Source organism: Phascolarctos cinereus, unplaced genomic scaffold, assembly GCF_003287225.1.
Source record: "Phascolarctos cinereus isolate Bilbo 61053 unplaced genomic scaffold, phaCin_HiC Scaffold_1;HRSCAF=81, whole genome shotgun sequence".
Taxonomy (NCBI): Eukaryota; Metazoa; Chordata; class Mammalia; order Diprotodontia; family Phascolarctidae; genus Phascolarctos; species Phascolarctos cinereus.
This window is the reverse complement of record NW_027555514.1, coordinates 193,659,736-193,771,191: the sequence shown is the minus strand read 5'-3', so window position 1 is coordinate 193,771,191 and position 111,456 is coordinate 193,659,736. Positions and strand designations below refer to the sequence as shown.

Sequence of the window (111,456 nt, the reverse complement as noted above, 5' to 3'; positions counted from 1 at the left end):
TACCACTGATGACCTTGGTGATAGCAGCTTCAGTCAAATGGTAGGGTGAGAAGCCAGGCTACAAGTTGTTGAAAAGTAAGAGGGGATGACACAGTTGTATTAATGAGTGTTGATATTTTTTTCTAGGAGATAACCTGTGAATGGGGTGGAAAGGTAGAGGATGACAGCTTGAGGAGATCTCGGCATGTTTGTAGGCAGTATAAAGAGATAGTGGATAAAAAGAGACTCAAGATTAGAAAAAAAGGAGAGATAATTCATGGCTCAAGTTCCCAGAGGAGAAAGGAGTGGGATCAAGAGCACAAGTGAACTCTTTGGCCTTGGCAATGAGGACTATTTATTGAGTGGTGCAGTGGGTAGAGTATTAGGCCTGGGGTCAGGAAGACCTGAGTTCAAATCAAGCCTTAGACACTTACTAGCTGTGTGACCCTGGGCAAGTCTCTTAACCTTTGTTTGCCTCACTTTCCACATCTGCAAAATGGGGATGATAATAGCACCGTCATTACAGGGTCTTTGTGAGGATCAAAGGGGATAATAATTATGACACAGTTAGCTCTATGTCTGGAACTACGTGCGAATATAAAGGTTAGTTGTTATTATTACAGCTATTGTCATTTCTTTCTCCAAAGCTTGAGCAGGATATGTCATGACACTGAAGGATTTTGAAAGGATAGGTAATGATGTTGAAGGGATCTGAAATGTAGAATTGGGAAGAAGAGAGAGTTCATGAGAAATAGTCTCCATTTTTTGGGTAAAGTATGACTGAAGATCTCTGCTTAGAGAGTGAGGGGAAAGAATGATAAAGACAAAAGAGAACAGATGCTATACTGAGCGAGACAGGGAGTCAGTCAGGGAAGAATATAAAAACAGATGTGAGTAATGAAGGCCCAGCCAAGAACAGATAGCACAAATGTGTGGTGGAGCCAATCAATACAGTTTTGTGATTTCCTTCAGAGGCATTTGGCAGCATGGGCTGTTTGTTGTTCGGCCATTTCAGGTGCGTCAAACTATTGGTGAATGTCAAAGCATAGGGGCAGGGGTTAATTAAGATGGACAAGAAGACTGTGAGCTGAGTACTGACCCTGAAAAAGGAGGGAGGATGACCCAGAGGCTGCTAGATAATTGCCACCAGTATTTTGTTAGGGTGATAGAAATGGGTGAGTTCAACCTAGAAAAAAGATTAGAGTGATGGTGGCAGGAAGAGACTCTGAAAGTGGCAGTAAGGAGCAAGAAGTATTCCTACTCAGTCCCCTGGCTAACTGTGTCTGTCAGGGATCATAAGTGAAGTGTATTCAGTAGAGAAGAGGTTGACCAGGGGTCCAGTGTAATTATTTTTTAATCTAATTTATTTAATTCTAAATTTAAGAAATAAAACAAGCAATTCTATAACATAGTTGAATAGAAAAAAAAGACTATTGCACACGAAACTGCAAATCTACTATGTTCGATTTCTACACATTTCTTTAATTATAAAATGGGAAGCATAAGAAAGGAAGAGGTTTAATTCAAAGGGCAGTTTGTTAACAGTAGGATGGAGTTTCAGAGGGCACGACGGAAAAGCAGAATGGGAGAGGGATACTTGAGGGATAGAGCTGAGGCAGAAGTGGGATCAGGGATCAGGGAGAGGTAATAGGGGAAGAGTGCTTTTTGCCTAGGAAGCCTTCAACTCTGAATCACAGGGATCAGAAAAGAGAAGAAAATTTGCCAGCCATACAATAGTAGATTGTCACATCCTTCCAAGTAGCAAGGACAGATTTGGGACCTGGGACAGATACCAACTTGATTATCACTCTCTGGGTGAGAGGGGATGAGGTTGTGTCTCTGAGTTTCTTGTCCTGATTGGTCTAGAAGACCAGGTGGCCTAGGAGCAAGAAGACAGCTAGGAGGCCAAATGTTGAGAGGCCTGGTATCTAGTCACTCTGGGTTGATTGTGCCCCAATGTGCCTCATGAGTAAGTAGAAACAAAACCAAAGAAAATAAAAATCACAAAATCAGGGGGTATCAGGCCAAGTATATCCAGAGGAAGTCCTTTTTTGTAGGTGACATAATTTTGAGGCCATTGAGAGGTCAATTCTCAATAAATCTGAAAAAGAGGAAGATATTCAACATGTGTGAGGGAAGGTGGTGGAAAGGGAAAGAGGAGCAGAAATCACAGGTATTTTTGCTACCAAAAGGAGAGGATTGGGAAGACACCATCAATTACTGACTCATATACTACTTTATTATCTTAATAAGATATTTTTATAAATAATTTACATATATGTAAATATCTATATCGGTATATATATATATATGTGTGTGTGTTTATATATACATAAGTATGTATATATGCGTGTGTATACACACACACACACACACACATATATATCACCCTTGAAAGTATGAGGAGTAATAGGCTTTTGCTAACAATATTCTATAGTATGCCATACCTTTATAACAGACATACAATCTCCATCACAATGAACTGTTGAAACTCGGTTCAGTACATTGATGGACAGCTCAAGTGGTATAATATCATCCCAAAATATTAAAAGAATGAGAGGAAGCACTAGTTCTTCTACTGAAGATTTGTGGAAAGACCCACGGAGAGAACGGAAGAGCATGAAAGGGTTGCAATCTACACCAGGAGATATAAAGCCTACAATTATGAAATCCCAGAGCCATCACCATAGCAGAGTCTAAGAGAAGGATGTGTAATGGATATAGTGCTGGCCTGAGGACAAGAAATTGCTTCCAGCTTCTCTCCCTCTCACTTATTAGAATCTCAACAAATGAAGCAAATATTGGGTTAACAGTTATCAGCTAGGAACACTGTTTGCCAAGGCTTGATTATCTCTCTATCCAAGGGAGTAGAACCTCCTCTATTGGCTAAGAATGTTTGTACTGGAAGATTAAAAGAGAGGAAAGAGACTGGAAAGGAAGAAGAAAACAAGGAGTGTTGGAGGAAATAGGGCCTGTCTTCCATCATACTACCTGAAATTTGTGATAATCATCATTGCCTTCTATCTAATAGGGCTGGAGATAGAGGTTAATGGCTCCTGTTTTATCAGCTCCTGTGACTCCCCCAGGGAGTAAGAGTAAAGACAACACACATCATTGCCCTCCTCTGTGTCTTCTCTTTCCTGTCATTTCTCTGCACCCCAGCCTCCAGTTCCCAAAGAAAGAAAAGCCAGGGTATCCAAAGGCTTAGGCTCTTCCCAGCATTCCCAGAACTAGACTCCAGAGACCACTCCTCACCAATCAATTCCATAAGACCAGAGATAGGGGAGGGGCACAAACTCTTTTCCAAAGGGAAAGCGGTAGCAATAGGAAAGGCCCCTGTGGCCTATTTCATGAAGCTTGAGGGCTCAGGAATCAAGAACAAAAAGGGATAGGAGACTCAGACACCCAATCTCTTGGACCTAGCCCAGGAGCTGTGGTTACTTTCCATAATGACCAGTTTTGACTCTAAGATGCCCATGCCCCCCAACATGTTAAGGCTGACTCACCATCATGAAGTACACTATCTTTATTTTGGACGAGAAATAGAAATCTGGGTGAGCGACATTTTCCAAATTGCTTGTTAACTTGACTATGGAATTCAGGCAGTTCACCTTCAAGTTTGTATCCTATATGGATTGCACCAGATGGTTGCATCAGAGTCAGATTCCTCCAGAGTGCCACCTGGGAAGTGGTGGTCCTCAGGCTCTGGGTACCATATATATCTCAAGATTTGGGTAGGGAGAGATGAAAGGCAGGGAACCCTCTAGCCTATCCCTAAACCTCTCCCCCACCCCTATCCCTACCCCTCACACTATATGGGACTTTATCAGCCCTCACAAAGCCCCAGGCCCAGAAGCTAAGCCAAATTGTCCCGCTCCCTGCAAAGTCTGCTTAATGTCCTGTCATCATATTAACAGATCACATTTGTTTGACCCTTTAAGATTTTAAGAAGCACTTTCCTCAAAGCAGCTTTGAAGCAAGTAGTATGAATATTATTAAACTCACTTTACAGATGAGGAAACTGAGGTTCAGGGAGGTTCCAGTGCTTTACCCAGAGTCACACAGCTGCTAAGTGTCAAGTGTCAGAGACAGGATTTGAATTCAGGTCTTCCTGACTTTTCCAATATACCATACTGACCCATACACAGGAAAGAATTGTGGATGAAATTTCAGCCATCAAGCCCTAACTGAAACAATTTGAAGGCAGAGGATCTTTATAGACTTTCATTCCACTGCCTGATAAGGAAACTGACATCCAGGAAAAGCAGTCGTTCCTGCCCCCAAATTCTCCAAAATCACTACTTACTCCAAAAGCCTGCCCTAGTTATCAATATCCAAAATGGAAGCTCTAAACACGTACATATTGTGGGGTAACTATAATCAGTAGAATGCTCCCTTGATCCAGCTTACCTTGATCTTGGTCAAGCCTGCACAACCTGCAGCCTGTGGGCAGCTTATGGCCACAGGCAGGCCAAAGGATTTCAGACAGCCTGAGAAAAATGTAGAGGATGTTTTCCTCTATGTTTTTCACAGGCCACCTGAAATCCTTTGGCAGCCCACAAGTTGTGCAGGCCTGATCTAGATCCTACTGGAAAATTAGGGTTAGGCAGGGCTGTACCTTTTCTACGATGCAATTTTTGTAGTGATTTATGATTAAAGACAGAATGAAGTCTGCATGGGCATCAATATCGGACTTGATCTCTTGAAAAATCCTACTATAGGCAATGTAGATAGTGTTGCAGATTTTTATCCACTCCTGCTGCAGTGCCTGTTGTAGAGAGAGAAAAGCTAAATTACTTCTGACTTCTTCATTACTCCCTCTTGCCACCACTACTGTGTCCCCCAGTACTTTCACCTAAAAATTAAATGACTTTTCCCCATTGCCTAATAGGAAAACTGATGTCCAGGGAAGGAATAGAATCTAGTTAGAGGACAGGGAAGGAGAAAATATATCCATGGAGTCTGAAGCATGGGGTTGGTGGTACCAGCAGAGGAAGGAAAGTTAGTGACAGAGGCAGAAGACCCAAAAGTGGAATGTTGGCGCCACAAGGAAGTGGGGAAGCCTTGGAGTCATGGCATGGAGATTTTGAAACCATGGAAAGCCCAGGGTACATAGATGGGGAAACCCTCAAGATGATTACTTTGCTCAGTTTGAGGATAGGGGATGCATTCTGATCAATGAGTATGCTGCTGTAATCTTGAAGCACGATGAGGACTGCCTTAAGATGAGCAGTAGCCACGATACTAAGAACATTGCCAATGCCCTGTAAAAACAAAAACATCTCTCAATATCCCTGTGAGTCCAAGCAAGTCAATAATCCCGTAGTAAATATATACCGTGTGCCTAGTATTGCAAACAGTACAAGGTGGGGAGGGAAGGGTTCTGATACAAGAGAGGAAGATGTAGTCCCTCTTTGCCCTCTGGAAATCCCATTTAAAATTTTTTTTTCATTATGAATTTAGCAGTAATCTCAACAAAAAAAAATCCAAAAAATCCTTATAAATATATAGGAATAGGGACTAGACCTGGGAGTTTTGCTGGTATAGAAAACTCCCAGATGAGGAAACTCCCTTCAACAATGCAGGTTGTCATCTTCTCTGAAGCCTATAATCACAAAGAGTTGTGTGAAGGATTGAGAGGTCAAGTGACTTGCCTGGGATCACACAGCCAGTAAGTGTGAGAGGCAACAATTGCCAGCAGGTTTTCCTTTCTTGAGGATGGGCTGTGCATCAGTTGGTTACTCAACTCAAAAGTACCTCAAAAGGTTGGGAGTTCTCCAAAGCTAAGGCTCTTCAGGTGGCAGCTAGATAAACATTTCAGGGGGATGTCCAAGTTCTTGTTCTATCTAGTTTGACTAGAGAACATCTGAAACTTCTCATTCTAAGATTCTGTAATTTAGTGGCCCATGAAATACCCGTAATTATACATAAGGATAACTCATGTAGAATTTTATGCTTTACAAAGTGCTTTCCTCACATCAACAATGGGAATGAGAGTGTATGTACTCTTTTACAGAGAGGCTCAGAGTAATAAAGTGTAACCCAGCCCGCATTTTACAGATGAGGAAACTGAGGTTCTCAGTACTAAAGTGTAATCCACACTTCTCTGGACATACTCAATTCTCCTAACATGGAGATCCCCATGAGCAGCCTTTTGAGATCGTTCTGTTTGCCTAACATGTCCAATCTTCTGTGTCCCCATAGATGAAGGTAGCTTCTTTGGATTTTCTGCTTGCAATCTTTAAAACCAACAAGACTGAGCTATTCACTCTTTCTGCTGGGCTCTTTCTGGCAACTCTTATCTGATCTATCTAGAAGGTGAGGATCCCAGTTTACCTACAGTGAGGATTCCATGAACTGAACCTGTGAGGGGAGGAGTTTCCTTCCATTGCTCCTTCTCCTATACCCCCAACTCTCAGAAGCAGGTCTGGGGGCTTTTGTTTCTCTTCTGTTTTGTTTATCCTCCTCAGTTTCAGGTGTCGAGACAATCCCCACAGAACTCAGGAGTATGAGTCATGGCAATGTTGGAGTCAGGACTGCAGGAGGGTGATTCGGCTAGCCAGCCTAGAAGCATGGAAGTCCTGAGAAGCCAGGGTGCCTGACACTCAAGTGGGGGCAGAGGAAGAGGGGGCTTGGAACTGGGACTGTGCTTTTTAGGAACTGAGCTAAAGTATGAACCTTATGAACTCTTCCCCTCTCAAGAAACTGAGGTAGTGAAAAAATGCAGGAAGATTATGCCTCCAGTGGTGGGGGGGGAGTAAGTTTATACATTTGTGATTAACGTTTGAAGTGAATATTTCTGTATAAAAACTAATCTGTTAGTGGCTAATGGAACTGGGGTCAGGGCACCATCCCCCACAATTGAGGAAATAGTACCAGTAGAGGCTGGAGCTCTTTGCAGAGAGGCTAGATAGACACCTCCAATTCTCTTACGAGTACTAGACAATTTTGAGGGGAAAATGAAATAGAACAACCCTGACCTTAAGGTGGTGAGGGCCAGGATGGTCATATGTGACAAAAGTGACCTGCTGAAGGCCACACAAAGTCATTGTTGTCCCTGCCCTCTAATTCCACTCCCCAAGGATTGTTTTCCATCAAATAAGTAGTGAAAAAGAGAAGGATCTCGATCTCCTGATTGTAATTCCTTTGGTCTTTCTACTAGCAGATGACAGTCATATATTACCACATTTATAAAACTAAGCATAGATTGGTGCCTGGTATCTATCAGCATCTAGTAAATTCTTTTTGGAATTGAATTGAACTGAAAGAAAGGACAGTAAGATCTGCTTGAGCTTTATCTCCTTAAGACATCACACGACATGCACAACCACCAGTCAAAATGATGAACACCTGCTTGGTTCAGAACCCTGGACTAAACAGTGTAGTGGGAGACATCAGAAGGAAACAAAAGGATCCCTGCTTATGTGGACTCTGCAGCCTAAGGAAGGGAGAAGGAAAAGGGGAAAAAAGAGAAAGACAAAGCAGGAAGTCTTGAAAAACTTGGGGAAAGTTTTGGACAAAGTTATGAGAAGGAAAGGACCTAGCTTAGAAGCAGTAGGCATATAAACAGTAAGAATAACTTGAGAATGCTCAAAAATATGTAACAATGAAAACTATTGCTAGTCCATGAGGCTGAGGCACTGTACTCTCTCCCTCCATGCTAAGGTCCCCTCTGCTCACAGGGATTCAGTTCAGGCTTGGGAGGGAGACTGACCTCGAATGAGAGCAATCAAGCTCTTCCCCCCTGCCCCCATACTTTTTGGCCCCTTATATTCAATCCCAGAATTTCAAGGAAAATTACTTAATGTTTAAGTTTTGACTCATGGCTAGGATTTACCCAAAATAGGAAGTAGAAAAGTACTCAATATGTAATATGAATCACATATTTCCTCCATTCAAAAGAAATCCTAAAAACAAAAGGCTTTTGCACATACTCGTTAACAAAGACTTACAACCAGATAGCAATTTATAATTATTTTATACTTCCTAGGCAGCTGAAACTTAACACCATTAAAACATAAAACATTTTGAGGGACTACTAAATTGGCATGTCCTGCTTCACTTTGGCTCTGCACTGTCCAAACAAGTTCCAGTCTTGTGGGAAAACAGGCCAAGTGTCAATGCTCTCCAGTGCAGGAACTCCCCCTGACATTAGTCAAATCCTACTGACTGAGCCAGTATTTCTGGAACTCTCAAACTCATAAAGTTGACTGCAGAGGTGGATCCATCCTTCTCAGGATTGCTGTTTGCTGGCTTTTGGTTGAATAGAGAAACACCAAGTGGACAAGGCACTCCAGGGCCAACGGCTCTGGCTCCACTTGCTTAAGCCCACATACACTTTAGATACCATGTGACTGAAGTTTGTTGTTGTTGTTTTTTCAATATTGGGAGAAAGAACATCATCTCCACCCCCTCATGGGAAGTCTAAAGAAAGACAGCTATTTGCCACATGAGAGAATAGAAGTCAATCAGAAGCTTGCTCTCTCTTAAACTAATGAATCCTCTACCTCAATAGCATCATGAGAGGATTGCTTGATTATTACAAACTGCCTGATTCCTTCAATGCTGAAGCAGCAACATATATTCAGTTGGAAACAGGCAGGGCACCTCTGCCCAGGCTCTGAGGGGGACAATCCCCAGTAGGCAAAGATCACTTGAAGAAATGATACTTGACAGGGGCATAGAATCACAAATGAAGCATTGTCATTTGGAGAAGATATTTGACTAATTCTGCTCAGCTCCATAGAGCAGAACTAACAGTAATGGAATGGAAATTACAGAGAGAGCTTTCATCTCAAAGTAAAAACAGAAACGTAACTTCATCACAAATTAGAGCTGCCTGTAAACTAATAGGCTGCTTTTAAGAAGCAGTGGGTTCTCTAGTATTTGGTGTCTTCAAGTAGACACTGGATATTTGTCAGTTGTGCTGTAAAGGTGATTCTCTGTTCAGGTATGGCTTTGACCAGATGAGTTTTTAGGTTCCAGCTCAGTGAAGTCATTCTAAGTCCTTGCCATATTGGGAATGGGTTATTTTGCATTATCTGGCAGTAGAATGTGAGCTCTTCAGGGGCAAGGACTGTTTTCTCTTTCCTTTTTTCTCATAATCTTTGTTTGTCCAGTGCCAAGCATTAGTGCTTTGCTCATAACAGGCACTGAATACATACTTGTCGATTGAATGGTTGATTGGTCCTGCCTCCCCTCCTCTCCCTGGGTAAGTTAATTCACTCAGCTGTGGAATTCCAGCCCTGACTCTGATCGGTCCTAATGGCTGAGCCAGTGAAAATTCGCCTTATCTGGTATGTCTAGCTGTCACCAGACAATGTTTCACACCCACCTATCCATTCTGGGCATCTAAAACTCTCTTGCCTGCCACAAATCTTCTATTAGAATGTAAGCTCCTTGAGGAAGAACTGTGTCTCTTTTGGATTTGTATCTCTAGCACCTAGCACAGTGCCTGTCACATAGTTGATTCGTTTCCCACTGACTACACTGCTTGGTTTTAACTCCACCATCATCCTGTCTCCCCACCCCCTCTGCCCCAACCATAAGTTTACCACTAGGAAACTCATCATTACAGAGATAGCTTCAGCTTTGGTCCTTCATCAGGACCCTCAGTTATCTCTGTTCTCCTAATTGGAAAGCTAGAAGATGAACAATAAAACTCCTCCTGAAACCTCCCCTTAAAGAGGGTCCAGAAGCCCTCTTTAAAGCCATCTCTTCATTTCCCACACTGCTTGGTTCTGACTCCTTTGCCCCACCTAACCTCATACCTACCCCCTCCCCTGCCCACTTTTCAGCTTACTTTTATGTTTGGTCTTCCTCCATTAGATTGTAAGCTCTGTGGAAGCAAAGCCTTTCTTTTTCTTATTTTGTGTCTTCAGCACTTAACATAGTGCAGCCACTGTGTCTTGGCACATAGGCACTTTCTAAATATTGAATGTGTTGTATTGTATGACTTGACTGGTATAAGGTAAGCACTTAATAAATGTTTTTCCATTGATTCATTCATTTGAGGTGGGGGGAATAAGGCAATTGAGGTTAAGTGACTTGCCCAGGGTCACACAGCTAGTGAGTATCATGTGTCTGAGGCCAGATTTAAACTCAGGTCCTCCTGACACCAGGGCAGATGCGCTATCTCTGTGTCACCTAGCTGCCCCACATTCATTCATTCATTGTAAAAATCATGGCATTTAGAGCATAATGGGATTATCTAATTCAAGCCCATTCTTCTTTAATGAGGAAACTGAGGCATAGAGAGGTAAATCACTTGCCCATGATGACACATGTAGTAAGTGGAAAAGGCAGGACTCAAAACCTAGTCTTCTGATTCCAAAGCCAGGATTCCTTTTCACCACACCATGCTTCTTCCTCCACAAAGGACATTATATACCGTATCAGTGATAGATTGCCTAACCTTGAAGTTTCTTCTCTTGCCTGTTTTCACTCCTGCAGAGCACTAGGGTCCTTAATAAAAGCATTTGTTCTATGAAGTATGGATTCAGTCAAAGAGCAGCACTTGAGGACCTAGAGGGCCACATGTAGCCTCCAGGCCAAAGGTTCCCCACCCCTACATTAGACCAAGAGTCAAAGCATTAGTCTCTCCTCTAGCTTTGTGACACTGGGCAAGACAGCAGCACAGGACAATGGAGAAAATACAGGTTTTGGAGTCAGAGGACCTGTATTGAACTCATCTCTGATACTGAATACCTGTGTAATGATGATGAAATCACTAAAAGACTCTGACAAAGGCAGTTAGCTAGTATAATGGATTGAGTGCCAGGCCTGGAATCAGAAAGCCCTGACTTCCAATCCAACCCCAGACATTTATCAGCTGTGTGACCCTGGGCAAGTCATTTCATTTCTGTTTGCTTCCATTTCCTCATCTGTAAAATGGGGATAATAATAGCACCTCCCTCCCAAGGTGAGGATCAAATGAGATAATAATTGTAAGATGCTTAGCGCAATAACTTGCACATAGTGTGTGCTATATAAATGTTAGCTATTATAATTATTGAGTCACAACCTCCCGGAGCGTAATTTTCCTCATTTGTGAAATAAAGGGGTTGGGCTAGATGGCCTCTGAGGTCCCTTCCAACTCTGTATCTAAGAAAGTCTGAGCCTGTGTGACCTTGGATAAGTCCCTTCATCTTCTGGGGTCTGTTTCCTCATTTGTAAAATGAGGGGGTTGGGCTAGATGGTCTCTGAGGTCTCTCCTGGCTCTAAATCTATGCTCTTGTTTATTCTCTTTGAGCCTCTGTTTCCTCATCTGCAAAATGAAGGGACTGAGCAAGACGATCCTGAAGGTCCCTGAACAGCTTTGACATTCTAGCATTTACCCACCTGCCTGATCTGTAAACCTGGGATGATAGCATTATACTGTCTATGTCATAGGATTGTTACAATCCAGTGAAATAACATATTAAATTATTTGTAGACTGGAAGATATATATCTATAACTAATTTTCAAAAATTACTAATTTAACTAATTAAGTTTATTTTATTTACTAATTTCATTTTAATTAAGAAGTACCCTACATAATTTTCCCAACCTTGTGAAACAAATCAAGTCTTACATCCATGTATTCTGACTTGTCCTTTGACCCCTCTGAGCATTTTCAGTTTTTTGATACTATTTTACTTTTTCCAATTACATGTAAGAACGATTTCTAACACTCATTTTTTTTTATTTTGAGTTCCAAAATTTCTCCCTCCCTCCCATTTCTTCTTTCCTCCTGCTTCCCTAAAGTAATAAGCAATTTGATATGGGTTATATATGTGCAATCATATAAAACATATTTCCATATTAGTCATTATGAAAGATGATACAGATGAAAAAGAAAAAAAGACATGAAAAAGGGGAAATAGTATGCTTTGATCTGCATTCAAATTCTATCAGTTCTTTCTCTAGATGTGGGTAGCATTTTGCATCGTGAGCCCTTTAGAATTTTCTTGGATAATTATTTTGCTGAGAAGAGTTAAATCTGTCATCGCTGATCATCACACAATGTTGCTGTTACTGTGTACAATGATCTCCTGGTTCTGCTCACTTTACTCAGCATCAGTTCATGTAAGTCTTTCCAGGTTTTTCTGAAATCCACCTGCTCATTGATTATAGCACAATAGTATCCCATTATATTCCTATACCACAACTTATTCAGCCATTCCCCAATTGATGAGCATCCCTTCAATTTCTAATTCTTTGCCATCACAAAAAGAACTGCTATAAATATTTTTGTACATGTAGACCCTTTTCTCTTTTTTATGAACTCTTTGAAATACAGACCTAATAGTGGTATTGCTGGATTGAAGGATATGCACAGTTTGATTGCCCTCTGGGCAGAGTTCCAAATTGCTCTCCAAAATGGTTGCAGCAGTTTACAAGTCCACCAACAGTGCACCAGTGTCCCAATTTTCCCACACCCTCTCACACATTTATCATTTTCCTTTTCTGTCATATAAGCCAATATGATAGCTGTGAGGTGGTACCTCAGAGTTGTTTTGATTTGCATTCCTCTAATCAATAGTGATTTAGAGCATTTTTCCATATGACTAGAGATAGCTTTGATTTCTTCCTCTGAAAACTGCCTGTTCATATTCTTCAACCATTTCTCAATTGGAGAATGATTTGTATGCTTATAAATTTGACTCAGTTCTCTATATATCTGAGAAATGAGGCCTTTAACAGAGATACTTGCTGTAAAAATTATTTCCCAGCTTTCCGCTTTCCTTCTAATCCTGGTTGCCTTAGTTTTGTTTGTGCAAAACCTTTTTAATTTCATTAAAATTATCCATTTTTACATCTTGGAATGTTTTTTATCTCTTGTTTAGTCAAAAATTCTTCAGTTCTCCATAGATCTGACAGGTAAAGTATTCCTTGCTCTCCTAATTTGCTTATGTTATCATTCTTTATGTCTAAATCATGTACCCATATTGACCTTATCTTGGTATATGCTGTAAGATGTGGGTTTATACCTAGTTTCTGCCATACTATTTTCCAGTTTTCCCAGCAGTTTTTGTCAAAGAGTGACTTCTTATCCCAAAAGCTAGGATCTTTGGGTTTAACAAACACTAGACTACTATGGCCATTTTTAACTGTATCTTGTCTACCTAATCTATTCCACTCATCCACCACTGTATTTCTTAGCCAGTAACAGGTAGTTTTAATGATCACCACTTTATAATATAGTTTGAGATATGCTATAGCTAGGCCACTTTCCTTTGGAGTTTTTTCCTCATTATTTCCCTCGATATTCTTGACCTTTTGTTCTTCCAGATGAATTTTGTTGTTATTTTTTCTAGCTCTGTAAAAAAGTTTTTGATAGTTTGATCAGTATGGCAGTGAATCAGTAAATCAATTTGGGTAAAATTGTCATCTATATTATATTGGCTTAGCCTACCTATGAGTGATTGATATTTTTCCAGTTGTTTAGATCTGATTTTATTTGTGTGAAAAGTGTTTTGTAATTGGGTTTGTCTTGGCAGGTAGACTCCCCAAGTATCTTACATTGTTTCCAGTTATTTTAAATGGAATTTCTCTTTCTGTCTCTTGCTGCTGGGCTTTGTTGGTAATATATAGAAATGCCGATGATTTATGTGGGTTTGCTTTGTATCCTGCAACTTTGCTAAAGTTGTGAATTATTTCAAGTAGTTTTTTTAGTTGATTCTCTAGGATTCTCTCTACTATCATATCATTTGCACATTTTCAGTTTTTATTACCTTTACAGAGACATACTCTCCAGTAAGTCTAATGTCACTTTTCCTTAAAACTTGCTCATTCATGTCTTTAAACCTTCATCCGTATTTCAGAAGCACCTATTGTGTACAATCTGAGCTGCTCCACTGGGGACCCAACTGGACCTAGATTGCTCTGGAGGAGAAACTGAGGCTGGTGACTTTGCACAGCCCTCCTTTACTTCAATCCAATTCACTTGCAAGTCATGGCATCATCTTCCTGATGTCATGGTCCTCTTGGAGAAGAAGGACAAACCACACAACTGTGTGTAATGGATGATCTATAGTGATGGGGGACACAAAGATAAGTCATTGTTTTTATCTTCAAGATGTTAACAATACAATAGAAGTGATCACATGGGCCCATCAACACATACATGCAAATAAGATGTGTTCAAAGTTCTATTCCTTGCAACTAGGAAAGTCAAAGAAAGATTCACAGGGGAGGAGACATGTGAGCTAGAGCTTGAAGGATGGGTAGGATGTTGCTAGGGAAAGACAGGGAAGAGGGAAGGCATTGATGGCACTGAAAAGTCCTTGAGGCTATATCCCAAAGAAATTATAGAAATGGGAAAAGGACCCACATGTACAAAAATATTCACAGCAGCTCTTTTTGTGGTGGCAAAGACTTGGAAATTGAGAGGATGCCCATTAATTGGGGAGTGGCTGAGCAAGCTGTGGTATATGAAGGTAATGGAATACTATTGTGCTATAAGAAATGATGAACAGGCAGACTTCAGGAAAACCTGGAAAGACTTGTGTGGTCTGATACTGAGTGAAGTGAGCAGAACCAAGAGAACTTTGTACACAGTAACAGCCAAGCTTAGTGGAATGTAAATGTATAGCGTATATCAGATTGTGAGCCATCTTGGGGAGGGAGGTGGGGAGGAAGGGGAAGAAAAATTTTAAACTCAAAATCATATGGAAGTGATTGTTGATAAATCAAAATAATGAAAAAAAAAAAGGAAAGTTCTTGAACTCTTTCTCCATGAAGGCTTCCATGATAAATTACAAGTTTCAGTGCTACTGTAGTCCTATAGTATCTTTTCAGCATACTGTGCCACATTGGTCTATACAGTTAGAGTTAGCTTGTATTGGTTATGTTTGGGGCATATGTAGTCTTATGTCTCTCTCTTTTATGTAGGAGTTGCACTCCACTATTAAGGTAAGCTTTCTGAGATCAGTGACTATGTCTCCTCTTTCCTTATCTGCTTTCTTCCTCACTCTCAGGAATACTTGATTTGGGTCTTCTGCCCACACTGAGCATTTAATCCATTTATTTGAGCAATTGAATAAATCAAAAGTGTCTCTTCCCAGGCACCTCCTTGCCCTGGGGATTCCCTTGAACCATAAATGGCTGACCAGCCACAGCCCTAGAATACCCATCTCAGAGAAAGAGACTACTTTATCCTTTCTCTGAGAAAGAATAAGCTGTGTCTTTCTTGACAATTATTTTGCACAGCATATCATGTAACACCTTCCAGCCCACATTCTTAAGACATGTCCTAAGTGTGAATTAAACTCCAAAATTCTCTGCCTTACTCTTTGTATCTCCCCAGCACCCCACCCCCACCACCATATGCCCACCTTCCTCATCCAAGAGAGAACTTGAGCTAACACTGTATTTATTATCAGAGCTATGAGGGAATGTTGATGAAAGAGTTTGGGCAGGGAACTTCAGCCAAAGTCAGATTTGCAGTCATCCAGAAAAACCAGAAATCTTGTTTCCCTGGTGTTAACCACCAGCCAGAATTCCCATAAGCTAAGAAGGCTGTCCTTGAAAAAAGGATTCCAACTCTTGAGGAAGGCATTGCCTACCTTCCAAAGCTGCTTAGTGATTGGATGCAGTGAGGACTGGAGCTGCCCTTATGGACTATTCATAGAGCAGTGGCTGTTGTCTGAAAAGGAGCTACTATTCTAATCATTCATCAGAGAAGACTGACCATAACTTCTCTATAGAGAAGATATTGCTCCAGTCCCAGTTAGTTAATCCTGGATGCTAAATAAGAATTCAAGAAAAAATTTAGTTGATTACTAAATACTAAATGCATGCTAAGTGTCTCCCCATGATCAATACTCTAGCACAAAAATATAGTTCATTGCACTTCTTTTAGGCATACTGCTGGATTAAAAAAAAAACCCAACAGATTGCAGAATTCTACATCCAAAATTATAAAGCAGTATGTGTGGGCTGAAATCAGCTCCCTCCATCTGCAACAAGTTGGCTGTCATTCTGATCAGGGACAGGGTGATGGATCAAATGACCTCTGGAGATTCCTTCTAGCTATAATGCAGAGGTTGTCATGACATCCAATGGGTTTTGCTACTAAAGGCCTTCTTCCTGCTCGGACACTGATACAGTAAGGTGTACCAGAAAGAGCACTGGATATGGAGTCAGAGAACTTGAATTTGAAGGCCCTGGTTCTGTCATTTACTATTTGCATAAGCTTAAAGCAAGTTATTGAACCTTTCTGGGACTTTCTTTATCTATAATAATACCCCAAAGGCTTTTTATGGGGAAACCACTTTGTAAATTTCTGAGTTTTTTATCTGCTATGTATACGTACATATGTATGTATATGTGTATATGTGTATATGTGTGTGTTACACTGGGTTATATTTTCATTTATACTCTGCTTCAAACCAATCCACTCTTGCAAGCCCCTCTTCCCTGAAAGCACATGAGTCAAATGAACACATATGCATGAGTACAACATGCCCAAATGAGGTGATTTGGTCACATTGGGTTCAAATGCTAAAGTGAGATAATTTGCAGAAGCTGCTTTATCCAGGGTGATATGGCACCTATGGTTCTCTTAGAGGATGCGAGAGATTAATAATACCCTGAACTTGAAAGCAAGGTGCTCAACCACCAAGTCCTTATTCTGGGATTCCAGGTCAGGACCCTCAATTCATAGTAAAAATAGCTAATAGTAGCTTCTATTCACCCCAGTTCTTCAGCATACTTCTCAGGCTGCTTTATCAATGCCTCTCTGCCCTTATCTGAATCTTCTTATCTACTATCACTCCTTGGCTCAAATTCTTTTCCAACCAAGTAAATCTATTTACTGTGTTCCATATACTGTCTTCCAGGCTCATTCAACACAATGGATTTATTCCTTCACTGCTTCCTTCCTTTATCCAAATAGAAAATAAATCCTATAATGTATGTAGCCCTGTGTAAGGTGCTATGGCAGGATAAGACTCAAGGTAATATAGTAGAAGTGACATGATACAGAAATGGGAAAACATAATTAATACCAGAAGACATAATAACAATAATGAATAGTAATAGCTGACATTGAAGACATCACAGGGCATGGTGAAGCAACAAAGAGATCATATGAACTATAGCATATGGCTTTGAATCTCAGTTCTGCTGCTTACTGCCTGCCTTGGATAAGTAAGTCACTGAATGTCTCTGACCTGAGGTGCTGAATAGGGAGAGTGTAGAGAGCACTGGGCTTGGAGGTAAGATGACTGGAGTTCAAATCCTGCCTCAGTCGCTAACTATGGAAATCACAACCTCTCAGTTTCTTCATCTGTAAAATGGGGCTAATAATACCACCTACCTCACAATATTATCTTGCATTTGTATGTGACCTGGTTTTTGAGCATACTCAGTTTGCCTAGCATGCAGCACACCTCATCTGCTACCAAGCCTTGATTAGCTATCAATCGGCATCTTTACACCACAATTCTTCCCTTCTTTTTCCACCATTTTTTCAGCTGGGCTGCTTGGCTGCTGTGTCCAGCATGGACACCATGAACAGAACACATGAGATGGGGAAGGGACTTGTCCTTCCCCTGCTTTTCCTCCTTTACTTTGAGAAATGGGCCTGGGGAGGGGAGCTGTTTGTTTCTGTTTTGTGTTGTCCTCTTTGGTTTTGGGTGCCAAAGGTGATCTTCGTGGACCTTAAGACATGCTGATCTTGGAGCCAGAATTGAAGGCAGTGTGGTGCAGTCAGGCTGGTATGGAGACCTTGAGAAGCTAGGTGCCTGGGACTCAGGTTTCTGGAGGTTTGGACTTAGAACTGAGACAGTACTCTATGGGAACCAAGTTAAACTATGAACCTAATCCTTCCCTTCCCTGGAAACTGAAGTGGTGCAGGGGGAGGAGGATTATGCCTCCTACGTGTTGGCATGTAGGGAGACTATGTTTACATATTTGTGATTATATCTTCTAAAGTAAATATGTTCCTCTTTGTAAAAGCTTCACTATGTTATATATATATATATATATATATATATATATATATATATATGTATATATATGTATATATATATATGTATATATATATATGTATATATATATATATATATACATATAAATGCTAGCCATTATTTCCTCATCTGTAAAATAACAGTATTGAACTAAGTGATTTCTAAGTTTCCTTTTAGTTCTAAATCTCATATGATTCTAAGTAGTACAGATCCAGAGGAGAGAAAGATCTCTGAGGGGTAAAGTGATCAGCAGTCAGGAAAAGTTTCTTGAAGAAGAGGGGCCTGAAGAGGACCTTGAAGAAAAGAGGAATGGTAGATAGGGAGAGAGGGCATTACAGGAGATGGAAAAGGGAGAGGGAACGAGAAAAAAAAGGGAAAAAATACATGATAATTTTATCACATATTTATAAGGAATAGCAAATTGTACATAATAGATTTGCAGTTTCATGTGCAATTATCTTTTTTATCATACTATGTTATGGAAATGCTTGTTTTATCCCATAAATTAAAAATAAAATTTAAAAATCTTAAAGGCATAAGCAAAAGCATGAATATGGAAATGTACTTAACATATTCCAGGAACTCTAAGTAAATCAGCTTGGCTCAGATAAGGGATCTTTTGTGAAAGAGAGTAATGAGTTGACAAGATTAAAAAGATTGCTCATCAACATTTCCCAACTGAAAACCAGTCAAAGGAGGAAGAAATTCAAGTTATCAAATAGTCATTAAAAAACTATCCAAATTGTTAATAATCAGAAAAGTGTAAATTGAAGTGACTTTGAGTTTCTACTTCATGTCTATCAGATTGGCAAAGTTGACTAAAAAGTAGAAAATGAGAACTATCAGAAGTTCTGGGGAAAACAGATATATAAGTGCATTTTATTCCCTTGTTCACACAGTTGTGAATTGGTCGAGGCATTCTAGAAAAGCAATTTGGAACTGTGCCCCAAAAGTTACTAAACTATTCATACCCTTTGACCTGATAATATTACTGCTAAGCCTACGCCCCAAAGACCCCAAAGAAAGAGGGGGGAAAACCTTTATGTGCAAAAATTTTTAGCAATTCTTTTTACAGTGGCTAAGAACTAGAAACTAAGGAGGACCGTCAAGTAGGAAATGGCTGAACAAATTGTGGTTTATGAATGTAATGGAATACTATTGTGCATAAGAAATGATGAAGGGAACAGAAGAAGACTTATATGAACTGATGCAAAGTGAAGTGAGTAGAAGCAGGAGAACAGTTTACATAACAACAACATTGTAAAGACAATTTTAAAAGACTTAAGGGCTCTGATCAAAGCACAGATCAATTCCAGTTCTAGAGGACCCATTAATAAACTATGTGGTGGACTCAGGATATGCATAAAGAATATGGCAATCAGTTTAGCTTCACTATGCACATTTGGCATAAGGGGTTTGTTTTCATTTTTCAATGGAAAGAGATGTGGAAGGGAAGTAAAATGGATTTTTATTAATGGAAAAATGTAATTTTTTAAAAAGAATGGGTAATTTCTATCTACAATCAGAATTGCACCCCCTGGAGCATGCACAGTTTCTCTGCCTGATTCTGGTTGACCTTCATTGGTTCAGTACTAACAGACTCTGGTGCTTTGTAATAACAAACCAATCCCCTTATTGGTCCCTTAGCTCCATAATAGTATCAGGAAGGAGTTATGTCTGTTTCAAAAAGAAAACCAGATTCCAGTTTACTCTCTTCCCTCTACTTTCCCTTGCAGCAAACACCTCTCCCTTTGTAAACATCCAGTGAGGAAGTTAGGGATGGTGCCCTTTTCTAAATCCCCCAAGAAATAACAAACTTTAAGAATTTGCCAGCTAAAGCACTTGTGTAGATTTAGGCAGGCTAAACCTGGGCCTTGGGTCCTCACTGTCCTCCTGTATTGTGTCTTTACCTGATCGTAGGTGAGCAAACACCTAGAGTAAGATGGATGTGTCCACCCTTGTAGGCAACTGTGAATTTGAGAAGTCCCGTGTAACTAATATCGAGGGGAGCTTCTGTGATGGACTGAAAAGGATGACCACCAACATTAAAAAGGAGTTTAATTACCAGCCTGGCTTGCCATAAGAAATGGATGTGAAGGGAATTCTTTGGAGAGAGTAGAGCCAAAGTGCAATGCAAAATGCTAATTTAGAAGGCCCACTTTTTATGGGCAGAAGCAGTTGATACTCAGCCAATTAATCAGGAGGAGGAGTAACAACCTATCAGTCAAGCTCCCCTTCAGAAAGAGAATACTCAGAATTTTCAGGTCACCACACAACCCTATTCTTGCTCTTCTCTCAGACTTCCTTTCTACCTTCATTGTGTGTGCAGGGAAAAGGGGAGGGTGTACGTGGAGCACCTCTGCCCACATAAAGTTTCCTCCCCACATGGAGAAAGAGCAGAATCACATGGCAAGCTGCCTGTGCCTGTCCAGGAAGCATGAGAGGAGAGAGGTAGTTGATTTTCAGCAAGCTCTCCACCAGTCTCTGAAACCCAATCAATACAGTACCTGCTCATATTGCATGGAGAGCTGCCCTTTGGATGTCTCTAAACAAATAGTCATATCTTGTAACTTCATCAAATCGATTGGGGAACTTATCAAATTGGTCAGAACTTCCAAGATCAACCTCATACTTTTCACTTTCCCTACATTACAAGTATTTTGGTCTTATCCCCTCTACCAAAAAGTTGTTATGCTTGAGGGCAGGAACCATGGCTTATTTTTCTTTTCTGTTCCTGCAGATAGTAAGTTCTCAGTCCACAAAGTATGGAATGTTTCATTCATAGATTTTGCTATCTATTTTCTTGCTCAGAGAGGCCTTTTTGCTTATTGAATAGAAGTGGACGGGCCTATGAGGAACCAGTTTGTGGAGTATCAGCTGATGTTCCAGGCCTGTTTGAAATACAAGTGGCCACATAAAAGCTTGGGGTGAGCCTACTACTGGTCAAAAACTCAGTGCTTTGTATCATGTGATAATGAAAAGTCCTCTAATCGGATGCTGAAACTTGAAGAATTGATGATTCTGGGGTTGCTGAGCTAGAACTCAGTGGGCATACAAAAACAGTGAACTGGGCCTCTATCACTTTTTCCTTTTGGCAACAAGGAGGTAGAACTACTATAAGCTGCTTACCAGAGCAGAGAGCAGGGAAAAGGCACTTCCCTATCTCCTACCTGGCCATAGTGACTATGAACATATGGTTTTCTCTCTCTCTTTGTGTTTGTTCTTTTCTGATTTTTTTGCATGAGTATCTTGAGATGGAATTGTTCAGGACATTCCTCCTCCTCCTCTTCTTCTTCTTCTTCCATCTTCATCCTCCTTTTCCTCTTTCTCTACCTAGTATTTTATCTTCTTCCTTCTTCTTTTTCTTCCTTCTCCTCTGTCTTCTTCCTCTACTATTATTGTTATTGTTATCATCATCATTACTGCTAATGTTATTAACTGAAATTTATGTAGTATTTCAAAGTTTAGAGTCTATGTACATTGTCTCTTTTTGGGTCTCACATCATCTTGTGATAGGTACTATAGATGTTATCTTCATTTTATAACTTATAAGTATTTGGCTACATACTAGTTAGGTGAGTATGCCTGATAACTGAATTCCAGATAGATAAGTTATCTTTAGCATGATATAATTTTCATTAGGCAAACTTTTGGGCATCCGATTTAAATTTCACTGCTTTTAAAAATATCTGTGGCTACCTTCTGCACTATTTTCTTTACCTTCTCAGTTTCTTAAGACCAGATGCCCACTTTCAGGCAAAAGTCATAATTTGTTTTTGTTTCCAAATATTCCTCCCATTCTCTATTTTAAACCATTCTTCCATCTTGTAGTACAATAGAAAGAACCAGATTTGGAGTCTGATAACTTGGGTTCAAGTCCCAGCTTTCCCACTTATTACCTGTGTGACTGAGCAAAACCACCTCTCAACATTCAGTTTCCTTCCCTCTGAATTTATGATATTGGACCACATGACCTTGAAGATCACTTCTAGCTCCAGCTTCTAGGATACCTATACAACAGACTCTCAGTGACAACACTTTGGCTCTAGTCATTTCATGAATTCCAAATCTACATAAACATGCTATTCTCTGAAGTGTTATAGAGCTTTGAGTTACTACCATAATTTAGGACACATCTCTCATCTTTGTCCACAAGGACAGCATGAAAGGCTGATAAATGATTTGCTGAAACACAAGCATACAATGCTGAAATACAGTACAAGCATTTCTCCAAACATAAAAGAGAAATGGCTGTCTGGCATGACTTTTTCTTGATGAGCCCCCGCTAACTTTTAGTGACCACCATTTCCCTTTAGAAACTACCACAAACCATCCCTTTAACAATACGTTTCTAGAATTTTGCCACAATTTAAATTCAGACTCACTGATTTATAGTTTGAAGATTACTTTGTCCTATCTTTTTGAAAATTGGAAGAACATTTGCCAATCTTCAGTTCTATGGAACCTTTCCTATTGTCCATGATTCTTGCAACATCAGTGATAGCAGCTTAGCAATCATACCTACTAATTCGTTTGTTTGTTTTCTTTCTGCGATACAGTTTATCTAGGCCAAAGCTTCTTAAGCTCTGTGTCCTAACCCCACATGGGGTTGATGACAATGCTAGGGTCACAAAAAATTTGGCAATAGTAAACGGTTTCTGAATGCACAACAACCAAAAATTAATTCAAAATCAAACCTGTAATGAATCCAAGGTGTTTCTGGCAGTGCTTGCCTGTGTTGCAGCTTCACTGCAGCCTTGGTTCTGAACATACAACATGCACACTCTGCATTACGCATTCTGTCATGCCATGCAAAGCCAACAGATGTTGTCAGAAACACCTCCACTCAGAGTTGAGACTACTGTATGTTAAGAATTGCAGTGTTTTCACTGTACATGAAGTTTTCTGCTCTTACACTAACATGAGAATTTAATTACAGAAAATAAAAACTTTTAATATTTCCCTACCATCATTCCTCAGCATGTAAGTATCAAATTAGTATACCTTTGGATTATATTGTGTTAGAATGTTTGGTTTTTAAATTTGCTGTTATCTCCTTCTTTTACAGAAACATAGGAATTTAATTGTAACAAGACAAAAGCCCTTTAATACTATTTCTCCACCATCACCGCTGTATGTGTATATAAGTGTGAACATCAATTTTTTAATTAAGCCCAAACAAATGCAATTTCACAAACTAAAGCTAGTATTTACTTGAGAAACTGTTAGCAATATTTATTTCTATTTCAGGACAAAAATACTTTTTGGTTATGGATAAGTGTCTAAATTTGGACAGAAGAGGTAAAAATACTGATGATAATGTGGCAGAATCTTCACTACCAGGTTGTAGTACACCTAAATTGACGAGAAAAAGAAAACATGTCCAATCATTTCTGTAATCTGGATTTACTTCTAAGAATGATATGGTGTAGACAAACCTCTTTGCTTAATTTGTGATAAAGTTTTGGTTGCAGAGAGCACAAAGCCAGCCAAACTAAAACAACATCTTAATATCAAACATGCAGTATACTGCAATAAACCAAAGGAATATTTTGAACAACTTTTAAAATCTTTAAATCAACAGAAACAATGTTCTGAGAAATTTGTTACTGTCAACAAAAACTATTTACTTGTGTCTTACAAACCTTCTTATTTAACTGCAAAAACTAAAAAGCCTTACACAGCAAGAGAAGATCTTATGTTGCCTGCTGCTATTAAAATGTCAGAAACAGTTCATGGGAAAAAGTATGGGGATGAAGTTTGTAAAATTTCTTTACCAAATGTCACTGTTTCCAAAAGAATTTCTGAAATTAGTAATGACCAATTCCAGCAGCTTACACAAAGTTTATACTTCAGTTAGATGAAACAATTGATATTTCTAATATGGAACACTTGTTACTTTATGTAAGATTTGTTTATGAAGGAAGCATACAGGAGGAATTATTGTTTTGTTACTTTTCTGGAAGGGCACACAAGAGGGGAAGAAATATATCTTAAAATTATATATACATATATGTATATACACATATATATATACATATATATATATATGTATATATATATATACACACATATATATATACATATATATATGTATATATATATATATATGTGATATATATATATATATATATATATATATATATATATATATATATACACATACACTGCTGATCCCCAAATCATAATACACACGTGCTTCTGATCCCACAATCACTTACTGTGCTAGCAGGTGAATGAGCTTCAAAGCAGCCTCAGATATTATTTCTTAGTTTATATAGAAAAAATATAAAAGATGAGGCAGGAACTGTTAGTTTGATTTTCAGGATAAGAAGCTTGGAGTTTATTTTCTGTTTTTTAATGTTTTCATCGAGGCAATCAGTCATTCATTCACTGATTCATCTCTGTTTGTTTCTTTGCTTAGTCACTGAAGGTTTCTGGGAATTTGGCAATGAAGAGTTGCAGAACTCTTGCAAAATTAAGGAGGTAATGGTTAGTAAGAGAAAGAAGGTCATGAATCCAGCTATTCATTGGACAAGGATAGCAGTGAAAGGAAGATAAGAGTGTCCATGTTTAAAGAAAAGTGAAAGAAATCAGTTGAGGCGTCAAAGTCTCCCTATACTTGAGATGTAAAACTTTGAACTGTCCCTATTTGGGAAGTTGCATGCAATTCTTCTCCCCTACACCCCACCCCCAATAAAAACCATGGGATGAATGCTACCCTGTCTTAAGGTAAGGAAATAAGTTTTATTTACAAAAATTATACAGGCAACCAGAAGCTCTAAAATAAGTGATAGAATAGCCACAGTATCTTCTGGTGGCCAGAACCATGTCTTTTTGGGTTTCTTCTTAACTCTGGGGTGTGGGGGAGATAGGGAAGAGAAAGAAAGGAAGAGGGTGGCTGGATATGGGTAATCCATTCATTTGTACAAAAGCAGGAAGAGAAGTCTGTAAAACAAACCTCCAGCTGCAGAGCAAACAGCTGGAAAAAAAAGTTCAGTCCCAAACTCTGAAAAAGGGATCAAAGATCAGGAGATTTTTGAGCTCTTTCTGGACCTGGTACACAGACTGATCCAAATCTTGTGTGTCCAAGAGATAGTTTTGGGGAAACATTCTCCTGGGAAACATTTGAAGACTTCATCTTGGGGAATCCATTTGTCTTGTGCTATCTTCAGAGTGCCGACAAATGGAGAATATTGGCCAATTGCAAAGCTTAGCCCAGTTGGATCTGCTTTCATCGTTGGATTTTATGTTCTTAAAGAGACACTTCTTGGTACAAAAACCAGAGACTCTAAAGTTTTGCTTCAGGTGTACATCAGAACTGATCAAAGGATTCATATAAGCTGTTTCTATTTTCTTGATTGTGATGGAGACCAAACCTTGTATAGAATCCACAGGGTCATTCTCCAGATCTTGAAGTGCTGAAATCAGAAGAACGTGGTGGTTTAGGGAAGAGGAAACCTCAGACCTTTGTTCTTTTAATCACTGTCTTCCTGAACCCTACCAGCCCTTCTGCTACTGTTCTTATATCATTATTCCATAACATTGAAGCATAAAGCCTCCGAGAAAAGGTTGCAAGGAACAAGAACAAGATGAAAAGAACCTCATGAGGACTTAACAGTGGTCTTCAATCCCTATCAAAGTCCACATAACTGTCTTCTTCATCTGCATGTGAACACAAAGGGGAAATAGCTTTAATAGAATTTGTCATCTCTTCCCACAAAATCCTCTCTTACAAATTTCCCTGTTAAGTGTCCAGGTTGCCACACCCCTCCCAGTCATTCAAGACTCCCAACTTTGTTATCATCTTCAGCTCCTCATTCATCCCACATATCCAATCCATTGTCAGATCTTGTCATTTCTACTTTCATAAAATCTCTCATCTATGTCTACTCACACAGCCACCAAGTTCAGGCCTTCAGCAGCTCTCATCTGGACTAATGCAATAGCCTTTTAACTTCTTGCCTTAAATCTTTTTTTTTTTTTTTGGTGAGGCAGTCAGGGTTAAGTGACTTGCCCAGGGTCACACAGCTAGTAAGTGGGAAGTGTCTGAGGCCGGATTTGAACTCAGGTTCTCCTGACTCCAAGGCCAGAGCTCTATCCATTCCACCACCTAGCTGCCCCTCTTGCCCTAAATCTTAACCCACCTCCAATCTACCTTCCACCTAACTGCTTAAGTGATTTTTCCAATGCCTATATCTGAACATGTCACACTCTCCCAACTCAAACTCCAGTGGCTCCAAATATAAAGTCTCCTGTTTGCCATTAAAAGCTCTTCATAACCTGGCCCCTTCTTACCTTTCCACCTGGCCTTTCATACACTCTACATTCCAACTACACCAGCCTATTTGATGTTCCACACAAACGACGTGAAACTCTCATCTTTGTGATATTACACTGGTTATCCCCCATGTCTGCCCCACCTGGATTACTGCATTGTCATGGAGGAGGGGCTTGCATAGCTCAATGAAACTATGAGCTATGCCATGTAGGCTTACCCAAGAAGGAAAGGTCATAGTGGAAAGTTCTGACAAAAGGTGATCCACTAGAGAAGGAAATGACAAACCACTCCAGTATCTTTGCCAAGAAAACCACATGTAAAATACTAAAATGATGAAAGAGATAACATCAGAAGATGAACCCTTTAGGTCAGAAGGTGTCAAAATGCTACTGGGGAAGAGTGAAGGACAACTGTGAGTTGATCCAGTACTAATGAAGCAGTTGAGCCAAAGCCCAAAGGAAGCTCAGCTGTGGTTGTGTCTGGTGATAAAAGGAAAGTCCAATGCTGTAAAGATCGCTATTGTATAGGAACCTAGAATATAAAATCTGTGAACCAAGGTAAGCTGGATGTGGTCAAACAGGAGATGGAAATAAATATCAACATCTTGGGTGTCAGTGAACTTCAATGGACCGGAATGTGTGAATCCTTTAGAAGAAGGGCAGTAGCCTTCGTATTCAATGAAAGAGTGAGAAAAGTAGTACTGGGGTATAATCTAAAACATAACTAAATGATATCTGTTGAAACCCAAGGCAAGCCATTCAGTATCACAGTAATACAAGTCTATGCTCCAACCACTGATGCTAAAGAGGCCAAAGTGGATCTATGAAAATCTATAACATCTTCTAGAAATAACATCAAAAAAAGATGTCATGTTGATCATAGGAGATTGGAATGCTGAAGTAAGAAATCAAAAGATAATTAGAATAACAGGCAAGTTTGGCTTTGGAGTACAAAATAAAGCAGGGCAGAAACTAATAGAGTTTTGTCAAGATAAATTGCTGGTTATAGCAAATTCTTTTTTTTTTTTCAACAGCCCAAAAGGCAGCCCTACACATGGACATCACCAGATGGTCAATATAGAAATCAGATGGATCATATACTTTGCTGCCAAAGGTGAAGAAGCTCTAACCGGTCAGTTAAAACAAGACTGATTGTGGAGCTGATTGTGCCTCAGATCATGAGCTTCATATTGCAAAATTCAGACTTCAGTTAAAGAAAGTAGGGAAAACCATCAGACCATATAGGTATAAACTAAATAGCATCTCTTATGAATATGAAATAGAGGCGATGAATAGTTTTAAGGGATTCAGTCTGCTAGATAGAGTATCTGAAGAGCTATGGACAGAGGTTCACAATATCATACAGGAAGCAATAAGAAAAATATTCCAAAGAAAAAGAAGAGCAAAAAAGCAAAAAGGTTGTCTAATAAGGCTTTACTATTTAGCTAGTTCACTGGGAAAAGTAGGAGAGGAAAAGGAAAAGGAGAAAGGGAAAGATATGCTCAACTAAGTGCAGAATTCCAGAGAATAGCAAGGAGAGATATGAAAGTTTTCTTAAATAAGCAATGCAAAGAATAGAAAAAAACTATAGAATGGGAAAGACCAAAGGTCTCTTCAAGAAAATTAGAGACATCAAGGGAGCATTTCATGAATAAATAGATATGATAAAAGACAAAAATAGTAGAGACTTAACTAAAGCAGAAGAGATTAAGAAGAGGTGGCAAGCATACACAAAAGAACCATACAAGAAAGACCTTACTATCACCTAATAACCATGATGGTGTGGTTACTGATCTAGAGCCATATCTCTTGGAAAATGAAATAAAATGGTCCTTAGGATAACAAAAAAGCTAATGAAGGTGATGGAATTCCAGCTGAGCTATTGCTGCATTTAATATGCCAGCAAATTTGGAAAACTCAACAGCGATCACTGGATTGAAAAAGATCAGTTTACATCCCAATCCTAAAGAAAGGCAATGCCAAGGAATGCTCAAAATAGTGAACAATTGCACTCATTTCACATCTGGGCAAGGTAATGCTTAGGATTCTGCAAGCTAACCTTCAGTAATATATGAACCAAGAATTAGCAGAAGAGCAGGCTGGTTTTTGAAGAGGCAGAAGAAGTAGAGACCAAATTACCAACATTTGCTGGATTATGGAGAAAGCAAGGGAATGCCAGAAAAACATTGACTTCTGCTTCACTGACTACACGAAAGCCTCTGATTGTGTGGATAACAACAGTATGTGGCAAGTCCACAAAGAGATGAAAGTGCCAGATCATCTTATTTGTCTCCTGATGAAACTGTATGGGTCAAGAAACAACAGTTAGGGCTGAATATGTAACAACCAATTGCTTTAAGACTGGAAAAGAAGTTGGGGCAGCTGGGTGGCCCAGTGGATAGAGCACCGGCCCTGGATTCAGGAAGACCTGAGTTCAAATCCGGCCTCAGACACATAACACTTACTATCTGTGTGACCCTGGGGAAGTCACTTAACCATATTGCCTAGCCAAAAAAAAAAAAAGATTGTAAAAGGAGTATAAGGGGGCTATATATTTGTTTAACGTATGCAGAGTACATGATGCAAAATGCCAGGCTGGAGGAATCAAAATCCAGAATTAAAGTTGCCAGGAGAAATATCAAAAATCTCAGATGTGCAGTTAATACCACCCTGATGGCAAAAAGTGAAGAGGAATTAAGAAACCTCTTGATAACAGTGAAAGAGGAGAGTATAAAAGCTAGGTTGAAGCTTAACATCAAAAAAAAAAAACAAAAACAAAAACACACAAAAAAAGAGACCTTTGAAACTGGTCCCATCATTTCCTAGCAAACAGAGAGAGAAGAAATGGAAGCAGTGTCAGATTTTGTATTCTTGGGCTCAAATATCACCAGAGATGGTGACTGTAGCCATAAAATTGAAAGACACTTGCTCCTTGGAAGGAAAGCTATGGCATATCTGGACAGCATAGGAAAAAGTAGAAAAGTTGTCTTGTTGACAAAGGTCCATACAGTCAATGTATGGACGTGAGAAAAAAGAAAGCCGAGCACTACAGAACTGATGCTTTCAAATTATAGTGCTGTAGAAGATTTTTGAGAGTCCCTTGGACAGCAAGGAGAGTGGGAGGTCAAATACTGAAACTGAAGCTTAAATGCTTTGGCCACATAATGAGAAAATGGGACTCACTGAAAAGATCCTGATTTTGAGAAAAGATTGAAGGCAAAAAGAAAAGAGGATGGCAGAGGAGGAGATGGATAGATAGTGTCATGGAAACAACAAGCATAAACTTGGACAGACTTTGAAAGATAGTGGAGAATAGAAGGGCGTGGTGAACTATAGCCAAATGGGTCACAAAAAGTTGAACACAACTCAACAATAACAACAACAACATCTCCCATATCTGGAATGCTTTCCAATCTCACTTCTGCCCCTTAGTTCCCCTAGCTTCCTTCAGGTCTCCTCTAAGATCTACCTTTTGCAGAAGGCCTTTTCTCACCGTGCCCACCCTCCCCCTTCAACACCCCCCACGGCAGCTGCTAATTTCTTTTCCCTCTGCAATTACATTTCATCTACTCTCTCTACATCTTGTATGTACCTTGTTATTTCTAGGTTATCTTGAGAGCAAGAACTACTTTTGCCTTTCTTTGTATAGCCAACACTTAGTACGGTTCCTAGTACATATTAAGTGCTTAACAAATGCTTATTGATTGACTGACTATCTCTGTTGAGAAGTACTAGATTAGAAATGCAGAATTTCCTAACTCCAAAGTTGGTTAGATATTGCTAGAGAGGGCAGAATCTCCTTCCCTGAGAAGGATCATAGGATTTGGGGGCTGGAAAAGACCTTAGAGAATATCGAATTCAACCCCTTCATTTTATAGATGAAGAAACCATGGCCCAGAAAGGCTAAGTCAGCAGCAACCACAATCCTCTAACTCTAAAGTCTCCTTAAAGTCCAATAGGGGAAGCAAGATGAATTCCAAAGACCTTATCACCTGAGAATCCAGAAGGCTTTCCACTGCTTGGGTCATCCCCTCCTCCTAGATACCTTAGTTATTAGGACACTGCTCTCTCCTGTCTCTTTTACCTGTCTCATAACTCCTTCTCTATCTGCTTTACCGTTTCATCTTTTTTTCTCTCACCTCCTAAAGTTTGAATGGCTCCAGGACATTCTGCTCTTTCTATACTTTCTTGCTTGGCGATTTCATCTGCTTTTATAAATTCAATTAATACAACTATATGATAGTGTCATGGAAACAACAAGCATAAACTTGGACAGACTTTGAAAGATAGTGGAGAATAGAAGGGCATGGTGAACTATAGCCAAATGGGTCACAAAAAGTTGAACACAACTCAACAATAACAACAACAACATCTCCCATATCCTTCCTTCCATATCCAACAGGAGAGACAACTTGCAAATAAATATAAACAAAGCAAGCTATATATGAGATAAATAGGACATAATTAAGAGAGAGAGAAAAAGCATTGGAATTAAGAGGGCTTAGGGAGAGCTTCCTATAGAAGATGGGATTTTAGTTGGGATATAAGGAAGCCAAGGAGGTCAGCAGTCAGAGCAGAGGAGGATGGGGGACAGCCAGAAAAAATGCCTAGAGCCAAGAGTGGAGTATTTTGTTCGTGGAACAGCCAGAAGGCCAGTGTCAATGGATGGAAGAGTACTTGTTGTGGAGTAAGGTATAAGCAGCCTAGAAAGGTAGGAGCAGGATAGGTTACTAAAGGCTGTGAACACCAAGCATCCATGAACTCCATCACCCAGGCAGAACGCATGGAGGATGCCAGGGGAATTTCTCTGCTCTAGGAGCTAGAACTGTCATCTCTCTATAGGAACACAGTGTGGGGCTAGAGGGCTTAAGCAGTGATGTCAAACTCAAATAGACACAGGGAGCCACTAAGTTGTACATAAAGATCCCTGTAGGCTGCATATTGACTTAGTTTCAAAGTGTTTTCTATGTTTATTTTGTTAAATATTTATATTATATTATATTATAATAAAGTATTTAAATACATTCTTGTTTTGTCAAATATTTCCCAGTTACATTTTAATCTTGGAACTTGGGAGTGTTGTGGACCCAATACAGCCCTGGTTGGTGTATTTCACCTCTCAGCTTTACAACATCTTTTGTGCACACTGCTTCTCTCCTCTAGCACACCTACCACCCTGGTACAGGCCCTGATCATGTCATGCCTGGACTTTTGTGAAACCTGCTGGTTGGTCTCTCTGTCTAAAGTCTCTCTCCATTCTAGTTTGTTCTCTTCTCAGTTGTCAAAATGATCTTTTTTTTTTTGGCTAGGCAATGGGGTTAAGTGATTTGCCCAGGGTCACACAGCTAGTAAATTCCAAGTGCCTGAGGCCAGACTTGAACTCAGGTACTCCTGACTCTAAGGCCAGTGCTCTATCCACTGTGCCACCTAGCTGCCCCTGAAATGATCTTCCTAAAGCACACATCTGCCATGCCTCCTCCCTATTCAGTGGACTCCAGTGACTCCCTCCCACCTTTTGGATCGAATATACAGATCATTTGTTTGGCTTTTAAAGGCCTTCACAACCTGGCCCTCTCCTACTTTTACAGTCTTCCTATGCTCCCTCCCTTTGTTCTGTGATCCAGTAACACTGGCCTCTCTGTTGTTCCTGGCACATGACCCTTCACCTCCTGACTCTGGGCATTTCCACTGGATGCCCCCCATGCCTTGAACTCTCTCTCCACTCATCTCTGCCTCCTAACTTCGCTGGCTTCCTTCAAGTCTCACCTAAAGTCTGCCTTCTGTAAGAAGCCTTAATCTTAGGGCCTTCTTAATCTGAGTTCCTTCCCTTTGAGATTAACTCCAATTTATCCTATATTTATCTTGTTTGTACATGGTATCCTTTGTATATCTTGTTGGCATGACATGTCCTTCATTAGAATTGGAGCTCCATGTGAACAGATGCTGTTTTTTGCCTTTCTTTGTATTCCGCATGGTTAGTAAAGTGCCTGGCACATAGTAGGCACTTAATAAGTATGTGTTGACTGACAGGCTCTCTGGATTAAGATGCAATGGGAAAAAGCCCTAACCTGGGAGTCCTAAGACTTGGATTCCAGTTACACCTCTTCTGCTTACTAGCTGCTAGACCTGTTTGGACATCCCTTCTTTCATCTATAAAATGACAGGACGAGACTAGGACTGGACTAGAGAATTCCTATAATCCCTTTCCAGCTCCAGGATGATTTGATTTTCATATAGAGAGACCTAAGAGCAAAATTCAAGTTTCTTGAGATAATAAGACTTGTTATAATAACTTGCATCGAATTCCCATCAATTAGTCAAGAGTATTTATGGAGCAGCCATGCTTGCCAAGACTTTTTTAATACTGCTGTGGGAAGACATTTAAAGCATTTCCTTAGGTCATTTTTCCCTCTCTCTTTCTATCCTGAAAGAAAGCATGATGTAGTGAAAAGAATGCTGAACAGGAGACCAAAGACATAGCTTCACCTTCTGGCAATGATCCGACCTGTCATGTCACCCATATAAAGAGTCAGTTTCCTCATCTATACAATCAGGGTAATACAGCTTGTGCTTTGTTTCTCACAGGTGGGATAGTGAGGAAAAGGCTTGATAAATCGTGGAGTGATATAGAAATGAGAGTTGTTACTCTGACAAGTGGCAGACAATCTGTTTAACCCAGCCCTCAGGCTAATAATTCTAGATCACTTTGGTATGTCTCACCATTCAGCAACAGTTGCACATCATCTTCATATATTTCATAAATGTTTAGCTGCATGACAGTTTGCCCTAAAAATAAAGCAAAAGCAAACCAAAACTGAACCTGTGCTTGTCCCATCCATCTGCCCCTCCCCCCTTCCCTTATATCCCTATGAAAAATTCAAAACAGACAGCAAGGAAAGTGCCTAAGAGATGCTGAGAAGCCAAAATGTCAGTGGTCTAACTAAAAGACCTTTCCTTCCCCAAAACTCACTAAAGAAAAAGTATGACCTAAGACATTGAGATGCACCAGGACTCCATAGAAGGTCAGAGTGGGAAAGGCCCTTAAAGACCATCCAGCTTAATGTTTCTTGAAAGGTGAAGATGACCTCCAAGATGCCTTTTAGCTTTGTGTCTATAATCCTACAGTCCTTATTTTGCAGATGAGAAAACTGAAGGCAAAATTTTCCTGGAAATAGAATCATTTTTGTAAATTGGGACAAACCCAGGAAAAGATGAGGTCAAGCAAACCATTACACTGTTCTGTATTATTCATCTTGCAAAAGGAAACAGGATAAAGGAAAGGAGGATAGAAGAGAAAAGTTCTGGAAAGTGTAGTCCAATACAGTAAGGTGACTTTACCTATGAGTGTTATTGCTGCAGCCCTAATGAAGGGCCGTCGACTCTGCAGGAAGTCAAAGCTCTGGAAGAGTAACTTTCCCACCAAATGTTTTTTCTTTGTGCCGACCTGTGGAAGCAGCAAGAGATGTTGCTGGCCCTGATCCATGGGGGAAGCTGCCTTTCAGAACTTCTCTGTGAACACAGTCCTCTTTCCTTTTGTCCAAGCAAGATGAGAACCAACCCACATGTTTTTCCATCCCACACCAATACTCATTCCTTTAAGCCCATGCTTGCTCATACCTTGATATAGGGGCTACTTTGACAGGAAGTACATTAGAAGCTCTTGGCTCTGTTATACTTCTCTAAGTATTAAGTTTGCATCCTTATGTTTTGATTAGTAGTACTCCAACCCATTTACCTGTAATCATGACTCTGAGATCTAAATGCTCCCCTAAACCTTGCCTGACCCCATGACTTCTAGACTTTGTTTTCCCAGACTGCTAATACTTGCCTGTTCTTCCAAACATTATTTAATACCTGAATTCTTCCTCTCTTGTATGCTTTTGACTTCTGGTAAGTATAAGTCCCTAATCTCCAGTTTCTGACTTCTAGTTAGTGCTTGATTCTTTGGATACTGTTCCCTGGTGACCTCCGCCATGCTGCTATGAACTTAATATAACACTGTCTGGCCTCTACAATCAGGGTCTACAAACTGGGAAAGCTTACAGCTGATACTGAGGGACCAGATGCATTATAGGCCATGAACTTCTATGAACCCAAAGTGTATGGATAATGGAGGATGGGGGGTTAAGACATGGAAGAATGGAAAAACAGGACTTTGAAGAGTAGAAGACTAAACAAAATGGTGCTTTTTTTTTATTCCCTATATACCATCTCTTTCCTACCTCTTCTACGCTAATGTGTCTAAGAGTCCCCTCAGCCAGTACAATAGCTATGACTTCGAAGAAGCTTTTTTGCTCACCAGGCATTTGCATGTTTCTTCCAGTATCTTCACATGGTCAGTTATGACTATATTTTGGAATGTTTCCTTCAGTGATGTCCATCCAATCCCAACAGCCCATTCAATCAAGGTCTTTACACAGACCTGTGAGATAGAAAAAGAAGAATCCCAAGTTTCCAAAGGAAACTCCACCCCATAGTCCTTCATAGCTAAGGGAGTAGGCTTAGATGGAGGGTCAAAAAACTTGGAAAAAGGGGGATGATGGAGCAGAAGCATCAGAGACTAAGTATAAAGGACTTTATATGTTACCATGGGACCTGAGGTAAAGCTGGTTGTGATGGGTGTAGGCCTACAGTATAGTGTCACAGATATAGGGATGAGATACATGGCCAAACCAAGCATCCCCTTTGGCTTTCCCACAGGCAGGGGCAGGGAAAGAAGGGTAAAGTGGCCTGTAGTCTGAAGGAGGAAAGATCAATCTTACCTTGGCTACCTCCAAGTTATTATCTTGAATGCTGATCAAAAGTGGTATGAGGAACTTATAGACCTCCTTTCGGGTTTTATGACCCAGCTTGAACTTGCAGACTTGATGCAGCATGTGGCTAAGGGCAGAGGTGGCTGAAATCCATACCTGGTCCCTCTCCAGCCATGGAGTAGCAGAATGGAAATGTCCAGGTGATGCTTCTATATGGCCCTGCCCTGCACAGGTGCAAAACTCCCATAGCTATCCCTCAAAAATACACTGGTCTTTATTATGTGTATATAATACAAATATTGAACATTACCCATATATTCAATGTTTCTTTGGCTAATTGTTCAGTTAATTAGAGTATAGGGCAAATGGGCTCTGTTCCCTTAGGGGCTATTAACGACAGATTGTACCTTTAACCCTACTCAGCCATCTAGCTGTAATATTCACAAAGGGGACAGAGTAAATGGGAATGGATTAGTAAATGGGAAATAAATGAATGATCACTATATACTATGACTATTTGAAGTGTGTGTCTTGCTGTCCCGGTGAGTCAGTAGTATCCTCTTTATTTGCTAACAAATGCCAGCATTGTGTATTTTCCTCTTCATAATGCCATCAGCATGTTTGTCTTAGACCCTGTCTTAAACCAGGTAGGGGGTATGAATAGATGGTCCCTAAGGCAGCTCCCTTAACTCTTAGTCTATGCTCCTGGGATCGAGTGCCTAAAATAATGCTAAGCGTACTGAAGATGTTTATTATTTTTATTAGTAGCAGCTTAGACTTCTATTAAATGTAAGCTTTGTGGTTTATAAATACATATATTTTCATCCCCATTTACAGAGGAGAAAATGAAAAGTGTCTTGCTAGAGTTCACACAGCTAGTAGGTGATTGAACCAGGAATTGTTTCCCTGAACTCCAGCAGCTGCTCTCTTAACCACTTCTTGGTGAGCCCAGTGTTCTCAACTTCAAGTTGCATGTTTGTTTGAAATTGATAACACTAATCTAATTGTACCACAATTGTTTAAACCTTAATTCTATTACATTTTCTTCTGAACAAAGGAATGAAGGGTTTCATAATATGACTGGCCCAAAGGGTTTGGAGTAGGGGGAGGTCACCAATGAGTTCTTAGGTAGCAAGGTTCACAAATGATGTAGTATTTTTCTATGTTACTCAATAAAGAACACAGTACACACTTAACAATAATAGTAAAGATAATAATAGCCAGTATTTATATAGCACTTTACGGTTTACAAAGCACCATACATGTTTTCTTCCTTGATCCATACAAGAACCTGTGAGAGATTGTATTTTTATCCCCATTTTACAGATAAGGAAATTGAGGCTGGAAGAGAGTCACAAAGCACCTGAAGCAGATTTTGAGCTCAGAGCTTCCTAACTCTAGGTCCAGCATTCTTATCTACTGTACTACCTAGCTGCCTCTTTCACTTAAAAAAAAAGAATTCATAGTTTTTCATTATCCTTTGCAGGGCCAAAATTATATGAACATGACATGTTAATAAAAGGGAATGAACATGGCCTAGAAAATTCTGAATTGGAGATTTGGGGACTTTTCCCCACTGCCCACCCTTTTGTTGTTGTTCAGTCACTTTCAGTTGCGTCTGACTCTTCATGACCCCTTTTTGGGTTTTCTTGGCAAAGTTACTAGAGTAGCTTACCATTTCCTTCTCTAGATGGTCTTACAGGTGAGGAAAGGTGAGGCAAACAGTGTTAAGTGACTTGCCTAGTAGGGTCACATAGCTAGTAAGTGTCTGAAGCCAGATTTCAATTCAGGTCTTCCTGACTTGAGGCCCAGCACTCTATCTACCGTGCCACCCAGCTGCCCTATCCCCACCCTGGAACCCCTCAAATTCCCAGAGCTAGAAAACAGCCTAGGACAGGGGCAGATAACCTGCAACCTCGAGGTTATGTGGCTGCTAAGCTGGGAGATCATCTAGTTCTACCCTCTTGATTTACAGGTGAAAAAAATGAGGGCCAAAGGGGTAACGTGATCCACCCAAGATGTCTCTTTACTTGCAAGTATTCTTTCCTCTGTACTGATACCTCCCTCTTCTTTCCAGTGTCTTGGCCATGCCTTTATCATAACCCCATGCTCTCCCTCCACAGGGGTAGAGCTATACAACTAAAAGGTAGAGCCAGGTCACTCCAAGTTGCCCTTGTAGCAGATGTTTTTCTAGGATCAGGACTTCTATTACCAAACTGGATTAGTCCCAGGAATAATAGATCAGGAAGTAGCCTCTTCTTTAGTCAGCTCCTCCTCTCCCTCCCACCTCACATATGTGATGCATTGGGGGGAAAAAACATGTGCTTTGGAGTCAGAGGACCTGAATTTTGAATTGTTATAGTAATTGTGTATATTGTTTTCTTGGCTCTGCTTACTTTACTCAGCATCAGTTCCCATAGATCTTTTCATTCCTCTCTGCAGTCATCACATTTGTCATTTATTACATCACAGAAATATTCATTAAATTCATGTACCACATTTTCTTTACCCATTCTCTGATCAATGGGCATCTACTTTATTGCTAATTAAATTTGTCACAGTTACTACAACAAAGCCTGCCTCTGTTGCTTACTAACTCTTTGACCTTGGGTAAATCACTTAATTTCTCTAATCATGAGTTTTCTCCTCTGTAAAATGAGGCAGGGACTGAGCTGGATGGCCTCTAAGGTCACTTCCACCTCTAAATCTATGAAATAAGAAGCTTCAGATGTGTGTACATTGTATTTGTGTGTGTGTGTGTGTGTATGTATAAGTATATATATATATGTGTGTGTGTGTGTACATATATGTATATATATATATATATATATATATATATATATACATATCAGAAAAATTAGAGGCAAAGAGATTAGGGCATACTTTACCCGGTTCTCCTACACCTAAGTTTCTCTTCTACTCATCTGTCTCCATCCTAGCCTTACCAGTCAAGCCACCCGAGCCCTTTGCCTCCAACTTTGACTCTTTAGTTGCCATGGTCTGGATCCTAACCTAGAAGCCCCATTCCCAGTTCCCAGGGCCAGTCTCTAATCCCTTGTCCCCCAGTGCTCCTCACCCAACCTGGGGCCTCAGTCCCATATATATGTGACCCTTAAGCCATCTACCTGCACTCAAAGTGGGCTGGGAATTCCCCTAAAGGATAGCCTTGTGATTCTGTGGAGGTTCAGGGAGATGTGACTCCTGATTGGTTGAGAACTTTCTGAGAGAGAAGTAGAGGAGAAAGATGGGGCAAGAAAGAAAGCAAGGCCTAGATTTTAGATGGTAAACAGGAGACCCCTGGGGCCAAAGATATGTAGAGAGGAGATGGTACCTCAAAATGTCCTTTGATTCCTAGTGCCTATACTCCCAAAGATTAAGAGTGAACAGTCAGGTCACGTGAGCAACAGGATGAAAGACTAAATATTTGCTCTGCCCCTCATAATCTCTCAAACCTCTCCAAAATAGGGATGATGCAGAAGAGATAAAGCAATTTCAGCTCTCTCCACAGTCTACGACACCAAGAACCCAACCAAGATAACTATTCAATGAACTAACAACACAGAAAGCAATTCTCTATTAACTAGCAATTCTCCATAGCTAGGCTTTCTTAATGTACCCCCTTATCCACTTCCCACCATGCTGTAGCCACACAAACCTACCCTGGGACTTGCAAAAGAACTCAACTCTACCATCACCACCAACCAACCGCCCAGCCAACTGGAACTGTGGAAAGTCAAAAGACAGAAGCTTGCTCAGGCTGGAACAGCAGAATACCAGCACTCTGCGCTACAACAGAGCTCAGCCAGAGAACTAAAGAACAGAGGAAATTAGGGCATGACATGTATATGGCAATGTGTCACCCTACTAAATTTGAGGGAAAGAACCCAGCATCCTATTTGGGCCAGTTCTATTCCCTGTGAAGTCACTTAGGGAAAAAAACTGAGGCCTGTAAAATACGAATTTTTCAACATAGTAGAAGTCTGAAGTGGTTTTGAGGTCTAACTCCCAGGGAAACCACCGTCAAAGGGGAAGAAGTCAGAAAGTGAGCAGTGGGAGGAAAATGTTTTAATATTAAAATTTCCAATAGTGTCAAGAGGAAAAATCCTCAGTTAAAGACCTTGAACATAAGCAGATAAACCAATATGGAATATATTAATAATAGAAGGGAATATGACCTCCAGATAAGGTAAAAGAGGCCAGACTTTAATGAATAAATATTATAAAACAAGGGAAACTAAATTAATATGTGATTTGGGACTGAGGACACTGTAGATTCCAAACCACAGCAGGATGTTTCTAAATGGTTTAAAAGAGGAATAAGTATTGGGAAATACTTATGGTATTTATGGTATGCACAACAAAAGTAATTGTAGGAAAAGTGAATGAATACATCCTGGGTGGCATATCTCATCAGAGGAATAAAAAGAGAAAATAACTGATTGGAAATGCAAATGTATTGAAGTAAAAGTCTGTCTAGATACATAGGTTCCCAAAGTGGGCAATACCACTACTGGGGGCTGCTGGAAGGATCCAAGGGAGTGGTAGTAGGCTCAGGTGCAATTGGGGGGGGGGCATTGAATAAAAATAAGGGGGCCGTGGAAGCATAAGGGAAGAAGAGAAAATAAGAAAATTTTGAAAAACCATTCATACATGTTTCATAGCATGTCGTTGTATATTGTTATATACTATTGTATAACAGAGTTAAAGTCACAGTGATTACATTATATTCCAAATAAACACACAAAATGCAAGTTGTAATTGGTCAGTAGTCAAGTCTGCTGACAGGTCTTAACAAGCAAGTGTTGGCAGGCCAGTGTGTCATGCATTGTTGGGAAGTCCAACATGCATCAGCAGGAATATGTGCATGTGATGACTTGTTTACAATACAATACTAGACAGTTACATGACATGATACTGCATCATCAAAATTTCAATGCAGAAAAACACCCACAAGTTTACACGAAATTATTAAATTTGTGTCATTTTTTCCAAAATGGATGGTTTTCATTACATTGAATTGAAAAGTTTTTACACAACAAAACCAATGCAACCAAGATTAGAAGGGAAGCAGAAAGCTGGGGAAGGAATTTTTACAGTCAGTGTCTCTGATAGAGGCCTCATTTCTAAAATATATAGAGAATTGAGTCAAATTTATAAGAATCCAAGTCATTCCCCAACTCATAAATGGTCAAAGGATATGAACAGGCAGTTTTCAAATGAAGAAATTAAAGCTATCTATAGTCATATGAAAAAGTGCTCTAAATCACTATTGATTAGAGAAAAGCAAATGAGCAAATTTTGGTTTGCATTTATCTAATCACATCTATCAGATTGGCTAACATGACAGAACAGGAAAATGATAAATGATGGAGAAGATATAGGAAAATTGGAACACTAATGCATTGTGAACTGATCCAACCATTCTGGAGAGCAATTTGGAACTATGCCCAAAGGGCTATAAAACTGTGTATACCCTTTGACCCAGAAATACCACTTCTAGGTCTGAATCCCAAAGAGATCATAAAAATGGGAAAAGGACCCACTTGTACAAAAATGGTTATAGCAGCTCTTTTTGTGGTGGCAAGAATTGGAAATTCAGGGGATGCCCATCAAATGGGGAATGGCTGAACAGGTCATGGAATATGAATGTAATGGTATGCTATTATCCTATAAAAAGTGATGATCAGCTGGATTTCCGAAAAACCTGGAAAGACTTACATGAACTGATGCTGAATGAAATGAGTAAAACCAGGAGGACATCATACATAGTAACAGCAAATTGTGCAATGGCTAACTTTGATAGATTTAGCTCTTCTCAGTAATATAAGGATCTAAGACAATTCCAAAATATTCATGATGGAAAATGTTATCCATATCCACAGAAAGAATTTTGGAGTCTGAATGCAGATGGAAGCATACTATTTGCTCTTTCATTGTTATTGGACTTTGTTTCTTCCTCCTCATGGTTCCTCCCATAGGTTCTAATTCTTCTTTACAACATGACTAATATGAAAATATGTTTAATATGAATATATGTAAAGCTATATCAGATTGCATGCTGTCTTGCGGAGGGGGGAGGGGAAGGAGGAGGAGAAAATTTAAAACTCAAAATCTTATGGAAATGAGTGTTGAAGACTAAAAATAATTTATTTTAAAATATGTATATCTTATCTTTTTTGAAATAATGCAAAATTTTTAAAAAGTTAAAGAAAATAGATTTCCGATGGGGGAGCTGCTGAATAATTTATTTTTTTAAACAAGGGATGGTAAGAAAAATAAGTTTAGCAACCTCTGGTCTAGAAGAAGAGAAACAAAAGCAATGACATTAACAGAAAATATGACCTCCATACAAACCAAACTGATTGATCTACAAATAGTATGCTTAGAGACAATTTAAGATCTCCCAAAAGAACACATTGCATTAAAAAAAAACATGAATATTGTAATGCAATAAAAAGTTTTTAAACTCCCCAGAATCTAAACATAGAAAACAAAGTGCCAATTGAAAAAAATCCACAAATTGCCTCCTAAAAAAAACCCAAAACTGTATGCTGAAAATTCCAAGACAGATAGTAATTAAATTTAACAATTCCACTGACAAACAATAAATTCAGCAAGTGACCTGGACAAATACCTTAAAATATAAAGAAAAAGAAATTCAAATTACACAAGATTACTATGCATTCACTTGTAACCACAGGAGGGAATGGAATAATGTGTTCCAAGGAGCAAAGGAACTCAAGCTGCAGCTCAAGATTTTCTATCCTTTAAACCTGAACTTCAGCATTAATGAAAAAAGATGGACCTCATATCTAGAAAATCGTTAAAGATGACCAGAAAAATGGCAATAATCAATGTTAGATGGATTTGGATATAATACATTGGTGAATCAGTACTGATATTGGAAAACAATTTGGAATTATGCAAATAAAGTGACAAAAATGCCCTCACTCTTTGACCCAGAGATTCCATTACTATGATTAAATCTCAAAAAAGGCTGCAGTAAGAAGAAAGTACCTCTATACACCAAAATATTTACAACAACACTTTTTGTGATGGCAAAGAATTAGAAATTAAGTAGATGCCCATTGATTAGGGAATGGGTAAAGAAAGTGTGGTACACGCATTTAATAAATATTGCTGTGATGTAATAAATGACAACTGTGATGAATACAGATAGGAATGGAAAGATCTACATGAACTGATGCAGAGTGAAGTAAGCAGAGCTAAGAAAACAATATACACAATTACTACAATAATTAATGTGGACAGAATAATCAGACACTCCAAAAAAAATCAAAAGTAAATATTGCAAAATTATAAAGAACAAGTACAGCTCAAAAGAATAGCTATGAAAAGAGACTCTCATCTCACTACTTTACAAAGGAGGGAGGTTCATGAGTGCTGTATGTTGCACATATTTTCAGACTTTTTTGATGTATTGATCAATTATGCTTATTTTTCCCTCTTTTTGTCTCTTAAAAATACTGTTTGTCATATGGAAGGGCTCTGTGGGAGAAGAAAGGAGAGAGAAACTGTGCTGTTACAAAAAAGAGATATAAAAACATTTTAAAAAATAAGAATATATTATTGGGTATTTTCTCCCATTGAGTTGAGATTCATATCTCTTCTAGTCCCCTGACTCTTGTGCTCTATTGTCCAAACTAATCTGTGTGACTTCCCCAATTACTATTATACTGCTTCTTTTTATAAATATTTTTGCTCTCTCTTTGTGATTATCTTATCTATAATAAGCTTATGATGAGAGGAGAAGTTAAATCAGTCAAGATAAAATTACCCTCTAAGTATAGAGTGGAATTACTTCCCCTGCCCTTAGTGACCAAAGTGGCTTTTAGACTGAACCCCCAATAAGAATAATACTTCTAGGCTACAAATACCTTATATGTGAAAGAAGGATATAATTCCAAGCCCTATATTTCTCTTGAAGGTAGGAGAGTGCGTGAGCAATTGCCCTGCCACAGCTATCTTCTTAAAACCAGAAATATGGAACTCTAGTCTCCCTTGGCTATGGAGTGCAGCATTCCAGATCTATCTATAATTTCTTGTTATATGTGGGCCACCTTTGTCACACAGTCTACAACTCTTACACATACATCATTGATGAGGGGTAGTAGTTGGTTGGAGATACTGCAGAAGGCCTTCTGGACTACACTTCCTTGTGTATGACAAATGATGTTGCATAGGCCCTTCACTGCCTGCACTGCCACCAACTCCTCCTTTTTTAGGAAGCTCCGAATGTCTGGAAGTAGACGTGCAACTGCCCATTCCTGGAAGGAAGAGTGCAGAGGTTATTAATTGCTAAGAGAATGGGCTTCACTAAGAGCAGCAGTAGGGGTTGTAAGGAAAAAGATTCTGAGTGAACTAGTAGAAGCTCAAAAGCAACTAGATGCTGGTGAGACAGACAGACTACAAGAGGTCAACAGTGCAGCAACTCATTGATACAGCCAATCCTCAACATTCCTGTATTTAACTTTGATGGCTTCAAGAATTTGCATGATTTTATTAGTAACTTCATTTTCACTTTCCTATTGCCAACCATTAGCCCTAGGTGCAATAGAGAAAAAAAAGTGTGAGGTGTGATGCATGCAAGTTTGTGGAGTGGCGGGTATCCCACTAGTCATTTCCCTTGTCTTGTTCATTCTATCCTTGTAGAGTTAAGTATATTTTCATTGTTTGCCTTTAAAACGAGTTTTGTGTTGCAATTACGCTCCCAAAGCATAGTATGAGACCTTTCAGCTCTAATGATGTCAAGATCTCACCAGTCTCAAAGTCTTCCAACAGCAGTGACTAAAGTCCAAGTAACTTCTTCCTTGGATTTTAGAAGGCAGCCAAGATAGAGAGGTAGGTGTATAGTGTAGGGCAGAGCCAAGATGGCGGAGTGAAAGCAGTGACTTGCTTGAGCTCTCCCCCAAAACCCCTCCAAATACTCATAAAAAATGGCTCTAAACAAATTCTGAAGCAGCAGAACCCACAAAAAGACAGAGTGAAACAAATTTCCAGCCCAAGACAACCTGGATGATTGATCAGAAAGGTGTATCGCGCCGGGCTGGGAGTGCAACGCAGCACGGCGTGGGCACACAGGCCGCAGCAAACCTGGGGCAGGCCTCAGAGGACTGAATTGCGGGCAGCTGTGGAGGTTTCCAGACTCCTCAATCCACGAATGCCAAAGACAACTTAGAAGGTCAGTGGGAAAAGTCTGTTTCTGTCGGTGGTCAGAGAGGAAGGCAGGGTTTCAGCTCCATTCCCCAAGAGTGTGGCCCTGGGGGGGCAGCTGCTTCCCGAGCTTCTGGCCCACAGACTGAGGGGGAATCCAGTGGCTGATCAGAGAGGGACTGCAGGGATCACTTTGCCAGTGCTGAGGCAGGAATCTCTTGCTTTGCCCATGTGTGGATCTGGGTCACAGTTCTGGGCGGCAGTGCTGGGGTGAGGAGGAGCGCTGGCGTGGTGGAGCTTGTAGTGGCTGTGGAGAGGAACCCCTCCTCACAGTTACAGGACAGAAAGGAATACTTGTGGTCACAGGCCAGGAAAGGAGTAAACACCTCGCCCCTTATCATACCACCTTGGAAGAACTGAAAATTTACAGGTCCCTACAAGTATCTCTGAAAACAGCTACACAAACCCCTGAAGCTTGGGACAGTACACTCTCCACATTGGAAGCAGACTCTTACCTTAACAAAGAGTTTAAAACTCAAGTAATTGGCTGGGATCATGAGCAAGCAGCAAAAAGAGTCAGACTATATTATCTTACTTTGGTGAAAAAGAAGATCAAAATATACAACCAGAAGAAGACAACAAAGTCAAAGCTCCTACATCCAAAGCCTCCAAGAAAAATATGAATCAGTCCCAGGCCTTGGAAGAGCTCAAAAGGGATTTTGAGAAGCAAGTAAGGGAAGTAGAGGAAAAACTGGGAAGAGAAATGAGAGTGATGCAAGAAAATCATGAAAAACAAGTCAACAGCTTGCTAAAGGAGACCCAAAAAAATACTGAAGAAAATAACACCTTAAAAAAGCCTAACCCAAATGGCAAAAGAGGTCCAAAAAGCCAATGAGGAGAAAAATGCCCTAAAAAGAAAATTGGCCAAATGGAAAAGGAAGTCCAAAAGATTGCTGAAGAAAATACTTCCTTAAAAATTAGAATAGAGCAATTGGAAGACAGTGACTTTATGAGAAATCAAGAAACTGTAAAACAAATCCAAAAGAATGAAAAATTAGAAAACAATGTGAAATATCTCATTGGAAAAACAACTGACCTGGAAAATAGAGCCAGGAGAGAGAATAAAAATGATTGGACTATCTGAAAGCCATGATCAAAAAAAGAGCCTAGACATCATCTTTCAAGAAATTATCAAGGAAAACTGCCCTGATATATAGAACCAGAGGGCAAAATAGAAATTGAAAGAATCCACAGATCTCCTCCTGAAAGAGATCCCCAAAGGAAAACTCCTAGGAATATTGTAGCCCAATTCCAGAGTTCCCAGGTCAAGGAGAAAATATTACAAGCTGCCAGAAGGAAACACAATCAGGATAACACAAGATTTAGCAGCTTCTACATTAAAGGACTGCAGGGCATGGAATATAATATTCAGGAGGGCAAAGGAGATAGGATTACAACCAAGAATCACCTACCCAGCAAAACTGAGTATAATCCTTCAGGGGAAAAAATGGTCATTCAGTGAAATAGAGGACTTTCAAGCATTCCTGATGAAAAGACCAGAGCTAAAGAAAATTTGACTTTCAAATACAGGACTCAGTGGAACATGAAGAGGTAAACAGGAAAGAGAAATCATAAGAGACTTATTAAGATTGAACTGTTTACATTCCTGCATGGAAAGATGATATTTGTAACTCATGAGAACTTTGTCAGTATTAGGGTAGTTGAAGGAAAAAAATTGTATGTATGTATGTATAGATAGATAGATAGATAGATAGATAGATAGATAGATAGATAGATAGAGGGCACAGGGTGAGTTGAAGATTAAGGGGTCATATCTGGAGAATAAAATTAAGGGATGAGAGAGGATGATACTTGGAGAAGAAAGGGAGAGGTAGAATGGGGTAAATTATCTCACAAAAAAAAAAAACAAAAGAAAGTCTCTCACAGTGGAGGGGAAACAGGGGAAGGTGAGAGGGAATGAGGGAATCTTATTCTCATAGGATTTGGCTTAAGGAGAATAACATACACATTCAATTGGGTATGGAAATCTGTCTTACCCTACAGGAAAATAGGGGGAGAAGGGGACAAGAGAGCAGGGGGTGATAGAGAGGAGGGCAGATTGGGAAAGAGGGTAATCAGAAGCAAATACTTCTGAGGAGGGACAGGGTCAAAAGAAAGAATAGAATAAATGGGAGGGCAGGATAGGATTAAGGGAAATAGAGTTAGTTTTTCACAACATGTCTACTAAGGAAGTGTTTTGCATAACTGCACATGTACAACCTATATTGAGTTGCTTGCCTTTTCAATGAGGGTGGATGGGGAGGGAGGAAGGGAGAAAATTTGGAACTCAAAGTTTTAAAAACACATGTTTTAAAAAAAAATTGTTTTCACATGCAACTGGGAAATAAGAAATACAGGAAATGGGGTACAGAAGTCTATCCTGCTACAGGAAAATAGAAGGGGAAGGGGATAAGAGAAGGGAGGGGGAGAGATAGAAGAGAAGGCAGACCAGGGGAAGGGGTATTCAGAATGCATGCCATCTTGGGGTGGGGGGAGGGGTGAGAACGTTGGAACTCAAAAACTTGTGGAAGTGAATATTGAAAACTAAAAATAAATAAATTTATATTTAAAAAAAGATGTATAGTGTACAGTACAGTGCTCTCACATTGCCATCTGATACAGTGGAAGGTAAGATTCAGGCTAAAAAAAATGTTCTAATTTTAAGAATTTTATTTGCTGTACCCTAGTTATGGTAGTAGGGGCAGCTAGGTGGTGTCGTAGATAAAGCACCGGGCCTGGAATCAGGAGGACCTAAGTTCAAATGCAGTCTCAGACACTTACTAGCTGTGTAACCCTGGTGGACAGCTACTTAACCCTGTTTGCCTCAATTCCTCATTTATAAAAATGAACTGGAGAAGGAAATGGAAAACCACTCCAGTATCTTTGCCAAGAAAACTTCAAATAGGGTCAAGAGGTGGACACAACTTAAATGATACAATCACAACATTTACAGTACTATAGATTTCACGTGTTATGAAAAGTGAATATTGTCTGAAATTCAATTTTTAAAAAAATTGAGATGTTAGCACAAAATGCCACAGAATTCTAGGGAATTACTAGTAAGAAAAAACGTTTTGCATGTTACCACTTTTATTTTGTATATTGCATTTTAAGGGTTATTTCATGATTATTGTGTTAAGGAAAAGGGCATATTATCAGAATGTTTTATTATAAAGAACTATAAGCAGAAAAGTGTAATTTCAGCAATCTATACCAAAGATTACAGTTTTTTGTTGGTTGTGGGAACCAAATTTCCTCTTTGGCTTAGATTCAATGTTAGCAACATTAGCATTTTTCACTTTTGTGCCATTTTTTAGGAACCTTACCCATGCAAAAGTTGAAGATTGAATGTATAAGATGGAGAATGGAAGATGTAGTACAGTGAACCTGGGAATTCAGAGCCTGAGAGGTTGAGAGTCATGGAAGCAGAGAAATGGGCCTTTTAAGGATTAAGAATTAATTTATACTCATAGAATCATATCACATTAGGCCTGGAAGGAATCTTAGAGTTTCTCAACTCCAATCCCCTTAGTTTATTGATGACACAACTGAGATGATCCTAAGATCATGAGAAATGATCTTAGAATTCATCTAGTCTTATTTTCTCATTTACAGATGGAGGAACAGAGGTCTAAAGAGTAGAAATGACATACCTAAGGTCATTTCAGTAGTGAGCCAGGATTTGGACCCAAGTCTCCTGACTCCAAGTCTAAGGTTGTTGGGTTGTTGTTGTTGTTGCTTTTTTTTTTAACAATATCCTACTGTCTACAATTCACACAACTAGTTAATGGAAGAATTAGAGCTTGGGCCTCCTATTAATTACCTTTTCCACTAGATTCTAACTTCTGGAGACTGATGTACTCTTTATCTAGCAGTTAAATAGCAGAGTTTCCCAAACCCTAACGCAGACTCGGTCATTGGGACTCTTACCCACATATGCCACTGACTCTTCCCAGTTGTAGCTCTGTTCCCACTCCATACCTAGAAGCTTCTACAGCTGAGAAGTCTCCTTGAAATGCCTCCCCTTTGCTCCTACTCCCACACCCCGCCATCTCATCTTCTCTTCTCACCTGCCCTGGGTGCAGTGCCAGGTTACTTATTCCCCGGAGCCCAATTTCTTTCATGATGGGATTGGGTTTCCGGATCCACTTAATTAGATGACTCAGAAAATTTTCCCCCAAGGTCTGGGCCACTGATTGGTGCCAGAGGAGCTGTGAAAGAAAAACAGGTGGGAATGGGAGCTGGAGGGAATGAAGCACAGCCATGTCTCTGGCTCAGTATTCAGATTGGGGTTGTATCTCCTTTTCCCCTGCCACCTCAAGCCATACTCCTGAAGTTCAGAAGGGAACCCTCATCTAGATATCCTAATTCCCCTTTTCCTTCCCTCCCCCTGCAACCAAGAAACAGGAAATTTAGGTCAAGTAGGGCCTAGGACCAAGTGTCTGTGTAAAGAAATGGGAAAAGGGCACAAGAAATAAATGGACAGGAGATACCCTGAGAAAATGGAACCAAAGTGGTTAGATGAGAACATATGGGCTCCCAGCTTAGGACCAGTCCAGGGAGCAAGGTAAGGGTAGAGCCCATGGATGGGTCAGAGCACCGACGTGAGGAGCGAGGTGGTCATGAAGACCTTCCCAGATTATGGCACCAAAGCTTCCCCCACAAAAGACCAGAGTGTCTCTCCCTCCTCTCCCCCACCCTAGCCCATCCTCTCTGCCTTTTACCTCAACAAACAAAGCCCTACTCGTGACCCTCTGCCTGTCGTCCACACTGTATAGGAGCGGCTTGACTTCCCTCATGATTCGATGAAGAATACTGGAGTCACACTTCCTCACTAAGCCACTGGAATAGGACACAAGAGTCCAAGGGTTGCTGAGGGTGGAGAGGACAGGGAGGCAGGGCATCCTGGAAGGTGGCTGGGAAATAGAACAAGGACTGGGAAACACTAGGGGTGGTAAGATCAGGACCCTGGGAATATGGGGAGAGGAGAATCAAGAAAGGCTGGGGTTCAGAGAGTGGAGAGGAATGAGGGGGGAGGCAGTTAGCCAGGATGGTGTTAAAGGTACTGAGGACCAAGTTTCACCTTGTTAACTCAATGACTCCCCTGTAGTAATACTTGGGGCTGGATAGCAGATCCCAGCCACGGTGTGTCAACGTGGGATACAACCCCATGATACTCAGCAGCTACCAATACAGTCTTGACAGCCTCCAGTGCACAACTGTAAGCCCAGGATGGATTGGTGAAGAATATAAAGGAATAAGAGATGTAGAGTGACTGCCTGTACCCCATCCTGTGAACCTCAAGAGACAACTTCAGAATCTCCAGGTGTCTGTGGTGAGTTCCTTCTTTCCCTCCACATCAGCCCCAATTCTCTCCTTTGCTCTTGCCACTCACAGAAGAAGTATCCTTTCTTGTCAAGAGGCCAACCTCTCTATTTATGATTTTGATACCACCTTTTTCCAGGTGTTAACTCCTTTGATCATCCTATCTCTCTTATTCAATCTCTCTTTATACACCTGTATTGTCTGTTTTATTGCTATGAACCTTTTTATTACATGTAAAAGAACATGTTTACTCCTTAGAATTTTCATAACTAAAAATGACATTCTTCTTCTGGGAATGTAAATGAATTACTATTACCTTCACCCATTTGTATGTAGCTATGTTAATAACTGAGGCCTTTTCTCTATATTGGTATTATTGTGGTTGTAAATTAATCTTTTATTTTCCCCAGTCCCCCATAGAATCTGAATTGGCATTCATATGGAGGATCCCAAAGGAAAAGCTCATTTCAGAAAACAATAGGAGGCCGTCATGCCCCTAAGAATGGCTGGTATAGATCTGTGGGAATATTCTGGCCTATACTGATTGGTTAATATCTTGTTTATGTAGTTTTAATTAATAGAAATTATAGCTACTATTTATATAGCACCAACTATGTTGGCACTATCCCGTGAAGTTTACACATATTACCTCATGTTATCCTCACAACAACCCTGGGCAGTAGGTACTGTTATTATCCCCATTTTACAGTTGAGGAAACTGAGGCAGAGGTTAAATAACTAGTCCAAGGTCACACAGCTAATGTGTGAGACTAGATTTGAGCTCATCTTCCTGACTTTCTGCTTCTTCTTTTGTTCTCATCCCTAAAAGATGCAGAAAGCTCTTCTAATCTCCCTCTCCCTACCTATAACTTAAAGATAGTTGCCCCTCTGGATCCAAATGATCTCACAGCACCTGGGATCATAGGGATAGGAACAAGGATTTGATTCCATTGATTTAGGGAGCTTTTAGTGAGGTACTTCCTCTACCAGTGTAGCTTGGCCCTTTCTCTGCAACTTCTCAGCTTAGAGAAGTGGCTGGCATATAGAGAGGTTAAGTAACTTGCCCAGGTCAACACAGCCAGCATGTGTCAGTTAGAATTGAACCCAGATCTTCCCAGTTCTGAGATCAGCTCTCTATCCACTACACATCCCCCATTGATTGTACAACTTCTACCCTTCATGCCCCTCAACCAGTTACAATGATCAAAGATCTCAAAGCAGGGGCAGCTAGGTGGCGCAGTGAATAGAGCACCGGCCCTGAAGTCAGGAGGACCTGAGTTCAAATGTGGCCTCAGACCAAACACTTGACACTAGCTGTGTGACCCTGGGCAAGTCACTTAACCCCAATTGCCTAAAAGCAAAAAACAAAAACAAAAACAAAGATCTCAAAGCAGAGATCTGTAAGCAGAGTCAACAGATTTCACCTTGTTCCCCCACCAACTGCCACCCTGGAATGCCCCCCAAAACAAGGGAGCATTCTTAGCACATGTCAAGGATAGGTCTTTTCCTATACAAAATGGGAAAGCTGGAAAGCTGTTTTAGAAGCTGCCACATCATCCCTAAAGGCAGACTTGGTGGACCATAACTCCCTTCCATTTGTAGTTCTCCCCCACTTTAAAGGTCATCTAGTCTAACTGCTTCATTTTACAGAGGAGGAAACCGAGCCCCAGAGTGGCTAAAAAAACTCTCCCAAGAGGCTATACAGATCTCTAAGGCTCCTTCTGACCTCTTTCTTCCTAGCCTCTACCTCTAGCCAAACCCTGTGCAGCCTAGTGCTACGATGCCATTCACCCAATATCAGAACCACAGAAGACCATGGATGTTTACTCCTTACTCAGTTAGTCCAATCCCCTTGTTTCACAGATAAAGACACTGAGACTCAGAGAGGTGATAACTTGCCCTGTCTTAATAGCAGAGCTTTGGAAATGAACCAGTGCCAACTGTAAATCCTGGAGGGGATGGGATTATTAAGAGAACTACATCAACCACTCACACAGTCATTATAATCTAAGTGTGTCAGAGTTTGTGTGTGGTGGTTGGGGAGGAGAACATGTGGCAGAAAATGGAATGAATTTGTGAATCTGTGGCAGGATGCGAGAAGGTTCCTACGACCACATGTGAGTGTGAAGAGCTGTCCGATGTAGTCACATTGATGGTCTTGGCATAGGTAGAGTATGCCTGTTCATGAGACTATGAGAAAAGGAGAGGTGATTCATCATGAGCAACTGAAAATGTCTTTGTGGTGCAATGTGTGAAGGAAGGGAAAGGGAGTAAGTATTTATTAAACTACTGCTAGGTGCCAGGCTCTATGCTAAGAGCTTTACCAACATGATCTCACTTGTTCCTCACAACAACCCTGGGGAGTAGGTGTTGTTATTATCCCCTTTGTAAGTGAGGAAATTCAGAGGTCGAATGACCAGTGAGAGTATCTCACAGCTAGTAAGTCTCTGAGGCTGAATTTGAATTCAGGTCTTCTTGATTCCAGCAGTCTCTCTACCGCACCACCTAGCTGCCTCAAAAGCTCACATGAGTGTGTTCAAATGTCTGCATACTTTAGTAGTAAAGAATATCAGTCTACAGACCCCACTGTCTTATTTCCATTAGACTGTGACCCCACGGAGAAGTCCCTGTTTCCTTCCTCTGATTCCTGAGTAACTAACATTATCAGACTTTCTCCTCCCTTGCCCCAGAGATAGGACTACCTGACAGGGTCGAAGACCTTGCCCTTGGTGCCTGGAACGCCCTCCTTACGGTACACCACCATGTTCTGGGGGACATTTTGCTCAATTTCCTCAATTACCCAATAGACGTTATTTAGGACAGCCAGCAGCAGCCGAGGGTAGAGCTCCAGCACTCCCAAGCCGCACATTGTCCCTGACAGCATCTCGCACAGGGCACAGGCTACCTGGGGTGAGACAATTATAGTTGGGATGGCTGGGGTTGAGTACAAGGGGAGGCTCGAGGTGGGGGGAGAGAAGGAGTTGGTCAAGCTTGTGCTCAGCTAGGAAACTCCTCATGATTCTCTTCCATCTATAAGCAGAGATTCCCATTTGTTCCCATTATTTCACCCATCCACAAAGTATAGTCCTCATCCTAACTCATCTTGGGGATGAAGCACGAGACTGAATGGCCCACCACCTATTTCCTGGAAAGGAAAAAAGAACAAAACCTATCCATCCTGCTTTCTTTTCTACCACCTGGCCTAAAATGTGATTTGCCCCAAGTAGGTGGGGCAATCAATTACAACTTCTCTGAGATTCGTTTTCTTCTTCCTTAAATAGTTATGTTTGTACGCCTTTCCTTACAAAGTCGTGGCAGGGTAAGTATTTTGCAAGCCTTCAAACCTCATAGAAATGTTCTTAGTGTGTGTTGCTGTGAGGCTGAGCCAGATAAGTATGTGTAGGGAGGAAGAGATGAACTGGATCCCTCATCCCTCGGTGGCCTGCCCACCCTGGACTGTCTCTCACAATGGCCACACTTACATGAAAATTGTGCTTCCTGGCAGTGAAACTGAGGATGCAGACACCACACCACAAGGCTCGTTCCCTCTAATGCTCCCTTGGGGAAACGATCCAGGTTTCGAGAAACTGAGGAGATGAAAGACAAGGGGAAGGAAGACCCCACTCAGCAGTATCCCCAGGAAGGAAAAAGGGTACCTCAACTCCCCCCTTGACCTCTGACAAATGGAGAGACATCACTCTATGGTGTAGAACTGACTTCACACAAAGACAGGTAGCATAACTTGAAGGGTAAAGTTTCTAAAATTCCACAGTAAGAGATTCAAGTACCCTTAGGAGGGGTAATGCATCCTTGAGTGGGTAACTTTTTCTGGCCCAGTGGCCAGTTTTCTTTAATACAGTTTTGATGTATCTCTCCACTCTCTCTCCCAGCTGTTGTTCCCCTGTTTACCCCCATTACACTTGTCAGACACATAAATGAATTGATCATATCCATTTTTGAGAGTGGAGTTTAATATGGTGACAAGAGGAAGAGAGAAATATAAAAAGAGGTAAAGAGACAGAAACAGATACAGAGACAAAGAGAAACGGACAAAGAGAGAGAAGAGAGGATGGAGGGGGAAGTGGCCCTGAAAATAATGGTGGGACATCCAGAAAAAGAACTACAGAGTCTGAATGCAGATTGAAGCATACTATTTGCAGTTGTTTTTTTGTTTGTTTGTTTCTTCTTTCTCGTGGTTCCTCCCATTGGTTATAATCCTGCTTTACAACATGACTAATGTGAAGATATACTTAATACAAGTGTATATGTAGAGCCTGCCATTGTGGGGAACAGAGAGGGGAGGGAAGGGAAGAAAATTTAGAACACAAAATCTTATTGAAGTGAATGTTGAAAACTAAAAATAAATAAATTATACATTTTTTAAAAAATAAAATAATTTTAAAAATAAAAATAAAATATTGGTGGGAGAACATAAAAGGCAAAAAGCAATCTTGGGCAGCTTCAGAACTGTACTCAGGGTCAGCCCTATCTTGGAGCCACCACATCCCTGTACTCCATCATACCTCCCAGTGAGAATTCCCTTTTTTTGAAACACAGTGGAAGAGAAAAGCAGTTTGGGAAAGGAAATGGAGGTTGCAGTGGTAGAGGAAGGAGAGGAAAAGGGTCTTGGAGAAGGAGCCATTTTTCTTGGAAACCAGTGTCCTGAAAGACTTAGCCTTATGCTACCATGTTTATAGTGACTTCAGAAGTCGTCCAGTTTAAGCCCCTCATTTTATAAACAGGGAAACAGGTTCACAGACGTAAAGAAGTTTCCTCAAGGCCACAAAGGTTGTAAATTATAGAAGTGGGATTTGAACCCATCACTTCTCATTTTAAATGCCATTCTTTCTGTTCTATATCCCCACTTCTCAGCCTCACTGTACTCTCTTAGTAGAAGCTCTGGTCCTGCCCCCTACTTCTGGTTTCTATTAATTCAACAAATATTTATTAAATGCATACTAAGTATAAGACACTATGCTAGCATACCAAGATTAAAAAAAAATACAATCCCTGCCCTCAAGGGGCTTTCCATATATATAAAGGGGCAAATAGTATGCTTCAATCTGCATTCAGACTCCATAGTTCTTTTTCTGGATGTCTCACCAATATTTTCAATGCCTCTTTCCCCCTCCATCCTCTCTTCACTCTCTTTGTCCGTTTCTCTTTGTCTCTGTATCTGTTTCTATCTCTCTTTACCTCTTTCTCTTCCCCTTGTCACCATATGAAACTCTGCTCTCAGAAATGGATATGATCAATTCATTTATGTGTCTGACAAGTGTAATGGGGGCAAACAGGGAAATGACAGCTGGGATTGAGAGTGGAGACATATGTCAAAACTTTGTATGGGAGCTCTATATAACATACACAAAAGTAAGCATATGAGGATGAGGACTAAGGAAAGACAGAGAGGAAAGGCTTTACAGAAATCTGAAGGAGAGATTTTTCTTCAGCTAAGAATGGCTTCATCAAAGGGTGGCACTTGTCCAGGACACCAGGAGAGGAGGGTTTCAGCAGGCAGAAGGAGGGAAAACATCTCAGGAATGGGGACCAGATTGCATCGATGCCCAGAGGTAGGAGAGGGTAGGACATAGCTAGCAGCCCATTTCCCTGGGGACATAAAGTATAGGAAGAGAAATAGAATGAAACAAAACTAGATATGGATATATAAATAAATGATAGATTGGAATCAGTTTGTGGAGGACCATGAGCCTGGATAAGTTCATATAGGCAGTGGGGAGTCACTACCAGGGTTTTCTCACTGACCTCCAAGTAGTTCTCGACCCAGGTTGGCATTTCTGTGACCAAGCCCTCCAGCATCTTCCGTAGAGCCTGCAATGTGTCCTGGAATAGATTCTAGACATGAAGGGAGGAGGAAGGATTTTCAGGAAGGAGTCAATTGCTCCCATCCCTCAAAATCACTGGGAATCCTTCTTTGAGAAACCCCACCTAGCTATGCCTATAATTTATATCCTCTTCACTTTGGTGCTCAGGGTGTATTCTATGAGCAACCAGGTGGTGCAGTGGATTAGAATGCCAGCCCTGGAGTCAGGAGGACCTGAGTTCAAATTCAGCCTCAGACATGTAACACTCACTAGCTGTGTGACTCTGGGCAAGTCACTTAACCCCAAATTGCCTCACTACAAAAAAAAAAAAAAAAAAAGAAAAGAAAAGAAAAAGAAGTAGTCCATTACCTTGATGGCGGGGGACTCCTTGGGAGGCATATCTGTCTGCATGATCTCTAAGGGAGGCAAGCTGATAATGTTTTTAAAGCAAACTCTGAGCAGTTCCTTCCTGTCTTCTGGTTGCAAAGCAGGTTTCAGTTTCCTAAAGAGAGAGAGGGAGAGTAAGATACATGGACAGAGAGAGAGAGAGATTGGGGATAAGAAGAATAGGCAATGAATGGGACAAGGGTTAGACAAAAAGGAAAGAGGAGAGGGGAGGGGAGGTGGAGAAGAGAGAGAGGAGAACATAATGGGAAGAGACGCAAAAAGAGAGAAGAGAAAAGAAGAGGAGAAGAGGAGGAAAGGGGTAAAGAGGTGAGAGGAAGAAAGGGACAGTAAAAGAAGAGAAGGGCAAAGGGAGAGGTTGGGAACAGATAAAGAGAAAAATACTACAGAATAGGGGTCCCAAACCGATGGTAAGAAGCTTTTTTTTTGTGCTTTGAGATTACTGCTAAGGGGAAGAATAAAGAAATATCTCTGACAATCATTTTCTGCAAGGAACAGTTTTCTTCACCAGTAGGCCACCAGGTGATGATTTTTTTAACCATAGTAACCCACGAAATAGAGAAATACACAAAATGGGCTTCAGATCTGTTCATCCTCCTTCCCCTTCCACAGGGACAGAAAAGGGAGCAGGGATTACCAAGTACCATGAAGTGATGAGATTGCTTATAAACCACAATCAATAGAGCTGTGACTAACCATTTTGGCCCCCAGGGCAAGAACCACAAAAGGCACCCTCAAACCAAATTTTCAAGACATTTTCATCTAGAGGAATGGGGAAAGCATGCCAGAGAGGAATTCACCTGGGGTATAGGCACGAAGGGGTAAAGTATACCACCTGGTATTTTGATGTATAAATTTGTTAACTAGGTAGTTCAGAGGCAGCTTATTATAATAGATAATTATAATAGGGCTGGCCTTGGTTCTTTGTCATGACTCAACTCATACTAGCTGGATGACCTGGACAAGTTCCCACTTCTCAAGCATCTCAGATATAGACCCAAATATGATCACCATCTCTCTCTCTCTCTCTCTCTCTCTCTCTCACACACACACACACACATACACACACACACACACACACACACACACACACACACACACACACTCTCAAGCCAGAAAATAACTGGATGTTAAATTGTCTCTAAGCTATCCTCCAAATGGTGGTACAGCAGAACTAAAACTCTCTTAAGGGCTTGGTTGGCGGCTGTGGGGGAAGGGAGGGGACACAGAGGAATAGAATACATACACAGGTAGAGCAGGATAAGGGCAAAAGAGAGATCCAGACAAAGCACTCTAATAAATTTTGAGGACAGAGACCCCATTCAGCTGTGTGGATAAAGGACAGGTTCATGCTGAAACAGCAATTGAGGTGACCCTTGCAGAAAATAAGGATTCTAGAAAACAAGGATCAGGAAAGAGTATATTCTAGACAAAGGAGACAGCCTTCAAATGAACAGAAGTGAGTGGCATCATGTCCCAGTTCAGAGAATATATTCAGTTCAAGGACCACCGAGTCATCCAATTTAGCCAGAATGTAGAATATTTTCGTGAAAGGGAGTAATGTGTAATAAGTGAAAGGTAGATTGAGTCAGATTATGGAATGCTTTAAATAATAAAATTAGGGTGTTGAGACAATAAGACTATAAATAGGCTAGAGACAATAAGCCTGACGACTTTGGAGTAGGGATATGGAATGGCCACAGTTGTGCCTTAGGAGGAATTTTTTGTCAACTATATGAAGACTGGACTGGAAGGAAGAAAGACAGTAAGTAATCCAAGAGGCCAGTCAAAAGAATTTTAGAATACTCCAGGTGACATTCAATGAGAGCCTGAAATAGAATTTTATAATGTGAATATAGAGAAGGGAATAAATGCTAGAGATGGTAGGGAGGTCAAATCAATTGGTGACTAGATGGGTGTTGGTCAAAATCTTTGTGGATGCTCTCATCCTGTGTGTTAGCTATCCTCACCTGTGTGTCATCTGCAGATCTGATGAACATACCATCCATACCTTTATGTAAGGTCCTTGAGAAAACTCAAACAGCTTAAAAACAAGCACAGATCCTTGGGGCACTCCACTGGAGACCTCCTTCCAAACTGACATTGAACTATAAAAAACTAGCCTTTGAATCCTTTCATTCAACTGCTTCCAAGTTCATTTAATTATATTGCTGTATAAATTTACATCTGTCCATTTTTTTTCTCCACAAGAATACTATAAGATATTTTATCAAATATTTTGGTAAAATCTAGGTAAATGATTTCTACAGTATTTCCCTGATCTAGCATTTTCAAACAAGGGTCCCAAAAAAGGAGCCAAAATTAATAAAGCATGACCTGTTCTCAATGAAGTCATGCCAGGATTTTGTAATCCCTGATTCCTTTTTGACATGGTCACTAACCATCTCTTTAATGAATTTTCCCTAGAATCAAAGCCTAGTTTACTGGATTATAAGTTATGGACTCAGTTCCCTCACCTTTTTTGGGTAGCTGGTGACTCAGTGGAGAGAGTACTGGACCTGAAGTCAGGAAGACCTGAGTTCACATCTTGGCCTCAGATACCTACCAGATGCATGCTCTCAGACAAGTCACTTAACCTCTATTTGCTGAAGTTTCTTCAATTTTAAAATGGGGATAATAATAGCAACAACTTTTCAGAGTTGTGGGAATCCAATGAGATAATGTTTGTAAAGTATTTTAACACAATGCCTGGCATACAATGAATTCTCTATATGTGGCTATCATTATTATTATTTGTAATAATAATAATTTGCATCTATATAGCAGTAAGGTTAGTAAAGCACTTTACGTATTATTTCATTTGATCCTCACAATAGTTCTATGAGATAGATAGAAGGTGGATGTGGATTTTTGTTGTTGCTTCAGTCATGTCTGACTTTTTGTGACCCCATTTGGGGTTTTCTTGGTGAAGATGCTGGAGTGATTTGCCATTTCCTTCTCCAGCTCATTTTACAGATGAGGAAACTGAGGCAAACAGGGTGAAGTGACTTGCCCAGAATCACATAGCCAGTAAGTGGCCGGATTTGAACTCAGGAAGATGAGTCTTTCTGGCACCAGGCCTGGCACTCCATGCACTGCTTCACCTGGCTGCAGATACGTGGATATGGATAATGACTGAGATGAAGAAGGAGGTGAGGAGAAAGTATGGAGGCAAGGTTGGTCAGTAGTGTCAAAGGCGACATGGAAGTCAAGAACTGAGAAAAGGTCATTAGATTTAGCTATGAAGATACCACTGATGACCTTGGTGATAGCAGCTTCAGTCAAATGGTAGGGTGAGAAGCCAGGCTACAAGTTGTTGAAAAGTAAGAGGGGATGACACAGTTGTATTAATGAGTGTTGATATTTTTTTCTAGGAGATAACCTGTGAATGGGGTGGAAAGGTAGAGGATGACAGCTTGAGGAGATCTCGGCTTTGTAGGCAGTATAAAGAGATAGTGGATAAAAAGAGACTCAAGATTAGAAAAAAAGGAGAGATAATTCATGGCTCAAGTTCCCAGAGGAGAAAGGAGTGGGATCAAGAGCACAAGTGAACTCTTTGGCCTTGGCAATGAGGACTATTTATTGAGTGGTGCAGTGGGTAGAGTATTAGGCCTGGGGTCAGGAAGACCTGAGTTCAAATCAAGCCTTAGACACTTACTAGCTGTGTGACCCTGGGCAAGTCTCTTAACCTTTGTTTGCCTCACTTTCCACATCTGCAAAATGGGGATGATAATAGCACCGTCATTACAGGGTCTTTGTGAGGATCAAAGGGGATAATAATTATGACACAATTAGCTCTATGTCTGGAACTACGTGCGAATATAAAGGTTAGTTGTTATTATTACAGCTATTGTCATTTCTTCCTCCAAAGCTTGAGCAGGATATGTCATGACACTGAAGGATTTTGAAAGGATAGGTAATGATGTTGAAGGGATCTGAAATGTGTTTATATACATAAGTATGTATATATGCGTGTGTGTATATACACACACACACACACACACACACACACACATATATATATATATATATATATATATATATATATATATATATATATATCACCCTTGAAAGTATGAGGAGTAATAGGCTTTTGCTAACAATATTCTATAGTATGCCATACCTTTATAACAGACATACAATCTCCATCACAATGAACTGTTGAAACTAGGTTCAGTACATTGATGGACAGCTCAAGACGTATAATATCATCCAAATATATTAAAAGAATGAGAAGAAGCCCTAGTTCTTCTACTGAAGATTTGTGGAAAGACCCACGGAGAGAACGGAAGAGCATGAAAGGGTTGCAATCTAGACCAGGGGATGTAAAGCCTACATTTATGAAATCCCAGAGCCATCACCATAGCAGAGTGTAAGAGAAGAATGTGTAATGGATATAGTGCTGGACAGAGGACAAGAAATTGCTTCCAGCTTCGCTCCCTCTCACTTATTAGAATCTTAATAAATGAAGCAAAGATTGGGTTGACAGTTATCAGCTAGGAACACTGTTTGCTAAGGCTTGGTTATCTATCTATCCAAGGAAGAAGAACCTTCTCTATTGGCTAAGAATGTTTGTACTGGAAGAGTAAAAGAGAGGAAAGAGACTGGAAAGGAAGAAGAAAACAAGGAGTGTTGGAGGAAATAGGGCCTGTCTTCCATCATACTACCTGAAATTTGTGATGATCATCATTGCCTTCTATCTAATAGGGCTGGAGATAGAGGTTAATGGCTCCTGTTTTATCAGCTCCTGTGACTCCCCCAGGGAGTAAGAGTAAAGACAACACACATCATTGCCCTCCTCTGTGTCTTCTCTTTCCTGTCATTTCTCTGCACCCCAGCCTCCAGTTCCCAAAGAAAGAAAAGCCAGGGTATCCAAAGGCTTAGGCTCTTCCCAGCATTCCCAGAACTAGACTCCAGAGACCACTCCTCACCAATCAATTCCATAAGACCAGAGATAGGGGAGGGGCACAAACTCTTTTCCAAAGGGAAAGCGGTAGCAATAGGAAAGGCCCCTGTGGCCTATTTCATGAAGCTTGAGGGCTCAGGAATCAAGAACAAAAAGGGATAGGAGACTCAGACACCCAATCTCTTGGACCTAGCCCAGGAGCTGTGGTTACTTTCCATAATGACCAGTTTTGACTCTAAGATGCCCATGCCCCCCAATATGTTAAGGCTGACTCACCATCATGAAGTACACTATCTTTATTTTGGACGAGAAATAGAAATCTGGGTGAGCGACATTTTCCAAGTTGCTTGTTAACTTGACTACGGAATTCAGGTAGTTCAGCTTCAAGTTTGTATCCTATATGGATTGCATCAGATGGTTGCATCAGAGTCAGATTCCTCCAGAGTGCCTCCTGGGAAGTGGTGGTCCTCAGGCTCTGGGTACCATATATATCTCAAGATTTGGGTAGGGAGAGATGAAAGGCAGGGAACCCTCTAGCCTATCCCTAAACCTCTCCCCCATCCCCATCCCTACCCCTCACACTATATGGGACTTTATCAGCCCTCACAAAGCCCCAGGCCCAGAAGCTAAGCCAAATTGTCCCGCTCCCTGCAAAGTCTGCTTAATGTCCTGTCATCATATTAACAGATCACATTTGTTTGACCCTTTAAGATTTTAAGAAGCACTTTCCTCAAAGCAGCTTTGAAGTAAGTAGTATGAATATCATTAAATTCACTTTACAGATGAGGAAACTGAGGTTCAGGGAGGTTTCAGTGCTTTACCCAGAGTCACACAGCTGCTAAGTGTCAAGTGTCAGAGACAGGATTTGAATTCAGGTCTTCCTGACTTCAAGTCCAGTACTTTTTCCAATATACCATGCTGACCCATGCACAGGAAAGAACTGTGGATGAAATTTCAGCCATCAAGCCCTAATGGAAAAAATCTGAAGGCAGAGGATCTTTGTAGACTTTCATTCCACTGCCTGATAAGGAAACTGATGTCCAGGAAAAGCAGTCATTCCTGCCCCCAAATTTTACTAAATCACTACTTACTCCAAAGGCCTGCCCTAGTTATCAATATCCAAAATGGAAGCCCTAAACATATACCTATTGTGGGGTAACTATAATCAGTAGAGTCCTGCCTTTATCCATCTTACCTTGATCTAGGTTAGGCCTGTACAACCTGTAGCTTGTGGGCAGTTTATGGCCCACAGGCAGGCCAAAGGATTTCAGGCAGCCTGAGAAAAACGTAGAGGATGTTTTCCTCTATGTTTTTCACAGGCCACCTGAAATCCTTTGGCAGCCCACAAGTTGTGCAGGCCTGATCTAGATCCTACTGGAAAATTAGGGTTAGGCAGGGCTGTACCTTTTCTACGATGCAATTTTTGTAGTGATTTATGATTAAAGACAGAATGAGGTCTGCATGGGCATCAATATCGGACTTGATCTCTTGAAAAATCCTACTATAGGCAATGTAGATAGTGTTGCAGATTTTTATCCACTCCTGCTGCAGTGCCTGTTGTAGAAAGAGAAAAGCTAAATTACTTTTGACTCTTCTTCATTACTCCCTCTTGCCACCACTACTCTGTCCCCCAGTACTTTCACCTAAAAATTAAATGACTTTTCCCCATTGCCTAATAGGAAAACTGATATCCAGGGAAGGAATAGAATCTAGTTAGAGGACAGGGAAGGAGAAAATATATCCATGGAGTCTGAAGCATGGGGTTGGTGGTACCAGCAGAGGAAGTAAAGTTGGTGACAGAGGACCCCAAGGCAGAAGACCCAAAAGTGGAATTTTGGAGCCACAAGGAAGTAGGGAAGCCATGGAGTTATGGCATGGAGATTTTGAAACCATGGGAAGCCCCAGGTAAGTAGATGAGGAAACCCTGAAGATGATTACTCTGCTCAGTTTGAGGATAGGGGATGCATTCTTATCAATGAGTATGCTGCTGTAATCTTGAAGCACGATGAGGACTGCCTTAAGATGAGCAGTAGCCACGATACTAAGAACATTGCCAATGCCCTGTAAAAAACAAAAATATCTCTCAAAATCCCTATGAGTCCAAGCAAGTCAACAGTCCCCTAGTAGATATTTACCTTGTGCCTGGTATTGCAAAAAGTACAAGGTGGGGAGGGAAGGGTTCTGATACAAGAGAAGAAGATGTAGTCCCTCTTTGCCCTCTGGAAACCCCATTTACAATTTTTTTTATTATGATTTTAGCAATAATCTCAACAAAAACAAAATCCAAAAAATCCTTATAAACATATAGGAATAGGAACTAGACCTGGGAGTTTTGCTGGTATAGAAAACTCCCAGATGAGGAAACTCCCTTTAACAACGCAGGTTGGCATCTTCTCTGAAGCCTATAATCACAAAGAGTTGTCTAAAGGACTGAGAGGTTAAGTGACTTTCCTGGGATCACACAGCCAGTAAGTCTTAGAGGCAACATTTGACAGCAGGTTTTCCTATCTTGAGGATGGGCTGTACATCAGTTATGCCGAGCTTCAGAATTTTTAAAATAATTATATGATAATGACATTTAATCTCTTTATAGTCTCCTGATCTCTTTATCTTTTTAATATCTCTTATTTTTTGATATACTGGTAGTCAGTGTATTTGCTGTTCTTTGGGGTCTTCTTTCTTTGATTTACATAATTTTGTATAAGTCTTTCCACATTTCTTTGTGTAGCAGGTGTGATCAGGGCAACTGCTTGTTAATTTGCTAGACTAGAGAGCATTTCCTATGGAATTGGACATGGGCACTAGCCCCTTGCTGACAGATATGTACCCTACTTGCTTGCTAAGAAGAAACAGAGAATTCCTCAGATTGGTTGGTACCCTAGTGACTAGGGGTATGGGTGTACCTTTATATACCAAGGGGGTCATGGAAAGAGTTCTAGATTAACTATCAAAAGAACCTTACTTCAAAATCTAGTTCTGCAGCTTTATACTTACGTGACCTTGAACAAATCACTTCCCCTCTGGCCTCATTTTCTGTAAAATAAGTCTGTTGACTAGTTGATCTCCAACGTCTCTTCCAGCTCTAAAGATTTGGTCTTTTATCTTTTCCCCCCAATTATGTATAACAACAATGTTAGTATTCATTTTTTTTAAATTTGAGTTCCATATTCTCTCCCTCAATCCCTCTGTTCTCCCCTCGTTGAAAAGTCAAGAAATTTTACATAGGTTGTACATGTGCAGTTATGCAAACCATATTTCCTTGTTAGTCATGTTGTAGAAAAAAACTACAAAAATAATTTTTTGAAAAGTGTGCTTTGATCTGCATTCAGACTCCATCAGTTCTTTCTTTGGAGGTGGATAGCATTTTCATCCTAAGTCCTTCAGAATTGTTTTGGATCATTGTATTGCTGAGAATAGCTAAGTCATTCACAGTTGATCATTGTATAATATTGCTGTTAACTGTGTATAATGTTCTTCTGGTTCTGCTCACTTCACTTTGCATCAGTTCATGTAAATCTTTCCAGGTTTCCTGAAGCCATCCTGCTCATCATTTCTAATGGTACAATTGTATTCCATCACTATCATATACTACAGCTTTTTTAGCCATTCCCCAATTGCTGGGCATCCTCTCAATTTCCAATTCTTTGCCACCACAAAAAGAGCTGCTATAAATATTTTTGTACATATAGGTAATTTCTCCTTTTTTATCTCTTTGGGATACAGACCTCATAGTAGTATTGCTGGGTCAGAAAGTTTTACAGCCTTCAGGCATAGTTCCAAGTTGCTTTCCAGAATGCTTGAATACACCAACAATGCATTAGTATCTCAATTTTCCCACATTCCCCCAACATTTGTCATTTTCCTCTTCTGTCATATTAATCAATCTGATAGGTATAGGCAGGACCTCAGTGTTGTTTTAATTTGCATTTCTCTAATCAATAGTGATTTAGGGCACTTTTCCATATGAGTGTAGACAGCTTTGATTTCTTTTTCTGAAAATTCCTTGTTCGTATCCTTTGACTTATCCATATTTGGAACATAATCCTTCCTAACCTCTTAGAATCCTTAGCATCCTTTGATGTTCTATTTAAGCACAACCCTCTCTTTGCGAAAGTTTTCTAGATTGCCCCCACCACTACTACCATACCTTCCCTCAAAGATTATTCTGCATTATTTTGAATATTTTTTGCATAGGGGCAGCTAGCTGGTATAGTAGATAGATCTAGAATCAGAAGACTCATTCTCCTGAGTTCACATCTGGCCTCAGACATTTACTAGCTGTGTGACCCTGGACAAGTCACTCAACCATGTTTGCCTCAGTTTCCTCATCTATAAAATGAACTGGAGATGGAAATAGCAAAGCATTCTATTACCTTTGCCAAGAAAACCACAAATAGGATCATGAAAAGTTGGACACAACTGCATAACAAAGTATTTTGTGTATATAAGTGTGCATGTCATTTCCCTAGATAAAATGTACGCCAATTGAGGTCAAGAATTATTTCATTTGCCTATATATAGTCATATGAAAAATAATGCTCTAAATCATTATTGATTAGAGGAATGCAAATTAAAACAACTTTGAAATATCACCTTATACCTATCAGATTGGCTACAGTGATAGAAGCCCTTCAATTGGGGAATGACTAAACGAGTTGTAGTACATGATTGTGATGGAATACCACTGTAATATAAGGAATAATGACCTGGTTGGTTTTAGAAAACCATGGAAAGACTTGGACTATGAAGGAAGATGCCATGTACCTCCAAAGAAAGAACTGACAAATAGAAATATGTATAGAATGATCTTAACATATATGTATATGTGCATATAGATATATGTGTATGTAGGTATATTTGTATTTAATTATAGCTTTTTCTAGGGAGAAGGAGGAAAAAAGTACATAGCAGAGAACAAAAGAAAACTTAGGAGGAAGCATAGAAAAGCAGGTTAGCTTTGAAAACAATATGTTGTATTTATTACATAGTTTTTTAAAAAAATTAAACAGTTTGAAATGGAAATGTATTGTTTTACATTGAGTCCTCTATGTTCCACTATGTACATGGGAATGATTTTTTTTTCTAATTTTTATTTAAGTTTAAAATGAAAAATTTTTTTTAAAAAGAATTGTTTCATTTTGTGACCTCAATACCTAATAGTCCCTAATACTAGATGTTTAATAAATTTGTGTAGATTGACTGAATTAAGTGTTAATGTAAGATTGATTGGGAGAATCAATCAAATTACCCTACCTCACCTAAAGCAAGAGGTAAAATGTTATGCCTCCATAGCTTAACCAGATGGGAACACATGTCACTTGAAACAAATCAATGAAAGGCATTCCAACTAGATGAAAGGGACTTGGATCAATTTATGTCTCTGATAAGTCACTGGTTGACCTAGAAGTCACACTGTACAGGAAGAATTATTGGATTGGCTGAGGAAATTGGTCTCACCATAGAGATCATCTATAAAATATCAGGCCAGCTGAGGCCCAAGGAGATATGGAGTCTAGCAAGCATCTAATGGACAAGAGAAGAGAGCTACAACTCTAAGGAGTCAAGAGGTGAGTGCCTCAGGCTTTGGCCTCTGCCTCCTTGGGCCACTCTCCCCCCTTGTCTCAGCTGCAGGAGGACCTTGAGAACTTCCAAGTTCCAGAAGCCTTTCCGTCTCCTTATCAGCATCCTAGCAGGCTCCCTGCAACGACTGGCAGAAGCAACCTCATAGGGAACCCAGGCTGCCCTGGATCCAGGTTCAAGAGCCCAGCAAAAAAAGCTATAATGTACCTAAAGGGAATTGATTGAGTGCTCCTGGGAAAAGGAAAAAAAGGACTGCAGGAGAAGTGAATCACTCCATTACCAACTGTGCTTTCTAAGCTTTCCCTTGGATTCCATATGCACCCCTCTTTGGTGATAGGAGAGCAAAGGAATGATCATTCATTCCAGGTGGGCTGGATCCTGGCTGCCCCTCCTCTGCTGGGCTACCCACTCCCTACTCTCTCCACAATGATGGAAATCATAGTCTCCCTTAGAAGAGTGGTTTAACATTTTACAGATAAGGAAACTGAGGCAAACAGGGTTAAGTGACTTGCCCAGGGTCACACAGCTAGTAAGTGTCTAAGGCCAGATTTGAACTCAGGTCCTCCTGACTCTACTCTCGCCACTGAGCCACTTAGCTGTCCCCTTTAAGATTGAGCCTACTATAGTATATTTCCATTGGAGTTTTCTTAAAATGTATTTATATTCCATGGAGTACTACACACATTTCTAAGTCGGACATTAATTTACTCTTTTTTAAAGTTTGTCTAGTCTTTGGAGAGGTAGGGTGGCATAGTGTATAAAGGAATCAACCAGGAAGATATAGGTATAAGTCCTGCCACTAACCACATTTGTTCTTGCTATATGTTTTAAGTAAACGTATCTCTTTGTAAAAGTTATCCAGTATTAAAAGGTTAATGGAAGTTGTGTCACTGGTCCCCTAACAACTGAGGGAACGTAGCCTGTGGGGGCTCAAGCAGAGACCTCCTCCAACTGCTCAGCTTACTCTACAACCAGCATAAATTGCAGGCTTGGTTCCTAGAAAGAAGGCCAAAGCACACTTACTACATATGGGGCCTTGGTATAGAAAGGCCAGGGCTGACACACTGCACCAGGGTGGTGCCTGTGTGAGTAGAAAGAAGGGGACAAGATACAAAAGATGTTATGGAGGTAGAAATGACCATAGAGGACAAAGGAAGATGTGGAATCAAGGAGAACACCAAGGTTGGACCCCAAGTGACCACAAGAATAGTGCTGCCTTAGGTCTGGTTTTTTTAGGGGGGATGGGGCAGAATATCAAGTCCTACTTTGTACATGGGTTTGAGATGTCTATGGGATATCTAGTCTGAGAAGACCAATAGGCTGTTGGAGATGTGGGACTGGAGCTCAGGAGGGAGACTAGGACTGGTTGGACCCGAGAGTCATCTACATTGAGATGAGCCCCAAATGGACCAGTTTGGTTGGAACGTACAGTGTTTGATGGAAACAATGTATTATCAGCCCGGAAAGGACATTTAGAACCAGATTCTCAAGGGTTTTAAATGATTACTAGAAGAATTTGCATCTGATCCTAAAGGAAATAGGGAGTTCTAAGCAGAGGAGGGACATGGTTAGACCAGCCCTTAAGGAATCTCTGTTTGATTGGAGAGGAAAGACACAAGATGTAAGGAGGCCAACTGGTCAAATATGGCTACAGTCCAGGGGGGAGCTGATGAGAGTCCGAACTAGGAACATATGACTGGAGAGAAGGAGAAGGATGTGAGAGCTGTCTGTTATACAAATACAATAGACAAAATTTGGCCATTTGATTTTGGCAACGAGATTTGAGGGAAATTATTTATCTAATTCAATCTAGCTATGATCTAAAGTATTATATGTGTTTCCTGTAAGCAACGCTATACTCTGTTCATTTGGGTTTTTTAATCTGCTCTGTTCCTTTTACACAACACTCCATCCCCCAATCTTCTGTCTTTACCCAGGTTCTCCCCTCTTTCTGGAATGTCCTCCTTCCTCACTTCCAGACCTCTTGAAGCCTCTAGCTCATTCAATAGCTGCCACATGGTTTAGTGGATCTTTCCTGCTTCCCCTAGTTGTGATGGGCCCCTCTCACCAAAAAAAAATAAAATAAAATAAAAATCCTGTTGTATTTATTTTGGGTTGCATACAAGTCAGGAAACAAATCTTATGTATAAGTGCTTATATGAGGGATGGAGGAGAGTAAAGAGTAAAAGATAGTTCTTGGGTTGGGCACTTGGGTTACTCTGTCTCTAAAAGAACCCATTAAAATGTCAAGATTGGCTTTCAAGGGATTTTCAGAACTGGAACAGATCTTAGTGATCTTCTCTGATCCAAATATCTCCTTATACTAATGGGGAAGTTAGGCTTAGCAAGGCAAAATGACTTCCCAGCATTAGATAGTTGGTGGTAATACCCCAACTAGAACCCAGGTGTCTTGACTCCTTGTCCAAAACTCTTCCTACTACACCACCCTGCTTCTCTGATTCTAGAGTATGTAGGAAGTTTATAGGAAGCGGGAGGACTGGCAGCAATCTCCTAAATTGAGGAAGATAAAATGTGTGTGTGTGTATACTATGCTCTCAAAGCCCTACAAATGCCCTGTTGGTCAGAAGGTAGAATGACTTCATCTGCTCGTTTTCAGAGAATGATGGGCTCGTAGATCTAAAGCTGGAAAAGACCTCTAGAGCCATCTGGTCAACCCCATAATTTTACAGGAGAGAAAACTAAGGCTCGTAGAGATTGAATGGTCATACAGCTAAAAAATGTCAGTGGGAGAATTTGAACACAGGTCTTCCGGGCTCCAAGTCCAGTGCTATGTAGTCCATACCCACTTTATAACCCTCAGCAATTGGATCAATGGTCAATATCCATTAGTAGGCATTGATGTATTAATGCAGATTAGGTTATCAGATTAGCCAGATCTCACCTGATACAAAGTGAAGTCCCCACACTTCACCTGCTGCAGAGATGTTGAAAACCACTGGCTGCATTGATTGGGAAATGGTTAAACCAAATGTGATATGTAAATACAACAGAACAGGACTGGGCCTTTGGAAATGAGAAATATTAAGTATTCAGAGAAGCGTGGGGAGACACGTATGAACTGACACAAAGGCAAGTCAGCGGAACCAAGAGGCCAACATCCATGACCAACGTGGATGGGAAGAACATCACCACCAAAAAGGAACGGGAGGTTGCGCAAGCATAATGATCAAGCTTAGCCACAAAGAGGAGAGAAGGGTCACCACCCGCCCTTCTTCGCAGAGCTGGAGGACCGTGGATGTGGACCTTTGCCAGACTCAGCTGATGTCCTGGTTAGTTTTGCTGAACTGCTTTATGTTTCTTATTTATTCTTTGTACAAGGCATGGTTCACCGGAAAGGATAGAGGAGGGGGAGGAATATACTTGGAAATGAAGCTGATTGTAAAAATAAAAGATACCAATAAGTATTTTTTTTTGAAAGAAGACTCCTGACTGGAGAGTCTGAAGCCCTTGCTCAAAAATTCTATGCTCTAATACTCTAACTTTTTCTAACATGTGCCTCCTTCCTGGAGCCTGGGGCCTCAGATCTCTTTCCAGCTCTTCCTCTTGAGCACCATTTAGTATATCAGCCAACATCAAAGACACGAAGCTATGGTCTTCAGAGCCCCTCAGGGTATAGCCAATGAGTCTGTATAAGAAGGACTAGAAGGAGAAGAAAGATGGATGGTTAGGGTCTTAGCAAAAATGGTATCCTAAGTTATATGTGTGCATCCCTCCCCTCTCTCATTATCAACACCCCTCCCAACACACACACACACACACACACACACACACACACAGACACACACACACACACGTCTTCTACTATTGCCACACCAGAAGTTTCAGGTTCTGAGACGCCCAAAGAAAAGCAAAAATAACTCACATTAGTATAGAGGGCCTTTTAAAGTTTAACAAAGCACCTTCCTCATAACCCTATGAAGCAGGCAGCATAAATATGATTAGAGTACAAATATTTTATAGATGTGAGAGCTGAGGTTCACAGAGAGGTTAAATGACCCATGCCTCCTGACTTCAAATTCAGCATTCTTTTCCATTTACCACCCTGCAGGTGCACAGATCTGTGTGACAGTGGCTGGAAAAAATAGTAGAGGACAAGAGGAGAGCTCTATATCTTACCCTTCAGCCACTGAGGGAAGTGTCAGTCAACAAGCACTGTGTGCCAGGCACTATTCTAAGTGCTGGGGATACAAAGAAAGGCAAAAGAGAGCCCTGGCTCTCAAGGAACTCTCAGTCTAATGAGAGAGACAACATACAAATGTACTATAAACTATAAACAGGATAAAATGGAGATAATTAATAGAGGAAAGAAACTAACATTAAGGAGGACTAGGAAAGGCTTCTTATGGAAGGTGAGATTTTAGCTTAGACTTAAAGGAAGCCAGGCAAAGTAAGAGGCAAAGATGAGGAAGGAGTGAATTCCAGGCACGGGGGAACAGCCAGTGAAAAAGCTTGGAGTCACATCTGACCCTTCTTAGAAGAGTGATTCTCCTCCTTACTAGGGGCCCAAGCCTAGGGTCCCGACTAGAAAGAAAGTGTGGGAGAACTGGGTTCTGGTCTATTCTACTCCTAACTTGTTTTATGACTTTAGTTTAGTGACTTAAGTTTCCTCACCTGTAATATGGAGATAGCACCTGTCCAACCTGCCTCACAGTGTTGTATAAAGCCTCCACTGAGATAGTGAACATGAATGAGCTTTGAGGAGCATAAAGTGCTAACCATATGCAAGGTATTACTACTACTACTACTACTACTACTACTACTACTACCACCACTACTGTCATTGATCATCCGCTGTTTGTTTCTCCTTTCTCTCAGATCTTTGGGGCTCAAGAAAAATCACTTAACTCCTTCCTGGATGCTCCTACCATCCTTATGCCCTCCAGGTCCACTCGAACCCCCATAAGACAGGTATGTATGTACCTTCTCCTTCCCCTGTTGTGACCACTTGAGGCTTTGGATCTTCTTCAACATCGCTTTGATAAGATCATTCAGCCAGTCGTCATCATCAATGGTCAGTGACGTATGAATTGAAAACTTGAGTAACAGAAAGTGGAACACAAAACACAGTCAGGGAGAGGTCATTCACAGAGTGGAGAGAGAAAGATGGTAACAAGTCTAAGGGCTGAAACTAGAAGTATGGAGATGGAAGCTGGGGAATGGGGGACAACCTAAGTAAATAACAAAAGGATTCAGGAAGATAGACTAGGTAGGGCTTGAAAACATAGGGATGAGACTTGACCATTGAATAAAATATGATTGAATAAATATTATTACAAATCCAGCCTCAGACACTTATTAGCTATGTGACCCTGGGCAAGTCACTTAATTAACCCTACTGCCTCCAGAAATAATAATAAAATAGTGAATCAATTAAGATTTGAGGACAGAAACCAGACAGGATAGTGTAGCCTCTTCTACCAGGGAGTCACCCTCAAAGAAAAACCAAGATGAGAGGCCTGAGAGCCTCCTTCAGAAAGGGTAGAGACATGAGAAAAGGGAACTAATGTCTCATTTCTCACTAGCAGAAGCCTTTTCTCCCACTCCTTCTGAATAAAGTCCTCTTCAATGTGCCCTAAATTTAAGAGAGGAAAAAAAGAGGGCTCGTCTCATTAAAGTCAGTCCTCAAAGACATGAGATTCCCACTCATCTATCAAGGGGAAGTAGAAGAGGACATTGAACCTGGAGTTAGTTCCAGGATTAAGCAAAGTAGGCAGCTGCCTAGGGTCCGACACACAAAGGGCCCTTTAAAATGTAACTTTTACTCAATGCAACTTTTTTTGGTGCCTGAAAAGTCTGGTTTATATATGTTGGGAATGTGCTCAGGATATGTCAGTTGCATGTATCATAGTGCTAAAGACAGCACTCTTATGCACAGTAGAAGCTAAGAAACAGCTTTCATAGCATAGAGCAGCAGGCCAAAGCCAGGAGTCAACGCCTCCCCAGGCATTTTCAATGAGAACATCTCCGTGGCATATGACCATGAAGGAAAATGAGCTTTAGTGAGAATTCTCTATTCAACACAACCCCATAAAATGTAATGACAAATGTTTCTGCAAATTCAATTTCTTTGTGGTATAATTTGTGTGTGAAAGGAAATAAGAAATGCAGAGCTCCTCAGAGTACCATGAGTTACAAACCACTGGATCAGTGGATACAATGGTACAAAGCACACTTGTTCTGATGATGCTGTTAGGCAAGGAAAAAAAATTATTTTTTGGAACCACTTTTAAATTTGCAATTGTACCATAAGCAACTATGAATGTATTGGGCTATTACTATGATACCCCTAAATTACAATTACTCCATTAAGAGGAAGAATTATATTCCTATTTTAATTTGGCAGGGAGAGGTTTGAGATTCAAGCCTTGTCTAAGGCATACAAAAATGCCTTGACTGGGTTCTGCTTTGACCTACTCTAGAGGTAGACCATGTTCAGCCTACTGAACGTGGACTATTGTCTATGAAGAACATGGAAGTCTCATAGGGAAGGGAATGCCCCTAAGCTCCCTCCAACCCAGGGTGGTTCTATCTCCCACCCTGGCTTCCTTCTGTTCCAGAATCTCCCCGCTCCCTTTTCTTCTCCCAACCCCTGTCCTTACTCTCCAAAATCTGAATCATTTTAGGAATTTCTCTTTTCCACACTTGGCCCAGTTTGAAGTTGATCACAGGATGCAGGGAGTTGAGAGGGTGAAGAGCATGCAACAGCCAAAGGGAGGTTGTGCCAAAATCCTTTACTTTATATGGCATAAGAGAAGACATCTGGGAAGGAAGAGGTGGGTGGGAGGAACAGCAAGAAATGATCCAGGTAAAGGCGTAATGTACATAGGGGTAACAGGAGAGGTCAACCTTAGGTCCCCAAATTCCAGCCCCTTTTCCCACATTTCTGTCATTGCCCTTTAGGCTGCTAGGCCCCCCTCCCTTAAATTTCCTGACCCCAATCACACCCCATACTCCTTAGCCATGCCTCCAAATTCCCCATCCAGACCCAAACCAGTTACCTATAGCATCACTTACTAGCAGAGTGACAAAGACCACCTGTGGGGAGGGGTATTCAGTAGCTGCAGAAAAGAGAAGAAAAAGAAAAGACCAGGAGGCATCCAGGTCAAGGTGTGTTATCTCTAACACAGTCCATCCCCAACCCCCCGATCAAGACTAAGCCCACAGATAAAGGACAGAAAAGAAGCATCTATGATACAGAAAATTAGAACCAGGAACTCTAGAGAGACCCTGTATCTGGGACATGCACCATCCTAAGGCACTCTCTTAAGATTTCTTAGTGCTACTCTTTCTTTGTTCCACCCCTAACATCCTTAAGCTTTATCTACCACTTGGTGCTCTAGTCCCCTTATTCTCTAGTTTTGGCCATTTGCTTTGCCAGGCTCTACTCCCAGGCTCTGGTCTTGTCTTCTCATTGTCCTCCTTCCAAAGGTATAAAGCTCTGTCACTAAGGTTCCCACCTCATGTTCTTTCCAGCCCCACATCCATATTTCTAAGTGCTCTCCCTCTCTCTGTCTCTGTCTCTCTCTCACTCTCTCTCTCTTCCTGTCTCTCTTTTTCTCCCCCCTTCCAGGGAAACCCAACGCCTCCAGCTCACGGTTAAAATGATGGCTGCCAAGGTAGGGGGTATGACCCAAGTCCTGAACCTTCAATGCGACATCAGTGGCAGTCTTGCAGAGGGGCACAAATGCCATGGGGCTCATAGGCTGACACAACACATTTATCAATTTGAGCAGGGCCACCTAGAGGTAACATGGAATGCAAATTTCAACAACAGTTTCAGTTGCCAGGCTCCACTATCCAATCCTTACCACCACCTCTACAGGGGGCTAGAGCACCATGCTCTCAGCACCATCATCTTTTGTCCTTATGGGAAGATGGGGAAAGGGAGCAAGGGAGAGTGATTATCTCTACGGCCCATGCACCTACTCCTCCCATACAACATTTGGAAAGTGTGCTAAGGCTCTCAGGACACATTTCTGGTTGAGGACAACTTCAGCAGGAATGATCTTATACACAACATGGTGAAAGAAACCTCCCTTGATACTTAGGGTCATGAAACATGAAAATGCATAGGGCAAGAGGGCAGCCTACCACCATGGAGACTTTTAGGGAAAAGGCTATTTTTCTGTCTGCCCCAGGGGGCAGAACAGCCAGCAGAGATGGGGATAGGGAGAAGAGATTCCAAAAGTAAGTGAAATTCTTAGGGTAGCCCCTTAGCCCTGGAGGAAGGATGCTAGTGGGGAAGAGGCAATTTGAGGGCTAAGTTGAAAGGGGATGGGAGAAGGCCAGGCTTCTTTGTTTCCAGGAGTATATACCAGATGTAGGATACTGACTGACAATTCCTGGGTTTCCTCATCACTCTGAAGGAAATGAGAAAAAAGAAAAGTCAGCCCAACCCTATCTAAGCCTCCTGGGTCAGTAGCTCCACCCTCCTTCTGTCAAAATCCAAGCCCAGAGGCTATAGAAGGCATTTTAGGCTGTACCCCATAATCTGAGCCTGACTCTTATTCTAGCCTCCCCTCCCCTCCCTCTCATCCCTTATGTTCCCAATCCTACCCTTTTTATAGCCCTTTTGCAAGCCCTACTCTAACCCTTTTCTCTCTATGTGGCCCCCTTACAGCCCAGCCTTCACCCTTCCCCTACTCACTATGGATCCAATCTCACTGAGTTTGATGAGATGGTTAATGACCACATCTCCTTGTTGCAAGGTGAAGTAGTTATAGGCACCTAGTTTTTCAATAAATTGTAGTAGAGGCAAGCGTACCTGTTACATAAGTGGCATAACATATACTTAAGGAACATTCAAACTGTGAGGTACCTTTGAAGATTTTAAAGATGAGAAAACTGAGGGTCAGAGGGATAAGGTGACTTTCCAAATAGTAAATGATGTGTTAGTATCAAAGCTGGGATCAGAACCCAAATCTCCTCAATCCTAGTCCAATATGTTTTCAACCTTGCTTAGCCAATGGTCCTAGCTCCTTCTGATCACTATCCGGAGGCCTACAGCCATCCCTTCTTGCACTAGCCATCTAGGAATACCCAAGCACTAAGCCTGGCCCCCCTACAAACCCTCCTCTTGTAAATAACTCTTCTCCTCATTATCTCCATGACTATGAGTATGGGGGCTGGGGGTGGGGGTGGGGGAATCAAAGGGAAGAATCAGGGTCCAAAAAAGACATCCATTCACAACTTTAATGGAAAGCTAAAGATAAGTTCTTTGGCATAATGGCCAAATTCCTTAACCTAATACTATTCCAAGGCCTCCTCAATTTTGATTACAACTTACCTTTCCTACCTTCCCACCCACCTACACCTACCCAACTCTAGCCAAAATGGCCTATTAGTGCCCTCCAAACATGCTTCTGTACTCCTCTCTCTGTGCTTTTGTTCCTACTATTCCTAGAATTTCCATTAGCTGTCCAACCCACTTCCCCTTCCAAATCCTGTTGTCAAAATTATACCTTATTCTTCAAAGCCTAATTCAAATCTATCCTCCTCTTTCAATTAAATTCTGAGTTCTGGGCATATAAAGATGAAGAATGAAAAATTCCCTGTCCTCAAGGGCTCCCATAATCCTGAGGAATGCAACATGTAAACAGATAAGTGAACACGGGATAATTTTGAGAGAGAGAGAGAGACAGAGACAGAGACAGAGAGAGAGAGACAGAGAGAGAGAGAGAGAGAGAGAGAGAGAGAGAGAGAGAGAGAGAGAGAGAGAAGAGAAACAGAGAGAGAAGAGAGAGAAGAGAGACACAGAGAGAGAGAAAGAGAGAGAGAGAGAGAGCATATTGAGGGCATAGACAGAGGCACCTGAGTGGAGACTTGAAGCATGGTATACTAAAGCAAAGAAGCAGGAGATGAAATTTGGAGTTCAGATGATTTCTCTTAGGCTGTAATTTAGAAAGCACGACAGAGAGTAATGAGAAGTAACTACAAAAGTAAAGACCCAGATTGTGATGGGATTTTAATGCCAAATAATGGAGTTTGTGCTTTATCCAAAAGCAATGTTGTCATTGTTCAGTCATTTAAACCACGTCCAACTCTTCATGACCCCATTTGGAGTTTTCTTGGCAAAGAGCCATTTCCTTCTCCAGATCATTTTACAGATGAGGAAACTGAAGCAAACAAGGCTAAGTGACTTGCCCAGGGTCACACAGCTAGTAAGTGTCTGGGGCAAGATTTGAACTCAGATCTCTCTGACTCCAGGCCCAGCATTCTATCCACTGCACCATCTAACTACCTAAACAACAACAGAAGTTGTGTGATCCTGGGCAAATCACTTAACTGCTGTTTGCCTTAATCCACTGGGGAAGGAAATGGCAAACTACCCCAGTGTCTTTGCCAAGAAAACCTTGGGGTCCATGAGGTCATGAAGAGTCGGACATGACTTAATGACTAAACAACAACGACACGATAGTCCAGGTGAGTAGTGATAAGGGATGGTGGCTCTGTGAGTGAAGAGGAGACAGAGATTAGAAATGTTGTAGATATAAAATTAACAAGACTTGGCAACAGATTGGATGTGGTGGTGGAGACAGGCAGTGGTGAAAGAGTGTGAAGAATCAGTGATGGCTCTGAAGTTGCGGACCTCAGTGACTCAGAGGATGGTGGTCCCCTCAATAGGTATAGAGAAGTCTAGAGAAGAAAAAGGTTTAAAAGGGAAGATAATGAGTCATCTATTCTGGTCATATTAAAGGGATGGATTTCCAGAAGCAAGGGGTAGCTTACAATTTCAAAAGCTGCAGAGAGGTTAAGAATAATAAGAACTGAGAAAATATGATTGGATTTAACAATTAAAAGATCAATGGTAACCTTGGACAGAACAGTTTCAGTCCAGTTGTGGGGCTACAATATAGTAAGGCATCAAGAACTGGGTAGGAGGCAATGAGTGTAGTCAGTTTTTTCTAAGAAGTTGACTATTAAAGGAAAGAGAGAGACAGAGACACAGGGAGAGATGATGATGATGATGATGATGATGATAGCTTGAAGGGTTTGCAGGCTCAGGCAAAGGTTTTATTAAGGACAAAGAGATATGAGAGTGTTTGTAGGCATCAGGGAATGACCCAGTGTATAGCGAGGGACTGATGGGAGACACAGAGGGAATGATCAAAGGAGCAAATTCTTTCCTAATCATCCAAGCAAGCCCCAAGTGATCTCCTCTATACTACTGTGATATCTATGGATTGTTCTTGAATTCTTATCTTTTCATGAGTGCAGGTCTTATTGTTCCAATTAGACTGTTAGCTCCTGTATATTATACAGCACCCAGCACAATGCTTTGAATATAGTAGATACTCAGTAAATTTGTTTGTTAACCGATTCTCCAGTCATCATCTTCCTCCCACTTTGGAGAATAACTTCTTGAACCTGCTTCAGATGGTGGGAAATGGACAAATACGAACTAAGAGCAGGACCCTGCAGCTAAGGTTGACTTCCCCAACATTCTCCCCAAAGCTGACAGATTCCTCTCTCCCCTCCACCACCACCCCTGAATCCTCCCTTTGATACTCTCTCAGAATCTAAAGAAAGTAGCTGCCCTGTTCACTGCTTCCATACTCACTGATTTGGAGTTCTCCTTAATTAAATTTATAATGGTCTCCATCACTTCAGCCTTTAGTTCCATGGTCTGGGGCACTAAAGGAAAGATCAGAGGCAAGGTAGTAGTCAATTTCCTCCCTTCTTCCATTGTCCAAGTAGCATTGTCTGCTACTTACTACCTATATAATTATAGCCAGCATTTAAATATATAAGATTATAGATATTTATATATGTGTACATGTATGTGTACATTCATGTATGTAAATGCTAGCTATATAACATTGAGCAAGTCACTTTGGGTCTCAGTTTCCCCATCTCTAAGATTAGGGAGTTAGACAACATCATTTCTAAAGCCCAAGGTAGCTCTATATCCTTTACTTCTATAATGACATTAATCATATCACTCCTGAGACTCAAAAACTTTCAGTGGTTCCCCATTGCCAAAGGGACTCCCTCCTGTGAGAAGGAAGGGGGTCAGGTCCAGATCTCAAACTATACTACAAAGCTGAAATCACCAAAACAACGGGGTCTTGAGTAGGAAACAGAGATGTTGATTAGTGGGATAGATTAGGCACACAACATACAGAGGCAAATGAGCACAGTAGCCTAATGTTTGATAAGCCCAAAGATCCCAGTTTGGGGCAAGAATTCACTATTTGAAAAAATATAGATTGGAGAAACTGGAAAGGAGTCTGGTGGAAACAAGGTATAGACCAGCATTTCACATCGTATACCAAGAGAAGTTCCAAATAGGTGCATGATTTAAACATAAAGAGTGATGCTGTAAACAAATTAGAGAAGTGTGGAAGAAATTACGTCAGATCTATGGATAGGTGAAGAGTCCATGACCAAATAAGAACTAAAGGGGGAATCGTAGGAAATAAAATTGGAGAATTTTGGTTACATAAAATTAAATGTTTTTGCATAAAACCAGTTCAGTTAAAATTATAAGAGAAGCAAGTAAACAGGGAAAAAAATCTTTGTCATGATTCTCTGATAAAGTTATCATTTCCAACATGTATAGAGAACTGATCACATATGCAGATAAGAGACATTTCCCAATTGACAAATGGTCAAAGAATATGAATAAACATCTTCAGGGGAAGAAATCCAGGCTACCAATAGCTATATTAAAAATGCTTCCATCATTAATAATTAGATAAATGCAAATTAAAACAACTCTGAGGTACCACTTCACACCCATCAGATTGGCAAAGCTGACAAAAAAGGAAAGTGACAAATGCTGTATGAGCTGTGAGAAAACAGGTACGTTAATAAACTGCTGGTGGAGCTGTACACTGGTTCTATAATTCTAGAAAGCAATTTGAAACTATACCTAAAAAACACTATTAAACTGCACAGTCTTTAACCCAACTGCCCCACTACATTTACATCCCAAAGAGATCAAAGAAAGTGAAAAGGACACATATGTACAAAAATATTTATGGCAGCTCTTTTTGTAGTGGCAAAGAATTGGCAACTGAAGGGGTACCTATCAATTAGGTAGAGGCTAAACAAATGATGGTATCTCAATGTAATGGAATACTATTGTGCTATAAGAAATGAGGAAGGATCACCAATCAGGATTTAGATGGAACATTTAAACATCCTTAGCCAGAATAATAAAAACCCACTGGAGGTCTTCAGCAGCCTTCAGCCTGCTCTTCTGTCACACCTGGGACAGACATTTCCGCACTCAGAAATTCAAATATCTGTATAGTGCTGATTGACAAAGACTTACCAGAATGTCACCTTGGAGGAAGACACATAACTTTCTAGGCAAAGAAGGAATCTTGTTGTGAGCGCAGGTACAAGACATGGTGATTTGTTCCTAAGAAAGCTGATATTTGTACTGACGTATAGTCAATACACTTTGATTACCTACACTGATGAGCATGCATCTTTTTAGGGTAATGTCTGCCCTATTAAACATAAATAAAGGTAAATTGGTTTTATGTGTAGATCATGTGTTAGAGCCATGTATCAAAATGAAGTCAAAGACAAAATAAAGTCTCATATGTACCAAAATATTCATAGCAGCACTTTTTGTGCATACTAAAAACCTCCTTCAACTGAAAATCCGAAGAAATGATATTTTCTCCAACCTACAATCCTTTCTAGACTCTTCCCTTTAGGAAAGGGTATAGAATGCCAAGAACAAAGGCTAAGGTCTGGGAAATGGAAATCTAGTAACCACACTTTGAACAAAGAGTACTTTTTCTCAATAAAATTATTGCCTTTCCCATCCCCTGAAGCAAGTAGCTTGTGACCCACCTAGGAAAAGTGCTCTCTTTTCCATCCCAGGGAACTACCCTCTTTTTTATTTAGAAGGTATTAAAATATTGATCATAGAGAGGAGCCACTTTCCATCCTTAAGGGTTGTGGTCAAGGATAGAACCCAGTAGTTCCACATGAAAATTAAGTGACTACTGTAAGAGACTTTTGTTCTAGGACATTCACCTAAAACTTTTTGGTCAAACTGGAGCCATATTGGGAAAATGCCAAATTGAAGAATTTATAGTGTATACTAGAGCCAATTGGGAGCCCTGGAGATTTTAGAGAAGGTGAGTAACATCATCAAATCAATGATTTAAGAAAATGATTTGGGCAGCAGCACAGAGGAAGGATCAGAGAGGGGACAGTCCAGAAGTAGAGACCAATTAAGATGTTATTACAATTGTTCTTATGATTAGTTGTAAGGAGACAAAGTAGAGTGAGTGGGGGAAAAAAAGAGGCAGATGTGTAATCAAACTAACAAGACTCAGCAAAAGATCAGCTATGAGGGTTGAAGAAGAGGTATGCTCAAGAATGACTCTGAGGTTGCAGAAAGGAAGAATGAACAGAAATAAGTTTGGGGGAGGAGGAGGAGGAGGAGGAGGGAGAAGATAAGAAGCTGTTCTATTTTGGACGTGTAAAAGCCTATGAGACATTTAGGTAGAGATGTCCGGTTGGTATTCTGGGATTAGATTTCAGAGAAATTCAGACATATGTGTTTATATTGACATATATTTGGGAGTCATCTGCATAGGGATGATAATTGAACCCCTGGAAGCTAAGATCACCAAGAGAAAGGGGGTAGAGAGAGTCAAAAGGGTGTCAACCTACACTTTCAATCACACCTACAGTTAAGAAACAGCATATATAGACAGATGACAATCCAGCAAAAGAGAAGATTTTCATATGCTTTTGTATTCTTCCTCCTACTTCTCAATTTTTCCATTTTTAGTATGAACATAGACACGCACACAATAAGTTTCAATAACTCAAAACAAAACTAAAATTTTTGGGACACTGTATCTGTTGTGTGTTTCTTTAGACAACTCCCTTTCTTCCTTCTTAATGGAATTTTTTTAAATCTTTAGAATTTCATAAGTTTCCCATATCTCCTGAGTTTGCTTTTTCTATAGAATTTTAGTCCATCTGATGTTGCTATCATTCATCTCAACTCTTAAAAACACGCTGTCTCAAAAATCTAGGCAGAATATCAACCTATACCCTCCTGTTCTCTCATCTGTCACAAATTCTAAGATAGAATGGTCACTTCCCCAAAAGGTTTTCATCATTTTCACCCCATCAACCAATAAACCCAGGTAACGCCCTATCATCTCTAGGATCAAACTCTATTTGGCATTCAAAGTCCTTCATAATCTAGTTCTCCTCTACTTTTCTAGTATCCTTCTTCAACCTTACGTTCCCCCCTCTGCTCCAAAACACTCTCCAATCCCAACAAGACACTCCATCTCATGGGTCCAGGGATTTTCTCTGGCTGTCCCCTATGCCTGGAATGCTCTCCTTCCTCATCTCTGTCTCCTGATTTGCCTGACATCCTTTAAGGTCCAGCTTCCCAATACCTTTTAATTCTAGAGCATTCCCTCTGTTAATTATTTCCTATTTGTCTTTTATATAACTTGTTTGTACATATTTATCTGCTTGCTGCCCCCCACATTAGATCATGAGCTCCTTGAAGACAGGGACTGTCTTTTGCCACAATACCTGGCACATAAAGAACTTAATAAATGCTTACCAACTGTTTGATTGACTGAGAAACCAGTGCTCAGTTGGTGAGAACTGGATCCAGAACCTAATTTTCCATTGTTTCCTCCACCTTTTGAAGAATATTTTCAATAAGTTTAAAAAAATCATTCCACATGCTTCTGTGCCAAACTTATGATCCTGCTTCTCAAATAACTCTACTTCCTCTTTATGTCTAGCTAGTCCTCTATACACATACTCTGTTGACAATAAAGCTTCCAGTTCCTCCTCCATTGATCTTCACCCAAATGCTCTTCCCTATGTTTCCTGATTCTGGGTCCTGGATTTCTTCATATGAACTTATTGTCTTAATAATCAATGCTGCCTGTTCCTTTTTACCTGCCTTATTTTTTTTTAATAAGGTATATCCTTTCATAGCTATATTCCAGTCATAGGGGGGCCATCTCCAATTGTCTTAATCTATATCTTGCCCCTGGACCCAGATGGCTATGGAGGAGAGTGAGGCTGGTGACTTTGCACAGTCCTGCCTCACTTAAATCCAATTCACTTGCGAGTCACAACATCTCCTTCCTGATGTCATGGTCCCCTTTGAGAACAAAGAAAACAATAACCTGTGAATAGTAGTAGCTGCCCCACTGAGGACCCAGTTGGCCAGTTCCAGTTGGGCAATGCAGCTCCTTTCTTCTTCCCTCCCTCCCTCCCTTCTTTCCTTCCTCCCTCCCTTCTTTCCTTCCTTCCTTCCTTCCTTCCTAACTTCCTTTCTTCCTTCCTAACTTCCTTCCTTCCTTCCTTCCTTCCTTCCTTCCTTCCTTCCTTCCTTCCTTCCTTTCCTTCTTTCCCTCCTCTCCCTCCTCTTCCTCTTAATAGGAAGGTGTTCTGCCCAAAGGAATATAAATTTTGATTATTAAAACCTAGCAAGATGTCTTGGGGTTTATGGGCTAGATTTCTTTTTTATGGATCATGTCTTAAACCCAATTCATTCTGGCTATCATTGGCTAACAGTAGGTCCCAGCCCAAGACTCATTTGGTCATTGTTTGGATTCTGATGGTTCAGAGTGCATGTAAATAGAAATTATTTCTGTTTTGACTGGAAATCTCTCCCAGATTGATTTTATTTTTTCAAGTAGGTAAAAGAGGTCATTCTTTGCCTCATTTCTGCCTAGCCTTAATCAATAATGGGTGTTGCCTGAGACTAACTGAGACCTGGGAAAGACCTTAGCTGAAAAAGGCTAAGCCCTCCCACTGCATCTGAGGCCATCTCCAGTCATCCTGATCTATATCTTGCCATTGGATCCAGATGGTTTTGGAGAAGAGAGTGAGGCTGGTGACTTTGCACAGCCCTGCCTCACTTAAATCCAATTCACTTGCAAACCATGACATCTCCTTCCTGATGTCAAATTCACTTGTGAGCCATGGCATCTCCTTCCTGATGTCATAGTCCTCTTCCAGGATGAAGGACAAACAACAATCCAGTCATAGATATCATTTAACTAACTAAAAGGCCAAATTTGTGTCCTTGCATTAGGATTTCTTACTAATCTTGCTTGCTAGCCATATCTGTACATTTATATATAGACACTGAAGTCATGAGTTTTGTTATTAATTCTTTCTAAATTTTTTTTCCTGTTGACTTCTAGGGATTTCAACTGCCATTCTTCCTACTTTGTAGCCAATTATTTTGTTTGCCAACATACATAGGAACTTTTCTAACACATACACACACAGACACATAGACACACACATGCACACACACACACACACACACCCCTTGTTGTTAGCTTAAATTTCTTTTCATTAGATTTGCAAGACTCCAGGCAAATATATTGCTATCGGTTCTTATTAGATGTACTCCATCCCTGTCCTAGGAGGTGTCCTGTATTTTGAATAGTGATCCATAAATCCATGTCCCATTCTCATACAGCATCTTCTCAACCAACCCTTCATTTCTCAAATCTACTTTTCTGAGTTCCTTTCCTTCAATGGGTAAAACTGTCTAATTCATGTGCCCCCAAAGTCTTCAGCTGCATGCCCAAGATTCTGCAATTTTGACCCTTCCTAAGTTCCATCTGTTAGTATCATTTGTGACAAGTCTTGGGAGATTCTCTGTATTTATGTTCAAGAAGGCAGCAGATTACTAGCATTATTAGTCAACAAATAGCTCTTCTACATTGAGTCACTGACCACCATACTACTCTCCTCTTCTTCTGCCACTTGCAAGATGCTCTGATAGAACTTGTGGGTCTATTTTTATTCCTTGTAAGTTAAACAGCTGCATCTTCCCTAGGGCATCTAATACCCACCCAGTTTTTGATGAATAATAATAATAACTTATATTGGTATGTAACTTTACAATCTGTTTTCTTATGTTATTTAAATCTTACCACCCTATGAGGTAGATAGGGCAAGTATTATCATCCCCATTGTACAGACAAGGAAACTGAGGTTCAGATATGAATGACTTGCCCGAGCTCTCACAGCTGGGACTAGAGCTCCAAGTCGACTATACCATGTTGCTTCTCTCACTCTACCACGTTGCTTCTGAAAAGAAGAAACTCTGCTAGACCCAGGCCTTCCCATTCCCTCTCGTCAACAATAACCAGGTTCGGAATACACTCACCTTCCTGGAATACGTCTCTGAAGATGTGGAGTGTTACTATCACCTCGGTTATGTCCCTGCAGTTCATGCTCTTCAGGAACAATTTGACCATCTCTTGGTGGCATAGCCGTGCTGCCAGGGGAAGAGAATTCAAGGGAGTGGAAGAAGTACATGTGGGAAGGGGACAAATGAGAAGGAATCTAGAAGTCATCTGGTCCAGGCCCCTCATTTTATAAATGGAAAAACTGAGGCCCAGAAAAGCAAGGCGATTTCTTCAAAGTCACACAGAAAATACACAAACAAACTGGGATCTGAACCCAAGTTTTCTGATTTTGAATTCTCAACTCCTTCTATAATATCATATTGCCTCTGATTGTTAACCAAAAGCTAACTTGTTGCAGAAAAGACAGGATCATTGATGGGGCTTAGAACTCACCCTTACCCCCATTTTCTTCCCAATCACCATTGCCTAATTATGACAAATAAGTCTTTTATCTTTGTCATTACTAGAATTATATCTCTGCCTCTCTGGGCTTAGATCACCTCTGCAAGAAGATTATAGGGACCAGAGGAAGGGGTATTTTTAGACACTTTGAATTCATACCATGCAGAGCTGATATATAGATATGGAGATAGAGATAGAGATATATAGAGGTAGAGATAGAGATTACTCTGAGCCTCAGATTTGGGCAAGTTATCCATAAGAAGAGAAATACTGTACCCCAACCCCACTTTCCATAGAAGATAAAGGGCTGGTTCTGGGGCAAATATAGTCCTCCTTGCCTTGGCAGTCTCCAGGCTAGGCAGAAATGAAGGTGGCCCACATAACCCCCTCCCTCCTCACTGATTAGCTCAGGCCAAGGGCCCCTGTGTTCTTACTCATAATATGGAAGGACTTCAAGGCCATATTGTGATTCTGAAGTGTATGTGAATCTGAATTGATAACTTTCCAAATCATCTGTAAGAAGAGAAATTGTTTAGAGGGAGAAACAAGAACCCATAGGAGACCCTTGTCATGGGAAGCAACCCACTTTCATAGAAAGAGCACTGAAGTTGGAGTCAGGGACTTGGGTTACACCCCTCGCTCTCCCACAAATGAGCTATGTAAGTGTAGGCAAATCTCTTCACTTTTCTTGGCCTGATTTTCCTAATCTACAAAATGGGATAAGCCACCTTAGAGGAGTTTTGTAAGAAGCTATTATTCTTCGCATTGAGAGGAGAATTAAAGCAAAGAGCAGAAGAAACAGGGGACAGTCATAGGGAAAACAGAAAGCTGCATCCCAGAAGACTCCCTAGACTTCCAGTGCTGAACATAGAAGGCCAGTATTGTTTTCACCCTGAAGGAATTGTTCCCTATCACCTAGCACCATGGCTGGCAAGTAGGTGCTTAATTGAGTTCACTGAATTGAGTGAATTGAATAAAGGGGAAAATATAATCATTTTCCTCCCCACCACATTGTGAGTAAAATATCCTCTTCCCCCTTCCCCCCCTAGGAAAATTGAACATTTTCCTGTGGGATGACATGGACTTTCTGTATTTTTTTTCCAGTGCTAGAAAAAAGCAACAATGCCCTTCCACCACTGAAAATTCTGCCTGGTCTGGCCTCATGGGAATTTGTCCAACCTAGCTTGGGGAAGGATTCCAGTCCTGCTCCACAGGGTTCATGCATTTGCCTAGTCAGGTAGGCCTAAGGACCATAAAAATTGTGGTGAATGACACAAAAGGCCTGGCATAGGCTAGGTGGGGATCACAGAGACCCAAGGGGCCCAGATTCCTTGATTCCCACAGAGCTCACCTGTGAAGACAATAGCACTACGAGGTCGTCCAGTTTCGATGCTAGATTCACACTCCCACACTCACCGGCAGCAACAGCTTCCAGGAGCCGGGAAAGACACTATATGGAAGAGTAGGGTCAGAACTCTAAATCTCAGACCAGTAACTTCCCGCTCTGACTTCATTTAACACTTTGTCCCTTAATAATCTATTTGTCTAGGGGCAACTAGGTGGCGCAGTGGATAGAGCACTGGCCCTGGATTCAGGAGGACCTGAGTTCACATCCGGCCTCAGACACATAACATTTACTAGCTGTGTGACCCTAGGCAAGTCACTTAACCCCTACTGCCGAAAAAAAAAAAACCACCAAGTAAATAAATAAATAAATAATCTGTTCGTCACGTGCCATTTAGTATGATTATATTGCAGATTGAGGATTGCCGGAAGATTGCATCAATTTAAGATTTTGGAATATTCCAAAAATGGAATGAGCTGGCATAGGTCAAGTGGTTTCCCCTCAGGCTTTCAAGCAAAGACTAGATGACCACTTGCTGAGAAATACTTGTTCAAGTATGGGTGGTACTAAGTGATCTTTCAAGTCTTGAGTACTCTGGTGTCCCTTACTAGATTATAAACTCCACGGCAGCATGGAAAAGATCTTAAGAAAAACTTTTTAGCTCCTCAGGTACCTAGTGTAGTGACCCATACACAGTAGGTGCTTCATAAATGGTTTTCTGGTGGAAAGGAATGGAGGTAAGAAATCACTCCTACTGATGGGAAAGGGATCTGAACCCCTAAAAGGAAAAGACCATATCTTCAGGATCTGGACCCAAAAAAGGAAAAGCCCTGGAGTTTCCCAAATGGCCAAATCTCTGGTGTTTGCCTGAGGCTGTAATCCTCCTATCCTTAATCCTATCTGGGCTCCATTTTCCCTTGGCCCCATGATCCAGGTCCCAGGTGTTCTCTTACCTCACAGTCACCCCAGTTTACTAGTCACTCCTATCCAGATCCTCCTTAAACCCCTTCTCCAGTCACCCTAGACTACTTAGCCACTCCCACATCCCTCCCACAGTCTTTCTGTATATAAGGTCCATCTGACATCCATTCAGGTGCTCAGATTCTTAAGATCTGGCCTGCTTGCATTAATGATACAAATGCTTAGACTCCTTAAGAGTCTGGCTAATATGGCTGATCTTTAATGAACCTTGTCTTTGCCTGAAAGAAGACTTGGGTTGAATTCATTCAGGCAGGACCCACGTATCATGAGTTTGAGGTCTCAGCACCCCTAAGTCTCTAAACCTCAGCACTACCTCCCATTTTCTCTCTAAATATTGTCATACTCCAGATCCTAGGTAGGTAACATGCAGTATCTAAAAGGAAGACAACACCTGTTCCATTCAATTCCTCCCAAAAGCTTTTCCAGTCTGAACCTACTCAGACGTACCACAAATCTTCCAATTAACTTAATGTGAGTGCCCAAAAGGGAAAAACATTCAGGGTCATTCAAAACCATGAAAACAGTGAATGCTGACTTCAGACAGGCAGTTATAAACAAATTCATACCCACAGCTGGGCTTCCCCTTAGGGACTAATCCTACTGTCTTTCTTTGCCTTTCTTTCCGGTGCTGATAGCTCACACTTACACATCACTTGAGGATTTGCAAAGTATTTTACTAAATCTTCTGAAGGAAGTAGAACAAGTATTCTTGTCTCCCCTTTACAGAAGAGAAAAATGGGGCCCAGAGAGGGGAAATGATTTGCCTGAGTCACATAGCTACATAAATAGAGCTGAATGTCAAGACCTCTCCGGGGTTCTTTACCCTACAGTGACACCAAGCTATGATTAAAGCCAAATTCTCAAAGGCCCTAAAAGTTTCACAAATACCCTCCTCTTTTTGTTCCTCTGTACCCTAAAAAGAGGCAAATAACCACACATTTATATTATCTATAGCCTTCTTTCAAAGTATGTTAATATAGGATTTGCTTTTGAATGGTCCTTAATTTGATATATTTATACATACACACATACATATATATATGTGTATAAGTATATTATATATGTGTGTGTGTGTGTGTGTGTGTGTGTGTGTGTGTGTATATATATATATATATATATGTCTCTGATAGGCCTATTTCCAAATAAAACCGGTCATAATCAAAATAGAACAGTTGGTAAGAATATTGAGTTTAAGTGGTTAAGGTCATAGGTCCTTTCCTCATATGAAACAGCTAGTTCCTCACGAAGTAAAATTTCACATCTAGCCTGTGTGCTGCGCCCCAATAACCACCTCACAAATATGTGTTCCCCAAATATGAATACTTCCAAAGGTATTCCCCAAGGGAATTTGGGTAATGGGTATAACCACCCAGAAAACATCTCAAAGCACATCTGTCAGTGGGGCCATCTTCACTAAAAAGAGAACAACAGAGTATGGAGGGGGCACAAAGAACGTTGGACTGGAAATCAGAAGACCCTGAAGAACTAGTTGTTTCATGGTGAAATCAGTCTACCTCGGTTGTTATTGTTCAGCCTGTCTGACTCTGTGATCCTTCTCTTAAAGTTGTGATACTTCTCTTAGAGTTGATCCTCCTCGAGCCAGTAGAGAATTTCAGTATGTTTACTTGTCTAATGAATAAGCACTGTATTAGGTCAACCAATAATCAGAGAGATGTGACTCTGGGGTTTTCTTGGCAAAGATACTGAAAAAGTTTGCCATTTCCTCCTCCAGCTCATTTTACACGGTGGCAAACAGTGTTAAGTGAGTTGTCCAAGACGACACAGCTAATAAGTGTCTGAGGCTAGATTTGAACTCAGGAAGATGAGTCTTCCTGACTCAAGGCCCAGCATCCTATCCACTGTACTACCTAGTTAGTTCAGTCACTCATTAATAAAAGAGGGATGAAAATCCATCACTCATCAACCTCATAGAGTTGTTGTGTTTAAACATATCGTGTGTGTGAAAGTGCTTCCTGGATAAATATAGGGTGATTTAATGGCTTTTTGTGTTTTTCTTATATGTATTCTTAACTATTTCTCATGTCCTATATACTCAAGTAGGCTATAAAGTCCTTGACAAAGGGATTAGAGTTGCAAATTTTCTTTGCATCTCCCTGCAGTAAAAATTATTCAGTTTGCTTTAATTAAATTTGTCATCAAGTAATCATGCTAGAAAACAACTAAGATACGGTCCCTATGCTCCCAGAACTTGAAATCTAACAGGTATGAGAAATGGGCAAAACCTGCTGAGGGAGAGAAGATACTGTCTCCCTTTCTTTGTGCACCCTTTCTGCTTTCTATGTCTCTCTTTCTCTCCCCAGGTTCTTTCTATTCAATCTCTCCTGCACACATTTGTAGCCACTCACATTCTCAGTTTCTTCATCTGTAAAATAAAAATAAAATATAGGACTAGATGACCTCTGAGGTCCCTTCATACTCTAGATCTACGACTTTATGATTCTTCTAGCAGAACTTCCTCTCAGATTCTTCACTTAGAGGTAGGGAAAAATGACTCATAAAGTATTGTTCCTCCCAGATAACGTATTATTCCTCCCAAAGGAGATTGTCACTTTTTAGGGAACAAAGCCTTAAGCTAAAAGGATGAAGCAACAGCATTCACGAGGCCCTTTCAGAAACGTCATTTCTACATTTTACATAATTGCATGTCTATAACCTATATCTAGTTGCTTACCTTCTCAGGGAAGGGGGAGGGGAATGAGGAATAGAATTTGGAACTCAAAACTTTAAATAAAAATGTTTACAAATTGCATTTAAAAAAAAGAAGTGTCATTTCTACTTTTTGTAACATCTCTCCTATACTTCCCTTTCTCTCTTCTAACACTGTCTCCACCGTGGAGCAGGCCCTCATCACCTCTCGTGTGGGTTAGTGTAATAGCCTGCTGGTTGGAGCAGAAGTTTGTTTGGCTTTTAAAGTCCTTCTTAACTTGGACCCTTCATACCTTTCCAGTCTTTTTACACCTCAATCTCTTTCACATTCTCCGACATTGGCTTCCTTACTGTTCCTCATGCACAACACTCCATCTTCTGCCTCTCTGCTCTTCTCTCTCTCTCTTCATCTCCACCTTCTAGATTCTCTGGCTTCCTGCAGGACTCACCTGAAGTCCAACCGTCTGCAAGAAGCCTCTGCCAGTCCTCTATAACCTCACTGCCTTCCCCCGAGACTATCCTCAATTCATTCTGCATATATCTTTTTGCATATGGTAGTTTGCGTGTTGTCTCCTACATCAGACTATGAATTCCTGAGAGCAACAGGCACTGGGTTTGGTGTGGTTTTTTTTGGATTCATTTCATTTTATTTTTTATCTTTCTCTGTATCCCTGGTCCTTAGTATAGCTAGCACAGTGCCTGGCACTTTTATTGTTGTTGTTTAGTCTTTTTTCAGTCATGTCCAATTCTTCAAGACCCTATTTAGGGTTTTCTTGGCAAAGATACTGGAGTGGTTTGCCATTTCCTTCTTTAGCTCATTTGACAGAGGAAACTGAGGCAAACAGGGTTAATTGACTTGCTCAAGGTCATACAGCTAGTAAGTGTCTGAAGCTGCCTTTGAATTCAGATCTTCCTAACTCTTGGCCCACCACTTTAGCCACCATGCCACTTAGATGCCCCATGCCTGTCACTTAGTAAGTGCTTAATAAATTGATTTGATATTAGAGCATACAGTAGTCATATGGTTTTATTGGTTAATCACAATTCCAAAATGGACCCAGAGTCACATCTCTCTGATTATTGGTTGAACTAATACAGTGCTTATTCATTAAAAAAGTAAACGTATTGAAATTCTCTGCTGGCTCAGGGAGGATCAACTTTGAGAGAAGTATGATAGATCTAGGGGAAAGCTTAAGAGATCATCCAGTCCATTTTAGGACCAAAGCAATTAAAGGAATTATCCAAAGTCACACAAGCAATAAGTTGCAGAAGCAGAATCTGAATGCAAGACTTCTCACTCCAAATCCACTGTGATTTCCACAACAGTACACTACTTCTAAGTGCCAAAGTAGGGACCATATTTGGGTATCCTGTAGAAACTTGCTAAGGATCACTAAAAGGTTGAGGGTTAGAAAACACTGGTCCAATGTTATAATTTCCAATAATTGCAGAATGATCTTTTCTTTTATAACTTTCCAAATCGTTTGAAAACACATTATGTCAGAGATTATCCTAACTACTCATATGGTGGTCTTAGCTCCAGAGCATCCCTAGATCTTCGGCAGAGAACCCTAGGATGTGTGCTTTTCAGAGACACCCATATTCACCTGAATAATGTAGAAGGGCTTCACATCTGCTTTGCTCATCATCAGAACATGACTGATTAACCAGCATAATTGACAGTTCAGCTTTGTTGGTTTTAAGAGAAAGAAGAGGTCTCCCAATGTGTTCAAGGTTTCTTCAGCCACCTGTCCCCAGGGAAATAATATTAGCACCTTAGCTGAGAGGCTTTAGGAGGGTACAGTGGCTCCCCCATAAGGCAAAAAGAATTTGCCCCATAACTTGTGGATAGATAACCACTTCTAGGGTTTCTCTAGGTTGTTGGCAAGTAATAGATAATACTGTATACCCCTAAAATGTACTGGGTTTTTTTTAAGAAGCACCATTTTGGTTGTCTCCTGACTGATGACTCCCTGGAATGACACTCAGTGAGTCTGACCAACAATGGGGATGAGATAAGGGTAGGGGGAAAGGGGAGAAGAAGGGCACTTATCCTTTTGGTGCCCTTTGAAAAGGAAAGGAAAGGGTTGGGAAGGAGCCATTGCCATCACCTGGAAACTTAGCTGAGTGTCTTGACAAAGGAAGAGTTTATTCAATTTGCTAACAGGAAGCTATGCCACCCCACCCCACCTTTGGCATAGACAGCTGCCTCATAGGTGCTCGACTTTGTGCTCCCAAGCCCCATCCATTATATCAGTCAATTCCTGTCCCTACCTTGCTCTCGGTCTTCAGGGGCCAGCAAGTAAAAGCAGTCAGAGTGTTAAGGAAGCCTTATAAGACAACATCTCTTTTGTGATATCCATGGCTCCCTCACCAACATTGCCCAGAGAATTGTGCTTTCGGGCATTAACGGCCAATCCGCTGATCACTACATGGGAAATCAGAGCTGACACTGAACCCACACCAGTTCCCTAGCCTTCACTGTGCTAAGAGTGAATCACATACTCTTCATGGCCCCACTCCTCCATAGGGTCTCCATAGGGACACTAGCTCTATTCCAGTTTCTAGATATACCCCCATCATATCTATAAATTGGTGTGGTTCCAAGCTCCTAGGATCCTGCCAAGCACTAGGCTTGGCTTCTCACACTGCAAGAGCTGAGAGGCTGCAAGGCCGATGCTACGACCTCCATGCTCTTCCCTCCATCTTCTCTCCTGTCTTGTCTTCTACCCACCCCCACTATTTATCCCTCAGTCCTAACAAAGGTCCTCACCATTACATAATCCCAGTCTTTCTTCTTCAGTCTGGGCCTTTCTCAGGAGGGGCAGGATATAGCTCCATGTAGCACCAATGTAGGGTACCATACCTAGATATAAGGAGGATGAAAAGGGGTATTTCCATCTCAGGGTAAGAAGCTGACACCTGACACATTTACTAGCTATATGACCACGGAAAAATCACTTAACCTTCCTAGGCCTCAAACTTCTTATCTATAAAATAAGGCAGTTGAACTAGACAGACTCTGGGGTACCTTTCCATTTGAGATCTAGGGTCCTGTAACGATCTAGTTTCCCATTCATGGTGGAAAGCTAGGGATAGTTGAGGTTCTGGTTTTCTCATCATTTCTCACTTGGCTGCACTACTATGGGAGTTTTCAACTTCTCCACTGGCCCCAAGAAGCTCCTTATTATATCCTCCTTCTTGGTACTTCACCTCTGCCTCTCTGATTAGAAGGTGGCACCAGGTATGGACTCCAAACCTCCATTTGACCTGAGGGTCTTCCCCTCCCAGTTTGATTTTTTTCTTTTATTAAAGGGATCATCCCTTGACTCACTTCTTAAAGACGCCTATCTACTGAATGGGCATTGCCTCCCTCAAAGTGAGAACTCAAAAAGACTTTAGGTTAAAAAGGCCAAAGTCTCCCACTGCATCCTGGGCCATCTCCAGTCATCCTGATCTACATCTGGCCACTGGACCCAGATGGTTCTGGAAGAGAAAAAGAGGCTGGTGACTCTGCACAGCCCTCCTTCACTCAAGTCCAATTCAACTGCAAGTCATGACAACATGGTCCTCTTAGAGAACGAAGGATGGACCACAACACACAAACCACAACTCCCATATTTTCATCTTTTCTTCAGTGCTTTGTCTTCCCCAGTTAAATTATAAGCTCCTTGAAGGCAAGGGTTGTTGTTCTTTTTTCTTTTTGTATCCTCAGCATTTAGCACGTTGCCTGGCAAGTAGTAGGTACTACTAAATAAATACTACTAAATAAATATTTAATATATTTTAAGTATAATTATTTAAATATTAATATTAAATGGTACTGATGTTAAATATTAGTCTTAATATTATTTAAATGTAATTTATTTATATTTATTATATTTATTAAATATTTATTAATACAAATAATAAATATTGATTGACTGAATGATATTTCTTAGCTCTCCCAGTAATATGTCAGACCATAGGAAAGCCCTTTCTCTTTGGCCTTGAATTTCCCTATTTGCAAGATGGGAGTAAAAATACCTGGTTTATCTATCTCACTGGGTTGCCAAGAAGGTCACATGAGATTACAGCAGTGGTGGTACACATAAGATAAGGTATTATCATCCCCTGAGATCTGTCCCTTTGGGGCATAAAAGTCGCCATGCTCTTGGGCATCAATAGGAAATGATTCGCCATGGCATCCCTGGGTATCTGAGACTTATATGTAGGTTTGGAGGTGGGAGGAGATTTGTCCCTCAGTCAGTGCTGGTGGCCTGCTGCTGCTCCACCATTGGAGACTTCCACACAAAGGGCCATCCATGGTCCTGGGATCGAGGAAGCTGCAGTGGGTAGGTGTGGCTAGACTCCAATCATTCCATTGGAGCAAGGGACACATTTCCAGTTTCTGCTACTCTCCCAAACTTGTTTGCTTCAATAAGCAGACTCTCTACCTTCACCAGTCCATGAAACTTGTAGCACTGGCCTAGCTGCTTAGCCAGGTCAGTCTTAAGCTGCCTTCTTCCTGATTTGGTTAGCCCAGACAGCATAAACCACTGACTAGGTTAACCTTCCTGCCCCTCCCCCTACTTCTCTAATAGAGGATTTAAGGCAGAAATGGGAATATGATGTCTCCCAACTATCCCTAGAAAGTTCTATCCACCATGGACTTGAGGTCTCTTTGTTCTGCTCCAGAGGTGCTTCAGACCCAGCCTGTCTCAAAGCACCTCATCCTATCATCATCAGTTAATGCTTTGGAAAGGAATTGAACTGAATTATGGAAAATGGCCCTCCTGGCTAGTAAGACTGCTCTGCTTTGCCTGGCTCCCTTCCCCCTTCCCTAAGCCCTCCTTTATTGTTGTGGCTGTTGAACCTATGATTTTCCGGATATAGCAAACTCTTAACAATTCAGCTCCTCAAGTCCTCTGAAACTTACAGTCCCAGGGGCACTGAGAAATTAAGTAACTTTGTTCAATGTCACAAAGCCAGTGAGTAACAAGGCAGGACTTGGACCCGGTGTCCCCAGTTCTGAGGCTGGCTCTCTATACACTACATTGGACTGCCTTTCGTTTCCTCCTTCCTTATGTCCTCCATCAAAATTCCCCATTTCAGACTACTCTGTAAAAAGATCACAGGTAGGTCCTTCCTCTTCTGCCTTCTCTGAGTTGGGATGGGGGTGCTCCAATCAACCCCTTGCCAATACTTCCAACACCCTATCTTCTGTAAAGATTCTGAGTCTTCTCAACCCTCCTTCAACTCTCTGCTGGATTTCTGGTGTGCCTTTCTCTATCGGGGACCTCAATGACTCAAGCTCATCAGGGAATTAGAAAAATCATGAGATGGATTGAGGGACTCATTCATTCCTCCATCTTCCTTCTGCCCCTACCCCAAATGCTCTTCTCTCTCACAGTCACCCCTACCTTCATAAAGGATGAGCTTCCCCATTGTCCGAAGAAGATTTGGCGGGGGCACGCTTTGCTCCTTCATTCGGTCCCAAAAATTATTGATAACCACTTTGGGGCTGTGGGCTTCTAAAGCTAGTAGGACAGCAGCAGTGCTTTCCTCCTGCTCCTTATTTAGATTCTGGAAAAAAAAGGGACACGCATTTCCTATGCAGACTGATCCGCTGGACTTAGGGAACTTGCTCCCTGTTCTCCAAATTCCAAGTCTCGCACTAGCTTCACACTGGAAGGCGATGGGAATGCTCTGTACGGCAGAAAGAAATGAGTTCTCCAAAAGGAGTGTCTCCACAGAGCAGGACTCTGCTCAGGTTATTCCCTGGGACAAGTGGGTTGGGTTGACAAGAAGGACACGAGGAGAGCAGAATGCAGATGTGACGATGAATGTGCCGAGGAGGTATGAAGTCAGGCACCTCATAGACAGGGAGGCAATTATCCAAGAACAAAACTAAGAAAACAGGAAAGTGGGTCAGCTTCAGATAAATAAGCTTATAGTGGAAAGAGATGTTGTGGAGATATAGTGGAGAGAGACCTGGACTAAAGCAGGAAACTTGGATTGAAATCCCAACTCTAAGGCATATTAGGTTGTGACCACTGCTAAGTAAGTCACTTAACTTCTCTCAGAATCAGTTTCCTTATCTGTAAAATGGGCAAACTAATTGCTTGCATTATTCACCTCACAGAGTTGTGGAGTGAAGGAATTGTTTTCTAAATCTTAAAGCCCTATATAAGTTCTTATTATTGCTAAGTCGAACTATGCAACTGTTACTTAGGCAAACAGAGAGGTAATTAGAGAATGAGTGGACAGCAAGTGGAGAGGCCAGCAAGGGGATGATTCACAGGTGGTAGAATTAAAAGAGACCGTATAGATCGACTAGTTTCAGCACTAAGGTAGGAATGGGGCAGCTCTAGTGGCACATTGAGAGCGGCATCATTGAGGTGCTCAGCCTAGGATATCCCAGGTCTAACTTGGACGACACATATCCAAGCAGCTTTCTCCTGACCCAGTCAGTACTCAAAACAAGGTGTCCTTGTATCCCTGCTGCATTTTATATCTCCCAAGTAGAAAACAGGAACCTCAAGGGCAGGGACAATTTTTCATTTTTGTCTTTGCCCCTAGTGCTTAGCACAGTAGTTGGTGTTAAATAGATGTTGACTGAATGAATTGATCCCAGGTCTTTACTCTGACTCATCAAATGCCCCACCTCCCCCCTACCAATACTCCCTTCTACTAAGCATTCACATCCACCCAGTTCACAAATCTTGGCAGTAGCCCAAGGAGCAAGAATAGGAAGTTACACCTCTGGCCAAGTATGTAAGGCCTTTAGTACCTTCTATCTCTGACCAATACAGTCCCTGCCAAGAGTGACTCCCTTGGAAGCAGCCAGGTTCTTTTGTTCTCCCAATTTCCCTCATCCCCTAAGCCCCAGGGGTCTCACCACTTTTAATAAGTAGTTGACGATTGTGTCACTTATATTCTGGCTCAAGGCAACATTTATTTTCTTGCTGCTTAAGATCTTCCTTTCCAGTAAGTCGAGCATATGAGCGGTCTTCTCTGGAACAAGCTATTGGAAAGAAAAACAGAAGCAAAGAGTGTGTGTGTGTGTGTGTGTGTGTGTGTGTGTGTGTGTGTGTGTGTGTGTGTGTGTAGGGATGTATATCACTGAGATCCCTGGTAAGCAGATAGACTAGGGGAAGAAGAGTTGAGAAAAAGAAAAGGAAGGAAGTAGTGAGAGGAAGGAGAGAGAGGAGGACAGGGAGAAGGAAGAGACCCAGAGAAGGAAGACTCAGACCAGTGACATGGACACGGACTGGCCTTAGTAGTTGTAGCTAAATCTATTGCTAACTCCCAAGATTTTGCTCAATGATGTCTTTAGAACGACTGATTTTTGTCTAGCTGGCTGTGTAGATCCATCTCCTGTTGTCTGAAGCGAGGTGAGTGTGTCAGATGGCCTCACCTGAGAGGTTTTCTGGACTGATTCCAATAGATTTTTGATGTTCCATGCTGAAGGGATTGAGTCCCATTGCCTTTCAGCCATGACCATACATTCTTGGATATCCTGGGATATCCCTGTGAGGTATAGAAAGGGTAAGATTTGTTTCTTTCCTGCTGGAGCTTTCTGGTTCCCATTTCCTAAGACACTCACTCCCAGAGGCAACATGGTATAATGGAAAGAACATTTGGCTGCAAGTCAGAAAATCTGAGTACAAGTCCTGTTTCATCACTTGTTAGCTGCGTGATTAGAAAAATCATGCCTCAGTTTCCTTATCTGTCAAATGGCGATAATATCTGTATTCACCCACCTCAGACAACTATTGTGGAGACCAAATGAGTAAAAGTGATCTGCAATTATAAAGTACTATTTAAATGTATAATATTATTATTCTATCCTACACATCCCTTTCATAGGCACTGGAGGGAGATATAGATGGAATTCAGGCAAGTCTAAATATGAAACATATATCCTAAATCCCATACTCCATATCTGTTCTTACTAAAGAGTCTGGGAAGGCCTTACTGGACCTTTCTTGTGTCCCCTTAACAAGACAAGATTCCTTTGACAAGGCACTGTCTGAAACAGCTAGGTGATACAATGGATAAAGTGCTAGACCTGCAGTCAGGAAGACTCATCTTCCTGAGTTCAAATCTGGCCTCAGACATTTACTAGTTGTGTGACCCTGGGCAAGTCACTTAACTTCTGTTTGCCTTCATTTCCTTATCTATAAAGTGGGGATAATACTAGCACCTGACTCTCAGAGTTGCTGTGAGGATGAAATGAGATAATTAATTGTAAAGCACTTAACACAGTGCCTGACACATAGTAGGTATTTAATAAACGTTTGTTTCCTTTCTTCCTTCCTAAAATCCTTAATAATGTAAGTACAGGTAAGCTTTTGGAATCCTTATTCTAACACTCACCTAAATTGCTGAGTCAGCTCACCAGAACATGGCTACTACATGCCCTCAGAATCCTATGGTTAATCCTAGAGGGCTTGTCCTTTTTGTTATTAGTATTTCAATAGATCATATTTTATTTTCCCCCAACTATGTGTTAAAACAATTTTTGACATTTGGGTTTTTTAAGTTTTGAGTTCTAAATTCTTCTCCTTTTTTCCTCCCTCCTTCCCCTAAAATGCTCCCTGAAATGGTAAGCAATCAGATGTAGGATATATAGGTGCAATCATGTCAAATGCTTCCATGTTAGACATTTTGTACAAGGGTATGTACAGTTTTATAGCCCTTTGGGCATAGCTCCCAACTGCTTACCACAATGGTTAGATCAGGTCCCAGCTCCACCAACAGTGCCTTAGTGTCCCAGTTTTCCCACATTGAGGGGCTCATCTTTTTAATGCCACAGGCTCAAACCTCCATTCTGGTGTATTCTCTCCATATTAGTAGTGGATTATCAATTAGCCACATAATTACATTTTAGAAAGGGGTATTTATCTAGGTAATATAGTAAGAAGAGCTGGCATAAAATGTCCTTTCAAATGTCTGTGATACCTTCTCCCACAAGTACATAAAAAGTTCAGGGGAAAGGAGGCTCAAGCTTAGGGAACACTTGTGGTAACTCATCAGTTCTGGAAGTCCTTTGGCTACAGGCCTCAAGATATTCCCCTTAAGAGGGGCAGAGAGAAACACTATACTAGTGGGGGGAAAAAGAAAAATGGGATGTAACTTACTATTTCTCATAATTAGAGCACATGATAAGAAGCTTACGTAAACAAGCATGGAAGAAAGGGGAGAAGGCAGAGTGTATTAGATGAACTGCACTATTATCTGAAATGGACGAGGAGAATTCATACACATGCAGAGTTTGGTATAGAAAACGTGGGACTCAACAGGGAATCCAACAGAAGAGGAGAGTGGGATGGAAAGGGAGAGTTAAAAGGAGGGATAATACCAGGGTGAGACTAATCACATACAAAGCCAAATTCCTGATTCTGAAGAAGGGATTAAAAGGGGTAAGAAGTAAAATCTGGAATCTTGGGGTGGGGTACCCATCAACTGGGGAGTGGTTGAACAAATTGTGGTATGTGAATGTAATGGAACATTGTTCCTCTGTTAAGAAATGACAGAGGGGGCAGCTAGGTGGCACAGTGAGTACTGCTGCCTTCAGGAAAGATCTGTCTTAGCCCTGTACCAGAAACAGAAATTGGAAGTAGAACTGATGGCTCAAAAGCAGAGCACCACCTGGGGGACAATTTATATATTGCGTTTCCTCACTAGATGATTTTTTTCTTTTAAACCCAATGATGTGCCATTTTTTTGTAAGTTTAAGGAAATTAGCCCTTGAGCCACATAACCAAAGGGCTTCATATGGTGAAAAAAATCACACTAATATGGTTTCCGTAGAGGTTTAATAAATTATAATACTGAAGTGCTAATTTATCAGCGCCAATACCATATTGTTTACAAATCCATTGACAGGTCCATAACCCAAAGCCTCAGACAATCAGTCGGCAGTCTGGAATTTAAGATCCTTCCTGCTAAATCTAGTCTTTCCTCCACTCTAGACTTTTTTCTTCTGGTGTCTAGTGGTTCTCTTTTTTTTTTCTCTTAAGAGCTCCAATTGGCAAGGACGTGGACACAAGGGGGAGAGGTCCAGTACATCTGCCTCTGGCCAACTTAACTGCTTAGAACACTGTACTGTTAACAGTTGGTTAACAACCAGTTCTAGAATATCATAGAGACTAAATTATTCACCCTAGTCCTTGCTCTGGGACCCAAGGTAGAATGTAAAGAAGTATTCTTTCATAAAACTTTCCTTAACCTCACCATATCCTGTTTTAAAATGTGTATAAAACATGTTCTATAGAAACATTTAAAGAAAAAGCATCCTTGACTCTAAACACAGTGTCTGTTCTCTTTGATTCAGTTAATTGTTGCTGTGAGAAACCTTGTTGGTAGGCCCACAACAGAGCCCTATGGGGTTACAACTTACTTAAAGTCAATTTGGTGTGATATGTAGTAGGGAGGTGCCATCTTATACTGGAGGGAATGCTGAATTTGGAGACATGAATCCTGAGTCTGACTCTGGTACAAGACTCTGAAAGGAATAGGACCCAGGACGATGATAACCAGCAACAGAAAAAAGACAGCTGCTAGATTCTTTTTATTGTTTTTTATTTTGTTTTATTTTATATTGTTTTATTATCTACTAAGGAGAATGACCTTTAGATTGGAAATGATAAAATAAAAGGATAATAAATGAGCACCTAGCTCTTTTATTCTTAAGGAATTCAAGTGGATTTGAATGCCCAAATGAGCTATATCCTTGGATACTGAAAGACATGGCAGATGTGGCTGCTGAACCATCATCAGTGATAGCTGGAAGATCATGGAAAATAGGAGAGGTACCAGGGCAGCTAGGTGGTGCAGTGGATAGAGCACCAGCCATGGAGTCAGGAAGACCTGAGCTCAAATCTGGCCTCAGACACATAACACTAGCTGTGTGACCCTGGGCAAGTCACTTAACCCTAATTGCCTCACTTAAAAAAAAGAAAAGAAAATAGGAGAGATACCTCAAGATTGGAGAAAAGCAATGCTGATTTTTAAAAAGGGGGGACAAGAAAACAGTCTGCAAACTACAGGCCAGTTGACTTGACTTTGATTCCTATGAAAAGTCTGGAATGGATCATTAAAGAGATAGTTGGCAAACAAACAGAAAAAGAAACAGTGGTTATGAAGAGCCAGTATGACTTCCATCAAGAACCATTCATGCTAAACTAACCCCATTTCCTTTTTTGACAGGATTACAGATGAGAGGAATGCTATGTATATAGTTTACCTACATTTTTAGAAAAGCTTTGGATAAAGTATCTCATACTTATGGAAAAGATGAAGATATTTGGATTAGACAATAATATAATCTGAAGAACTGGAAACTGGTTGAATGATGGGACTCAGAGAGTAGTTTAATAGTTCAATGTCAATTTGACAGGAGGTCTCCAGTGGAGTACCCTCAGGGATCTGTGCTTACTCTTCTGCAGTCTAATGTTTTTTACTAAGGTTTTAGATTAGTGGTTCTTAAAATGCATCCTGGGAATCCCCAGGGGTACTGGATACCCTTTCAGGGAGTCTACAAAGTCAAAACTGTTTTCATAAGAATATTAAGATTTTATTTGCTGGGGCAGCTAGGTTTCATACTAGAATAGAGTACTGGCACTAGAGTTTGGAGGACCTGAGTTCAAATGCGACCTCAGACACTTGACACTTACTAGCTGTGTAAGTCACTCAATTCCAATTACCTTGCCAAAAAAAAAAAATATCGCCTGTTAAAATTCTGCATCTTTTCCCAACTATATATCTGTGTGAGGCCAGATTTTCTTCATATACTTCAACCAAAACAACAGATCACAACAAACTGAATACAGGAGCAGTTATGAGAATTCAGCTATATTAAGCCAGACATTAAAGAGATTTTCAAAGATATGTAAAGCAATGCCACTCATCATTTTTTTCATTTTGGAAAATATAGGGGGTTTTTTCCATTAAAAAATTTGTCAGTTAAATTCATGTATAATGAGTTTATTATTATTTTAATGAATTAGGAAATGTTTTTAAATTTCATCAGTTTTAATTTCTAATATGGTAAATATCAATGGATATAGCCTATATAAATTAAAGCTCTTCAGGGTCCTCAATAATGTTTAACAGTGTAAAGGGGTCCTGAGACCAAAAAGTCTGAGAACCTAACTTAGATGAAGCCTCATCAGATTGCAGCTGGCACAATGCTGAGAGGAATAGTTGATGCTGTCAATGAAGAGTCAAGATCCAAAAGGATTTTGATAGTCTAGAGCATTAGACTGAAACTAATAAGATGAAATTCAGTGGGGACAAATGTTAAGCCTTGTACTTCTCAAAAGAGCCCTCCAGCAAGACCAGACTGATTGCTCAAAGGAAGGCTGAAGACCCTGGGAATTATATCAAGTCCAAAAACAGAGAACTTTTAAAACACGAGCAGGACTGGAAGGGCTGGTGTGGGGGCACATGCTACCGTGCACGCGGAGGCTGGCATATCTTTTGACCTGTGGAGTTCTGAGCTACACATAGTATCTCAACTGAGTCTGGTATCAATATGATGAACCCTCGGAAGTGGGAAAATCAGCCCAGATTGAGTAAGATTGAAAACAGATTTCTTAAAGCACTGACCGCAGAGTTTCTGGTGGAGTGGGAGTTTCAAAGAAGTCTCTGGAGAGCCATAGGAGGAGAGTCAGAGAAAAGAGCACAGCTCCAACAGTGGGAGGTGGCTACAGGAGCAGCTTTGGAGATGGTACATGGACACCTCTTCCCATGAGACCGAGGCATGGTGAGGGGAATCTTTTTTCTTTCCCTGGTTCACAGTTCAGTTTATTAAGAGAATCCAGCAGAGTGATCATTTGGTTTTTCTCTTGCTCTAGCAAGAGTAGACAAGGTTAATTATTAAGGATTTCTTTGCTATTTATATTTCTGCCTACTGGTTATTTACCTATTTTTTGGCAGTGGTTTGCTAAATAAAGATAAGATCATTTTAATGTGAGTTTGTGTTGCTATGGGGTGTGAGAAAGAGAAGAGGAACCTGTGTCTATATGATTATTAAATTTATCTGGCTGAGATATCAACAATCCAAACGAACAGACTGACTGGGGGCTCAAAGTACTTTATAAATTCTGTTTGTAATTTGGATTTTTAAGAGTTTTTTAAAATTTTCAGAGGAAAAAAACCCCATCATTTGGAAGTAAGACCTTTACCCTACACTAGGTGTTCTTAACCTTTTAGTATCATGGACTCCTTTGGCAGTCCTGTGATGCCTATAGACATTATCAGAATAATGTTTGTAAATGGCTAAAGTGAAATATAGGATTACAAAGGAAGCCAATTATATTGAAATACAGCTAGCAAAAAAAAAAAGTTCACAGATTCCAGGTTGTTGTTGTTATTCAGTTGTGTCCAACCCTTCTTGACCTCATTTGGGATTTTCTTGGCAAAAATACTGGAGTGGTTTGCCATTTCCTTCACTAGTTCATTTGACAGATGAGGAAACTGAGGCCAACAGGGTGAAGTGACTTGCCCAGGGTCACACAGCTAGTAAGCACCTGAGGCCATATTTTAACTCATGAAGTTGAATCTGTTCCTGACTCCAGGCCCAGCATTCTATCCACTGCACCTATGCTAATCATTGAGGAATGAGTTCAGGTAGGTAATTATTGTGCCCAGGAAGCCAGGCAGCTAGTGTGGATGTGGGGCAGGCTAGAGAGTGAGCCTGTAGAAGAAAATGAATAGTGAGGGTAAGCATTCTCATGATAATGGAGGTTCCAGGCAGGGGCTCATCAGTCATTGAGTGAAGTTGTCCCAAGGCTCAGGCAGAGGCTGGCCGCTGCTCCCCTTAGAGAAAGAGTGCTGGACTAGAATTACATCTATCTGCCCTACTAATTTTTTTGGTCTAAGGGAGATATTTACATTCAAGTTGAGCTTCTGATTACAATAGCTTAATGGGAAAGGAATGCCCAAAGCTATATATCCAAGGTTTGACTCACTTCCTGTTGAATGATAGTTCCACAAAGAACATACTTCATAGCAAACAAACTCATTTATCTAAAATTATAGCTTGAACAAATATAACATATATAATGCACGTATTCTACCAATATGATATTAAAACAGAAATCCATATGCCAGATAATACACAAAGTGAATGACCTCTCCTACTGGGAGCACACTATCTCAGCTAAGACAAATTCCCTGAAATCTCTAGTGTAGTAAACTGAGGTCAGGGACATGATTGAGGTGCCAGCTCCTCTCTATGTCAGCTTCTTCCCGGAGTCTTTCTCTTTCTTCAAGCACCGAAAGAGAATCTGGAACCACATGTCTTCTTCTTGATTCTGAAAGCCAGAAGATGAAAATCTCTCTTCTCCCAATCTGTTGCCAACTCTGCCCCTCACACAGTCATAGGACTTTGAGTAATCAATCACCAATGAGGAAAGTGTTATGTAAATGAGCTTTCAACTGAAGATTATGGGTTGTAATGAAATACTTTTTGTTGTTGTTCAGTCATTTCACATGGGTCTGACTCTTCTTGACCCCCTTTGGGGTTTTCTTGGCAACGGTCCTAGAGTGGTTTACCATTTCCTTCTCCGGCTCATTTTACAGATGAGGAAAGTGAGGCAAACAGGGTTAAATAACTTGCTCAGAATCACACAGCTAATAAATGTCTGAGGCCAGATTTGAACTCAGGAAAATGAGTCTTCCCGACTCCAGGCCCAGCGCTCTATCCACTGCAGCATCTATATATGGAATACTATTGTGCTATAAAAAGTGATGAAGAGGACAGTTTCAGAGAAACCTGGGAAGGCTTGTATGAACTGATACAGAGTGAAGTGAACAGAACCAGGAGAACCATTTGTAAAATCAGGCAACTTTGAAAGATAAGAACTCTAATAAACACAATGACCAACCACAAATGCAGAGAATAATGAAACATACCACCCACCTCCTGATAGATGAGGGACTCAGAGTATAGATTTGAGATGTATCTATTTCTGTACATGGTCCATACAGGAATTTGTTTTTCTTGACTATAGATATTTGTTGCAGGGCTTTGCTTTTCTTTCCTTTACAATTGGGGAGTGGAAGGCAGTTTGGTTTATTCAAAAAAAATTAATGTAAAAATGGAGAGGGCTGATGCATTAGCTGATCCAGACAAGACCTTCCTCCTGGGATGAGGCAAGCAATCAGTGTAGAGCTGTAGCAGGCCAGGAAGGCTAAGGAAATGGTTGACCAGGATGTACAGTACCTGATTTTCATAAAGCCTTCCAAGACTAGTCTCCTGTACGTGGCCGCTGGTCCAATAAATAGCCAGTGCTGCTAGATCATTTGGCCCTCTATAGTCAACAGACCCTTTCTGTGTGGGTCTTGGGGCCCTTTCTACAAGACACTACACAGGAAAGTGGCAGATTAAGACACTCCTTTTATCCCCAAGCTCAGGTTCCCTGGTTGGGGTGGGGGGCGGAATCCTCAACTATAAAAGAGGAAATTCTCCAGAAGGAAGGAGAGGAACCCAGACTAGCTGCTTACTTTTCTGCAGAATCTAAAATAGCATTATTGTAAGGAAATCATTCTGCACAGATTTAAAAAAAAAAGGCTGAGATAATTTTCTAGAGTTATTTTAACAACCCAATTCACCCCTATTGCCAATTTCATTTTTCCCTCCTCTTCATGTTTTTCTGAATAAAACAAAATTAATTTTATTATAGACAGGCTGGATAAGCCAATAGAGATCATCCCAGGGGGCATATGCCCAGACTCTCCCTAGAAATTTCTGGAAATTCTAAAAACAAAGTCACTCATTGATCAGACATTTGGAGATGACCAACTTTCTGGCTGCTCCCAGCCACATGATGACTCAGTACTGAAAGGAGTTTTTAGGACTTTAGAATTATGGGATACTTTTGTTCTGATTCTTCTTTCACAACATGACTAATGTGGAAGTAAGTTTAACATGATGGTACATGTATATAACTTCTATCAGATTGCTTGCTTTCTTGGGGACGGGGGAGGTAAGAAAGGGAGGGAGAAAAATTTAAAACTCAAAATGTTACAAAAATGAATGTTGAAAACTATCTTTACATGTAATTGGAATAAAAGTAAACTAGTTTTAAGTGGAAAAATGGAATGATGGGATAGATACTGAGTAGTCAGTCCCTTGTCATCTGCCAGGCTGGTGGCCCTCTTCGGATACAGCTTCCCAGATGTCAAGAAATGACAACAATGAGGAATACAGCTATAGGATCCTTTCTGTTTCTTTTGACTTCTCCATGCTCTCTCCTACTTCATGGTGAATAAGAAGAATTAGTTACATGATGTTGTGATCGTCCTCTAAAATGTGTGAACTTACACCTACAGCCCTTTCCAGAGGGTCTGTCTAAATGCTGCCAACAGGGAGATGTGAACAGATATCTCTAGTTTCCTCTGCCCCACTTCGAGGGAAATTTGGATTCCTATCTGCAGGGGAGGAGAAGACTGGGGGCACAAGACTGGTCTGCTCTCCCAGAGAGGAGATACTAGAGTAGAATTACATCTACTGACCTGCCTATCTATTGTTACTCTGGGGGAAACAGGGCAATGAGGTGGTGCAGTGGATAGAGCGCTGGGCCTAGAATCAGGAAAACTCATCTTTCTGAGTTCAAATGTGGCCTCAGTCATTTGCTAGCTGTGTGACCCTGGGCAAGTCACTTCACCCTGTTTGCCTTAGTTTCCTCCTCTGTAAAATGACCTGGAGAAGGACATGGCAAAACACACCAGTATCTTTGCCAAGAAAACCCGAAATGGGGTCATAAAGAATTGGACACAACTCAATAACAACAAGGGTAAATGATTTTTAGGTTCAAACTGTACTCCTCATTGTTATTCCTTAATGGGAAAGAACTCTAAGTTATATCTGAAAGGTTTGACTCTCTTCCCACCAAATGCCAATTATGCCAAAACCATACTTCACACTTAGTGAAGAGCAAATAAATCTATTTATCCAAGCCTATGACAAACAGAAATCAGAGAAGTTATACACAGTAGAATGTGCCAGGCAATATAGAGAGTAAATTAACTCTCTCACTGGGAGTGAAATATCTTACCTCAACTGAAAGAGAGCGGGGAGGGGAGAGAGAGAGAGAGAGAGAGAGAGAGAGAGAGAGAGAGAGAGAGAGAGAGAGAGAGAGAGAGAGAGATATTAAGAGATTCTCACTGTAGGGTGAGAGACCCCAAGTCTCTAGTGTAGCAAGATGAGAATAGGGATATGCTTGCGCCAGCTCTGTTACTTTTCAGCTTCTTCCTATGGTCTTATTCTCTCTCTAGAAGACCTCTCCATGAAGAAAGCCTGGAATCATATATGTCCTCTCTTGGAGTCAAAAGCCAGAAGCCCGAGGTTTCTCCTCTCCTAAGCTCCCAGTCCCTCTGCCCCTCATGAAAGTATGGAGCATCAAGTAATCATTCGCTGCCACAAAGAGGAAAGTATTATGCAAATGCAAGGCTTGAGCCTCTACTTACCCTTCCATGAGAGAAGGGTTGGAGAAATTTGTTTAATAACCTGAAGATCACTGAGTTGGAAACCCAAGCTTCTACATCCTCCTTAGCCACAGCTCTGCCCGGGGTACCAGACCCACTGCAACTCACTGTTGCACTGTGAACAACAGGAGATCTAGATGACTGTCAGCTAAGGGCTTGTAGCTGTGGAGTTAAGAGAGAGAAATGGACTCGAATTTTGTTAACAAGAATTCTAAGAGCCAAAACTAACAGGAAACAATACTGTGGAGTAGAGTGGCTGGACTCAGATCTGAGCCCTTTCATTTGCAAAGAAAATTGTCCTGTGTTTTGAGCATTATGCGACTGATCCAGCAGGAAGAGAGAAAAAGATAAATTCCATTCAAAATAACAGTTCATGAGGACAACAGGGAGGCACCTCGAAGGGTGGAGAGGACATTTTTAGGGATGGAGAACAACACAGAATCTTAGTATATTAGAGTTAGGAGACACTTGATGGACCACATACTCCTGATCCTCTCCTGATACAAGGACCCCTGACAAGAGGCTGTCCAAGCCTCTGTTGAAACCTCTCCAAGGACAGAGACCTCACTGTTTCATAAAGCAGCCTGTTGCACTGAGGGATAGCTCCAATTGTTAGTTGTTAGGGAATTCTTTCCTTGTATTCAGCCAAAATCTGACTCTATATGATTTCACTAATCGGTCTTGGTTCTTGGGACAGGTGGTGTGCGTCTCTCCTCTGCCCTCCCCCACAGACATTCAGGTGCTGCATGGGAGTCTCATGACATTGCACCAGTTAACACTAGGGCCAGCGGCTAGTTCAAATCCAGGGAGCAGACACTTCGAAACCACTGTGTGATATATAAGCAAGTGAGTGTGGAGAAAGTTTAAAGGGAAAATGGGAGAGGGAGAGTGGCAGACAAGTCCTGAAAGTCTGACATAGGGAAAGGTGAGGAAAAAAGGATGAAGGGCGGCATCCTTTCTCTTACAGTCTCATTCCCCTCCCCACCTCTACTCCCACTTTCCTCTATCTCCCAGGGAACTACATGGGAATACAAGCCAAGAGATGATATGAGTGTTCTCTGGCCTGCAGTGGGAAAGAAATTGTCTTTTCCTGGACAGAAATAATGCACCCATCTCTCCTACCAGATATTAGCACATGGGCCCTGGCTATTCCTCTCTAATTATCACTTTGATTCTAGATAGGGTCTGGTTATGGCAAAGTATAGAAGAACTACTGTCTCTATCACCCTGGACATGCTTCCCTTCTTAATTCAATTTAGGATAGTATTAGCTTTTTAAAAAAATTTTACTGATGCTTTGGTTTTTTTTAATATTTATAGATTTTTTTCATTTTTAAATCACCTAAATTTCTTCCAGTATCCTTCTTCCTACCCCTCCCAGACAGCCAAATCATATAATAAATAAAAGGGGAAAAAAAGAAGAAAAAAAATCAACAAAACCAATCAATATGTTGAGACAGTCTGAAAATATGTGCAATATATATAACACCCATGGATCTCCCCCCTCTGCAAAGGAGTAAGGGTCTAGGAGTATCTTTTCATATCTCTGGTTTGGGCCTCTGTGTGTTCCTAGTAATTTTGCAACATTCATTTTGATTGTTTTATGGTTCCTTCCATTCCCATGGTTGTAGTCATTGTGCATATTTCTTGACTCCTACTTCACCCTGCATCAAATTGTGTAAACCTTTCCATCCTTCTCTGTATTTATCATATCTGTTGTTTCTTTCTAACAATGCACTAATTTTCACTACTCAGGGCTATGGGCCGCAAAAGTGTGGCTGCAACCAGACCGAAACGTAATTGAGAAATGTTTCACAAAGTAAATAAAAACACAATAAAACACAGACAATATTAATTTGTGGTTTTCTAAGTTAATATGCTGCCTACAGGAATCCTTTTCTATTTGAGTTGGACACCACTGACCCATAGTTATGGGAGGAAAGGGTCTAAGAACTTAACTCAGGAGTATCATAGCTAGTGATTTGGTATCCTGGAGCAAGCACCATGAAATGTGCCCTGAACGTGAAGTATGAAAGGCAACCTCAAATTACTTTTAAAGAATCAATCAGTGTGAAAAATAGCAAAGAAAGTCAAAGAAAAAAACTGAAGGAATAAAGATGAGCAAAGAAAAGACAAAACCATGTGTATTTGCTGGTAACAATGATTTACTTTAAAAATCCTAAAATTTCAGCAAAGAAACTATTTAATACAATAAACTTCAGTAAAGTGGAAGGAAATGAAGTAAGCCCACAGAAAAATCAACAGTATTTCTTTACAGTAATACCAAAATTCTGGAAGGAGTACTATAAACAAAAATTCTATTCAAAATAACTACAAAATGCATACAATACTCAAAACATGCATATATACAATTATAAATGCTATTTGAAGAAATAAAAAATGACTTAAACAACTGGAGAGATATCTGGTACTTGTGGCTGGCCCATGCCAATATAATAAAAATTACAATACTACCAAACACATACTTTACAGATTTAGATAATAACAAAATTTATTTAGAAGAATTAATGATCTAGACTATCAAGAGAAGCAATTGGGAGAAAAAGTAAGAATGAAAGGGGAAAGAACATGTCCAGACTTCAAATTATATTATAAAGGAATAACCATTAAAAATGTTTGTTGTCAGTTAAAAATAGAAAAGTAGACAAGTGGAACACACTAGATAAATAAGAATCAGAAACAATTGAACTTAATAATAGTATTCAATAAATTCAAAAACATTGGGAAGAAGTCCCTATTTAGTAAGAATATTTGGGGGGAAAATGGAAAGTAATATAGTAGAAAATAGGATTAAACCAACATTTTACACCAAATACCACAAAAAATTCAAAATAGATACATGACCTAAATATTAAAGTTATATCATAAAAAATTGGAAGAAAAAATCATATACCTTTCACCACTATGGCTATAGAGTTAATTATTTTTTTAAAGATTCTTATTAATATCTTTTGTTTTTATACTTACATTTTCCCCTGTACCATCCCCTCTTCTCTCTTATCTTTTATAATGAGGAAGCAGAAAAAACATTCAGCAAGAACCAATCAATACATTGAAAAAAAATTGATATTATGTAAAATGTTCCATCCCTTGGGACCACCCACCTCTGCAAAGCAATGCGGAGAGCTGTCTTCTCATATACCTTCACAGGTCACAGACTTGTTCTTTATAATTTCATAAAATTCATCTTCAATTGTTTTGGTGTTCATCATTATACATTGTAGTGTTTGTATATCGGGGTGTGGGGTTGGCTCTGCTTACTTTACTTTGTATCAGTTCACATGAAGGCAGTTTGCCACAAATTAGGTGTAGAACAACATCTTTTACCATATTTCACAATAAATTAAAAATGGACCTGATCATAAAATAAAAAGAATTAAAAGAGAACATATACCTCTCATAGGTATGGCTAGGAAGCAAATTCTTAACTAAACAAGGAATAGAGACAAGTAAAGAAGATAAAATAAATAACGTTGACTATGTGAAACTGGAATGCAGTGAATTCTTTCCCCACTTCCCTGTATCCATCATATTCATCATTTTTACAGTACAGTAATATTCCATTAAATTTATGTACCAAATTTGTTCAGTCATTCCCTAAGTGACTGGCATCTCCTTTGTCTCCAATCGTTTGCATAAAAAAGTTCTGCTGCTATAAATACGTCGGGATTTATGAAGACTTTATTTTTGTTAGTGGCCTCCTTGAAGCACATAGCTAGCAGTAGGATCTCTGAGTCAAAAAGTATTAACATTTTAGCCACTTTATTTGCATTATTCCACATTGCTTTCCAGAATGGTTGGACCAATTCATAGCTGTACCAACAATGCATTAGTGTGCCCATCTTTCTATAACCCTAGAACACTAACCAGTCTTATTTTTTGGTTGTCCTTGACAATTTGCTGGGTATGAAGTGAAACCTCTAGGTAGTTTCAATTTGCTTCACTCTTATTAGTGATTTGATTTGCTTCACTCTTATTAGTGATTTGAAGCATTCTTTTAGATGATTTTTAGTAGTCTTCAATTCTTTTAAGAACTACTTGTTCATGGGGCAGCTAGGTGGTGCAGTGGATAGACCACCGGCCCTGAATTCAGAAGGACCTGAGTTCAAATCTGACCTCAGACACATCAC

At 40.6% G+C, this 111,456-nt stretch overlaps 1 protein-coding gene across 1 annotated transcript; it reads right to left on the bottom strand.

Moving 5' to 3' along the window:
- Window positions 1-24,248: 24,248 nt before the first annotated feature.
- LOC110218753 (maestro heat-like repeat-containing protein family member 1) lies at window positions 24,249-97,428 on the bottom strand. Its single transcript, XM_078150101.1, is given in 37 exon segments — window positions 24,249-25,355; window positions 32,935-33,000; window positions 33,553-33,658; window positions 34,514-34,636; window positions 34,977-35,132; window positions 43,082-43,255; window positions 48,272-48,412; window positions 48,926-49,073; window positions 49,285-49,350; window positions 49,352-49,420; window positions 52,229-52,431; window positions 53,009-53,113; window positions 55,290-55,379; window positions 55,718-55,850; window positions 60,421-60,500; window positions 60,936-61,055; window positions 62,064-62,201; window positions 62,583-62,722; window positions 69,785-69,899; window positions 71,181-71,294; window positions 71,780-71,832; window positions 72,860-73,019; window positions 73,275-73,318; window positions 73,855-73,999; window positions 74,576-74,620; window positions 74,908-75,024; window positions 77,821-77,894; window positions 84,409-84,519; window positions 85,267-85,345; window positions 86,184-86,282; window positions 91,433-91,573; window positions 92,100-92,140; window positions 92,143-92,253; window positions 92,599-92,691; window positions 95,228-95,390; window positions 96,706-96,831; window positions 97,225-97,428. Coding segments are annotated over 37 exon segments (4,518 nt in total). The 3' UTR covers window positions 24,249-24,930.
- Between the last annotated feature and the right edge of the window lie 14,028 nt (window positions 97,429-111,456).